Raw genomic sequence first — 142,880 nt, 5'->3', positions numbered from 1 at the left:
ACACTGCTTTTCCTGACTTCAGAGAATGAAGATTTTGTCTCAACATTCTTTCTGTTTCCTAGTGATAAGGCCAGCGACAAAAGCCTTCCTCAGCATTTGGGGCACAACAGTCCTCCGTCATCTGAAGTGGTTTCAGACATACTTTTCCCATTTATCCCAGCCTACACAGTGAGATGGCTGTTCAGCACTGGGAGAAGATTGAGCATGTGCCATCTCACAGCACCCAGTTAACTGAGCCTGGGAGAAAAAAAAAAAAAAAAGAAAAAAAAAAAGAGCCTAAGAAGGTTACTGTAAGGTAGTCATGAGTTTGGAGTTGTTTTTTTTCATCCAGATGGGAGTAGTTGTGTTCTGTGTTTAAAATCTCTTGCACAAAATAAACAAGGAGCAAAAACATCACCTCAGCTGTATTTTAGGAGCAAAAGAGTAAACCTTGCATGGTTTCTGGAAGGAGGAGACATACAAACCTACTTTCTGGGGAGGATTTATTGACCTGCTTTAAGATAGGCAGAGGCAGATCTCTGAACCCCTGAGGATAAGGAATAAACATCTACATCCTCAGTATTTCTTGCTGGCTTGTTCTGGAGGGCTTTCCACTCATTATCCTGACTTTAAGACTTCATCTGAGGCTTGGGAGCCACACACATTAAAAAACTCTCACAGCTTTTATGTGCATCAGTCTTCTGTTGATCTGCCTAAAATCATGAGCCCTGGCATGTGGCTTTGATAGCCATGTGTGAAAGCTGTAGCAAGTTTAGTTGAAAGAAGGAGCATTCTGCAGCATTAGCAGTCCTGTGCATGCAAAACATGTGCTTGAGCAATGCAGGATCTCAAGACTTCAATATATTATGCATTCTTACCTGCCTCCCAGTTTCAGGACCTTGAAGATATGCTCACATCTCACTTCCAAGCCCTCAGCAGCAGTCACATGGGCTACAACCTGCTTGTGATGCTGTGGTCGAAGCAGAAGGTAAGGTATTGTGAGACCCAGTCCGTCACCAGCCCAGGAGAAATCCCTAATGTTGCTGAGACTGACAGAGAGCAAAAGATGGTATTGCCCTTTTCAGATTATAAACTTGGCATTAAAAAATAAAACAAAGCAAGCAAACAAACAAACAAACCCAGAAACCTTCCATAATGTGCTTGTGAAAGAAAGCAATTTCATGTCTGAAATCTTATCAAGTTAGCATAGCTAAAACACCTACTTCTTTAAAATGTAATGCTTATATGCAGGCAAGACATCAAGAGTTGGAATTAGACTCACAAGCAAGCATGAAAATCCACTTTGTCATCAGTAAAGTCTCCTTCCTAGCCCACTAGTATGCAAAACCACAAACACATCTAATACCTATTCAAACAATTTCTCCTACTGGTTGGGAAGGAAGACAGAAAATGCTACCACTTTTTCTATTTTGCAATAACTGGGAGCTGTTTGAGGTGCACAGCTCTGCGACTTTATAAAACACACAAGATTCTCATTACCATTGAATTTTATATCGGAGAGTTCAAATTTGAATACACAGCTCAGGAAATTTGTAAGTTAAAGGCCGTAATAAAAATAAGCCTTTGTCACACATTCAACTATATTAAGAGTACACACTTGTAGATGCATCTCTCTGAACCTATAATTACAATAAACTCTAAATATACGCACTGTGTAGGCAAGCCAATGTTATCTGAATGGCATTTTAAATGGCTCCATATGCTTTTGACTGAACTACTTTGTAAATGTACACAATAAAGTCCTCAATGTCTTGCTACTGCATAATGTTTTCTATGGTTTTATAGTGCTGCAGACTATTACACAGCTCAAGAACAAACTCCAGTTCCATTTACAAAACACAAAACCATGGGTTTATTTAGACTTCTACTTGGATAATTTTTTTCCAGCTTGGCTGCAGACTGCATAAGCTATAAACTCTTCCAAAGTGTCTTTTTTTTTCCCCCCAACTCTGACAGCACTTGGCTCAAGGAAACTGTGGTCCAAATTTGGTGCTTCTTCAATAATAAATAATCGGACCTCAATGAGCGTTGCTAGCCTTTTTGTATCTACAAGCAATGATCTCACTTACTTTAAAAGGAGGCAAGGTATTGCCTTTGTAAATACATCACATTTTGCATTTTGCATCTGCTTTAGATTGGGAATGCTCAGCCCAGGACAAGCAGTAAAGAAAGCTTGAGTGACTTACAAGAAGCCACATTTGTTAGCGTTGGGAGTGCATAGGTCTCACTATAGCTAGCAAAATGCAAGCTCTCCCAGGACTGCATTAGATAGAGCTGTTCAAGCAACTGGAAAAGGAAGGAGGGGAACCATGAAATATAAAAGCTGTTGTGCAGGAAATGAGTGCTGAGATGCGTTGGAAACTTCACGCTGCTGCTGTTTTTGATGAAGAGAAAGCTGGTGTGACATCTGGCTCAGCCTACCTTAGCAATTAATGCAGTGTAATAAGTGTGGATCTGCTGATCAAAGCCTTTGGTCCTGAGGCGTCTCATGTCCTTATTACAAACCAAGTTCAAGGTGTTTATTTCAGAGTGTCTGTAATCCAGCCTCCAGGGCTAAACAACTCGATTGCACTTATGGTCTGACTACGGTCTGACACTTTCAGAAACTGAGTGACCCTACCAAACCCTGGCTCCCCATCTCGAAGCCCCTTCTTCAGTATGACACTGTCCTTTGGTCTGTCTACTGTTAGTGTGTCACTGACCACATCAGTCTGTATACACACCATCTCTCTTTTAAGGCTTAATGCCAGAAAAACTCTATTTCTGTCCTTCCCGGTGCTGCTCCTGAGTGGCATCATGAAGACAGGTTTACTGTCTGCCTCTGTCATATTTGTGACCTGCAAGTGTCTGTGGGCTGAGGGTGGGAGCTGGTGCTGTGGTGGTGCTGGGAGGACAGCGATGGCTGTCATCCTGGGCTGTGTTTTTACTAAGGATGAGGACAGGCAGGATTTCCTCCTGGGTCAGCACTGTGCTAGGACTTCGCTACCAAGTCTGACCAGGGGCTTGTGGACATGTGGGGACCTGTTACCCAGCCAACATCCATCTTCTAGGTGCAAGAGGCTACAGTCAAGGCCATTGATTGCGAGCAAGCACCACACTCCAGGTCACCTTTCGGGATCTCTTCCCTGGGATCGGAAGAGGAGGTACTGCCCTGGGGCATCTCACCATGCAAGTCTTGTCAGTCAGCCATTACCCAGTTTGGGGTTGGCAAGACTGCTGGGGTAAGGAGGTCCTCAGGGTCTGTAACACCAGGACTAGAGAAGACTTCTGATGCATCTCTCTATTGCTTTTCTCCACTCCCTCTCCTCAGAGAAGGTTTCTTATTGCCTTCCTACAAACTTCTCTGAGGTTTGCCTACTCCACTGTCTCACCATTAGCAACACTCAGTCTACAGGCATGAGGCAAGCGTGCTTACCCAGATTACACCTTCCCTGGCCCTCTATGACTGGGACCTTTACATCCCCATCAGACACTGGTGCACATTTGAAACAGCTCTTCCAGGTTCATGTTCTCTGAAAGGGATCTAACCTGCATACACCAAAACCCCTCTGAGAAACAAACACACCAACAGGTGAAATGGAGGCTCTTGGGGGTTGTTTCAAGCCCCCACACTATGGATCTTAACCAAATCACCAGAGTGAACAGTTTCTATTTTTACATTGTAAGACATAGTCTTTCCTGTCTTCTCCTCCTCTCCCTTTCCACTCCTTCTTCCCACTCCATAAGATATGTCAGCACTACCCTTGTAATGCCAAGTGATATTTCAGCTATACCTGTCTTGAATCTGGAACAAGTTAAAAGTAGCTGAAACTAAAGTCAGCTTAGTAGAAAGATAGATTTGCTTTTGCCTGACAAACTTTTTTTTTTTTTTTAACCCTTTGGACTGCTATTAGTTTGCTCGTGATAACTACATTCCCCATCTAATAAGCATACAGAGCCAACCTTTGAATTCCCCAGATCACCACTAAAGAGAGTAAGTGGGGGTAGGTCTTCTTACTTCTGTCCCAACCATATCAGTACAGGCCATGCAGTCTGCCAGTGCTTTAATGCGTTACAGTGTGTATTATAGTCAATGAAGAGACAGTCTGTGGAGTCAAACAAGAGTCATCTCAACCCAAAATTTATATATTTGGCCACAGGAATTGCATGCTAAACTGGATCGCTGTTGACTAAATGAGAAAGGAGGCAATTAGCATGGTAGGATGGGGGGCTGTAGCTGTTATAAGCATTTTTCGTGGCAGTACAAATGATAAAAATCCTAGCTGGAGAATTATAACTTTGGCCTGAATTTGAGAAAATCTTCACTGTTCAGACTCTGGGTTCCCCTTCCTTTTACTTGTCTTCAGTCTAGGCATCTGCTTCTGAGCTGCCTCTCCACTGACCATCTGGGTCTTAGGGACCCAGCCTGTCTAAGAGTAACCCCTAGCTACATCTGAAATGAGGTGAGATGAAATGCAGTAATCAAGGCTGTTAACTGTAGGGGTCACTAGCTCTACAACAAGGACTCCAGTTCAGAATTGGGAGCAAGAGTGAAAAATCAGAGCAAATTAGCTAGCACAAACAGAGACTTCGTAAAACAATGATAAATGTATTATGCATTCATCAGTTATCCAGAAAGAACCCCAACTGGTAAATTTACTGACAGAGGAGTCTATTTCTAGGGCAGAAAAAAGCAGGAATTCCTACAGGCACCTTAAATTTAAGCCTTTTTCTCAAAATATCTGGAGAGTGAGGACATTTTTTAAAGCTTCTGATAACTGTCTTGGAAAGCTTCACTTGACAATAAACATTTATTGGTGCAAAACTGCAACATTTTCCTCGTTTTCATTCTGCCTGTAAAACACCACCTTCACCTCTGTGCCTACAGACTGCTAATTAGACAGCTGGTGTGTGGATGCTGCTTATCACACTGGAGGAGAAACCGTAGCACATGAGGCTCAGGGTGTGTTACGAGGTCAGTCGTCCTACGCACGCTCCCTGGGCAATGAGACAGATCTTGCAGGGGTGAGTCAGCAAAGCCAGACTTGGCAAACCCCCTCCGCAATGGAGATGAGATCCCAAACTTTGCCAGGCAGGCACAGTCTCAGCGCTAGCTGTCTGCAGGCACAGAGCAGAGCAAGTACAGAAGGGGAAGTACACAATAGGTGCAAGGGGGTGTAAAGCTGTAAGATGCTAGGGCAGGAGGAAGGGGGAAGAGAAACAAAAATCGAGGTTTCAAGCTAACTATCAGTCTGCTGCTGGAAGTGCCAGTGAAGGTCTTCCTCCTTCCCAGGGAACCCTGATTATAGCTATGTGAAGACAAACAGAAGTGGAGAAGAAACCACTGAGACTGACTTGCAGATCCCAACACATTCCAGCTGGCTGATTATCCACAACAATTTTGCCTAGTACTTACTGCAAGTGATTTTACCCTTCAGTACCACCCCACAGCCACCAGTGTGCCGCATAGGTGGGTAGAGAGAGGCCAGTGGGGAGAAGCAGACCAAAGCACAGCTGGAAAAGAAAGTCTATCTCAAACACCCACGTTCTGCTGCCTTGTTCATTAGAGGAAAAGCCTCAGACTAATGCACCACCACTCAATATTAATAGGGAAACTAAACCAGAGATAGTCACATAACCTCAGTGAAGAGACAGACAAAAAATAAACGTGGTAATATGCACAACTGAGATATCAGCTTTTCAAGATACTATTTTAACCTCTTAAAAATGCATTTACACATCCCAGACATTAGCTGTATAATCTCTTCCTAACGCTAACAAGCCTACAACCTTCCCCATCATACAGAATGCAGAGAGTTCATCTACTGCTTGGAAAAAGCAAAGGAAGCAGGTTTAGGAGAGGCCTTGGGGTGTGACCCAGGGTTTTGAAACTCATTACAAACTGTTATCCACCACCTTGTGCACAGCTAAAGCTTGAGGGCACCTGCTGAACCTCATGGGCCATTAGTCCCAGACAGACAAAAGCAAGTGCATCTTTACACCACGGGCAGTCAGCTTGCGCTCACTGCCTCAGGAGCTTGGAGCAGACACCTCCACACCCGGCCCAAAAAGGGACCACAAAAATCCATCAATAACAGGTCCATAAATAAATGCCAAAGGGACTAGGGGAGGATGTAGCATCTAACAGCCTAAATACAGTGCCTGGGAATGCAGAGAGAGTGCAGTGGCTACTGCCACTGATAGCTGTGCTCACGTGCTCACATTAAATGGTATCTCCTGCTGGCACTATCAGAGTTAAGATGCTGGGTGGCCAAGAAGGCCCATTAATCTGATTCAGTAGGGCATTTATTACGTTACAAATAACCTTCAGAAAAAGTAAAAATAAATAAATAAATAATAATAAAAAACCTTCCATGTGACTGCAGAAAGTATGAGAGGCAAAAGAGCATTTGCACTCCTGGGAGTTGCAGCAATGCTGGCTACCTCAGGAGCTGCTTAATTATACCGCTAACCTCATTCACCTCCGGGGGCTCTCTGCAGCCAGCTAGCACTGGAGAAGCACTGGGGGGTAAATATTTCAGATGGACTGACAGCAGAGGTCACTGGCAGGGTCATTTTGCTGCTCTTTCATCCTGCTCTAGGTGCATTAGAAAATTAATACGAAAATTCCAGTGATGGCAATTCTGGAGCAGGAATGGGTACTGAAACAGAAGAGTAATGCTGCAGTGCTAACAAGGAAGAAACTGACGGAGGAGAGGTCAGATGTGTGCATTGTCAGTGCTCTGGTCAGTGATCCAATCTAACTCAAGCAGTGTGCAGAGCGAGGGAAGCACAGGAGCACACCTAACGCCACCAGAGAGGTGCAGTGCTTCGGACATTGCCGAACTGATGGTTTGCTGTTCTTCTCTGTGCAGAGCTGGTCCATGTGGCACTGTCTCAGTCCATTGGTGCCACAGCCAAGGTTTGTTTTGATGGACATGCTGGGGAGAAGGGCAGGTGAGCTGCCGTGACATGGATCACCTGGACCTTACACAGCAGCAAGGAGGGCTGGTCTGCTCCCTCTTTACCTACATGTGACTTTTCATTCTGAAGGGTCTTCTGGGCCTAGGAATACCTTTTTTACACCATTGCTAAGGTACTGTGGCATTCAAATCCCAGCTAGGACACCTATGTTCTAACAGGATTTGTAGCCATCAGGAATAAGTCAGCTTTACAAAAAGAGCAAGAAGAAAATAACTTGCTCTTCTGGTAAGCTACAGGTCATTTTGCTGGTGCTACCTAAAGGCAGTGGGATGATACACCTGCAGTTACCAAGCAACAGCCAGGAGTTATCTTCTCCTTTGGGCTTCACCCAGTGGACTTACCAGCTGAGGCTCTCTGGTCCTGAAAGACGTGGAGGCTGCAAGCCTCAGGGAAGGTATTGCAGGTAGTTGCTCAAGAAGCCTGCAGAAGATGAATTCCTTGCTAGTCTTTCAGATTTCTCTCCCTTTTCTGTCATCACAAGATATTAGTTGGTCCATCATTAAGGATTTGGAGCTGCAGGCTCAGATACCACCATGCAGATCAGAAGTGGGCACGGAAACATGCTTGTTGGACTATCTGGGCACTTTTCTCTCTCTGACAAAAAAAAAAAAAGAAAGAAAAAAAGAAAAATAAATTAATATGTGATCATCATGGAGAAACTCAATTTGAAATCTTATAACCAAATCCTATGACTTAACACAGTAATTTTCCTCTGAGCTTTCCTGGGAGAAGCAAGGCAGAGGCTAAGCTGGGCTGTTCTCCCCTCTCCTTTGCTCTGTAGTTTCTCCTCACCTCCCTCTGTGCTGGGCACTGCAGCCATGCAGCCAGCTCCTGCTTCTCCCCCCCTTACAGGGAGAGCCTGACCTTTCCTGGGTTTTAATATATTTGCCTTTTGTGGCTTTTATGATGCTGATATTATAAAACCCTGAAAAAAAAAAAAAAAAAACTTTCATTAGTGTAATGCTGGAATGAAGCAACTGTGTGCAAAAAAAGGGGGGCAAAGAAATAAAAAAGCCAGCCTAGCCTTACAGTCTGTCTCCATAGAGAGCATCCATGTGCCTGCTTGCCTTGCCTGCAGTAGCTTGTGCTGTGAGCATGCACGGCAGGGAATTTACCAAGGTGCCAGTGCTGTACAGCCTCTCTACAGCCATTTTTTTTGCCAATTCGTTGGAACTATGAGCCTCTCCCGAGGGCAGAGCCCCTGCTGCATGCTGCTGGTGTGATTGTGTAGAGCAGGCAGGCAAAATTTCTGCATGCCTTGTCTCTCAGCACCTTTTGTTAACACTCACTATGAACTGCCACGGGTAGTCAATGTTAAAAACCCCTCCACGTCTGGAGCAAGGAGGGAGGAGGCAGATGACAGGGAAATGAGGCAGAAGTACAGGAGCAGAACTGAAGGATGCCACTGGCGTGGGAGTTTCTGACCCCTCTGCTATAAGGGGCCAGAGGCCACTGTGCCCCGCTGGGGTAAGGAGAGCCATTTGCTGGACTGAAGAGAGAATCAAGTCCTGTGTGGAGAGGTGCAGCTCTTCCACTACCGCCTGGGCAAGGGCCATGGTTTGCTATGGCAAATTAAAAACATCATGGTAGCTCCTATGCTTTTGAAAGAAGATCCTCCAGAGCAGGCTGGCTCACAACTGCCTTCACACTAGCCTCCGTGGGCATGGCTTACACAAACTCACGCCCTCAGGCAGCAGAGATCTGCAGGTCCTTGTGGGCTCTGGCGGTCACAGCCTTGCTGCACTTAAGACAGTAACTGCAGTCTTAGAATAGGGAAGGCTGCTTGGTTTGGAGGGATGCCCTTAACACAAGGCTCAGGCACAGTCGATATGTCTTCACACATCATGTGGTAAATGTCAAAGGAAAATTCCTGCCCACAAGGCAAGGGTGTTTCCGCCCTCTTGCGCCTTCTCTGAAGGACAACCTGTGGTAGGCAGGGTGGCTGGCATTGTGCTGTCATCCTCATGCTCTCATATGTAGGCACAGGACCCTCGAGCAAACAGACCCCCTTAACATGGTTTGTTTATATGTATATATAAAATGAATTGAATAACAGTAAGCTCAGGTTGTTGCCCCAGGAGCAGTAAGTAATTCTCTCGCTAAAGAAAGGCAGCAAGTCAAGGAAAATGTGTGGGCTGAAATGCACGGTAACTTTCACTGACCCCAGCATCAGGATGAATCACCACGAGATGGTGTGAGGATGGGCCTGCGGAGGGCTAATAAATCTGTTAGGTAAGCAGGAGCGCCTGAAAGTGGAGTCTTCATTAAAATACTTTGAAGAGACAACATACTTCCAGGGCTGGCTTGCAAAAAAATAGAGACACAGAGGAGCAACTGCTGCTGACAGCTCTTAAAGCAAGAGCAGCCACAGCACGGGGAGCCCAGGCAGGGAGTAGGAACGTACAGGCTGGGTGAAAAGGAGCAGTGAGCTTCCTGTCTCTCAAAGGCCTCTGTGTGCTCCATCTTGGCAAGGGGTTGCCAGCACCGTGGGGTCCTTACCACAGGGTCCATGTCAGGTGTGGACTGCTCCAGCATGGGTGTCCCATGGGCGGCAGCACTGCCAGACCACCTGTTCTACTGTGGGCTGCAGCGTGGAGATCTGCTCCATGTGGGACCCATGGGCTGCAGGGGGACAGCCTGCTCCACCAGGGGCCTCTCCACAGGCCGCAGGGGAACTGCTGCTGCCTGCCTGGAGCACCTCCTGCCCTCCTGCTGCGCTGACCTGGGGGGCTGCAGGGCTGCTTCTCTCACATTTTCTCACTCCTCTCTCCAAAATGCTGTTGTGCAGCAGTTTTTTTTTTCCCCTTTTATCTTAAATATGCTCTCACGAAGATACAACCAGTGTCACTCACTGCCTCAGCTCCAGCCTGAAGCTGGTTCCTTTTGGATTCAACTGGAGCTGGCTCTTAACATGGGGCAGCTTCTGGACCCTTCTCACAGAGGCCACCCCTTCAGCCCCACCACTTGCCACATAAACCCAATGCACGTTCCCGACTGTTCCACCTCCTCTCCGAGCAGTGCAGGAGATGGGGAATGGGGGCTGTGGTCAGTCCATAACAACTCCTCTCTGCTGCTCCTTCCCCCTCCCGTTATTTCCCTGTTCCAGCATGGGTTCTCCACAGGCTGCAGCATTGGTGCTTAGGGACATGGTTTAGTGGGTGACATTTGTAGTAGGGTGATGGCTGGAATAGATGATCTTGGAGGTCTTTTCCAACCCTAATGATTCTGTGATCCTTTAGAGCATGTCCACTTACTCTGGTGTGGTCTGTTCCACATGCATGGGCCGCAGGGGAATCTGTTCCAGCACATGGTGTACCTCCTCTGCCTCCTTCTTTCCTCACCTGGATTTTCACAGAGTTGTTTCTCTCACTTTTTTCTCTGCTGGGCCTGGCTGTGCCCTGCGGTGGGGCCATGGGTGCTGGCTGGAACCAGCTGTGTCCAACAGGCAGCAGCCCCCAGCGCCCTGCCACCACCTGGGCACCTGCACCCAGCACATAGAAGGAAAATAAAATAAAAAGGTGTTTTTGTAGAGACTCTTGGCCACAGCAAAACCGGTGACTGTTCCTTCCTAGGAAGAAGCATCTTAGAGTGCGTTGCTTCGTTCATCAACAGCCAGGCCATCTGGTCAGGATCCAAAGCATCCAGGGTGATTAACGCCATGCAGGATCAAAGAGAAAGGGCTTAATGCCAGTGAGGGAACCATTTCCTCACTGGTCCCAGCTCCTCAGACACAGCAGACGCACACACACAAATTTTTGTTGGTCTCGCTGGGTCCCCACAGGCCGCGATCACAGGCAACGGCACAGGCAGTAGCTTTCCCTGCAGGATGTTGTACTTCCCAATTTCTAAAAACTACGTTATATGACTAAGATGTGTAGTAGTCAGGCATCAGACTTGAACATGTGCTTCATCGCTGCTGACCTCTTAGATTTTTGCCCCCACAGACCGCTCCTGCTCCCCCGGCACCCTGCCACACTTGATGTGGCAAGCGGGACAGACTGGTGGATGGGAGAGCGGGCAGAGCCCGGCGCATCGCTGTCTGTACCTCAGGAGGAAAAACAGCCTGTATATTTATGCCCTGCAGAGCTGTGTCACTCCCCCAAGAACCACTGTCATGAAATGGTTGCCCCCTGTGGTCCCTGTCCCAGGAGGGACTGCAGCATTCAGGACTGAGCTTTCAGTAGCTTCTGACAACCACTCCTGATACTGACTGATGCATACTATTTAGCTGCATCTTAGAGCACCCCAGAGAGGTGACAAAAGCAATAACAGAGATGGAAATAAGGCTCAGTAGACCAAGCAAAGGCCTGAGGGAGGCAGGGAAGCTGGTTTCTAGGCCTATCTGATTACTGTTTCTGATCTTTTTTCCATGATCTTATGACTTTTAAAACAACAAGGGAAAAAAAATAATTTCTTTTCTTGCCGGGGCAGACTGTGGTGACTTAAAATTCAGGGATGCTGGTTGTGGCTTTGCAGTCAAAAATGAATGCATTTATAGAGACTGAAAATAAAATAAAGCCCTTCAAAGAATAAATTTCAGAAAATACCTCACTGGTAACCTGTCCGTCTGTTCTAATGATGCAATATCTACTATTGTCATCCTCAAAAAAAAAAAAAAGACTCTCTTCCAACCAAGTGTAACATCAGTGCAGAAAGTGAACTTTCTGAGCTTCGCTGAAGAAGGATGTCCTGGTCCCCTGGGTTTCCTTCTGGCTGTGTTACCCAGATGTTTCTAATAAACCCAAACCCACTCAGACACCCCCTATGTCCTGCTGGGCTCTCATCCCAGGATCATGTTTCCCATCGCTGTACAATCTGCTCTTTCTCCTTATACCATATATGCTTAGAAAAATCCCCAAAGCAAGCCCAGCAGGCAAGGCTGTGTGGGCAGCAGGGCCATAGGATGGGCACCAGGTCACTGGCTTCCCCAGAGGGCTCCTAGGCAAAGCTGAGGAGCCCCAAGCCCCACAGATGCACCCTCTCAAGGGATTTTCTAAGTAGCCAGGAGGCAGTGCTGAGTGGCTGTAGCCCAAAACTAGCTGAATGGTGCTCCTGCAAGGACCACAGTTTTCCTCTAGGCAGCAAAATTCATTTTTTCCCTGTGCTGTGAGAGAGCTGAACTGGCTCTATATTTTGCATCAGCAATGTTCTTTACACCCTGGCTGCTGCCGAGTGGGCTGAGAGGAGAGAGGTGGGTAAAGATAGCTTCCCTGCTCTGGCAATGACTCACCCAAGTGGGAGACCTCCTTTTTCTCCATTGAGAAGTCTGATTAAGGGTTTTTCAGGCAAAACATTTTAATTTTCTGCATAAAATTAAATTAAATTAAATTAAAAAATAAAATAAAATAAAATAAAATAAAATAAAATAAAATAAAATAAAAATAAAAAATAAAAAAATAAAATAAAATAAAATAAAATAAAATAAAATAAAATAAAATAAAATAAAATAAAATAAAATAATAAAATAAAATAATGAAATAAATGTTTGGCCACAGAGGTACCAGAGGGATACACAGAGAAACCCTAAACCATGTATTTTCTTCAGAGAAAAAAATTTCTCTTAGTGAAAATCCAAATCTGAGAGAGTGCTCAGCCAGCGTTGATGCTGACATGGAAAAGTTTCTTCTTTCTTTCTGGTCATGTCCTTTTATCCTCTAACCCGGAAAAATGTGGTATAATTTGTATCTTGCTCTCCAAAGACCTGAATAAATTCAACCAGACAGATATATAATGAGGTTTATTTAACAGACCCTTTTACACTTCAGATGTTTCCACAGACAAGCATGAATGTGGAATCCATCAGTTTCACAGGAAGCCCTTAACACCCACTTGAATTTAAAATACACACTTAAGAAAAAATTGCATTGTATTTTAATAACTGTGGGTGACTTTGGAGGTCATGAACACAGGGAGACAAGCGGCTGTATTAGCATCAAACATTAATTCCCATTTTAAGTTCTAGCAATGCGTGGCAGTCCCTGACCTGTCACTGTGCAGCTGTGGTGTTTCTGATCTTGAGAAGGCCTCTTCTGACCAGAAACCAGCAATCGTAGCACACTGTATTGCAGCTTTATTAGTCAAACACCCACCAGAGACCACTATTTTCAGAAACAGCTTGCCAACACGTTTGGGCAAATCCTATGCATAATGCCAGCAGAGGTTTAAATGATAATTCAAAGTTCAAGCCAAGGCTCATTTGTGCCCTATCAGGGTCACCTATGTAGCTGTCAAATTTCACAGCAGAGAGAGACTGTGAAAGAGGGAAAAGAAATAGCCAGCACGAACTAATTCATCCATGAATTGCTTTGGATGAGAGATTCCTGATGGCATCCCTTTATTTACAAAACCACTGATTTTCTTTCCCCAATGCTGGTTATGAAAGACAGATATGAAGAAGCACTGCTGACATCTTCCATATGTCCACGTACCTTCCCGTGCAGCGGGAGATGCGTGCGAACAATTCCTCGTGGCAGGACACAGCTCTCACAGAGCTCCCAGTCACGGAAGCAGCCCGGAGGCATCCACGTAGCCCAGAGGCATGGTACCTCCTTGGGCTGAGGGTCACTTTTGTGATCATCCTTTTGTCTCATTACTGGCTGAAAACTCACTCTGTTTGCATCTTGAAGAAATGATGCCTAGCCACACATTTCCAGGCCGCTGCCTGAGAGCATTGCAGTGCTCTCTTATTTCAGTCAGAGGAAATGCTTTTAGGAGAAATCTCTCTGGCAACCCGTATTTATCATCTTTCTGTCGCATGATCTACATTCTTTTCAACGTTATTCAGTCAATGCTCAATTAATCTCTGTTGCAAATCTTTATATCTAAATCATTTACGTCTTTCTTTTCAACAATACAAACAAAATTCAAACCTGGTATTGAAGCATAAGAAGTATTATTACATGGACAGCTTGTGTGTAGGACAATATTTCATTACCTCTTTAGCTTCTTTGTACTCTCAGGACAAAAGATGAAGTGGTCAGGTTAGCCCAATGTCCTTTAAGAGATGTCAGAAGCAAAGATTCTGAGAAGCCCCTACTCAGGCATATGGCAGCAGGTTGCTAAGAGAAAACGTTTAGCTTTGCCTCTTTAGCCTTGCAGGCAACAATCTGGGAAGGCTCAAAAAGGCTTCAGGGGGCTTTGTGGCTTCTTTTTCTATGCATCAAACTTGTCAGAAATAATAGTCTTTTAGGAAAACAAGATAACCTTGATTGGATATTGACTCCTATTTTCGGGTTGTGTAGGGCAGTGATTTCTACCTGCATGGCATCACATGCAAAAATCACCTGAAACCAAAAGTTATCACAAGGCTCTATTAACTCCCCGTGACTAAGAGACCAGTTTTTCACGCTGCTTTGCTGCCATAGTGGCTGCCTCTACACAGTCAGAGAGTTGAAGTGGAATGAGTTTCACCTTGAGAAAGGCAGCTCAAATCTACAGATGCTGTGAGAACTTGTCTGAGTATCAATTTTTCTGCATCATGCTGCCTTCATGCATGGCCTCAGTCTATCAGTGTTGCTTGACATCAGAGCCTGGAGCAGACTGCTGACACGAGCCATACAGAAAGCAATAGTGTAAGTAATGCACACAGTCATCTGTTCGTTTTCGGTGGCCATGCTTTTCTCGAGAGAGAGGATTCTTGCAAATACAGAATATGCTGTCTTGGGGTTCAGCGTGATTGCAGGCACCCGTAGGAAGCTTCTGAAATAGAAAAATGTCGTAGTTTTAACAGAATAAAAGACTAATACGTTGGTTGAAGGAAGGGGGAGACCTTCTTTCTACTTAAACAGTAATGGTTACAAAATGTGAGACTCCTGTGTCTCTAAATTACTGCTTACTAAGGCACTTCAGTGAATCAATCTCTGCAAATAGCTATCCCATTTTAACTTCTCTCTAGGCGTCCACTAACCCAGCCTCCTGCTTTGACTCTGAAAGCAGAAGTGGCTGCCACTGGCTACTGAATTATAGGCTCTGGCATCACTGGAATGACATTTCATACAAACAAAAATTAGCTATGGTTTAAAATATATAAAATAAATAAATAAACAGAATAGAAGAGAGAAAGCGTCTGAGGGGAGAAGGATGTATTTTCCTTCCAATTGCTGTATATGTGGCATCCTCTAAGACAACATGAGCAGGAGCCAGTGCCAACACACAGAGACGAGCCGCCTACCACTTCTCATGAAACTAGATGCAAGCAGGATGCCTCTCAAATTGTCTAGCAACATTGCCAGGCTAGGTATTTGAGCCTACGTTTAATTTTAGCAGCTGCTGGCAATCGGGAGATGTGGGCAGTCATATATTGTGCATGCTAATGACACATAATGGTGTTGGCTGATCCTTTGTTTCTCTTTACAAATTGCAGTTCCAGTAAGCTAATAAAGGAGAGCTTTAGGTACCAGAGCTAAGAGCCTCACAGCTTCAGTCCTGAGCCATGTCTCAGGCTCTGGTCCCAGGGCCTGGTGGCAAACCAAGCTGAGCAGGGCCTGCCACTTGTCCAGTTTCTATCCCCATGCAATCTTCTCGACTAAGTCCATACTGCATGTTACAGGGTCACATAATTAAAAGGATCACAGAACTAAACCAGCTGAAAAATATCCCTAACAAAATATACTTTGAGGGTTATTTTAGATAAGCTATCCATTCAATGTAAATATCAGTCATACATAATTGCACGTTGTCATATATAATTGTTATGTATTTTTGTGCATGTAAACTTACACTTTTTTACTATATCTGCTGCTAAACATCAAAACTTGTCATTTTTAACCCAGATGAGTTTATTGCTGTGGTTCCGTCTGGGACTCCAGATCTGATTTTTCACCTTATGACTACAATCTACAAGCTGTAGTCAGGACAGCAATATTTATTTAATGCAGCAAGCATAACATCTAGGTAACAACAGTGATGGTGACCCAAAGGATTACCCTTTTGAACCTCCGTCATCTGGCTGGTCCATGAGCTGGTGATGGGGAGAAACAGCGCAGGGGTGCAGGAAGGGCAGCTGCTTGCACACAGCTGGAGCAGGGAGTCAGCAACGGCTCCTTCCTGGCCTCCCACGTGAAAGCTGCTGGAGGCTGAGGGGCTGCAGAGGTGAAACCAGTGGTGAAACCAGCCGACCTGCTGGCTGGCCGGCCAGGGCATCTCTTCTGCTTAGCAAGCTGCAGCCCCAGAGCAGTTTCCCTCCTCTGCTTAGGGCTTCCCATTACATGGCACTAAAACACCAAGTTGTATGATAGTGTAATGGAAAAGATTTTTTTAAACAAACAAACAAAAAAAACCACCTTAAAGCCAGAGTTAAAAAGAACATAGATCTCCAGAAACAGCTCATTAGGAAGCTGGAATTAAGCACAAGTGAGTAGGAATTTTAAAGATGACATGCTAATTTTTTTAATTCAAATTATTGATATTGCAATCTTCTATTAATTTTCCTCTAATTTGCGTATGCACTTAAGAGAAAATATACTGCCCATCCATCTTGTCAGGCACATACACCCAGGATTTTAACAGCAAGAGACGGAGAGAACAAATCCAAGGTTAGCGGAGAGAAAGCTGCAGAAGTACCCCTCTGTCGCTGGGAAGTCTGAGTGGCTCTCCAGTAAATAGAAGGGAATGCAGTTTTGCAACACACGGGGTGCGTAAACCCTATAGCTTCACAGTTTCTTTTTTCTGCATTACTTCAGTTGGAGTGCTTCAAGCACACTACTGAAAATGTCAGAGGACAAATCAATATCATCAAGAGGAGAGTGTTGTTGATGTACCGCTGCATCACATGTGAGGAGAGGGACAGCACTCCCTTCTGTAGTGTTTTTGCTGGTATGAATGCTACTGTCTGACACTTAGCCCCTAAGGGAGAGAAAAGTGTTGGGATTTTAATCTTGCTTCAAATAACCACCCTCACTCTAATTCAGCTCAAAGCTCAGAAACCATTAGAAACCATCTCCAGGGTGTGTCACAGCAGAAAACCAAAATGCTTGTTTAGAAAGGAAGGGAGTAATTTTCACATAGTTGGAGGAGGCCTGGGTTGAAAATAATCATTATCAGCTGATTCACTGCGTCTGGTGCCTGGTGCCCCAGAAGACGGGTCTTGCCTGAAGCGAGGAGGGCCGGAGCTCAGTACCCACAGGTCATGGTGAGGAGGAGGAGGGGCGGGCATCTGCTCGGGGATGTGCGGACAGACAGCTTCAGAAGAGCTAAGGTGCAGCACAGCGAATGGGCAGCTCTCCGCTGGAACAGTGGAACAGCATTAAAAAAAAATCTAATAAAAATGAGTGGTTCATACTTTTCAGAGCAATTTTGTCAGACTCCCTGAGAATTCAGACTAGAGGCCATAAAAGTGTGTTTGTCACTGTGGTCCCCACCTCTGTGGAGCTATGTAGGCAGTCAGGTAAGGAATTAACAAAAGCAAACATCTTTCACACAGGAAAAAATAAAGAAATAAATAAAATAAAAAGAGGCTGGAGGCTCTCTTTAATGGAGAGCTTTGCCATTTAACATTGTTCTATTTTGGTAATATAAAAGAGAGTTTTGATAATGGTTTGAGAAGATGATTTTTTTTTCACCTTTTTTAACAGCCTCCTGCTTGCCAATACTTGGCAACCTGCTGTTACGTTATGCTTACCTCATGTGCTAAGCTTAACCATTTTTAATGACTTCCTTACTTTCAATTTGATAAATCTTTTTTTTTTTCTTGCTTTCCTGTCTTTTTATGCATTTGCACGTCATCTTATTAGTTTTTTTTTTTTTTCTGTGCTTTGTTCTCATGTGAAATATGACCGAGTTACGTGCAAAGCCTTGGAGCACATCCATCATTACTTCTTTTCTGGATTTAATTTTCCCCACGCCCTTGACAGCATTATTCATGTATTTCTTGGCTGGCAGCACCCTTACTAGCACATTTACGCTACAAATGCCCACTGGCTCTACCGAGACTTGGACCACAAGAAACTTGCCCTGTGGGCTGCCAACCCCCCACAGCAGTCACACACTGCCCTGCTGCCTGCCTCGGCCTGCAAACAAACAGCCCTTGGTCCTCAGTGTCGTTTTCGGCTGAGGCCAGCCTGGTGCCGTGCCCAGTGGCTTTGAGGCCTGGACCTGCAGCAGCCCAAGCACAGAGCAGCCCAGGCCCTTGGGGCACGGAGCCAGAGCAGGGCAGAGCAAAGTCCCCAGCAGCCCAGCTGTGGTGGAGGCCCATGTCTGCACACACCTTAGCTATGGCGAGAGAGCCTTGCTGCACCACAGGGCTGAGGCAGCCTCGGCTTCTCCCTCATGCAGGGCTCCCCTTTCTCACAGGGAAGACACAGGCCACCAGGCTGGTGGGCGACGTCCCCCACCCAGCCCCAGCGCGGCAGTGCCTGGCTGCTGTGGGGGCAGTGCCACCTGCCAGCGTGAGCCCCAGAGGTGGTTTGTGGCCCCATCGGCTTGGGGATGCCCTGCGCCATCTCTGCAGGGCTGGGCTGATGGCTGGTGCCCATGCAGACCCTTCAGCTCTGCCATACAGGTTAATACATTTCCTCCTTACAACCTCAGGATGCGTGTCCTCTCCATTCAGGAGCATCATCAGATTTTATAAAGAGTGCTGCTTTTCTGTCTGGCGTGTTTGAATTCATTGTCAGAGTGACATCAGCTGGGAAAAGCTGGTACTGGAGCAGAACTTCATCTCAAAGAAATTTCTTCCTAAACAAAAGCAAGTTGCTCCATGGCTCCACAGAAAGACACCTCAGTTCTTCTGACGTCCAAAAATCCTGGGAAAACTATAACTTCTCATAAGCTGAAAGCAACAACTGACCTCCTGCTTCAGAAGAGTTACCCAGATTAATATCCAATGAAGTTGTATTTTATGAATTTAAACTATAAATTCTTTATACTTGACATTAGCAAGAGAAAACTAGAGGGAAACAGCGAAGCTCAACCTCTTTGAAGGACAGAGCTGGGCACAGTGGGGTTTTCTGTTTCAATCATACAGGAATGAAGCTTCAGCACCAGCTCTCATGGGGCTTGGATGTGGCAATTATCATACTGAAGGGCTAGCTGCTTGATACATTTTTTTCTTTCCATGCTAGCTGTAGTAATTGTATTTTAATGTTATATTAAGGCTACAGGCTTCTCATTAAAAGGCAAAGCAGTTGCAACACAATACTAAGTGATTCAATATATGTTTATAATAATTTCTGCTTCTGGCTGGCAACTCATGTAACACGCAAGAATATAATGGATTTCATATGATTTTGGCATAGATCAGGATTATATTTCTTTCTGAAAGATATCAACAATTGCTGTAAAATAAATTATCTCGGACAATTCTGGCATACATAGATGAGCGGGAAATATATCAAGATTTTCTTTGGAAACGAAGCACGCATACTTTTTTGAATATGTGATAGGTAACGCTGGAGAAATCCTCCTCAAAGAGGAAGACAGGTAAAGCAAGCCTAGGAGACTCAGATCAACATTGAAAGATTTTTTTTGTTTTCTTACAGCAGGAGACTGTAATCTTTATGGAATTTTTTTCAGCCAAAGATCTCCATAGGTACAGCTGAGCTGATCTTTTGGGAAAAGAAACTGTATGAACTCTTATATAATAATATATGTGATATTTGCTACTCTAAAATCTGTTACAGATTTCAACATTGACAGAAGGACTTTGGGCTAGGATTTTGTTCAGTGACCAAAGTTGTGCATTCCCAGCAAGTGACAGGCATTTTCAGTGTCTAAGGCAAGCCTTGCAAAGGGAAGTCACTTTTTTCATGCAGAAAGCTGAATACTATAAAGGTCAGAGGAACCAAAACTTTCTAGACACAAGCTAATTTATGATACTATGGAAATATCCCACGGAAATTCAGTCTGCACACAGCAAGTCTTCTGGGAGAAGGGAAAAAGCTGAGATTCCCAGAAGAATATCACTCTTGAATTTTTCTTGGCACCAATACCCTTTGGTAAAAAGACAGGTGCTGAGCTAGCACGTTCCATGGGATTACTCTCAGGAAAAAGGAGTCATTTTACCTTTAGTTCTTCCATTTCATGAAAGGGTTTTCAAGGTCATATCAGGAAAGGGAAAGAGCAAAGTGCTTATGGGAGTAAACAGCTCCAGTAATTTTCATAGTATTTATGAAAGTTAGATTGAGTTGAAGTTTTGTAGTTTCGCAGCAGCGAACAGCATCTGGCTAAACTTTAATTTTGCTGCTGGTTAAAAGAAAATTATGAGCAGTAGCTGAAGCAATGGAAAACTGCAGGAAAAGTGCAGAGCATTACAGCACGCTTCTCTTTAGCAAGAGTTGTTCTACACGCGCAAGGCCAACTACAGTTTAAAAAATGAAACACAGGAGTCACTGGGATTTAGAGGCTGCAGAAGCAAAGACTTTAAATGCATCATTTCAAATGCTTCATTGTTCTAATGCAACACTCTGTTAGGAACCTGTCAGCTCCCCAGGTTTACAACTCAGTGGTCATATCTGTTAGCTGGTGTTGAAAAGAATTCCCCTCAGAACACCTGAAGTTTAATCAGACTTTTTTTTTTTTTTTCAAAACCCTTCACTGAAGCTCAGATAATTAGAAAAGAAATGTTTCTAGGTGTAAGCTCTTAAAAATGAAAGAGAGAAACTGCATTTATATGTTTACTCTTTCTTGCCCAAGGGTATAATCAATTTCAGTTGCTTCAGTTTGCAGATAGTAATGATATATAGGCAAGAGCTACACTAATGCTGTCTGGTTTATTTTACAGGAACTTTCTGAGATACAGCGCCAACAGGCAGTCTTTTGGCTTACAGTACCAGGCTGACAGTACCAGGCTGCTCTCAGCCAGCAATCAGCATCAGCAGCTCTCACTGCTTTTTCTCAGAACTTTTTTTAGCTAAACAAAGTTTCTGGGCTTCCTTGCATTTTAGTTTTTTGGTGATGCTTCTGTTTCTCTCTCCTCTTGCTTGCATGCATCTTCAGTCAACATCAGTGCTCTGCCTGTATGTATATTCAGCCTATTAAATAATGTGTCCATCCTCAGAGTTAAAATTTCTGAGTAACTTTGCACCTGTAAGGAAAAGGCTTAAACTTCATTTTTTTTTCCTCTTTTCCTTTTATCTCTTCAGCCATGTTCCATTCAAAAATAAACGCAGTGGCTGATGGCCTTCCTTGTACCTCTCGGCCTGGTCTAGCACACCTTCTGGTCCAGGGAGAAACTCGCATCTGTTGCTGCCTGCCTGGTGTTACCTTTTTACAATTGTTTTCAGAAATTCAGTGCTGCTGTTTTCAGCTCAGTGCCAGTTTAGTATCATAAATCAGCTGCCAGTCTCGCACCATACTCCATTTAGCTACCACCTCTCCTGGAAGAACTATCCTCCTTTTGACAAAACATTTCATGAGCAAGAAGGAAACCAATGAAAAAACCTGTTGAAGCCTCTTTTCCAAAGCATGTGAATCCTTTCCATCCCAACAGACGCACACCCATGAACCAGCTCTCTTTGAGTTCTTCCTGCTGCTCTAGTTGAGCACCACTCAGCAATGGCTGGTGCACAGCTGCATGCTGCCGGTTGCATAAAGGCTCACTTATGCTTTATTTTCCTACCTGGGCACACTGATTTGAGAGTACAATCTCACTTACTCAGCTATTCAGCCTCACAGAACTTGGGAACTTTTCTTTTTTTAATATATATTCTAAAGACTTCCAGCATATTCAGATTATTAGTAGCAACTACAATTAAGCAATTAAGTAAACAAGCAAACAAATTTTCCACAAGTTTTCACCCTCATCAGAGCTATGCTGAGCTAACCAAGCAGTTTTCCTGCAGTGTTTCTAATCAGCAGTTTCAACACTGGCAACCTGAAAGCAACTACAAAGAATAAACTGATTTTTTATTAACGTCTACTGCCCAACAGTTGTTTTACAATTCAGGAACTGTTGGGCATTTAAAAAAATGCATTTCAGATAACTTCAGCTGTTTCTGGTTACATTAGACAACTATTTATGTAAGGAGTTCAGCTGTTTCCGTTATCTGCTCCTTTGACTGCTTTTCTTTTTATTCAGTAACAGCATAAATAAGTTGCTTGCAATTATTATCAATAATTAATTACCTTTGGATTCTTTCTTTCCTGTCATAACTAGTTATGGTGATACCACCTCCAAAAAGAAAATGCTTGGATGTTGTGTGCCATGAACCACAAACACAACAATCAAACCCTCTGTCCGTTGAGGCAAATGATATATTTGTAACCCATTAAGTGGTTTTCTTCTAATACCACTCCTGTTAGCAACATTTAATTTAGGTTTCCAGAAAATCAGTTCCACAAGTTATTTTAATTAAAATCAGACATTAAACATTTGTTTTTCCCCCTTCTCAGCATTTTAAAATCTTAGTTTCAAATTACTAATGGCCAAGACATCAACATGCTAAAATTACAAGCTGGTAAGGTTTCAGTTTGGTGCCTAGTTAGGTGCTTTGGGCTCTAATCGCAAAATAAAGATGCAAAATGTAACTGAGTCATAACACATCTAACGTATTAAGTCCCACATTACAACTCTAGAAACTAGTCAATCATTCTTCTGCTTAATTACTAAAGTTTCTTTAGCATCATCTATATGAAGAATTACGTCCCCAAAAGAAAAGTTGCACACTGTCACAACACAATCATTAATACAATTCTGGAGGAAAAGTCTAGTTGGTATATTTCCCATACGCTGGTGCAAATGGATCTTCTGCAATGCTTCCTTCAAAAAATGTTCCCATAAACTCATGTCAATGGACACTGTATCATGTTTCTTTCATTATCAGGCAATGGTGTCTTGTGTTGGCTTATTTTGCTTAGGATTGATAATTGCAAGATATCAGTTTGCAATTCTCTATACTGTTCCAATCAAGATTTTTTTCAGAGAAAGCAAATCCCAAAACAAACTCAGACTGACATAAAGATACTAATTACTGTGAACGCCAATAAAAGGTCCTCATTTAATAGGATGCTGAACACTTGTGAGTGCACTTTAAAAGGCCAACAAATTACTGAAGCATTCTTAGAATTACCTTCTGCCATTACTTGTTTGCATGCTATTGCTGCTGAGAGAAACAGAAACATGAAATCAAGCAATCTGTTAGGTTTAAAGATGACTGAATATTTCCATACTGAACTTGGCAGTCCAGACAGAGGACTTAAAAGGTATGAGAAGATTTCTATCAAGACACAATTTAAAAACAATGTAGTAAGAGTGTAAACAGAATTTGGTCTTTTTTAAGAACACTACTCACTACTGAATTAGCAGGCCATATGAAGTTAAGTGAGACTATCTGCAAGAATGAAACAAATTCCTTGCTGGGAGGTATTCAATTTACAGTTCAACATTAATCTTTCCAATTTAAATACCCTTAAAAACATAACATTGTTGTTTTACCTGGCTCCATTTTGTCCTACTGTTAAGTTTCCATCATTATTTTTATAAAAGCACCATTTTGAGGTTTACAATTAAGATGTTAAAGAAAGCTGTTACAGTAATGATGCATACTGAGTGCCAGTTTTAAAGTGGAAACAGAAGCACATATCAAGTCAAAGACGATGCATCTTCAGACAATATGGTAATTTTCCTTCTTCCTGTAACTAGCTTGTGATCTTAAGAGTAATGAGAATGACATGCATGTATTAATCCTTAAACTGTTTGCGCACAAACATTACAGATGGCTTTCTGAAAAATTAAGAAGTAAACAAGCATTAGCCATATAACATTTTTATTTTACTATATTGACATTTTCTGCACAAATATTTTAGAGTAAAAATAGAAAATAATTGTTTTGTGTAAAATTACCAAAAAAATGCAAAACAAAAGAAATACATAATTTTAGCAGAGTATAAGTGTCTTTATTTAAAGAGTAAAAAGTATGCAAAAAACCTTCTGTTTTACAAAAAAATGGGAATATTCTTTCTGTGTTTTCCTTCTGGCAGCAACAGAACAACTCTTGACAATATATCCTACATCTGTTATTTCATTGAAGACATCAAGTTAGTCACAGGTTTCTCCCTCAACTGCAGAAAATGTGACTGATTTTATAATTGTTTAAAAGATTTCTTCTTTACCAATTTGAACAAGGTGGAAAAGCAGATGATCCCACAATAAAGAACCCAAAGGACTGTATCATACCCACTGAAAAGCTTCAAAATAATAATCAGATGTATTTACAAAGTGTGATATAAGAACTCCCTAGAGGGCTTATCATGTAATAAGAACATTCAGGGGAATAAAGTATTAATATTACATTTCAACTTTGCTATTAGTTTATCCTACTGCAGTCCAGTTCTATTTAGTAAAAATATTTTAAGCTCTTCTTTTTGTACTGTATTTTAAACTTTAAAAGGCCTTTCATGAACTCTGCTAAATACAACTGTGACTTGTTTTGGACTTTTGTTTAGTAATGGAGCAGTGTTACATACATCGTTGCTGCCACTGAACTATCAGCTTCATCTTATTATTAGTAAGCAAATCTACATCTATTTGCGCAAGTCACCTCAAACACTTGCCAACGGGTGAAATTAGACTATTTTAACAGTAAGAAGTGGATTGACGATTGACCTCTTGTGACAGACACATACTTTGCTCAGGGTTTAAAAAAAACTATTTAAAAAAAAAAGCCAACATGCTTAGCAGATGGAGTGCTTTAAGCACCCAAGAAAGAAAACAATATTAAGAGTAATTGAAAGAATCTGTCAAGAAAATGTTATAACTGTGGAGGTAATGAAAAAAGTAGACTAGAAATGCATGCAAGATTTCTTATGTATCAAAAGCTATCTGCAGATGAACATCCACCTATAAAACAAAACAGATTTGACCTCAATACATTTTTAAAATAAACATAAAGAAGAGTATTCTGTATTTCCTGCCCTCTGACTGCAAGTATGACCATTCACTTTCAGATCAAGAGCAACAGCCCAGTGCTCTCACTACTCAGTATAAAGAAATTTTATGTTTAGAAACTCTCTGTACAAGCACTTTTGATTTAAGGTTTAAGGGTAGCTCACTCTCACAGAATTAAAGGTTTTCCCTTAACCATTTTCATTTTAATTAACTGTGAAGTGTTGGGAAGGGCGGGGGGGGTGTCAATTATAAAAAGTTGCAAAATATGCCTTGTGACGTAAATATTTATACTGTTTAATAACATGAAGGGGCAAAACCAAAACAAAACCATGCTATTTTCAGACATCAAAAGAAAGTCCAATAGGCATCAGTATAGAAGCTCAAACATTGCAGCCTACTTTTTACTGCACATTTGCATGAACTACTCTCTATACTAGTGTCTCAGAATTCAGAATACATTCCAACTATTTCTATTCATCATCCAGACTTCGAATTGCACCCAGCTCTGGAGCATGCATTTGGCTTATGAAGCTTCAAAAACATCATTTGAAGTTCAGAAAGAAAATTAATTTTAAATAAAAGTTACACATCTTTGTACTTCTATATATGTCAGACTGTACAATAATTTGGAAATCAAACTTGAGTTCTCTTTAAAACTATTTCCAATTTGCATTTTCTTTCTAAACAGGAAGGGACTACTGACTGTGATTAACTTAGGTCTTCAGTTACTAAGGTTGACTACCATGCAGGTATAAGCACCTTGCAGAACAGAGCATTAAAAAAAACCCACCAAAGCAAACTACTCTTTGGGCAAGGGATATTTTTTCAAGTTTTCAAATCACCTGATGGGGGAGGGGGGGGAGTTGTTTTTTTTGTTAAATGTCTAGCATCAATAATGTCTTTCAAAACAGGTAAGTACTTGCCCTCATATACGCATATTATCTACACATTACAATGAATACTCATAATTGGCTTTTCACCTAAGCCAGATCTAAACCTGGATCTCCTTCTTCAGCACAGATCTTCAGTTCGGTCTAGTCTTAGTTTGCTTTGCTTATAAACACGGAAGTCATTTTAAGAACCTAATGCTTTGTAATGTTTAATATGTCTTTCAACTCTGCTTGATTAAATGAGAATAATGAACACGTTTAACTTTGAAAGCCTCAAATTCCATTTGGTAGTTCAGCAGAGAACAAAAGACTGGAAAGAACTGAATCCAGACGAACTGATCAGCCTGCTTACTGTATGTACTTCATTTCTGTTAAAAGCACTGCAAAAAATATTTCGTAGAGCTGTGGGCACAGAACACTAACCAGTTCAACTTCTCTCCCCAATTTCAGACTGTATACCACGGAGGCCCTGACTCAGTTGCGGAAGCTGCAGTGATCCCTTAACTTACACTGAAACATATGCTGTTAAAAGATCCAAATTTATGGCAGTCCCAGTTCTTTGTAGAAAATCATGCACTGTATTGTACTGTGAAGAAACAGAAGAAGCTTCAAATTCTGATAAAACTAAGAGCAACTGCTCTGGTTATATAGGAAAGGCCTCAGGCTCCCACTTTTAGGTCCTAGTGCTTAATTATCTTTCTCTGTTTGCAGGGATGCTGTAGCTAGTGCTACTGCTGTAACTGGCTGAGCAATGCCGTGAAGCTGCATCTTGGCCAGTTTCTTTTGCTCACATTCTGTTACCAACCGATTCAACTCTGCTGCGCTGTATCCAATGAGAGTTTTCAAGTCGCAGACAAATTTGTAGACAAACCTCTTGCCTTGCACTTTGCAGATCATGTCTCCATCATAGTAATATCTGTAAAAAGAAAAAAAAACAACAAGTTTTCAGCATCTCTAACTTCCATACACAGTCACTTACTTAGCGACACTTGGACACTAAAACATGAATCCTTTGCACATCAATATTCTCATGTGATTTCATATACTGAGATAACATTTAGGCTTTTTTTTTTCTCCCATAAGAAAAGGGAAGAAGGTTGAAAGTTTTCCCTGCACCTTGATATGTTAGGTGGAAACAAACCACAATAATTATATTATAAACTGTAGAAAGCACCAAGACCATTTTTAAACTGGAGAAATTCAAAACAGCTTACAGGGATAAGGGGGTAAAGTTTATATAGCGCTTTGCCTTAATAAGAAAATGTTATCTCCTCCCTCGTTATTGTCCTTTGCCTTCTTTATTCACCTCTGCTTTTCCGAGACAAACTGTTTATGTTGGAAACAGCTTGAAAATTAGCACTGTGGTTTTTACACTACTAAAAACAAGTGAGAGAGTGACTTTTAAAGACAGAACTATAAAAGCACACTTTTTTTTATAGTTAATACTTGCTAAACAACATCCTCTGCTTTTACTTACAACTAAAAATCATTTCTCTAACTATGAACACTTTTTACCTTATGTCACAGAAGAATTATCGCACTGAACAGAGATGCGGAAAAGATAACATAAACCCTATATGACTCATTGTACTCAAGAGACATTACAGTATAAGTATTTGATTAATACCAATAAAATAAAGAAGCCAGCATTTACAGTTTTGTTGCTGTTCTTGTCTGACTGCAGGGATTAATTGAATGCACATTTTATTTCTCATTAGGAAAACCTAAGTGGTTAGGACATAACTTGGACTTGATGAGCTTAACAAACCTGTGATAAATTTGAAAAAAACCAACCAAACAAACACAAAAAAAACCACAATTTAGTTTCCTCAAAACCATCACCCAGATGTTGTATAAGATAGCTCAGATTTCTTGACTGCCTAAAACTCAACCCTCTGAGTGACATGCTGGAACAGTAAAGATATTTCTCATTTACCATCAAAATCGAGTCAAGTAAAAGACTAACTTTAGTTTCCGAGGTCTAGGGGAAAGTAGGTAAGTTACTAAGAAAGCAACTATATTTTTTTGGACACTTCAAGTTCAGTATTTATGCAAAGGGCCAAAACCACTCAAGATTCCCACATCTCGTGATAGAAACAATCCGATTAGAATTGAAGCTATACGATATATATATCTCCTATATATATTAGTATTATGTTGAATTAGTATTACATAATATATTAGTATTATGTTGAATACACTTCTGGTTACAGCATTTGCCTATTCAAAACCACAAACAAAGAGCTAAAATACCCATGCAAGTTTAGAAATTCTTAGTTGTTGGATCTTTTGGAGTTGCACGAGCACTTTGTTTCAGAATAATAGAGGAGATGAATTCTTTCTCTTCAAGTCTCACTTCCCTACTGGGTAATTAAGCAGATGCTGATTTTAGAACATTCACCAACTTGTATGTAACAAAAAAAGCTGCTATTCCTTTTTTTCAGGAAGATACTGCCTGATTTTCCTGCAGCTGGGCAGAAAATTTAGCACATTTAATAATATCAACATCATTTCTGGTACTAATCAAAATTGACATAATGATTTCAGTACATTAGTAAACAAAACATATTACCATTTTTGTTTTAATAAAAGTTTGGCTTGACAACAGTGTTTATCTCAGTAGTAGTAAGAGGCATTAAATATCCCTTCAGACATTCAAGTGTTAGAAAACATGTCAATATTGATGCAGCTGCCAAAATGGCAAAACTTTGTGGAATGTGATTTTTGTAATTCTGACTGAAATATAAATACAAAACTTCTCTAATAGTGATTTATGCAAATTACTATGCAGACATCTGTTTAATATCCCAGCGATAAGAGCATTATCCCAGAGTTCTTCAGCTGCCTTTGAGATCTTCTGCATAGTTTGTTGACAAAACCCCAAAACCATTATCATCGTTTATACGATCTGATGTTCCAGAAAGTTTTCACGTATACCTTCAGTGCATAAATGAATAGATTCAGAAAAGCAAGCAGGAAATATGGGAATGGTATTGGAATGATAGAGGCTGGGGACTGTCTGTCTGGGGAGCAGCTCTACCTACCAGGGGAAAGGCCCTGGGCACCTGCACTGACTGCAAGCTGAGCACGGACCAGCAGCATGTCCTGGCGGTGGAAACTGCCCAAAGTGGCCTGGGCTGCACAAATAAAAGTGCGGCTAAGAGGTGAAGGGAAGTCACTACCCTTCAGCTGGCACTCATGAGAGCATATCTAGAATACCACGTTCAGTTCTCAGTTACCCAGTACAAGAAAAACAGACAAACTGAAGCAAGTTCTGTCAAGGGCTCTTGTGATAGTTGGGGCTGGAGCACTTCCACTGCAAAAAGGTTGGAGGAACGGGGCTATTTAGCTCAGAGATGGCTTCAAAGGGACCTACCAGTTAGACAGGTCCCAATACCTACAGAGAGGTCACTGAGAAGAAAAAGCCACACTCCTCATAATGGCACACAGCAGAAGGACAAGAAAAAACAGAAAAAGAACAGCATAAACTGAAACAGGAGAGGTTGAGACTGGATATGAGGACTTTTTCCCCCAGAGGACAGGCAAGTAGTGGGAGAGGTTGCCGAGTGAGGTTGTGGAGGCTTGTGGAGGATTCCAGATCTGCCCAGAAATAGGCCCTGAGCAGCCTTGTGCCAGGTTGGACCGCAAGCCTCCTGAGGCCCTTCCCAGTCACAGGATTCTGTGATCCTATGAAAAAAGTAATGCTCTAATTTAAAATATAAATATTAAGATTGCAAGGACGGCCATACAAGTGCAGACTTAAGATCTACCTAGAACAGAATAATTACTCCAATGAACCAAAAGCAAATGCCTAAGGAAAAGCATGAAAGTAGAGAAGATATATAATAATGCTCTTCCTTGCTTTCAAAGACCTGGGGCTCAAGAACTTCTAGGAGTTCCACTTTTCTGTATTTAATACACCTCAAGGTTTTTTTTGTTGTTTTTTTTTTTTTTTTATTAATTTGTCCTCCTGCCTCAAACTCATACAATCATTTAGACATCCACAATAACGCGCCTAAAGGAGTTAAAAGACAATAAAAGGTATAGGCTATATATTTGCTGCTTGTCTATTTCTTTTCATGCCTCCTGTTCACGTAAATGAGATAGGGAGCAGTCATTCTTTATAAAACCATGAATGGCATAGTCAGTAGCTTCCAACCTCCCCCAGTATTAACATCATTTCTTACAGAGGTATATTTAAAGAGAATTTGATATTTTTTAAACAACGATAGATGAGTTTACTTCCTTCTAGAAGGATAACATAGCCAAAAGTGTAAATAATTAAAAGTAAATCTTGGATCTGACTTCAAACGATATACACCCTTACTCATATAAAGAGACTTCTTAAAACTGCTTCAATATTTATTGCTTAATGCCGCAAATACCTTTCTTGAAAACTGATCAAGAGAAATAGATTTAGCCATATCTGAATACAAAACTCAATCTTAACAATTTAAGAGAATTTGGATGAATTTTCCAATGCTTCCAGAGACCAAATTAACTGGGAAAAAGGTATAAAATTCATCTATTTGCATTCTTCCCCACTCCCCAGCTACATTGTCTACAGTGATTCAGAAATACAAATTATTTTTGCCAATGTCAAACTACAGAAATCACAATGGAATGAAGACAGCCCGAAACAAATCATTACAGAAGAATATCTGCTTTATACCATAACACAAGCAAGAGGAACATGAACAAGTAAACTGCAAAATATAAATCAATAATTCAGAGTATTCACATATTATGCATCTTTCCGCATTAATGAGCATAGTTTGGCATGCTAGTGAAAGCATAAATGCTGAAGATGCATCAAAAAAATAAATATATTTGTAAGCTGCACAAATTGACTGTCATGTCAGAGTTCAATAATCTTGAAAAAAAGTTTTCAAATGTTCAAGAAATTATTGCACTAGCTGCTACAAAGAAAAGTATGATCTAATAGGAAGGAGTATCTTCAAAGGATCTGTTTATCCCCTTACTTAAAAAAAAAAAATGTATCCAAGACTTGCATTATGATACTTGGAGAAACAGTAGTCAAGAGGAAACAAAACATTTTAGACCTGATCAGTTTCTAAAGTTTCTTACCTCAAAGCCCGACTAAGCTTCTCATAGTTCATTGTGGGTTTGTTTTTGCGCTGACCCCATTTTTGTGCAACCAGTTCAGGTTGGTTCAATTTAAACTCTCCTTCATCACCAACCCAAGAAATACAGTCCCGAGCATCCTTGTCAGTGAGAAGTTCTAATAAAAACTGCCACAACTGGATCTGGCCATTGTTTCCTGTTGAAAGAGGAATAACAAGATCCATTTCAAGTAGTACTTTTTATGTTCCCATCAAGGCTAAAAGTTTTCAACCAACATATTAAAGCAAATAAGCACAAAACGTATGATGGAAGGAAAATTTCTTCTCCTCTACAATAAAAACACCACAATACTTCCTTGCAAAGTCACCAATATTAGTCTATGCAAAAAGAAACTGAGTATTATGCAAAACAAGACTTCTCATATACTTGTTTCTATAACTTAGGGAAAAAAATATTATGAAAACAAAAGTGACAAATAGTCATTTAGGCACACATCCGTCCCTGAAATAGAACAGATTTAGCACAGTCTGTTTATTCCTCTTCAGGCATACAAATACATATATTTTTTTCCAATGATCGTTTATTCTCTAACTTTCTACGTGACATATTAGCGATAGGAAAACAAAAAATACCCACGAACCACAGCTTAAGTCAATATAACATCCTTCGCGTACAATCACTACTTTTCTTTTTAACTCAAGTATATGCAATTAAATTTCTGAATTCTCAATGAGATATAGATAGCGGACCTAATGCCTAAAAGAAGAAACCCAGAGTGTTTCCCACTGATGTAAGATGATAAATTCTGGGCCTAAAAATTGTGAACAACAAAATAGACTTCCAAATAGACTTTCTCAAAAAAAAATTTAAAAAAGGCTAAAAAAAGAAAAGGATTTAACAGAACAAAGGATTTAACAGATCTGCAGCAGTGGAGAGAATCAAAGCAAAAATGATAGCAAGAAACAAGAATTACATGATTTATTAATGATCAAAGGGTATATACGAATACCAGTAATTCTGAAAATAAACTATAGATTTAGCTTGCCATTTTCTAAAAGGTGCATTCACTTAACAGAACAGACATCTGAAGCTTGCTAGATTCTGAGGCCATCAAAAAGGAGGAAGGTCAGAGCTGGACAGGGGGAGGCAAACAGATCAAGCAGTAGCTAGGCTAGGTTTCTGCAACATACAGTTTATTTTCTCCCCTTTCTGCAAATGGAAGGTGGAAAAGTTAAATGCTGGAGTAAGTGCCATGCAATGGTTTGAGAGGACAGACCGTTAAGCTACAGGAAGAGAAACAATTGTGGGCATTTTATTTACTATGGCTAGCTCTATCTGCTCCATGTCAGGAAGATTCAAAAGCTGTGGGACCACATTAACAGCGCCTGTTAGAGCTAACGAACCTGCCAGGTTTGCATGTGCTTGAGATGTTTTGTAGGTAACAGTCTCTTTTTTGTATCTATATGGATTTTTCTACAAACATTATAACCAAAGTGACAAGGATGCATCCTACAAAACTATAATTCAAATTAATGAGCGTTTAGCTCATTTGCATTTAAAAATAACGTAGACAATACCTGTTCTGTTCCCAGGGGAACTTCTATCTTCCCCAGAGATCCTTGGAGCTCTCTGTACTTTAGCTGCCTTTGCACTGCTGTTTATTACTTTAATGGTGGTCGGGGTTGCAGGCTGTACAGATGCTGGAATAATCTGCACAGCTGCAAAGCAGAAAACATTGCAGAACATCAATTATAAATTGCTGACAAAGAAACGTCAGATACATAGACATGTATTATTTATTATCTACATTATAATATTAGGAGCTAGGTTTTTTTTTTCCATTGTTAAAAAGATACATGCTGTATAAATCACAATGCGAAGAATTAAAAAAAAATCCACTTACAGTGGAAACTCTGGGTTTAGAGTTGTAGTAAAGATGCTACATTGTAAATATAACATTATAGATGTGTCCATTAAAAAAACTCATGTCTTTAATTTAAATTTTATGCTGTTCCCATATGAATTACCTTAATGCAATCTTCTCTACAGTCACTGTGCAATCCTTCATATTTGCTATTCAAACAGCAATGAAATAACCTGCTATGGCAATGGTGTAAGAAGACTCAAATGCCCCACCTTAGGTGGACAAACCCAGGACACAAACCCAGGAGAGAATACATAGTCCATCTATTTAATATGTAAGCTGCTTACAAGTCTTCTGAAAACTGATCAATTTTAATAATTGATGACACTGTATTACAACTAGAAGAAAATTTCAAATATTTTTTTCCTTGTATTGCTCTCCAAACAAGTCCTCTCTTTCATACACTTTCAATTCTTTTTGGAAACGCTTTATTTTGAAATCAAAATTGATAAATTTTAATTTATCAATTCAGTAATGCAATATATAATCTAATATACCAAAACTTCTCAAGTCCTCAAATATGTATCCCTAGACCAGAAATCCTACTGTCCAAAATAGGTTAGAAACTTCCATAGTTCACGTCATACAACATCTTTCAGCCAGTAACAAAACATTGAGAAACCAAAAATTTTGCTTTTTAGTTTGATGAGAGGAGAAGGGGGGTGTATTTTAAAGAAAACTACTCTCTTTAGTGATTTTCTGACTGTTGTACCATTATGGTGTGGAACCAAAGCATAGTGCCAAACTTGCAAATGGTTAATTGTATAAACTAACTGCTGGCAGAAATACTTACGCTGATCAATAGTAACAGTTGCTATTTCTCCAGAGTGTTCTTGGCTAGCCAACACATCTGCAGATCAGAAAGAATAGTTAAATTCTTATTCAACCCGCAAACTTCAAGTCTACCTTCATCTTCACTTGAATATCAAAAACTTTCATATTTCACAGAGGGAAAAAAAGCCAACACTTTGTATTAGTTTGCAGGAGACATGCACAGCTCATGGTCTTATATGTATGTGCAAACATTTAATGTTTGTTATTCAACTTTCAGAAATAAGTACGTCCATGATGAATTTCAAAATATCTTTTTCATTCTTCATCCCCTAAAGCCATTAGCTATTTAATGTAAATTGAGATTGAAATAGTTTATTCTGCCAAGTTATATTCAAGCATGGTAAATCTAAAAGCGTATTAATGCACGTACAAATGCACTGCTTATCAGTCAGGCTGTGCACAGTCTAAGGATTTCATTGCCTATGCTTAATACTCTTCAATTCCATGTGAGACAGAGATGTACATTAAATAACTCACAATCAATATTTAATTATAAAACTGTCCAATTCAGGAGAAGCATGAATTAAGAATCTTACAAAAAAAAAAAAAAGACTCATCAGTCACTATTTCCTCCCTCCTAGTTATGAAGTTTAATGAAAAATGGGGAAACTGTTTAGTATGCAGACATGCTTTGTAACAGCAGACATTCTCAGTAATACCTCCTGTTATCTTTTGTTGATGCCCTCATTTATACTGCTAATATGAAGTGGAGAAAAAAGAGCTGCTCACAGCTCATTTCATTTTAAGCAAAAATAAAAGAGAAGGGGGAAAATGAATTAAGTAAAGTCAGTTACAGAAAAATATCCCATACACTTTCGAAGAAGTTCCAAATGACTCCAGAGAATTTCTCCACGTGGGACTCGCTGGAAGAAGTCTTCTTGAGTGAGGCTGCAGAGTTCACGCCCAGGAATGCTGAGTGCATTAAGGTCGATGTCTGACATGCTGAACTCCTTCATCACCCACACCACCCAGTGGAGCACCTGGTCTGTTGACCACTGCACAGGGTCTGGAAAAAAAGAGGGAAATGAAACTGAAATACATCCCATTGCATAGCACACAGTTCCTCAGCACTGAGGGTACAGAGGCAGTCCTTACTGTAATTCACAAGAATGAAATACACATGGCTATCGACCCACTGGGTTCAAACAAGAGTAACCTAGCGCTTGTTTTTTCCATGGGACCATCTCTGAAGACCTTTTTCAACCTTTATGTAGGTGTTTCTTGTTATCTTCCTTTTTTTTTTTTTTTTTTTAAATTAAAGGGCCTGCTTCTACACCAGTCAGTGCTTATATTCAGTCAAAGTCCTGTGATGGTATGTTTTCAATTACAAAATAACTTCCATAAAAGTAAATATGTAACATCAAGGAGAGACATGGTTATCATGACTCAATCTGACTGGGTAGAAAGTTGACTACCCTTAAAGTGCTGATGGAGTGGTGTGGCTTGGTGGACAGATGGAAGGGATGAAAAAAGGGATTTTCTTTAGCAAAAGCTTCTACATCAGAACTACACATGACATTCCTCAAAACACAAAATGACATGTTTTCTTTTTTCCACAGGTCTTCAGTTTCAAAAGAAGATTAGGTGTCTCTCATATCAGGATGGTCCTCCTCCAATACATTGATCTGCTTAGGATTACAATTAAATATTAAGTTCTAAACTCATTCAACATTATTCCAGTTCCTTTACTATGTAAAATCACAGTACTTTTGTTCAAGACACTGGAGGTCTACATGTCCTGCAAAGTCCCGTGACTTCACTGGAATTTTTAAACACTTTCAAGCACCCTCCTTTTCAAACACACTCTAGTTCTGCAAGGCTGCTTACAGAGTACAATTCAGCTTCAGACATGTGTGAAGAGCTTTATCACTAACATACACATTTTTAAGGAGAAGGAAGAAAGACTGCTTTCTGAAAACTGCAACAACAAGAAGGTTCTGGAGCAAAAAGCATCATTTTAGTCAAAGTATTTGAAGCTTTGATGATGATTCTCTTTAGCTTTCTCCTGTGCAGAGGTATTTGTATTGCACTTACCCACACCATAACAAGCCTCCTCGGAGGTACCAGAACACTTTAATTACATAAGTAAAGTTAATTATCATTTATGAAAAATACATGCAACCCCCCCCCCTCCCCAAATATAACCTCCCCCCCAGATATAAAACCAACAAACCCCAGTAGAACCACCCCCTACCCAAACATATGCCCACCTCACAATCAAACATTATTACCATAGGGTATCCCAAGGCGCTCCTGCTCCTTTCTGTAGCCTTCCAGTGCTGCGGCCCATCGTGTCACCTGTTCGGACGTCTCATCTGAAATTGTTGTGATGTGTTTTGTTCCATCTAAGGTTATCACTTGAGCTTCCTCAACAAGGTGAGCTTCAGCCTCCGCATGATGAGCATCTGGATCAATCACTACCTCCACAGTTTCCACAGGCTTCACAATTTCAAGGATATTTAACTTGGGCTCTATCCCTAGGTGTAGATAGAACAAACAATACGATAATAATGCAAATATAACAAAAATTGTTTTAAAGCTTTGCAATTAGTAAGTGTTAGAACCCTTATGAAAGAAGCGTGATTGAAAATAATGATCACCGTATTTCTGCAAGTCTCCTAAATGAGAATTATGTAGTCCATTATACAGAATATAAAGCAAATATAAAGCTGTCCCTCTTTTCTCCTCTGGTATTACAGTTTCATCTTTTTTCATAATTCTGTATGGATGAGCATGTGGGCATATACATAAAAATTTGTGTTTTTTAAGAAACATATGGGGCCAAAACCAACCAACCCAACCCCCTAAACGAACAAAAAAAACACGAGCATCTGCTTCCTTCCCCCCACCAACAGGTATTACTTTCAACCTTCACAGTACTTCCCCACCATCTACATAAGTGTTAACATTTTCTCTCAAAGTGTCCTGCAGGAAGCAGCGCATTCGACAGCAAGTTAAAAGAAAATGTAAAAAAATCTTCCAATTTTTAGTTTTATCATTTTATTCATTTTTGTTTTAGTTCTGTCACTTAAGAAGTTTGACTGCAGAGTTGGAAGATATGCCTGCACTCTGCAACAAAGATCTCACTCAGTAATGCCACTAATGCTTTGTATCACCATCCCCTCTGTGGTCTCCCAAGAATGCATTTTGTCCAACCTCTACACAACATCAGAAATTTGGTGAGGTACAAAATTTTACCCATCATAATATGCTAAACTAGTTTCTTTTCATTTTTCTGATGTATCATTTCCATGATAACAACAAAAACAAATGCACTTCTTTAGCAGATTTACATCAAACATGTCTGCACATTCCTTCACCACTTCCAGGGGTGTGTGGATCTGTAAAACTCTATTTTATTGTTTTATTTTGACTTTAAAGACATTGACTAGAGTTAGGCAGTTGACGAGGAGGATTCACAGAACACCACACTGTTAGGATAACCTCAGCATTTTGTGCCATGAGGTACTACTTTGTGTCCCTCCCAATTGATACTAAAGCTTAATGTGACATGTTGATTCTGTATGTGACACTGCCTTAAAATCTAAAACCACAATTTACTGTTTGTAAAGAAGAATAAATGGAACACTTACCCATAGTGTAGGTGAGAACAAACTAAATCTTTTTGATAAGTATAGACTTTAACAGCAATTTAACTTGAGACAAATGTTAGAAGGGGAAAACTACAAAGACCGTAAGTACATCTTATTCAGCTGCAAGGTTTAATGAAAACTTGTGAAGACATACAAAGTCAGTTATATTGCCCCCCCCCCCCCTTTAACCCTACGCCACTTGGGGTAAAACCATAGTTTTGCTGTTAAAATGACTGTCTGGAGCGTTTCATTGTGCTCATGAACATTAAATGTACTTTCTTCTCCCACTGCGTGATTTTAGATTCAAAATCAACTGAGAAAATGACAATTAGAAAACATGGTACTTTTTGGTACTCTGATTCAAGAAAAGGTTTATTTTTCTCCTTTATCAGAAAGTTACTGTGGATGCAAGACAAATACTATCCTCTGTAGTAAAGGAATGAGGTACTCCTCCTCTTGGTGATTTGATCGTCACATTCTGAAAAAACTGACAACTGTGCTGCTGACAACCTTGCTGTCTTTTACCTGTTATTTGCCAAGATAGATTTTGTTCATAGTGCTGCCAATTCAGCATCTTTTCCAAGCACTAAAATAGCTTAAGAAAAGTCTCTAAGTATGATAAACTTCTGGTACTATTCCTCTATAAACCTAATTAAAACAGTACAATAATCTCTGCTGAAAAATACTGTTTCTCCTTTAAAGAAATTCATTTTAAGTGTATTTAAAACATGGACCCACACGCTGAGCAGTCTACCCTGAAGTGACACTCAAACTTAAAGCTCCTTATTATATTTACTACTTATGAATGTACTTTTAGCTATATAGAAATAACTTATTATTTCAAATCATTTTTTGCAGGCCTACTTCTGCTTTTGATTACCAGACTGCAAATATCAGAGCTACTCTGTTTTAATGTTTATGCAACAGATTAATACCAAAAAGTTCTAAGGCCCAGCGAAGCAAAGAAAATAAATTAACAGGTACAACATACAGCAATATGAAATTAAGGAAGTGAAAATAGACGTACACAACCGGTAAGCGATGGATTAGATGAAGAAACAAACATGAACATAAAGCAAACAAGGACCTCACTTAGGACAGTAAGTGTTTAAAGTAGGCCATCTAAGCTTAAGGTTCAGCACAGGCTTGTTTGAAAGTCAGATAGAAGCGGGTACGGGAAACACTAAGGGTTACGGTTCTATTTTTGATCTTCAAAAGAGAAGAAAAAGCTTCAAGAGAGGAACAGTTCACTATTGCTCCACAAAATGTCCCTGTCTGTCAAGTAACTACATGTCGAAAGAACTGTGAATCTACTGCTTTATCCACAATACAAACATGGAGATCAGTGATAAATCTCTGTAGAGGAATCGGCTTAGAAGTGTTGTGAAGTAACAGTATGCCATGTAATCTAATGCAACATGAGATCAGAATGAATTCACTGGTTTTGTCTGCATGTTTTCAGATCTCTCCCTTTATCAGCGTTATAAGAAAATACGTCCAGTCTTTATGTCTTGTCTTCTGTGGACAGCATGTAAATTGTGGGACACAATGGTATAGAATGTCACATCTCAGAAGTATAAATTGGTTGAAAAACACAAGAATTCAAGGAGTTCAGCTATCAAGACGTCTAAATGTTGCCTCCAGTACAAGCCCCTTCACTGCAAACTAGGGTAGAACTGATCTGCAGGCAACCTGGTTTAGTTCTCTAAATGCCTGGTATTAACCACAGCCAGGGAGAGGGCATTAGCCAAACTGCACCTTTAAACTAAATCAGCACGGTTCACACCACACTTATGAATCCTTCTTTTTCATACTAAAAATAATAGAAGTCCAGTTATTGCTAAAACAGTTTAGAAAACATGGTCACATGAGGAGTTACACACTTAAAACAGGACTCAGTCTTCAGGTACCTAAATGCACAGGACCTCCCATCCTCATCACTGCTTAGTCCCAAATCTCTGTAAATACAGCACAGCTACGTGCATACACTTGCTCAGAAATTCCGAGAGCAGCTGGACACTAACTTCTTACGTCAAGCATTCAGAAAGTCTGTGGAGCAGCATCTGTTCAGAAAGATGTTAATCTTGCAGGTGTGCTTTGGGCATACATAGAAGAATTGGGCTCAACACAAAGAGCAGCTAGAGATACTTTCATTCACAAATACTCCCTTGGCCTGTTCAAGTTTGTACTTGGTATGTGAACAATTCGAATGCCAGGTTAACTGAACTACCTGTTTGTATACCTCGCAAACAAGAAACAAAGCAAAACAATATTGCCCAGATACATAATACAGGTCTCTCTTCTCCTGTTGCTTAAACCAATCTGACAGATTGCCATTCCCTGCTGCCACAGTAACTCCTTCAATCTTAGGACGTGTCCCCCACAGATAATCTCTGAGCAACAAGTGTGATGAGTACTCCTATTCTACCTTGCCTCTACTCTGGTGATTAAGGAGGTAGTAAACGCAAGAAAGATTTCACCCTACACCATACCAAGCACTGGAATTCACCACCTTTTTCCCCCCCTTTTCTCCTCCTTTCCTTTCCAAAAAAAAAGGGGGGGGGGGAAGAAGGGGAGTAATAAGCAAAATAAAAGGTCAGAATCGATTTTAGCATATCTCAAGAAAAAACACCAATCAACCTTTACAGTTTAAGGTTGGCAAAATGTTAATCTGATATTATCCACAGTCAGACAAGCAGGAGAAATCCTTGATCTGGTATTACTTGTGTCTACATAAAAAAAAGGCAAAAATATTCTATACAGAGGCCTTCAAAATTAAAGATTCTTTCATATTCTTTGATATATGATGCAACGCGGTTACTTATCTCTCCATAGACTTGCAAGAGGTTTACTTGACAGAAGAACAGAACAGGGCTACACTCAAAAATAGCTGTTCCCACAATTGTAGGAAAACCACATACATCTCCATTCTTCAAACTAGGAGAAAGTAGTTAAAACAAGGTGGAATGAAAGAATGGCCTTTTTAGTAAAAAGATTAAACAGGTGAAGTAAAAAAAAGCACAACCTTAAACATTATGCAGTAGCGGCAATGCCAATCTATTAAGTGCACTGCAAACTTTTTGCATTTATGCTAATATTTCATCTGCCATAACTTATTATAAGATATCTTTGTATGAAATACTACAGAAGAGCTACAACAGACTAGATTCCAGTTGGTGTTTATTTCTTTGAATTTACAGATGTGTAACCGAAATCTGATAAAACATGTGAACTGACGTAACAGCTTGTCTCTTAAGAAATATGAGTCCACTCCAGAGCAAGGATTAACATCAGTGAATATCACTAGCTTAATTCTATAAATGACACAAGCTGGGGGAAAATAAATAAATAGCCAAAAAAATCTTTCAGTGAGACCTCATTTGTAGAGCAGAAGACAAATACAGGAATGGCACAAGAATTGTTTTTTTCCCCTCTAGCTCAAAGGGACACTGCAGTCAGAGTAACAAGTTCATCTCCTCTACATTACTTATATCCATGCCGTTTATTTTGTCATTTTCTGCTATACTTAACCATGTTCAACAGGCAGATTTCTTAAAAGTTGCTCACATATCAAGTATCATGACCTGAAAAACAACATTGAGGACTGTTCTGATGTTATACAAAAGCACTTAATACTAAGATGTTGCTTTTAACAAGGGAAAAAAAAAAGCTCCTTTAGCTATATGGTCATGCACCTCAAGTTTATGTTAAAATAAAAAAAGAAAGCACAAGAAGAAAATAGAAGCTAGTAGTGAAGATACGTATCACCTGCATCCTTCTGAAATTGGAAGGCTGAGCACTGCATACTACAAGCTACTGGACTTGAATTAAGAGCAGTTATTCTAATACAATAACTGAAGAATATTTCTATTTATTTTTAAAGCAAAGAAACAAGAAAGATACTGCAATCCCTTTTACATATGGGGAACTGAAGATTCAATCTAGCACTTGACACCTGACACTTAGCATTAAATGCAAATCCTCAGTCCTACCGAACACTGTTTAAGTACAGTTTAAACAGACAGACTTTCTTCTGTCTCATCTGTGCTGAAGTAACAACAAAACAAAATGTGATCCCCAAATTTTGCTAATGTACTCTGATGTCATTAATTCGAGAACAGATAATCAAAGATACCCTACTGCAATAGGAACTTGTTTCCACTGATGACTTGAAAATACAGGAACATCCACAGCTGTTTCCCAGAGCCCCATATGGACACTGTTCTCAGCAAGTGGTGGCAGTCCTTCGACCCAGGCACATTGAGGGGGCAAAGGAGAAGAACAGGACACAAAGAACACAGGACACAAAGAACAGTAAAGCTACTAATTGCTGGGGATTCAACAACGGGAAATCCTGGTGCAATTGGTGCTACAAACAGCTAGAGACATGCATCAACAGATACCTACCAACCTGGTAAATGCCCCTCCGTCTTAGTGGTTTACCCCAAGCTCCCATCCAAAGAAAACAGCTGATAGTGATCCTAGCCTTTCATACTCATTTTCAGTTAACTACATATACTCTCAATCTAATAATTCACAAGACACACGAGCTCGTACTCTTCACAGAGATGACACCATTGCCTACCTAGATGAATATCCTTTGCTTGCTTAGATACTTTGTCTGATATGACTAACTACTAACCTTTAATGAAAGTCTTATACCTTAGGTAATGATAGCTATTTGATCCATATATTTTGCTTTGAAATTGATACAAAGTTTCCTAAGACATTTTGCATGGAATCAGTTCATGACATTTATTTTAATTATTTCTACATATGGCCACAGTACACAATGAAAAAGACATTCTGAAAATATATTACCATCAATTTGCAACTAGAAAGAGTAGAGGATTGGGTTTGCTCACAAGCACTCCTACAGTATTAACCAGTCTGTAACACAGACAAATGTAACTGCTTACCTTGCCTAGATATTACTTGCACACTGAGCTGTACTGTTCCATCTGTTTTTACTCCTTGATCAAAAAGGCTTCGATCTGGGTCCAGCTTAATAAAAGCAAACAAACAAACAAAAGTATTAGTCTTAATGTTATAACAAACTCTTATTCAGTTAAACCTTGGGCAGTTATACTGTCTAATATATGGTGATGCTTGTAGAAATAGGTGGGCAGGGAATTTTTTCAACTATTGTGCTATCTATGCACCTGACTACCATAAAAATCTTCCTGCTTTATTCAGATTCAAAACAAGATTAGACTCTCAGATGTTCAGACAGCAACAAATGATGTGGGATACATCAAGTCTTTGCTTATACAGGTATTGTCATTGCCCTCACTCAACTTTCATTTAGTGCCTTTTTTTCTTTTTAGGTTATATTATAAAATATAAGCCCCCAAAGTTTTTTTGATGTTATTCGTACTGAATTAGCATGTACATATTAAATGATTTGGTGATAAGGAAGCTGACATAAAATTAAACGCTATATTGCAATGTACAAAATTAAGTGTGAATTCTGTGAACAACGGAAGAAGAGGACGAAGTAAAATGTTTCTCTGGTAAGAGTTGAAATCTGCCATGACCTTTCAATTTACCTGGATATCTTGCAGGCAAATTTCATGTGCATCCAAGGAACATTGCAACCTGGGTTCCAACAACTTCTTAAGATTTCCAATTGGTTCATTGATATCAATAGCTTGACTCACGAATTCTGCTGTGGTATAGGTTTGCTCAACGATGCTTAAGTACCAAAAGAAAACAATAAATCGTTACCTATATGTTAACAAAGCTTGCACAATACAGACAGTATAGGATAGCTTAAAAAAAATAAAGGTAGAAATAAGCTACATAAAACAATGTAATATTTTGAAATCTTAATACCACACAAGGAAACTCCTAGTTTGGGTAGAGTGTAAATTGCCAAATTTGGCCCCATTGATTTTACAACTGTGTAAATCTTCCTTTGTTTTTTTTTTTTTTTTTAAAAAAAAAATCATGTCATGGTTCCAAAGCTAGGCTAAATTCTTTTCAAAACAGAGTTTTCAAGAACAAAGCTATGATTAATTGTACATTGTACATTGTTAACCTGCATGTAGAGTAAAATAATTCTAGTACCTTGCATAGTCTGTATTTAAAAGATCCACGTTAAAAAACAAATACAAAAACTTAACATGTAGGGAACAAAGAAAATATCCCCTCTCATACAGAATAACCATCCACATCTTTTAACCAATCAGCATAAGGATAAGCTTAAGACCTACAAGAGATGCCAGAAAGAACTACAGCAACATGTAACCTTGAAGGAAACATTATTTAGATATCATGGTTGTCTTGCATTAAATTGATGACACTATTGGCATATGCATTCCAAAATAACAATTTACAGAGAGGAAATCTGAAAGTATATGGACACAGTCAGGTCATATGTAATAAAAATACACAAGGAGCTCAGAATAAGGAAAAAATAATGAATGGTTTTGAAACAGTTCTCCAAAAAAGGTTCTTACAGAGCAGGTCATCTACCAGCCTCAGTTATTTCTTCCAAATGCATTAACTGCATCTCTGTATTTTCAAGAACAGTTGTGGAAATTAGGAGGGAAGCTCTCAGAAGAAAAAACTAGGCTGAGGTAACTACAGCAAAGTCGACTTTCATATCTACAGTTTACAGGGCCCTGTTAACAATACAGTCACAATATACAGCATATCATTTCTGCTCCTTTAAAAAAGGGATGCTGAATAACAGTAAAGAAATGGACTGGAGAAACTGAAAATTTTTCAGTACATGTAAACACACTCCTACAGACACTAAAGTCGCAGAAAGAAAGAGAACTATTAAGAACATAGGAAGAGATAAATAAAATGGTTTGGGATTTAGGCAATTAAGATTATAATAGAATGGGGGATGAGAGGCTGGAGTGCAGCCCTGCAGAAAGGGATTTAGAGGTTCTGGTTGATGGCACGTTAAATAGCAGTCATCAGCTTGTCCTGGCAGCCAGGAAGGCCAACCGTACTCTGGGGTGCATCAGGCATGGCATGGCTAGCCGGTTGAGGGAAGGGATTGTCCTGCTCTGCTCTGTGCAGTTTTGCGACCCACAGTACAAAAAGGACATAAAACTATCAGAGAGTGTCCAAAGGAGGGCTACAAAGATGGTGAAGGGCCTGGAGGACAAGATGTGTGAGGAGTGGCTGAGGTCCCTTGGTTTGTTCAGCCCAGAGCAGAGCAGGCCGAGGGGAGGCCTCATGGCGGCCTGCAGCTCCCTCACGAGGGGAGCGGAGGGGCAGGCGCTGCGCTCTGCTCTCTGGGGACAGCGACAGGACCCGAGGGAACGGCATGGAGCTGGCACAGGGGAGGGTCAGGCTGGGTGTTAGGGAAAGGTTCTGCACTCAGAGGGTGGTCGGGCACTTGAACAGGCTGCTCAGGGCAGTGGTCACAGCACCACTTGAGCCTGCTGGAGCTCAAGGAGTGTTTGGATAACGCTCTCAGACACATGGTCTGATTTTTGGGTGGTCCTGTATGGAGCCAGGAGTTGGACTCAATGATCCTTTGTGGGTCTTTTCCAACTCAGAACATTCTACGATTCTATGAAAGCACTATACCGGTTTCCAATAGTGGCTACACTTCCACTTCAAGAAACCACCACTTAATTGCATTAGAAAAATTGAAGAGAGCACAAGCAAAATGACAAGCTTTGTATCCAGCAAGAAAGCTGAAAAACTATGGAAGTCATCAAGTGCAGAAATGTGGAGATGACAGCAACCCTGTTACTTCGGCCAGTTTCAAGTTACTTCTTTTTCCTAGCTAGAAACACTTGCACTTATTTCATAATCATGGCCATCTCTGAAGCATTACACAATACCTAATAATAAATCTGAATAACTGAACTTAGTGTGTGCAACCACAAATCTGAAATCAATAAAATAAACCAAATAAATAAATCATAGCCTAATGATCCCCCAAAAGTGAAGACAGTACCTACCTTTCTTCAGTGCATTCCTGTTTCTCAGTTCCATCAATTTCTATTTCTATCAGCTCTTCTGCATCTCTCTTAGTCATGGCTAAAACGTCTTGAAAACAGAGCTATGAACAGAAAAGATTTTTTTCGTAAGTCATAGACAAACAAAACTAGACAATGTTTTGTGTACTATCCAAAATTTTTAAACCAAATACCTAGGCAGCTTTTTAAATATAAGAATTGACCTAAAAAAAAAAAAAAGAAAAACAAAACCTAATACAGATTTCACAAAGTATATGACAATACCCGTTTCTCATACGAATGTTCCATGGGACAAATTCAGGACTCTAAACGGACATAAACACTAAGTGCAAAGCTTTGTTTCCTTGGAAGCATCCCTACTTACTGAATGCTTTTGGAATAAGCCAAAGAACTTTTTAAAGTTCTTTGAAAGTTAATGCATATTTTTATGCTATGTACTATCTTTGTCTTCACAACAGCTAGAAGAGGCTAGCAAGGTTTCAATCCTGGAATCATTCTTTCTGATGGGCTCATTTATCCCAAATCCAACTGTTAATTCGAGACTTTTAAATTCTTCTCAAAATGAATAGTGAACAAGTCATGCAGTTTTACAGAGGTTTAAAAAAAAATTCAAACTGCACATCTTATCGTGCCCTTTGAAAACTATTACATAAAATTAATTTTGTTACCAGAAGAAATCAAGTGCTGTATCTGGTGTCAATCTGTAAGAAGCTATGAGGGCTAGACAGGAAGTAAACAGCACCTCATTAACATCTCACCACCAAAACCAGAATCTGTTCCACTCTCACATCTAGCTCTGTGAAAACCCCCTGAGCTGTAAGGGATGGGTTCACTGAACTTTCCATATCACCTAACTTTGTATATCATCCTCATGCTAAATGGGAAAGAATGAAACACCGTTTCTGAAGAATGTAGACAAGCTTAACCAAATCTCTGAAGGAACCGATGCTACAGGTGAGCTGGTCAACTGTTAAGATTTTTGGAAATTAACGTTTGAGCAAAGTACTTTACTGAAATCTCCCAGGGAAGCTAACTGGTACTACATACAAAACAAAACAAACAAACCTCTCGTGTGTTAACAATCAAATTCGAAAAAAAAGAAGTAGAAATCCAAAACAACAGGAGTAAGTTTTTTTTTTTGTGAGGAAGGCAGTTAACCAGCAAGGCCGCAAAAAGGGCTGGGCTATAATTTCTGCTCTTTGACATGTTCATGAGTTATTTATTAGGAATCTGAAGAACTCTTGAAAGAACTCAAGATCTTGAATGACTGATGAAAGAAAATATTCAATATTGGTAAATGCAAAGTCATATGCATTGAGTAAATGTTACAGGAACCCTGTAACTGGAACTGTATAGAATTAGGTAATACATATTGGAGTCCCTGCGGACTGGACTCTGAATTGGCAGCTGGACTAGCAGCAGTTCACTCACTCTCCAAAGGCAGTTTGCCTTTTTATGTTACGCAGTTGCATCTTGCAGGCTATGCAACAGCCTAACTTCTACCCTGAGGAGGTAGAAAAGGTGAGCGCAGGCACAGACAGCAGGTAGAGGAAGAGGAAAAAAGATGGCTCCACTGAGCACAAATGCAAGAAAGGGAGATGGCAGGGTGGAAAGAGGAAGAATAACATTAACAAAATACATGAAGTCATAGAACAATTTGGAGAAGACTAGCGGGGAGAATTATTCACTCTCTTAAAAGAGTGAATAATAGACTCCTGATAACATTACCAAGCAGCACGTTTAGAACAAAACAAACGTCTCACAAGAAGTCCAGTGAAACGTGTTGCTACAGGACTGTGCAGAGGCTGAAAGCATGCACATGTTCAGATGGGACTACACAAATACACGCAGACCAGCTTGCCAGAAATAGCTACAAAGAAGAGAAGGCTATCATGCCAGGAGTCAGCTCAGAGACTCTCCACAAGAAAGATGCCCAGCTAGACATCTCTAGTACGGCAACTGCCTAAATCACTAAAAAAATAGAAGCAAAACATGCAAGAACCACTGCTCGCGTTACTTTATTTGTCCTTGGTAAGCCTCCTGAGCCTTCTCTGAGGAATAATACTGAGTTCTCAAGTTCAATACAAGGGAACTCAAACAGCCTGGCTGGCTAGGAGGGTCAGAGTGGAAGCAATACTGCAGTAGTAGCACTTATTTGGAGGAATACACAAGGTGGTACTGGCAGCCTTCTGACTGCTGCAGTTCCGTTTGCGCTCCCCAGCCTGTAAGGCCGTGAGACCTACCCGTTACCAGGCCGGAACGCGTCCGCAGCGCCAGCCGCCGACCTGCGCCGAGACAAGGGCGGGCACCTGTTAGCAGCGGCTCTCCCGCTCCGACACGGCCCGGCGCCTTCCCCGGCTCGGCTTCCGCGGTCAGGGGCGAAGCTCCATTGTCCCGCCCGGGGCGGCCTCTCCTCTCCCGGCCCTGCAACGCCCGGTACGCCCGGTGAGCACACCGCCACGGCGGGGCGCGCACCCCACAGCCGCCGGAGCCCCCATGCACGGCCGGAGCCCCCCGGCGGAGGGCATCTGCGCTCGGCTCCGAGGGCACCGGGCGCCCCCAAACCCCCATCGCGCCCCCAACGCCCCGCTTCTCCTCCATGTACCCCCCACCACCACCCCGGCGCCGTTTGAACCCGAAACGGAAATGAGGCCGGCGGCACCGCGGAGAAACGGAAACAAAACACGGGGCGGCCCCGCGGCACGGCGCGGCACGGCTCGGGGCAGGCCGCCCTTACCCACCGCCGCTCCCCCGTGCCCGGCCCGGCCCGGCCCGGCCGCACGTTGCTGCCGCCGCCTCCTCGCCTCGGCTCCCCCCCGCCGGGTCCCGCCGCCCTGCGGAGGCCGCGGCGCACGCTCGCGATTGGGCAGCGCGGGGAGGGCGCGCGCGCGCGCCGAGGCACCGCCGCCACCAGCACCACCGCTGCCGCCGCCGCCACCCCCTAGGCCCGGCGGGAACTACAACTCCCGGCGGCCCCCGCGCGCAGCCCGGCCGGGCCTCGCTCCCAGCAGCCCCCGCGCGGCGGCGGTGCAGCGGCCGAGGCAAGGTGACCGCGGCGGGTGCCGGCATCGTGGGGGCGCGAGGCGGGGGGGGCGTTAATTAACGGCTAATTACCGCGCTAATTACCCCGCGTACGCACCAAGTACCGTATTTACGTGTTTATATCAGCGGCGGGTGTAGGTAACTGCGCGTTTTTCCCCGTTTTTCAGCCCAAACGGCAGCGCCGCCATGGTTCTGCGCCAGCTGCTGCGCGTCCCGGCCCTCCTGCGCGCGGCCGTGCGGGTGCAGCTGCGGAGGAACGTGGGGCTCTCGGCCGTGGCCTTCAACAGGGCGAAGGAGCTCGACCCGGTGCAGAAGCTGTTCCTGGACAAGATCCGGGAGTACAACACGAAGAGCAAGTGAGTGGGGGGGGGGGGGGGGGCTAAGGCAGGGGGCAAAAGTGGGGGAAAAGGTGATTTTAACAAATTATGACATAGGTTAACGTTGTAGTTGGGCCTTGCATACTGCAGGTGTGCTCTGTCAGCAGGCAATGCCTCGGTAGGTGCTGAGATCACTGGGAGCAGACTGAGTTCATTCAAATGGCATCCACTTTAATTCATACTCAAAACTTGTCTCCCTCTGGTAATGGAATCAGAATACCCCAAGCTGGAAGGGATCCACAAGGATCAGCCAGCCCAACTCCAGCTATGCTTCTCTTGTCTTACCTACTCTTACCTCTTGCACACTTCCTTATGCAACCAATCACTGATTAACAACCCTTTGACGGCATGAAAGACTATAATAAGCATAATGCAGGGAAACTGTGAATAGCAGTCTCTCGTCGAGTTTCTCTTTAAACAACCCATGAGACCCCACATAAAGCTGAATAAAAGCATTTCACGTAATATACTTAGCTTTAAAATTGGAAGGCTGGCATAATGATTTGTTTTGTTTGTAGAATATAATACGCCAGTGCAGTTTTTGCCGACAGACTTCTTTGGTACAGAATGGTAGTTTTTAGCAGGACGTATTCCCAGGTTTAAAGCGAAGTTTAGAGCAAGGGTTTAAGTTTAGCTTTTGCATTTCAAAAGAACACCTGAAACCACTGACATATTGGCTGATACTTGGTGATATTTCTTCTCTGTTCGTGGTATATCTTTCTATAAGAATACATTTGGAAGGTGGTGTTGACCGTGTTGAAAACAAGATTCAAGTCCTTTCCTCTAGTTCAGGAGAAAGTTGCCGTATTAGCACACTGACCATACTGAAAGAAGTTTTTGGCTTGCTTACAAAAAACAAATAAAATTGAGTGGCTTTAACTCTGCTCTGAGACTGTTCTGAATGACCATTCTTGCTTTCCTGCAACACATATTGATACTGTCATGAGCAAGAGAAGGCTTGCAGTTGGAAAGCTAACAGAAAAGGTACACCTTTTTCTCCCCCTTAAAGAACAGCTAATGTCTTCCTTCTTAGGGAGTTAAGGCACTCAATAGTTTTTTGCACGCTGTGGAGCATGAGTAATCTGTGGATGTACTATTTTAACTACTTTATACATGCATCCCAAGAAATTCCTTTCTGAATCTGTATGAATTCATGGTGCCGTCTCTTGTTCTTTTTGCTTGTTTAATATTTAAATGATGTTCTCTTTGCAAAACTGAAGTTCAGCTTTTCTAAGATCACTAATTCAGAAATAGTAGAGGTACAAATCACATTTTTGTCAAGAAGTCACACCTGGCACAAGTGAAATGCCAGAGCCCTGCAAGTCTGGATATTCATTGTAGTTTTGTGTCTCGAAAGGCTGCCTCTGTAGCTTGGATTTTCACTATTTGTAGCAGAAAGCCTGCACTTACCCCTGAGAATGTTCTTTATCTGTAAGATAAGTAGGCCCTAAGGTGTGTCTTATATCGATTTTTGGAAATGCTCTAAATTATTTGCTTGATTGTCAAAATGGTAATTCATAAATTGCCATGAAAATGTGGAACTTCCACATAAAATTTCAGAACTGAACTGTGTATCAGAACTTTTTTTTTTTTCTTTTTTAGGCAAGCTGGAGGGCCTGTTGATGTAGGCCCTGAGTTCCAGAAAGACATGAACGAATCGCTTGCTAGACTTCAACGGATGTACGGTGAGGGAGATCTAACCAAGTTCCCAGAATTTAAATTTGAGGGTGAGTTAACAATCTTACTGAACTTCTGATTGCAAATAAAGTAACGCTCACTAACTGGTCTTCACATAGTTAATTCCCTTTTGGTTTTTATCTGGACCATTAATCTCACTGAGATACCCGCAGTGAATATCCTTATTTTTCCAGTTCGGATGTGAACTTATACTGAGGCTTGACCAGACTTGCAGGCAGAGTGAAGTATCTTAATTACCTTTCACAGGCCCTAAAGAAATAGCCCCAAATGGCCCGTTGTTGGCATCTTTATTTCTCCCCAAAGAGGTCAGCAGACTGTAATTTGGAAACCAGTCTGTATCATCCGAACTGTGGTTCATAAACTTTGTAATCTTAGGATGTAAAGGCAAACTTTTTTTTTTGTTTTTGTTTTATGACAGACTCATTTGTGTTGTTTCTCTTAAGAACACCTCAAAATCTCCATTGCTCTCAAGCAGCCTTACCTACAGTCAGGTTGGGAAGGGGGGTAAGACATCTTTCCCATAATCAGTAAACAGCCGGCAGCTGGGATTCCACAATATTTTGTAGGGGGCAGTGCGTTGGGTTTACATGGCGAGGTTTGGGTAGCAGGGGGCTGCTGGTGTGGCCTCTGTGCGAGGAGACCAGGGGCTGTCCCCACATCAGGCACAGCAAGTTGCAGCAGGCTCACTGCAGGGCAAGGCTCAGCCCATCAGTGGCACTGGTGGCACCTCTGTGGTTTAAGGAAGGGTTAAAAAAAAGCTGCACAGCAGCTGTGAAAGGAGTGAGGAAAATATGTGAGATAAAAAATTCCTGCAGACACCAAGGTCAGTGAAGGAGGGGGATGCAGACAAGTCAGAAACAAAGGAGTGAAGTTGAGCCTAGAAGACAGTGGATCTGTAGGAAAGGTGTTTTTACTTTTTGTTACTCCCTGTCCTATTCCATTTTTCATTGGCAATAAATTAATCTTGCACAAGTTGAGTCTGTTTTGCATAAGAGGGCAACTGATAAACGATCTTCTCTTTATCTTGAGTTCACTTTCTGATGAACTCTTTCATCTTATTTTCTTCTCCTGTTAAGGAGGAAGAGAGTGAGCAGCTTGGGGGGCACCTGGCAGCCAGCCATGGCTGACCCCACCACAGTCAGTGACCTGTAATTCTGATCAGACTAACCAGAAATTGTGGTTTAGACCAGGAACTCACCTTAATTTTTTTTGGTGGTATTTCAGTTGGATTGAGGAAGAATTTGGTGTCGAATTCTTACCGGTGCAAATAAAACAGAGCATCTGTCAAGTAGATCTATGGTGTTTCTTTTTTTCCCCCACAGAAAAAAAGGTGTTTCTTTTTTTCCGTTCCCAGTTTTAGGGATGTGGTTTATTTATATTCGGCTTTATTTCTATGTAATATGTGAAACAATACATATTAAAGTTCAGGATTTTTTTCTTTTGTAATGAAACAATTTACGTGGCAGTAGGAACAGATCAAATAAATGGGGGCGACACCACGTTACCCATTCTTTTATCACTGTTCTCTGTCCTTTAATCAACTTCCAACAAGTTCTCAAGACTGTGGCTAGATGCTTTGTTTTTTCCTTTAGTGAAGATTCCTATAAACTGAGTCTTACCTTTCTGACGCCTCGTAGCAAAGAGAACAGGCATTAATAGCCACTGTGTCAAAAGTCTTACTACTTTGAGTTTGTGCCTTTGGCATCAAGAATTTGTTCCTCGTATTTTTTGTATAACGTGGAAATTATCTTTTGCTGAGTGGAGTTGACATTGTGCGCTCCATTCACTTAATTAGCTATGAGACAAGAACCAAGAGGACAGAAGAGCTTGGTTGCTTCTTCTTGTATCAGAGCTAAGCTGGAAGTAGTAGTCACGTTGTCTAGTAACATTCTGGTTGATTTCTTCAGTTCCCCGTCTGCCTTTTTCCCCCACCTCACCTGTTGCTAAAAGGTGTTGCAGTAGAGTGTTACGAGGGGGCACGTCTGTCTTAAAACACACTATATGCAACTGTAAGGTGGTAAGCCCTGCCTCAAGTGTAGTTTGTTCTTTAATGCTACTGTGGTGGTTTAACAGCTGATGGGCAGCTAAGCACCACTGCACGGCTCTCTAACTGCCCTCTCCTCAGAAGGACAGGAGAGAAAGAGCTTGTGGGTTGAGATGAGGACAGGGAGATCCCTCTCCAAGTAAGTGGAGGTGTAGACTCCAATGTACAAGTCTTGGCCTGCCAGCTGAAAGTTTAGTTGTCTTTAAGTAGCAGATGAATGGTGGTATTTTAGGCTGGAATAAAAAGAAACTAACGTGGCTTTTCCCTTTCTCTGCCCTGCTTCTTCCTCCTTTAGAGCCCAACTTTGAGGAGACTCCGAAGTGATCTCTGCCGGTTGTACTCCAGACAGCAGTGTACATCCAAGGAGTTGCTGAACATGGCCTCAGTTGTAATTTAATAAATGTGATGTTTAAGTTTGATTTCAGAAGTGTGAAGTTCTTATGTGTATGGGGATCCTAGTTAGCTTTGCTTATCAACTCCTACAGTTACGGAGGCAGCAAGTAGCGCTTCTCACTGTTAACTACTGAACTCCTTTGGCAAATACTGGTTTAGTGCTGATAAGATTATAATCCCAATGGTGATGCACCTGGAATAAACTACTTTTTTTCTCCGGAGTTTATAGTATGTCAAGCTTCTGCAAGGAAAAAAAATAATCACAAGAGAACCCTAAATCTGTAGCGAAGTCCAAGGGAGGTGAAGGACCTGCAGAGCCAAAACGATAGGTACAAATGTGCTCATTTTACACTGCATCAATGAACATGAGTGATGAAGGATTACCCTTATAGAAGTGACTGAAACCTGTAAATGAGGTTGTGGTGTTTAAGCTTCAGTCACTGAACTACTGACACGCACATTTCAGGTTCTGAAGAACTATTTATTTGTAACGCTTCAGTAATTAGGGTCCAGATACTACAGCTTCAGTTGTGCTGGTATGATTCTTTTCATAATGGAAGTTACATATGCAGTCCACAGAAACAGACGCTTCCTCGAAGAAGAGATGCTGTAGGCATTTTATATTAGACAATAAAACAATGTTTGGGCTTCCATTACAAAGCAGCTTTGTTCTCCTAGAATAATGAGTTAAAGTTTGAGCAACTACTTACATGCTTCTAGATGGCTCTGGCAAACCCGGTACGTTGTCAAAGTACTTGTAAGAACAGAATCAGAACTGGGGGACAGTTTGAGACCTTGACAGGGCTGGAGATTTGAGTAGTAAAAGTACTGGTAACAAGGTCATCTGTCAAAATTATTTGGATAGACTATGCCAAGCTCCAAGCGTGAGTCCTTTATTGCTGCATGTGTGCCTCAACAAAATGAGAAGTCATCACACAAATTGACTTGTATGTTCAACTTAGCTATATCTTTAAGTTAAGGGTTTGTTTTTTGTTTTTATTTTTTATTAAAAAAAACAATTAGGTTGACTAGATCTAAACAATAGCAATTCCTACTTTCCGTGTGTAGTACATGGAAGCAATATTTACAGAATAGAGGTCAAAAATCCCTTTGATATTTTTGTATAACAAGTAGTCATTTGATGTCCCTCACAGAGGCTGAAATCTTCTAGATAACAAAGGACTTGGTATGCTTGAAATCCTAAATGAAGGAAGGTAATAGATAAGTAATAGTTCAAATATTTTAACCACATTAACATTTAATGTGCATTTCAGAAGAAACTCAGGCATGCAGGCTGACAAGAAGCACACCTGAAACACTGTCAGTTATCAGTATATGCTCTTTCTATAAAGGAAAGCCTACAGAATGTACTGTTACACAGAACAGAAGTAATACCCTATTAAAAGGTAAAAGTATCATCATTCTTCAGCATGCTCTGTTTTGATTAAAGGATTGGGGTAGCTTTCAGAGACCTTTTAAGCCTACTAGTGTAGCCTTAAACTGTAGATAGTGAAATTTTCTAGTTGAAGCTTTAGTTGGAGCTTCATTCTTTTTGCACCAGTTTGGAAAGCTGGAACAATGTATATGCAATTAAATCCTTTGAGCTCTCTCATTGAGCAAACAGGAAAAAAAAAAAAACCAACCCACAATTTTAGCTTCCATATTTAATCAAGCCTTTTTAACCAATATTAGTCTTAAGCGGAACTAAGGCCCCAAATTTCTGTCACTGCTGCCTTGGTGCTTGTTTGACTTTCAGTTTCTTTGGTTAACTAATATGCACAAGCACATCAGAGTGGAACTCTTCCTCACACCAAATGGCATGGTTAATGGACAATAACTATTGTTATTTCCCTTTCCCCAGGTGTTAGTGGCATGTAGGGTTTTGAGTGCATGCAAAAACATCACAGATCTAAGGAATTTTGACGGAACCTGAAAATGTAAACACACTACTAAATGCAAAATACTTGCCTTTTCACTCATAGCTTGAGAGTTGGACTTCTTTCTGTTAATAGAACAGAAAAGGAAATTAGGTTAAACAGTGACTTTTTTGGTGTTTGTTTTAGCCCTTCGACAACTTTATTTATGAATGCATTTGTCCTGATTTCCAGTAATGCTTAATTTTTTTTCTTTTAGGAAAAAAAATAAATTACAAAATCTCTAACAAATCCACTGAATGCTTTTAGACAGCTGTCATTATTTCATGAACCACTGCCAAGCTACCTTCCCTAGACTGACCCTTCAAGGCTTCCAGTTATGCTTTGTCTAATTCATGACCAGTATAAATATCACAGTATTTTAAAATAGTATTTTTCCTTACTGTATTGCTTTTTACCTGCCGTTACCTAAAAGCAGTAAGATAAACTTTAAAATCAATAAATAAAAAATGTGGAGGCCACCCAACCTCCAAGAAAACATGATTTTAGTCTCATGTGGGAGCACTAAAATAGATTGAGGAATTCTGACCTGCTAATAAGAATTACCTAGTGGCAATTTAAGTGCATTAAATAAATTCATATCAAAGGAGTAGACCTTACAATGTCTACCAGTCATATTTTTACAAAACTGAAGTAACCTGTAGTTGTGGTTCAATTTGGCCCTGAGCACCTTTTATCAGGTTTTGATGAGAAAAAACCTATGCCTCTAGCTGAGTTAAGGGTGTACACCATAACTACAAAAAAATACTTGTCTCTGCACATTTATCACAATAATAATAATTCATTTTCTGACCAGCACATTGGTTCTAATGAGGAAACGAGTTGGTGTGCCAAATCAGGTTTATTTCAGTGTTCAAAAAAGCCACTGTATGAGAATCAGAACAGAAAGACCCTAAGCATCACAGTTACTAAGTCATCAGAAATGTAGATTAAATTTATGGTGACTTGCATATAATTTGTATAAAAAAATAAGATACTTACTGGGAAGAACTTTCCTCTGCAGGGGGGGGGAAAACAAGAAAAATTAGCACAACAGTAGTTTTCTTAAACTTGTTTGAAATATTAACTCATAGCTTCAGTTGCTAAATGAAATTTCTCATTTTGATGTACTGAGTTTGAACAGAAAAAGATTAGGTTGCTTTCAAAGGTAAACGTTCTAAGTGAGCGTGGATTCTAACATCAGCTCTGTTACCCTGTTACTTTCAGGCAGTGGCCTTTCCCACTCTGGCATTTGGGATCCCTTTTTGCTGTGCTGAACTCTACAGGCACTAACACAAATGCTATGGAGAAGTTGCTTGATGTCAAGCTTCTGTGAGTAATCCTCAAAAGCAAGTTTTCTCCATGTGCACTTTCACCGCAAACCAGAAGAGGGAGCCAGTAAATTACTTCATCAGAACTCAACTGCTCAAAAAAATGCTTTTGAACTCCAAGTAAGCTTGTACAGCTTGTTTTCATGGTGCCTTTCTTTTCCATGCCCTCTCGAGACTAGAGCAAAGAGGCTCTGGAAACCAGGGTTCTGTTCGTTGCTTTTCCTAGACTGCTGTCTGGTGGCCTTGTGCAACTGTACAAACATCATTCTTACAGAATCTTTTATGGTAGAAGTAGGCAGAACAAAACTGCACAGTAAAGTTGCTGTTGTGCTAAAGAGTACTTTAGCTTAGGACCATGGAGCTACAGTCTTCATGAAAAGGAGGATGTTACAATCAGCAGAATTACAGCCCTATATTTTGAAACAAAGAGTGATTTTACTGTACTTACTTGTAAAATAACCCTTTTTTTGGGCATAAAATACTCCAAGGCCACATAATGCCATTACCAGTGCCACGAATACTACAGCAGCGATGATACCACTTACATTAAGGTCATCTGTAATTATAAAAGAGAAATCCAATGCTATAAATTTTAAAAAGTTCCATTAGCTGTTGTTTTTTGTTTGTTTGTTTGTTTTCCTAATGAATGCAGGTTCCTTTTATATTTATGGGTGGATTTGGCCCAAGGTTTATAAATTAATTACCAACATGCAGATGTGGATAAACTGTCAAAAAGCATTGCTGTATCACAGCCACAGTAAGAGGAGCGCTTCATACACTTCAAATCATTACTCTGACACAGAAGTAAGGGAACAATAACAGAGGTCAAGGGATACCAATTTCTTTTTATATCTACCCACAGTAAGTATTCAAGTTGTATGTCTCAAAGACTTCAAGATATTTTGTCTTAGTCTATTTAAACAAGTATTTTCATACACAGTTTGCCTAAAATAACTGAAACAGCTGGTGAGTGTTGCATCAGTCCTGAAGAACTCTTCAGGTGAATTATTTAAAATTTAATGTTTTTTAAAACTGTTTTTAAACAGCAAGGCTTTTAAATTAAACACACTGAAGGCCAAAAAAAAAATATTAGCACATATACCTGAAGTTAAATTTTACACTGGGCTACTGAAAAGTGCAGCCATTTCTATTTTGAAGATGACAGCCTATGCTCATTTCCCAATATAATCCCTAAATGCTTCAGACAATCATCCATTTTAGCAAAAAGAAAAACACCAACAAGCAGAAAAAAATTGTTTGTTGTTATTTGATCTGTTTTTGTTATATGCTGAATTACTTATTTGGATCCTGACTTTAAGCATACGTTAATACATAGTTGGGAATTTTTCCACCAAACCTATCAATTTTTGTACGCTGGTTGACAGCAGTTCGGGACTTGGGTGAATATTTCCACAATAGAGCAATTCTCTCTTGGTAGCTTGTAGAATACTTGCTTATAATCAACCAGGAATTCATTAAAAACTTTAATACAGTGATTTTCAACTAAGTTATAAGAAAGCACCAGACAACTTCTTTATGGAGTACTAACAGGAAATAGTAAAGCTTTTGTGCAGTATTTGTTAGGACCTTTTAGAAACTTTAAACATCTCTTTATCTTTCTTTTTTCATAGCAAATTTGTAACAGCTAATTTTATATTTTGCAAAAACATTCACACATTTTGGATTATTATAGATTCTGGCCTTCCAACCTTTGCTAAGTAACTGTATTAGTTAACCAGTATTACAATTCACCTACACTGCTCAAGTAGAAAAGAAAAAGGCAGCAGGACTGTTTTTTTTTTAAGTCAGTGTACATTCCATGTTCCTCTGGCAGGTATGAATGAGTTTTTTTTCAGCTAAAGCTCTGATCTGTTACACGACTATCTCACATAAATGCATCTCAAAAGGGAGGCTATTCATTTAAAACAAACACCATGTAACAACAAAAGCCCCACAAAACGCACACAAAAAAACATCCCAGAAACAAACAAACAAAAAGACAGTGAGTGGACTGGTACATTAATTATGCTGTACAACATCCACAAAACCATTCTGAAGCATTAAGGACCTCGTATGAATACTGCTGCTCTGTGACATTCAGTGTTTCGCAACCTTAATGCTGGATACTGCAGTAATTGTAAAGTACTCAGCTAGGTGTTTTTTTTTGTGAAACTCAGTGAGACATATTGCTGCTAAAAAGGAATGCTTTAGGTAGCCACCATAACTATGTATAAGGTGCTCTTAATATATGAATATTATTCCTCCCCTAAAATGCCATTATCAAACAGTAGTCTGTAATTCAGTCTTGTCTTAGCTTCTCAGCTGCATCATGTAATGAAATCATTCCAATTGCAAGACTGCTTTCTGCCCCTCTTTGCTCTGACACATACCGACTTGCATTCGCCTCACTGAGCATTTCTGAGGTAATCCAATCCCATTGGAGGCTTCGCAGAAATACTCTCCAGTGTCATTCTTTGTAACGGTGTTAAATAGCTGTTAAGACAGAGTCCAAAACCATTATGAGAATGGGGAAAAACACAAAAAACTGAATTTCCTACAGCACAGAAAATTTGACATATCAACAGTTAATATTTTTCCAAAAATACGAAAGAAAGTGAGAATTTCAGTCTCACGTTCCTTTTGATTCTGCTCTCTAGTCACATCCCCTAATACTTAACTTCAGATACTGGTCCACGTGTGCATTTTAAATGGATATTTTAACTAGATAGAGCATATCTAAAAGGAGTTTCTTTTTCAGTGATCAGCACTTTCCAGTAAAGTGTATTTTCTTAGACATGTTCCCATTTCAGAATCCCTGAAATCAAAACACTGTGTTCGTTTTACAAAATAAATAAATACCTAATAAATACTTAACATGGTAAGTATTAATAAATATTAATAAATACTTAACATAGTACAAAATATATTTTCCAAGTTTTTTTCCCCCAGAAATGCCAGTTTCTATGTGATTCCAATGGAGAAATGCTGAACTGCTTTACTTATGAAATACTATTGATGTAAAAATTCAAGTGAGAAAGTAAAAAATGGATGCTGACCTCATGTCAGTTCCTGTGCTTCTCTGTATTTATTTTTATAATTAGGCCTGTTACATCTTCTCCCTTTAATATATCCCATACATTAAAACTAAGATTTTTCAGAAGCGATTAGTAATTTTGAGTAGCCCACTGAATTTCCACAGTGCACTGAAAGATCCACAGCACCTCTGAATGATTAGGCACACTGTAGTTTCTGAATTTGATCATGCACAAGAGCAGGATGTCCATAAAATGACCCTTCCAAAAAAAACCATCAGCTTACATTGCACAGTAAGTGGTATATAATTTTTATTTTTAGAAGGATCAGCTATAATGCAGCGCAGGGGCAGAATGGAATGAGAAAAAGATGGCTAGTTCTCGGGGGGAACATAACAGAAAACACAGCTTACTTAAAGCCACTACTCATTCCCCTTGACAACAGAAGTACAAGACTGGAACCTTTAAATGCCACTGGATTGCTGAGATTCTAGACTGCCCTTGGTGCTGCTGCACTTCCCACTGAAGTGCATGAAGTTGCTATTTTAGATTTTAAGGTGCTATCAAATACCACTCTGTTGACATACTAAGAGATCATTCTCACCTCACACTGGCTGACTAACTGACAAGGTGAAATTTGTCATTTATTTGCTAGATTCTGCTCATTTATCATTACTACAACCTTATAATTCACCTAGCTTGCCTATTACACTCAATCTCTATGGCTTGTCATTGGTCTAAGGCAGAAACTGTACCTTATACACATTAGCACATTTCAGCATGAGATTGATCTCTGACAGAGACCTCGTGCCTTGGATTAAGCCAAGGAGCATCACTGTACAAAACAGTAAATTTGGTCTTCATAGCCGGTTATTACAGAGTTGTTATGACACTTACCAGAGTGCCGGACTTTTTATTCATGGTGTAAGTTATGTTTGCTGCTCTAGCACTGCCTGTTCCTGTTTTACCCAGTAAGGCAACCCCGTTCTTGTACCACTGGTACTCAGACGGAGGGGACCCCTCAGTTTCCTTACAGCTCAGTTCCACCACTGTTCCCGTCATTGCAGAGCTGGGTACCTCACATACTGGAGTAGTTGGAGCAACTGGAAAATTAAATTGCACTTGTTACGCAGTCTTATCACTACTGCCTATCTCACAACAGTTTGAGAGTCACAGAGGAGGTGAACTTGTGCACGTGCTTAACAACTACCACAGCAATGAATAGAGAGGCTCTGGAGACAGGGTGGAAGGCAGAGTCCTGCTACTGAAGAGCACTGTAAAATTCGTGAGTTGCTAAAAGCAGTGGAAGGCAGAGGTTTGCTCCCAGCCTCCCCCACCACATGCTGTGTCATCCTGTCTCCAATCTATGCATATTCATCCAAACCCTCGGTAGCTTGTTCCACTCCTCTGCGGAGGCCTCTGTGGGACCTCTTGCTCCCAGACAGAGGAGGGATGTCTCAGCGAATCTGGAGTCCAGCAATTTTTTTTTTTCCTCACTAATATTTAAAAACAGAAGTGGAGAGGAGTAAAAAGATTTTTGTATTAAAAAAAGTCTACTGTGTTTTGAAAAGCACTTGTCAGAAAGAATTAACAAGACTGGCCATCATCACAGCCACAGTGTGAATCTTAAATAGAAGATGAAAAGCAATTGTCTACCAATTTCATTTTAAATTAAAAAAAAAAAAGCATACTCCTCCCCCTGCTCCCGATCAAGTACCTGTTTAGCATTTTTCTTTCATAGTTCTCTGAGCAGTGAAAATCAGTGTGGAAAGTGTTCAAATGCTTTCCTTAGGTTTTGCTGGAGTATTCAGAGAAATTCCTGTCAGGTTCTGCATCACAGATGCAGGACAGCTCTGTCATTAATATGAAGGTCTTTTTTTCCAATTTTTATTACGTCAACAGAAAAGGAACTTGATTTTATTTTGGTACCTTGACTACCCAGAAGAAAACTAATGGTGACGAGGAATGCATGTTACATGCACGTTAAATGCATGTTAAAAGCAAAAATTCTAAAAACAAAACAAGACACACCTAACTCCCATAAACTTTCAAAAGGTTTTGTGCACAAGACACACTAACACCCACCACTCTCTTCAGGCTCCAAGATCTCAATTTTAAGTTAAGAAGCTATGTTTTAAAAAGGCAATCTGTTGAGAGAGTGGAAGAAGGAAGGAAAAAGTGTGGTTACCTCATTATCGGAGTTAAGCAAAACTTCATGAATTTATTATATTTTATGAAGAAATTTGAGACAGTTTTTAAAGATCAATTATTTTTCTAATAAGAAATACAGAAACTTCCAAAACAAATACTTTCTTTCCTCCCTATGAGGAAAAAAAAAGAAAACTACCCACCAATCATTAACTGACTGGGAAAAAATCGGAGGGACAATGGAAGAACAATGTGCTCAGTATTCAGTTTTCCCTCTTTTCCTCAAATGGGGAAAAAACTAGAAAAAAAAACCACAAATAATAATAATAAAAAATAATAATTTCCGTCCTGTAAATAAAGTCCACAGATTGCTAGCTGGCATCGTGCAGACACTGCAGTAGTTTCTCCTTCCAAAACCAGGAGGAGATTGTAGCATTGGAACGAACTGCTGCTTTGGAATATTTGATAAGTGTTGACAGATGCTGACTTTCCGGTGCCAAACATCATGATCAGCTTATCTAGATTCTCAGCCACAGAGCGACTTCAGTTTTTGTAGAAACAGACATTTCACCATCACATGAATCAGCATACTTGCTAACTTCTGACAACAAAAATACACATTTATATCAATAAAGAAACTAGTTACATTCTTTGAACTACGTTACAGAATATGAATCCATGCATGAACGTATGTTTATAACCCAACCCAAGGAAGACTCAAAAATCCTACAGGCACACACTATATGGACAACCCTGCACGCAGCACCTCTTGCCATCATTCGATTTCTTTACGGAAGCCCAAATAAAAAAAGTTTCTTTCTACCCAATACTGTGAGAGTAATGGTAGCCTCTCCTAGGTGTTGCCCCTCTTCACTCTTTGCGCTGATTTCACAGCGGTAGGTCCCAGAATCCTTTCTAGTCACATTTCTAATACGGATTCCTGTATTCAGCATCTCTGCTCGGTCTTTAAGATCACCTTTAAGAGAGAACAAACAGTGGTTTCTGGTCATCGCTTATAGAAATCATCTATGTCTCACTGGCTTGCTCTGAAATCACATACAGTTTATGCACTATTGCTCATTTATTCAGTGTTGGTCATCTATCACCAAGGAGCAGCACGTAATCCCCCTCCCATGACATTAAGAACCTTCCATAAACTTGTCCACTTAGTCCAAAAAAAAAAAACCAACAACCTCAGTTCAAAAACCTATGTAATTTTTTTGTTGGAAGATGGAATACTTTTTTTGGTAAACTGTGAACATTTCAAGAAATCATGTATGGATGTAGTCATGTGACAAAAAAAAAAGATAATTTTCCACTTGGAGGGATGGCAATCACTAACTTATTTCTCTTACAGAAATGATTCTTACCACAGCAAAGTATGTGACATTTTAACTTGTCAAGAAAAAAAAATTGAAGGAATTAGCAAAAGATATTGCCATCAGACTTCCTACAATGAGATTTTCTTCATTTTACATCTTGTTATGAAATTAAACTTACTTGCACAAACAGAATCACGAGTTCCAGCATCTTTTAAAATGACATATATGCAGAAAAAAACAAGTTCATCAACAAGATCAACACATCTTGCGAGCTCTACAAACTAACAAAATTGCTGTGGCTTTGTTTTACTTCTCAAGTAATATAAATATGTCTTTATTTACTTCTCTTTATTTGTCGTGTACCAGAGACCCGTATTTTCTTCAACACATGAAGCTGTGGTATGTCTTTTAAAGAACATATAAGCAGAAATTCTACTTCCAAAAAGTAGATACAAATAATTTAAAAGGTATTGCTGAGTTTATATTTTAATGTATATAAAAAATGTTGCATTATTCATATCTAAGCCCCCAGATCTACAGGAGGTTTCAGAAACCTCTTTGTAAGACAGGAGTGCAGAGCTTTCAACAGTTTTGAAGGAGTTTATGTTTGAATGTAATTTCATTTTTGAAAAAAATTCAATAAACATGCAGAATCATTTTTCTTAGTCTCCAGTTTTATTTAACTTCATTCAAAATGTAACTAACCACTGAAGATTTTATTAAGAAAAGCTTTGTTTTCCCCTGAGGAAATATTCTTTTCCTCAGAAGGACTGATGTTCAGTTCAGTACAAGAGTCATGAGCATCCTCTTTCAGTCATATTCCTATTATTATTTCCCAAGAAACAGTTGATATATATGCTAGAGAAGGGCATGTTAAATGATCAGTCTAAGCTTGTATTGTCCTACCTGTAAATTCACCATTGTAGTACACAAATGAAACTCCTTGAGACTGGATTTTCTTCCATTCTATTCTTAGACTCATCCCTTTTGAAAATTTGTGCTTGCAACTCAGAATAGCCTCTAAGGAGGAAACAAACAAACGAACAAACAACAACAAAGGAACAAAAAGCAAAAGAGAAAGTTAGAGCTTTCAGCATCATATTGGTACACAATCAGGTTCCATGAAATTAACATTCCCTCTTCATATATCTTGAGCAGTCAGCAAGGCCCAGATCTACTCCTCACAGCGATGTCATCAGACCTTCTCCAGGGAAACAGAAACTACTAATTTCCCCATTAATTAGGTGGCCTTTGGATCAAAATTCACATGTTGGATGAGCAGAGATTCTGTACTACTACCCTCATTTTATGTTTCAATATTTTTGTCAGTGAGCAAACCATTAAAAAAAGGACACTGACCCAGTTATCATCTATATTGCGAATTACCATTCCGAGTTCATTATCAGTATATGTAAATATACTAATAAATGTATATGTAAATATACTAGTAAATATGTAACAACACATATGAAAAACATACCAGTAAGATGGTTAAATGTTCTAAGTAACTTGTGTATTTAGTTACAATTTCATGTTGGTTATTTTAAGGGTACGTGGAAGGTGAGAGTCTGTTTCATTAAGGTTATCCAGTCAAGGACTTTTTCAATGCAAAGGTGATAATAATAAGGGGGCAGCAACAAACAAAAACACAGACACAGATATGACAGACAGAACACAATGACAAAGACCATCTGTCTCCAAGTAAACTGATGGGCCTGTGGTGCCAGCGAGTGCAGTCTCTGTGTCAGCAGTAGGAAACCCATGGATCTGAGGGGTGTGTGTTGGCGAGTCCTGAAGCACATGTGCTTGGAGTGCTAGGCTGGAAGGGATGGAGGGGAGGGGACTGAGTGAACTTGGGGCCAGCAACTGGGGTCACACTGGGGGTGTAGGCACCCCCGAGCCTATGGCACTGGCTGCTGGAAGTGGAGGTGTGTGGTGTATGTGCCATGTCTGTATCTTTCCCCAAACCTGGTGTGCCTGGGGGTACGTAGCTCACTAGCAAACCTCAGGCTGGGTGAACTGGCAAGTAGGAAGCACAGGGTCCAGGCAGGGGTAGCAGGGCTATCCACGCCAGGACTCAGGAGATCCAAGAACGTGCATGTGCTTCTGAACCCAGAGAGTGTTGTATGAGCACTTCCACCAGTGAAATCCAAACTCCAAAGTGGAGGAATGATGCTTGGTCTTTTACACTTAATGTTTTACGTGAGCCCGGGTAGTACTACATGTGGGTGCTGCTGAAAGCAGTGCTTTGTATGTGGCAGTCTGCACATGCATCTCTGGTATACACACTGAGCCTTGCTACTGACTGAACCTGCGAAAGGAAAAGCAGCAAATGCATTTGTCAGTTTGGGACAAAGACCCCCAGGACTCCAGGCACACTGGGCTGGGCTCCAGCAGCCAGGCAGTAAGACACCATTGTACACAGAGGCTGAGATTTCAAGAGTTACTGATTTTTACTATAGTTGCCATAGCTGGGTAGAAACCAGGCCAAACAGGTCAATTGTTCTTTCTCCCTCGCAGCAGGGCATAAGCACATGCCATCTCTAATATGGAGCTTACATCATAATAACTGTGGCCTACGGTCAATGCTAGAGTTACGGTGGAACTGAAGAGAGAGAGAGAAGACGTGAGCTGTGTAGGCGAATTATCAGGACAAACTCAGCATTTCAGTAGTTCCACTGTCAGTGGAACAGCATGCTGGAAAATATATATATATATATTCTTTCCTCCAGCAAATACTTTAAGTCAAAGTATTATTAAGAATTGTCTGGAATCTTTCCTCTGATACTGTTTCCAGCCACACATCTGACTGGCTCTGAATCTATTAATAAAGTGAAATTTAGCATCTCCCAGGAGTTCTTGAAAAAAGAAACAAATACACCATTGATCTCAACTGCTCATCGTCCAATACAGGTCAGAGCATCACGGATCAAAGGCCTTCAAAGTTTTGGCAGTGCCTCTCTAGTTTTCAGGAAGCAAACATCCACTGATCAAACACACAGTCCATCTGCATTAACTGTCACCCTCGTTTCCAACCTCAGCAAAAAGGGCTGCAGTGTGATTAAGAGGTACCAGCAGATCTAGCCCTTCACCCCTTTGTCTCATTTCCTAGGTCTGTTCTGTGGAGAAACAAAATGTTTCAAAGGGGCCAGGCTGGTGGCCTTGAGAATCTCTCATGGGGAAAAATTGTCCAGACTTGAAAGAAAAATTGGGGCAGGAGTGCATTCTTTGCCAGAAACATGTTACACACGCGCTGGCTGCTACGAAAAACATGCTGTGCACTCAGGAAGCCTGAGGTTCCTGACTTCAGGTTGTGTGGATGGGTGGAGGCTTCCTGAATCTTAAGATTTGCTAAAGTTTCCTTTCCATTTTGTTTTTGTATCCTTCTAACAAAGAAAAGCCATCACTCAAGCTCAGCTTGCTTTTGCTACTGACCTTGTGACAGCTGGCTGGTCCCATGAGCTAGTCTGTATTAGCTGACACAGAGACAACTCAGCTGAAGTGTTCTCAGCTTAGCAAGTCACCTCTGTCCTGAAGGAGCTGCCCCTGCCTTGCATGCCACATTATCTTCCTTTCAGAAGATGCTAGTATTAATGCCCTTCCACTGATCTTATCCAGATAAAAGGTATAGAATGGAAGATGAAGAATAAACATGGAACAGAGACATCATAATAAAATCCCTCTTTGGTTATAGTTCCCTTCTCCTGCCTTTTTTTTTTTTTTCATACTAATGTTATCAGTGAGAAGTATTTTCCAGAACAGGTCTACTTGATTTTGATTATGGTGGACCCACAGGAAGCTGTGCATCAGCACACGATCTACCACTCTGGGAAGAACCATCTGGGATCTTGGAGAGGTCTGGACAATGTTTACTTTGGATATATGTCTGGTCCAGGCCGATCATTTGATTAGCCCTCCTCAACTGTACCAGGAGTTGGAAAGAAAAACGCATTTCAGATAAGCTGCATTTAGATGAATAGCTAAGTCTATCAGCTGCTACCGTTCCCTTGGTGCTGCTACATATAAAGAAGAGAGCATAGCTTTTAGTTATGTTAAACTAATCTCACTCTATTATAGAAATAAGAAAAGAACAAAGTACAAGCCACACATTTTTTAGAAAAAGAGAAGACAAAGAAGAGAGATGGTGAAGCCAATCAAGCTCCTCTCTCCTCTGTCCTGTACTAAGCTCTAAATGTATTCTCCTTCCTCAAAAGTGACAAAAATACTTAACACAGCTGACAGTTTCGGAGATCACTATTTCATTATTATCTCAGATGGATGAATAAAGCCTAAACCTCAGCAAACAGTTCTTTTGATTCCCAAATTCCCTTCTCTCTGCATTCCAAACAAATGCAATAAAAACAAAGAAACCCATAGCCTACAAACCTCACATACCTACACACTACTAGTATCTCTTTCTCACCTATCCAAACATCAGGTTTTCTTCCCTGCCTACTTAACTTCTGTATCTGATTATTGAAAGTGATTGTCTTTATAGATAATAAAATATATGCGTATATTTTAAAACAGACATTCTAGTCATTGGCAATTAAAAATAGTCATTAAATCACATATACCAAGAATAGCTGATTTACAATTGTTCTCCCTCTATCTCCTTTTTTTTTTTTAAAGACATCAGTCTTTAAAAAGATAATTAATGCCTCTCTTTTCTATCATTTCTCAGCACTTTACATGGAAGGAAACCAGACAGATGTTATAGAGTGGAATATCAGGACTGAGAAACAAATCACAGAATCATAGAATACGTGGAGAAGGACCTCTGGAGAGCATCTAGTCCAACTCCACAAGTAACCTAAAGTGGGGACAAAACTAAGGTTACAATAAGAGCCAACAGAGAGAGTAGGAGCAATACCCCCCAGGAAAAAGGAAGACAATCTTAACTGCCCAGCTGTCTACATAGCTTGCACGTATTTATCCCATATATTTTTAATCAGAGCAATACGCATACTGTACCCTTAAATTCCTCTGCTTTTACATTTTTGTTATCCGTTTCAATAGAAATTCCAGTCGCCTTACGATCTGCAAGGGGACAGAAAAAAAAGACAATTCAGTAGTAAACTTGTACTTTCATAGGTGCTTCACTAGTTACAAGCAATGTTTTTGAGACTTCCTTACACAGGATGGATTAGATATTCTCTGCTAGGGAGAGCATGGGGACTAAGAGTTAGAACAGGACTGGCCACGTGGGTGGCCTTGAACAATTCATATCTTTCTCTCTCTGTCCTGGCACCTGTAAAAAAAATAGTAATATTTCTCTTTTACAATGCCATGATAATATTTACATGTGAGAAATACTACATAAACAATAGATGTTGTTTTATACTGTGGCAACATTTCAGTCTGTTTTTAATTCTGGAGACTTTATTAACCTATGAGCGTATTTTCCATGGTATTTCTATTACAAGGCAGGCTTGTTTACTGAAGAATACCATGTACTACTTCTCCAGGATAACAAATGCAAGCAGTAACTGGAGGTTACCTCAAATTCTCATTAAATTTAGAAGAAAACATGAGTCAACATTTCTATAGTTTTATATGAAACAGATATATATAAAAAAAAGAAAAGAAAAGAAAAGAAAAGCATACATTATTGGAATTTCAGTATACTCAATAGAAGAGAGACCCAGACAAAATGCGTGAAATCACCATTAGCCCTGCATTGATCCCCACCAAGCTACCCTCTCCCTCACTGCATCTCATTATACATCTTCTCTTGAGAGCTGCTCTCCTCAAGAAAGGACACCAGTGTGCATTCCCTCATGATTCAGAAGTATTCCTACAGGGCAGAACAGTCCATCAGTTTTTCTGGTTACTCCATGGCAGACAACAAGTCTACCAAATGGTTAAAACTGCTTATTAATAGATAAATACAGTTCCTTACACAAGTTTACATTAACATTCTTTTCAAAAGCATCTCAAGTTCCACTGGTTTAGACTGGTTTTGAAGACAGCATGGACACTCATTTCACATCCCATTTCCTATGTCTGCATCAGCCAACTGAACAATTGCTACAGAGGGTATGAACAACAACTGAGTCCCTCTCGCCATCAACAACATTTAGAAATATGGCTTGTTCAAAATAAGAGTGTAATGTTCTCTGACTGACAGAAACTAGTTTAGCCTTACTCCATTTAATCTAATCTCATCTCACTATTTGCTTCTCTTGTGTGTACAGACCTCCTTTATTTAAGAATCAGTTTCTCGCCCCCCCCATTATGCATACCCAGGACATCCAATGTTGACCTGAAGACATGAACAGATGAAGAATCCTCTGCTTCTTACTATTTTATTTTGATTGTTCATTACTTCTGTTAAAGTATGTTCCTCATTTCTCACTTGTGTGAGTTTATTTGGGTTTCAGCTAGGGGTTCTCAAACCTCTGAGTATGTCATTTTCTCTACATACAAAGATACTGTCCACGAGTCATTTCATGGTTTTCTTCTCAATTAGAGATCATCCCCTGTTTCAAGTGTGTCACTGCAGATGGAATTCTCCATCCAAGCTGTTCCTGTGGCCGTCTGAGTCATGGAGCAGCGATTAGAATAGCTATCTGAGTCCCCACCACTACAGCAGTTGCTCATTCATGGCATCCTGTAGCGGTGGGTTGACCTTTGCTTGCTGCCAGACACCCACCCAGCCGCTCTCGCTCCACCTCCTTAACTGGACAGAGGGATGAAAAAAATACGAAAAAGCTCACGGGTTGCGATAAAGACGGAGACATCACTTGCCAATTACACCGCTCCCCTCACGGCCCCCTGCCATGCGGTGTTTGCCGTCCCTTCCCCAGGCTGCCCCCGAGGCGAGGCGCCGCCATCTTGGCTGCAGGGCCCGGCCGTGCCCTGCTGTGAGGCTGCAGGGGCCAGCACGGGGCAGCTCTGGCATCACCTCATGCAGCGGCCCCACAGCACCCCACTGCCGGCACCGCGGCACCCATACCCAGCACACCTGTATTTCTACTCAGAGATACTGCTTCCTACACATCTCACCACCTCCCTCCAAATGAACCCCCAACATTTCTCATTTCTACAAGAATATAGCTTCATATTTGGCAACAAAAAGTGAATTTTCACATGTGCAGATTACCAACGGATCCAAATCTGTGTGTTAACTATGCTGTCCTCAATACTCTTTAATTGTATTGTCATCTTTGTGTCACCCCAAAATAGTTACAACAGAGTCTGTACTATGAAAGTAAATATAAAGCGTAGATGACAATTTAAGCAATGCCATTTATGTTCACTTATAATACTAAAATAGAAAAAAAATATTTCCATTACAAATAGTGCGTGCAAATTTTTTCCACTCGATCCAGAAAGGAAACTTTCTTGTTAGACTTTTAAAAAAAGAACACAAACCACAGAAGGAACCCTGCTGACACCAGAGGAGGGAAGCCCTCCTCTCCTCCAGCACCTCCCAGAGTAACAGCTGCTCCTGCACATACACACAGAGCACATCTCTTTGATTTTGTCGAAGCTTGGTCTAGAATAAGGGCTGAAATAATTTTCCTTTTTGCCTACTAAGCCTTATTTAGGTTTATGGGAAGAAAATTCTCTTTTTATTTTTACCCAAACTATACTGTTTCCAGAACAATTGAAAAAACATGTCCTATACACCAACAGATAACAAATCATGTTATCTACTGACAGAACATCTTCCTTCATGTTCTCATGATGGGGGGGGACGATTTTGTTCTGAGGCCCTGACAGCAGGTAATGCTTAGGATGCATTTCTAGGACTTGCTGGGGGGAGGATTAAAGCCATTTATAAATTACTGGCACATCAGCCATCTCTTTCTGTACACAAAACAGCTTGAACACATGCAGTCCAACACTTTATTACATCCACTGTTTCATAAACCTGAAAATTCTCTCTCTTCCTCCGTAATACAGAGGTCATGAAGCTCATCAATGTGCTTTAAGTATTCATGAGTTAGAATACACAATAAGAAATAATGTTTTATGACTTCTGGGGCAGGATCATGGCACTTATTTGTATGGAAGTTATCATTAAATTACTTTGCGTAGTTTGTATCATGAGCTTGCAGTTGTACCAAGTCTGTATAATTCCTCTTGCATCAAGGGAATTACAAATGTACAAGGACTCTAGCATGCAATGTAATACATACAAAATATGCCAGAAAAACAAACAAACAAACAAAATTCATACTCAGCATGCACACAGCCCTCCTCATCACACACAAACCACACATATACATGCCCCTCTTCAAGCAGTGCTCGAGTCTGAACTGTAAATTAAGCTGGTGCAGAGACGGGTGACAATTAAAGCTTGATCAATCAGAAAAACAGAAGAGGTCTTCAAAGCTAGAGTACCTCTTCCTTAAAATGTCCTTTCAGAAGTGTCTGCCAATTATTCAGAATCCAAGACTTAAGCATTGCATTTTAATTCACCATACAAAGAGCAATAGAGAAAAGATAACAGATTACTGTACCACCAAACTTTTTGTTCATCAGATGCTTTTATACACAGATTGACCCCGCCCCCCCCCCCCCCCACTCTTACATGGGAGCAGCTTCATTTGTTTATAAGTAGGCCCACAAAATGCATGCTTTCCATTTGATAATCCCTCACAGAGCTGCAAACTGACGCTTGAGGAATCAAAGAAAAGCACATTAGTCAAACCAAATCAAAGGAAACAGTGGTGCCTGGAGGAAATTACATGAGAACAGAATCAAAACAAAGTTATAAGTACAAGAGAAAACACAGCCTCTTGGTATTTGTTTTGCCAAGTTCAAAGTAGCAGGTGGCCTAGGCCAAAGCTGAACAAAGGATTTCAGAGGATACTGAAGGTTTAGGAAGTCCGATGTCCCGAGAATAAAGCGATAATGCAGACAGTTCTCTTACCGTACTCAACCACAGAACAGGAAGCCAACCGTTATTTAATCAAATGACACCTTGAGTCTTGCCATGATCTTGTCATTTAAACACTCCCATGGGGCTTGGCTCTTCTGTTGCCGAATTTTTCCCTAGGAGAAGTACCCACAGATGGCATAGTCCATAAATGGGGAACAGGAGAAGGGAAGCTACCTAACTGTGGACAGAATTTGTTTATCAACTCAGAAGAGACTAACTCCCATTCTCCTTAGGAGTCCAAAATATGGTCACTACAAGCAAAAGGCTGCCATCCAGCTCAGGATATTGGCAGGCTAGAACAGTGTTACCCGGAGGTGGGCGAAAAACAGGCATCCAGGGCTCACACCACAAGTCTGACCCAGACATGTTGCTGTCACCATTTGAGCGTTTAAGCTGCTTTTGTCTTCCATCCATTTTGCTTGGTGAATGCTAGCCTCCATCAAAAATGCTGGAGGGAGTTCTGGAGTAGTAAGAGTCTCCATGACTGCAAGAGTCTCCAGAATGCGTGTCCTTAACTAATCTCTGAAATCAGTGATTTATGCACCAAAATGTAGCCGGAACTGAGTGAAGTAGCCTCATTAGGAAATATAAATAGGGCATTAAGTGCTCAAACTTCAGACAAGGGCTAGAAGAAATTACCAAACATGATGGGAGAAAAGAAAAAGAAAAATAAAAAAGCTCCACTTCTGTCCTTCATTTATCTTGAGTTACAAATATTCTTGAATCTTAATAATGATAGAACAGGATTTACTTTGGGCAGAGTTTATATGTTTCACAAAAAAAAAACACCCTGCACACCTGTAGCCACAGAAAACAAATAAGGTAGCAGTCTCAATTCAGGCAGAGGCTGTAAAGTGGTAATAAAGAGTCCACTAAAATCCAGATGTGGATTGCAAGTTTGTATTTTACTAGGTGTGTTGTGACTGCATAAAGCATAGTAATCCAGGGAAGAAGGCACATTTTTGGGTTGACAAACTGGGTCTAAAACATAAAAGGAACTTAAGGGGTTTCTCAGCCACCCCTGTGCTTATGCGGTAGCTGTCAGCAGCACTGTTGTAGTGTTTTGGAAACTGCTGGACTTAACCACGGCAAGTTTTAGTCATTCAGGCACTGGAGCTGGTGGTAATACACACAGTTCCTGAGAGTATCTTAACACACTATGAAATACGTGGCAAGATTTTAAACACTCTTATTGGCTAATTAGGACATAGCCATTGATGATGTTTTTAACCATGAAAAAATACAAACTAGAGATCCTACTTCATGTACATGTGTTATCCACGCGTCAGTGGCAAATGAGAAGTTTTTCTACTAGCTTGAAGAAACTGCTTTTAATTTAGTAAAGTTTCTAAGACTCTACAATTATAAGGAAAACTGCTCCTCAGTATGATGCAGTGCTGGTTTCCTGGCACTACAAAGAAGTTGTTCTAGTTGCATCTGTGCTCTGCTAGTGTTTTGAGCTGAACGAAAAACATATGACTAGTTATTTTCACTCCTTAAACAGTACTAGAAATGCAGTATTTTGGCCTTGACTCTTGGGATGACAGAGGTACAGAAGCAGCAAGCTTTTAGTTATTCAGAAGGGACAGAGAATAAGGGGATAGGGAAAGAAATTCAGAGTAACAGCCTAACTTTTATGCCATAGAAAGTGCCTTTTCCATAACTAGATCAATAATCTTATGAAAAGCCTTGTAAGATACTTTGATTTGTGCACATAAATACCTGATAGCCTTCCCTCCTTCCCACACCTCCCCCTTTTCTACAAGCCCTCTTCTAATTCCTGATGAATTTCTTATTCATGGAGAAATGGACTAGTTTCTCAGAGCATGGGAAGAGAGTTGGGAACTAAAACCAAAAAAACTGCTAAATCCAGTTATTTGGTTTGGCTTCTCTTTTGGAAGAGCAACTATTAGAAAATTAAAATTCCAACTCTATAGCTGAGTAGTATATGACACACAAAAACTGACCTTTCCCCCAATCCCTGCAAAACAACAACAAAAAATTTCCCCAAACCCTAAGGCATTTTTTCCCCCTTCCAGACCAGGCTCAGAGCCATGCACTGAGTAACGGAGTAATCCTCCCCTCTGTCTGCTCCCATGAGCAAAGCCATACATTTGAAGCTGATAACAAGGCCAGCATCCAGATGGTAGGGTAGTTAGCAATCTAACACGCAGACACATTACGTGTCTTACTGGGTAAATCATCAGACACTCTCTTCACTCTTTTTCATTAAAAGCTCTCAAATTAACAGCAGTCAGATTCAGAAGAAAAAAATGTCTACAGATACCCAAGTGAGACAAAGCAGTCAAGTTTTAAGGTGCCTTGCCTGCAAAACCTGTATCATAACAAAGCAAAGCGTACTTTAGGCTGGTTTCTCAAAACATTTCAGAGTAGTAGGTTGTTTCAGAAGACAACTTAGGTTAAAGTGACAAAGAGTTTAAATGGCCAAGCTGCTCAACTTCTAGTTTTTCTTGGATTTACTACTTATTGTACATCCAGAGGTATAGAACTTAATACAGAAATTTGCTGTTTTATTTAATATAGCATAAAAATAAAAACGAAAACAATTCTTCGCACTCATCTGTTAGAGAAAGTCATTTGTTTCATCAGTGTCAGTAAAACTCTGCCTTTATGATGGAAATCACATGAGAAGCAGAACAGAGAACCTTGCGTTCATCCGGCTGCGAGTTATCACACAGGGCAGTAACAGCGTTGTCAGAAAGTGCCTTGGAGTGGGATTTCTACCTGCATTGAAAGCTGGTATTGGATGATCTCAGGAGCTCTCAGTCCCACAGGAGGGGGAAGAGCTCTTTTGTTATAATGCCTCAATTATAGAGCAGACTAGCAAAGAAGTTTTCATTCATGATGCCAGCCGAGGGATGATTTAATGCTCAGCTTCGTGTGAACTGCTCAGTACAATATGAAAGGCTAGCACACCAGCTGATGATGCCTTTACTTTTACTTATCTAGAAGGTCAAGAATAAAAAGAGACTGTAGTTTTCAGAGTGACTTATCTGAATTTACCGGCAGTAGTCCCAAGATTTTAAGATCACGTTAATGATCATTTTGGAGCACAGCCCCAAGGACAGTCGGCCCTGGCAAGACTGAACTGGAAGTGCTTGTAGAGGAAAAAGCAAGGAATAACAAACAAGTGGCATGGGACAAAAAAGGAGATTATTTAGGCCAGCCTTTCCAAAGAAACTGAACACCAAAGTAAATGAATTCCAGAGAAACTAAACAGCCTCGTAAGTGCTTTCAGCAGACCCAACACAAATTACTGTGTGACATGGTGTGGGAAATTAAAAAAAAAAAAAAAAAGAGCGTGTTTTTTATTTATAATCAGAATGTAAAAATTCCATTCTACTCAAAGTTTTTTCTTTTTTTTTTTTTTTTGCCTCCTCTTCTCCTTGTGTTCGAATTCGCAGCTTGCGCAGGTTCAACGCAGCGCAGACTGTATCCCAGCAGACAGACCATCCAGAAAGCCTGTGTTATTAACCAAGCATTCATAGCTCCCACTTTCACAAGACTCAAACCCGCTGCTCCCCCTGTCTCCATGGAGCCTGTGACACCGGGGTATGGGGTTTTGTCCCAGCCAGGCCCCACAACAGGGCTGGTTTCTCGCTCGCTGGTGCAGCTCCACAGCGGTTTCCACAGCAACCGGGCAGGGCCCACAGGCAGGCCGCAGGCAGGGCCCCGGCTGGCTCCCAATGCTTGCTTTGAGGTGGATCCGGATGCTGAAGACTTGTGTCTGGTGCCATTGGGTTAAAAAAGACCATTAGAAGGGGCTACGCGAGGAGATGTCTCTTTGCCACTCCTGTCGCACACACCTCAGGTAACACAGAGCAGCGGAGTTGAAGAAACAGGTCTCCAGCTGCACTGCTGGGTGCAACGCTTCAGCTGAACACCGGCCTGTGCAAACACCTCAAGAAGTTGTCACAGCATGATGACCGAGTATACGAAACAAAGCTGGGTCCCCGGTGCAAACTGATCCTCTGAAGTCAATAGTACCAGGCTGATTTACATCAACCGTAAAATCAGCCCTGAAACACACGAGAGACGAGTAAGTGGAGAAAACAAACAACCCCCACCAAAAACAAACCACAACAATTACAACAAAAAAAACACAACAGAAAACCAACACAAACAACCCACAACCATTCAGGCAACATTTCGAGTCAAATTTCATGATAGATTTCAAGGGTCTGCACCAGGCTCAAGTGACTTTTGCTGGAACTGCTGGGCAATTTCAAAAGGATAAACACTTTCAAGAAGTTGAGCATTTATATACCTGCAAATACACACAAACCTAAAAAAGCCTGAAAACAAATTTAATTTGCTTTCCAACTGTGACAGCCAGCATTAGTTATGGTTCCAGTATACACCATGTAAAACTGGAGTTCCTGCTTGCTCAGAGCCAGAGGAGTCATTTAACTCCCTGAGGGTAGGATCCTATTTCCAGATTCAAGGAAAACCATCAGGCCTCTGGGATTTCCAAGCATGGAAGTAGACTCCACATTGTTCCAGTGCAGGAATGTCTCTTTCCATAGGTGGTCTCATCCATATACGCTGGAACCAAATTTCCTGTGCAACTTCAGTCCTTTCTCAAGTTTATAACAGTTTTTCCCAGTAGGTCTTCTCAACCCCTTTTTGATTAACCTAAGCATTTCTACAAACTGCACTGCAGGGGATGCGTACATATTAAGTTCTGGCTTTTAATGGTAAAGGAGCACATAATGAACCAGAACTGTGCACTGCGGAGGTCCCAAGTAGCAGGTGGGATAGCTCATTAGACCAACTACACCCAAATGTCTCATTTTCAGAAAAGTGTAATAATCAAAACCAAGTCAGCATTGTCACGTGTCCCCCACTGAAAGAGATGATCCATCTGAAATCTGGTAGCTTAAAAAAAAGTTTGTCTCTGAAGGAAGCATTCACCCAGAATATACTTCTATGCTAATACGGAATGGATGCAAGAACAGCTCCTTGGGGTGCGTTTTTAAAGAGGGCTTTGCACAGGCTTCCTTCCATTCAATTTTTGCTGACTGGGATGTACCATGACTTCATTCTAGCTAGTGTGCCCATTAAAAAAAAAAACAACAAAAAACCAATTCGAAGTCTCACCAAAAACAGTAGAATACTCTTTAAATGGATATACTCTGTGAGAAGCTGTGTAATGCTTTGTGAATTTGGGATTCAGACATTTCCAATAGGTGGATGTGGGATGCCACTTGACTGAATTTCATTTGAACCATGAGTTTTAGGACTGCATCGTGCCTTGATCAGCAGCACAGAGCTATGTATTCTTTTTTTTTTTTCCCCTCCAGACTACAAACCAGACTCTGCTAATATGAGCTGCAAGCACAACGGCCTCTTCTCTCTTGGCCAGAAGAATCTGGTGAACCCTTCCTAATTATCTGCACAGTTTGCCAAATTAGCTCATCCCGTTTTCATTCACACATGATCCCTTACGCTGCCAAGTTTGCTCAATTGTCTCTTCCTGCCAGAAGCAGCTAACGGTAATGTTTGATGGCTATTACTTTCAACCAACATTGTAGTTTACAGTACAAATACACATCTTTAGCCTTAATTCTGCAGGCCTTTAATAGACAGATCAGTTCTTCAATATCTGATTTTATAGGAGCACCTTCTGGCATATTTATCTGAACAGGACTGAAGCCACTCCTTTGACTCAATTAAGGCTGTTATGTATCAAGAAGAGCTAGAACAAACAGAAGATGTTTTGCACACTGAAAGGAGAAGGGTGATTAGAAGAAATCCTCCGGAAGCCAGAGCTAGGAACAATAGGTCACAGTATAATAGGTGCCAAATTTTCCTTAAAGGGGATGAAGAGGGTAAAAAACAAACAAAAAACCACCTTAGAGTCTTCATCACATTAAAAGCTATACAAGCAAAACAACACATGGATATTCAGATTAGAAAACACTAGAAGAACACTGGAAAGTTACACAGGAAACAGGAATAAACACAGTCACTCTGTGCTTTATTTATTTTTAAACCAAGCATAAATGTTAACTCAGTAATCATCCCAGCTTTTCAACAGAAGAGATGTGTCAGGAGGCACATCCTTGAGAATATTTGGGTAAGGTTAGTTAACAAACAATTCTGCTGCTTTCGTCAGAAGAAGGGCAAGCTTAGGAAACAAGCTATCATTCACAATTCAGTAGTTCGAAGCTTCACGTAATATGTTTTGATTATCTTTTCAGCCAATACTTAAACTAAGAAAGTACCAGCTGTTTCACTTTCACAAAAGTGGAATGAAAAAAGATGTCAGGAATTCTGTAACATAAAATAAATAAATAAATCCAGGGCACAGAATAATTGTATAGAAGACAAATAATCTTGTCAGAATCAAATAGACAATCTTGTCGTAATTCAAAGACAAAGATAATACCAGGAATCCATAGAAATACGAATTCCGTATTATTTATGCCATTAGATATTTTTAGAATAGAAAGTATCTGATTAATGATTCAGCCCCCTGGCCCATCTTCTCAAGTGCAACAAGTGCTTAAAAATCTGGTGGTTACAACAGCTGTATCTGGAATGCTCTATAGTTCACATAAGGTATATACTATCAAAACCCTGTATTACATTTCTAAAATGCCTGCTAGAGTCAATAGATCGACACGTTTCATGAAATCATGACTTCCAGATAGGCACATAAGCTGCCCTAAATTGTTTTGCCATTTGCTTTGCCTACTTCTGCCCTGTATTATCTTTATAACCAACTCCTCCTGAGATATTGATACTTTATAAACTCATGTGACACTATTTTTTCCTAAACTTAACTTTCCAGTAGAAATAAGACTAAATAATACCACTCTGGAGTACTCAAGTCCGGCTAACTGATTTCAGTTCAAGGACCTCTCTTTTTGAGAAAGGTATCTGAGGAACAGTCCAAGGACTATGCTGGCATAAAGATTATACAGGCAGGCGCACATCAGCACGAGCACTGCAATCACATGGAATCCAAACACAAAATGAAGTCTTCAGATTTCAGATCTAAAGTCACAGAACAATATTTTAGTAAGATGAGGATCTAGCACATTTACCTATTTATTTCCACTGTTGTTGCAAGGCTGCACATCTTGCATCAAGCCTGCACGGTACAGAACTAGCATCAGCAGACAGAGCCCTGAATGGTCAGGAAGCCAAGAAAGGGAACAAGATGGTTTGTTGAATAATAGATAGCTACCTGCATTTCTCTCCTAGAAAGGGAACTCATCACCACCTAAGTTCCGCTCAAAGCACCTCTGTTAAAATAAGCCTATAAGCTTTTATGCTTTGTGTTGCTATGCTGTGAGTGCCAAGTTATGTTTTAAGGCAGCTAAGGACCAGGTTCCTTACAAGACAAAATGGATTACTCTTTCACAGAAAAAAGAGCATCCATTTCAGAGCTTACAGCTATGTGAATCCTTATAGCCAAGTCTACATATACCTTCCACTTAAACAGTCTGATTACATAGCCAAGCCCCTTGACATATTCGGCTGTATGAGATTTTTGGAAACTCTCTGTCCACCCTGCATGCTTCCCATCCCAAAGCAGAGGCAGCTAAAGGTCATGGACTATCTACTTTTCAGTCACTGCAATTAGCAATTTAAAATAATCAGATTTCATATTACATTTCTGCTTATAAGTCTTCAGCCATATGGACAGCACTCCATACATTTATAGGGATTCAAATGCAGCATCTAGCCACAGGATTGGAACCTTAACAGCAAAATCATGCTGTATTTTCTTCTGATTTTCAGACTTTTTACCCCATCCCAAAACTGAAAGGGTTTTATATATGTACAACTTCTATATACGTACATATTGGTCGCAAGCTACACTGTTTGTTCTACTGATATTATTGATATTATATTGGTATTATCTCACTGTCTTTGTATTCCATGAAACATGAAGATAATTCAGCTTCAAAAGAAGGGCAGATTCCTCCCTACCCCCTCCCAGTATTTCCATAAACGCTCACAACAACTGATCTCTGCTGGAAGCCAAAGATAGAGCATTGCTTCAGAATCCCACTCTGCCTCCAAGTTGATCTTTTGTTTTGTGAGCAAAATAAAATAAAATAAATCATACATTAACATAGAATCAATTGTTAAAGGTGCCAATAGGATCCAAAATTCAACTTTGCCCGACCCCCCCCAATAACTAGATGAAATTAAAAACTGTTTTGTTCTGAGTTTGTCAAATACTAGGCTAATCATAAATACTACCTCATTCCCAGTTTTACAAAGTAGTGTAAAACAATCTTTTGGTTTTAGTATATTGTTACATAGTTACTAGATTCAACTGTTTTTCCACTAAAAAAAATTATCTGCCTTAAACTTTTATGGTATTTTCCTAAGAGAATACAAGCTTTCTGGGACTTTTTTTGTGGGACTGAAGACTAGCTTAAAAAGATAAGAAAAATCCTTCTGCACTGCTTTGTTGTTCCCTAGAAGACATTAAGTTTGCTTTAACCCGACAAAAATATTCTGCACCTGCAAGTCTCTCAGCTGTATATGTAAGAACTGGCCATACTAACTCCTCTTTCTCTATTTACATAGCTTTAAAAACTTTGCAGAAACTTTGTTTAAAAGCTTATAAACAGACATCACTTCATTATTCTCTCACAAAAGTCAGTGTGTTCTCCCAACAGCTATTTATGTTAGAAAACTAATGCATATTGCAAAACCTGGACAAAACCTTTGTAGCAGTGTATTTCCTTCCCTTCCTCCTCCTCCTCCAAAAAGGAGACTAAAAATTTGAACACAGCTGGAAAGCAAACAGCAACTGTGTGGGCTGTTGAGAGTTGAGGACTTGGCTAAAGATGCAACTGGAACACAACTGAAACATATAAAGTATTCGGCAACAGGGGAAATGCAGAGCTGAAAACAATTTTTAGTTGTGTCTCAATATATGCTGCTGATTCCCTGTCGACAATCAGCTTCCCCTGATGCCTCTTATGTCCTGGAACAGTATTTACTGAAAGGCTCCAAAGACAAGTGCTGTAAGTACCTTATCTTCTGGAAGTACCCGTCATTTCAACAACGCTTGAACCCAACACAGAGAGAACTACATTTACTTTTCATACTTGATACAGAAGTCTCCTGAAATGTTTTAATTAGTACTGTTTGAATTGAGGAATCAAGTGATGTCCAGGATGTAGGTCTTATATAGAAAAGGGAAAGAAAAAGAAATTGACTTAAAATGGAATTATGTGAAGGTCTCAGACTGTATTGCAAGAAGCAAAACCTTACACACATTGCTTTGTGATGTCTAAGCATACTTCCGCTATGCATCTGCATACTGCTCTCTACCTCCTCTCCTGGGCACCAACTTTGATGTTACCTATAAATCTGGAGTCCCTGAATTTGTTTGCTTTACTAGTCACTCCAATACTACAAATGCAGTATCTTAAAAACCTTATGGGCTCTTACTATTACCTGGCTGTCCCAATCTCCCCCTCCTCCTGCCCTTTTAACATTTTCAACTGCTGTATTCAATATTGAAATATTGGTTTCCTTCAATATCGATTTCCTTTCAGGACCATCTCAAATGATTACAACATTTTTGTGCATCAGTAAATCACATTACACCTGGGAGGACCATTATGTTGGTCAGCAGAAAGCAGCAGGGGCATTCACTGCAAGACACAAAGAAAACTCAAATACTGACTGAAAATAAAATACATTTCATTCATTCACATACAAATATTTACTGGCATTTAAATGGAAAGTTTTTAAGTCTACTCATAGAATACAGACCTTTTCTGCACAAACTCTTCCAATGTCTAAGCATTGCTATTAATAAACTTTTAATTGGACTTTATGTGGACACTGGGGGAGGGAGATTCCCCCCCTTTCCCCCCTTGTCTTGCTTTAGTATTCTACAACTTGTGTTTTTGAGATAATCCTCCTCTATCTAACAACTCCTACAGAGTTAGGTGTTTCAAACATCCGAAATGAGCCAGAGTTGTTTATGTGTACTGTAAGTCCCTGACCAGTTATAATCTTCTACATCTCAAGCAATTAAATATGCATGTTTATCTGCTCGTGGTTGCAAAAATTTGTAACTCAAGATTTAGAAGAGGGTATAACATCTTAATTGGCAAGACATCCTCATAAAATTTGTTTAACTGAACAGTATTTGAAGTCTTTAGTCATTGTTACATGTATCAGAGAAAGCACGCATTACTGTCTGGAATTAACTTTCAGGACTTTAATTTAATTAAGAATTAACTTGCACACCTTTCACATACCATGGGTCAGCTGGGTGCTTTACTCTCGGCAGGGCCTGACTTACTCCCCGATCGACCTTTCGAAGTCAGTATCTCAGGTTTGCAGGCAGGCTCAACCTGGTGAGACCAGCGAGCGGGGCTTGGCAAAGCCCTGTAGTGCCATGCTCAAGGCCCCCGGTGCCCCGGACACACGCAGGCCTTGGCATGGCGGGGCCTGTGCGCCTCGTCCTCAGGCACTGAGTGCTGTCAGAAAGGCTCCTCCATCACTACCTGGGCAAGCAGCCTTCCCAAATACAGACATACAGCCCATGGTTATTAAATACACAGGACAGCCCGCTTGAATCACATTTTCAGAAGTGTTTACCACCAACAGTTTGAACAATACCAAAGTTGTGTTAGTGCCTTGTCACGCTACCCAAAACCCCAGTCAGTCTGGAGTAAGGGAACATGAAACAAGAGCCACAAACAAGAAGCCACATATTTGAGAAAAAAAAATCTCATCTTTGTGGTTTACCAGCTTCAAGACTGGGAGAAGGGTCAGAAAAATCAGTCTAGATGCCCCAATACTCAAATGGCAAAACCCAACTGTTTGCTTCTTTACGACATTTTATAGAAACAGGGTACTTGAGCACAAAAGATAGCCATAACATGAGCCTGAACACACCTATACACACTAAAGATATCATTCCAGATGATGCGTTTTGGCTTATTTTTGCCACTACAGCTACTAGAAAGCTTCAGTTATGAACCAGTGACAGGTACTGTCCATACACTCAAGTGGTAAGTTGCTGTCTAACTCACATAGTATTATTCAAGCTCTGGTCTTCTGTGCATCATTCCCTCATATGTTTACAAGTATTCCAAGCATGAACATCTCTCCAACTCCAACCCAACTCCAGTCAGCATACACTAGCCCTTACCATACTGCCCCCAAGAATTTCTCCCAATTCATACTGGTCACTCAGGTATGCCTTATATAAACATTTTGGGTTTTGAATTATATATTAATTTGAGCAAGACTCGCATCTCAAGAATGCATGTTCCATCACTACCTCCAGTACTATGTTAGCAGTTTGCAAACAGCAAATATAGCTGCTATTGTTAACATTATCTGGTGCCAAAACAACCCTATAATCCATCGCTTGCCATCCGGACCACATTTTGTTTCACCTTAAGCCTGACCCTGTGGTTTGGACTGACTTAAGTGTATGTTAAACCCTTACAAAGTTAATCCTAACAAAAGCTAGTAAATATCTATCTTTTGAAACTTCATACCTGTAGGAACTGTTCTTTCTAACTCAAGTCTGACCACTTCTTACTTTTTTAAACAGTCAGGATCAAGTTATTGCTATTACAATGCAAGTTGGAGATTCTTACTGAAAACTGCTGAGTTTAGAACTCACAGAAAGTAATCATTCAAAAACAGCTTATTACCATATTTTCCCAGCGTGTTTTCCCCTGCGAATAACCTTTGAGAGAAACTGGATGCCTCCTTAAATTCCTGTTAAGCAAGGGGGGCTACACTCATCAGTGGTTCAACAACTACTGCTGTTGTGTTGCTTGCTGTTGTTCAGAAGTGGCTATTTTTCCCTTCTTGCCTCTCCAAAAGCTCCTTCACCTTCCAGTGTATGTTAGGAAGTGACAAGTGAATGGGACCAGATGTTCAGCTGCCAAGCTTACCTTCTGCCTGTTTTAAAAAATCATATCTAAGCACTCAAGTGCTCCACAGTATGCTGTGAGCGTAAAGGTGACATAAGTCATTATAGCTTTCCAGAAAAAGTGACTTTGGAAATACAGGAGAGCACAAGTGCTGCCGATCATCCAAATGCTGCTCCACTTTCATTTTCTATCCCATTCTTTGGGATACTCATTTCCCAAAGACTACTATTTAGATGAAGGAAACGTATCATTTGTCTTGATTACAAGACACCATAATATTTGCTTTAAGCTTCCTGTGGTAGTATTACAACACAGTAATGTCCGACACTTCAAGAAAGATGTGGCGGGCTTTTCTGATGAAGTGTTTTGTTAAAACTGATAGTTCTTAGAGAATTAATCAGGATGGAAAAGGACATGTCAGAAAGTAAAACTGTAAGAAAAATAGTCTTACAAAATTAGTTTTCCTTGAGAGGAAGAGGTGAGCTAACAGTAAGAGAATTACCAGTAAAATAACTGCCTTTCAGTTTCCACATAACATTTCCCTCAGTTTCCATTAAAGCATTCACACCACTGGATATTAGCCACTAAATGGGAAAAGTAAGAACTTAACCCATCTATCTTCCCAAATATCCAATGGTGGTGTAATGTTATCATGGTGGAGGAAGAAATCTCAACCAACCAAACAAAAAAGCAGCAATAATTTAGGGTCCCTGTGGATATATGTGATAGACTATCTATTTTAAGCAAGTGTCCTTGTTTTATATTGTTCCGTAACTTCAAGGGAACCTTAATTTAGCCATTCCATATAGCCCTCGCAAATAGCCTGCAATGACAAATATGAATATCTATCTCAAGCTTTAATTGTTTTGATGAATAAAATATTTATATTGCTATGTGGATACATGTTACTAATCTTCCTTTACCTAAGTTTTCACGCTGGACTGACCTCTAGCATAGTTATGAGAAAGCATGACACCACATTTTACTTACTCTGAGAGAAGTAAATGGGATTGCCTCTTGTGAGGAACTGATTACAAATAGACTGTCTTCAGAAATGCTCTGAGGGAAAGATGACATTTTAGAGTTATGGTGGAATCTAAGTAGACTGTAACAAACTTTTAGATCCTGATTTCAGAACTAAACTAATAATTGTTTCTGCCCCTCCAAATGCACTGACAGCCTAAACCTACACCTCCCCATCTAACAAGGGAAGCTTGCTTACTGCTACTGCAGAAGATTTACATGGATGTCACTATGTCAATGTCTGTCTTCGGTGAATAAGCATCACTATTATACACTCATGTGAAATGGTATGAGAGCTGAATTTTCTTTAGCATTAGTTGTACAAGAAGATTCTCCCGTATGTAAGAGTTGTCTCTTTTGCGACCACCAGCACTTGGAAAGAAACAAGAGAACTTGGGGTACCCTTTGAGGAAGCCATATGTAAAAAAGCTCTAACAATTTCAGTGTATTTCTTTAAAAACAGGTCTGTACACGTGTCTCCCCAATAACATTTAGGGTTAGGCAGTGGCCTCAGACAAGCTTGGTAGCTCTAAGTCATGAAAGATGAGCCCACAAGTTTTAAGTCAGTTAACTAAAGAGAAAAGATGAAGTCAAAGTTCAAGTACTTGTGAGTTCTTACTCATTTGCTATGTCATCTGCCAATTCCTGCAGCAGAACCTGGCAGCCAGCACGCTGCTGCCAAAATACTCTATAGTAGGGAATTCAGATATCATAGAGGAAATATATTAAAAAAAATAGTAATAATACTTGGTGTAATTCAGTTAAATAGTCAACAAGAAGACCTCATCCAGGCTCAATTAGATTTGCTAATAACAGTGGTAATTTTAACTCTCATCATGGATGCCAGATGCCCTGTGGTAATCACAATTACCAGAAATACATGTCCTATGACACGAACAAAGAATTGTTGCAGCATTAAAGCCGAGAGAACAGGACCACGAAGGCCAAGCAACAGCAAAAGCAAGTCCACCACCTGCATACAGTCACCTTAAACAGAAAAAAATAAGGGGAATTGTGACTGTCTTGACTTGACAGGTGCATTTCCTGCTTCCCATATGCAATGAAGGAAAGCATTCATCCTCATTTTTTCTTTTGCACATCCAGTAGCAGGCTGTGGGGCCAGTAACCTGAACTAAGGATACTGCAGGGTGAGCCAGGACCCAGCTCTCTCTGTTGGCCGAGAAGAGGGAGACAAAAACCCTTACCGCAGAACATCACTGCTTCTGGGTGAGTCCTGTCTGAAACAGAGATCCCTTCCCAAGCAGAGTGCCTAGATTTTAAGGGAGACAGTCTGGCTTGTTCAAATGCAATGAAAGCCATGATTTCTGAAAGACTTTCTAATAAGGTCACAGACAAACTTTCCTCTGAGCCCTGAAGATCTAACCAAGAGGCTGGAATTGTGAAGACAGTAACAGAGGGAGGAACCCGTCTCCTTTCCAAAGGCAGTGAAGGTCTTCCAACCAAGTCCTCAATTTTTATCTTTTTTGGAAGCATTCTAGTATCTTGTGCAGTGTCACCACAGTTGTAAGTGGAGAAAAAAAAAAAGGCTGAACATTTGAAACAAATGCAGTTAATTTTCTTTTGCTTCTTGGTATTTAAAGCCATCTGACCCCCTATATTATGGTGCCTAAGAGTCTGTGCAGGTTTGTAGAGCAGTAGCCATCTATAGCAAAGAAATGTCACTTCTTAACTAAAAGAGCAAGAGAAGGAACTATCCTTGAATATCTCTTCTGGGGTTACCCCTGCTCCCTCTCCAAATAATAAAAAAAAAGGCAACATGGTTCATAGCCTTATTTTGTAGAGATCTTAGAGAAGTATGCAGCTTTGCAAATTTAAGAAATCCCATCTCACCCAAATATGGACTCTAATTTAGAAATCATAACTCCCTACAGAAGTTAATCCAGCAAACACAGAGGGTTCAATAGAAGACTGGGGGCTGATAATATTCTCAACATTGAGAGAATATTATCATGTGTAATATGGAAAGCATACTTCAAAGACTTCTAGCCCCACTGTCATTTCCTACAACTGATACAGTCATGCTTTGTAAGTTCTTGGAGGAGACTGAGGGTGGAGACGTGACTTTTTTGACCTAGAACCTCTGTATTTGGCTGAAAGATTCCTGAGTGCTAAGGAATGTTTGTTTTAAAGCCAAAATAAGGTGAGGTTTTATTTTTTATTTTTTTTTTATTTATTGCTGAATCAAACTATCCCCGTGAGCTCCATCAAATGTTTATGTAAGACTATTTACCGCCTCTGCATTGTCCTCGCACAGACACATTGTACTGAATTTGTTTTCAGCATCACCAGCTTAAATTTAATTTCTCACTTGAAGTAATGCAGGAAAAAGTCAGGCCTCGAAGCTTCACAAAAGGGCTAGTTTATCAGTATATACCACCTCCTCAACAGTAGCCATGACTATTAATAGCAATCATTTCTGTAGATTTTCTAACTCTCTCATCAACAGAACTCACAAGTCTTACCCTGTTGCACCTTTTAAAACTTTCACAGTTAACACGAGTTTATTGATCTCAGGCAGACTGAGACTATGACTGATGATCTCAAACTCACTAACTTTCCCCTAAATTAAAGGTCAAAGATAAGCTTTAACTCAAGACAAACCACTACTTCTACAGGTCAATGGTATTTCTTAGTAGGTTCTCTCTATAAGGACCTGATCTACCTCAGCACTGTTCTTGGCTACGCTGATTTCCTATGATCAACTTACACGGCTCTTAATTTCTACAGCTAAACTACCAAGCAAGCTCTCTACACTTGCTCCACAATACAATGCTCACATGCTTCAGGTATCAACCCACTTCTTTCTTTTCCTCCTTAGTGGGGAATGGGCAGAACCCCAGTCCTGCATGAGAAATTACTCAATGCATACGTCTGACTGGGATGCCGGTATTACTCAGTCTTATTGTTCATGTGAACATACTGCAGCCACAGGAGGAGCAGCAGACTCCCGACTGCCTTTTCTGCCTGGATTTCCTCCAACTCACACAAACGATCAGCATTTGCACACCCACCTACAGTTGCTTTCTTCACGTAGCAACTTCTTATCAGCACCTTGCTGGTAAACTCAGTTCTCCCCATCTGGCATTTTCTTGGGAATAGCGAGAAGAGTTAAAAAAAAACACGTGAGCCTGCCAACAATTTACGTGCCAGATCCACTGTACTGCTTCCAAATCACCCTGTAACATTTCCACACTGGTCAAAGCCAACACCATCAAGGGACACAATCAATCCAACAGCCGAGCAGCCTGAACACGCTGAAACCAGTCACAAAAAAAAAAAACCATAGCAGCCTTATTCAGTCACATATATCCATGAAATGAGGAAAAGATCAAAAAAAAAAACCACAAATTCATTATATGAAAGAGAAAGTCTACACCAGCTGCCCATCTAAATAAACCAAGTTTTCCATAAGGTCTTGTACAAGTGAAGAGAAAGGAAAAGAAAAATTGCCACCAAACCGAAACTCTAGCAGTGTATATGTCATTTAGAAGTCTGTCCTCTTAGGACTCGTTCCTCCTCTGCAAAGGATTTTCCACACACACAGATTTCTGCTAGGTGCGGAGTTAAATACGAAAACGCCCAGCATCAGCACGGTCCCACATCCACAACAGACCGAGCACCATTCGGGGCTCAGGTCTTACCAAGACCGTGCCACACAGTTCTTTTCAAAACACTATTTCCACGTACAGCCTCTTTCGCTATTGCAACAGCGGGACACAAGAATACAAGAGGAGTACGGTGAAATGTGACTTGGAAGCGACAGTCTCATCACAGGCAGGACTGCCACTGGTAACGCCGTGTATCGATTCACCACCTCAGTGCAGCTATTTTTCACTCACTTCCACGTGCTTTCTGAGCGGGGCAGCTTTTGCCAAGTTATTTTAACGCTTCCTCTCGCTGTTTTTAACGAGTTAGACAACAGCACCACAGAAACACTGCAAACCCAAGCCTGCTCTGGAGCTGCACCAGCCCGTGCCGGCAACAGACACCGCGCCCCCCGTCCCTCAGGGGCCGGGAGGGGAGCGCAGCCCCAGTCCTAGCAGCCCAGAAGAGATGCGGGGGGCTCCTGGCGGCGGCTTTGGCGTCCCCCTCGCCCTGCCCGGGACGCCCCCTGCTGCCCGCCAGCACCGGGCCGGGGCCGGGGCCGGGGCCGGGGCCGCTACCCCCCTCCCTCCCGCTGCCACCTCGCACGCCCGGGGGTGACCGTGCCGCCGGGGCGACGAGCCCCAAGGGACAACAGCGCGGGCAGGCGGGCGGGCCGACGGACGGACAGACGGACAGAGCGCGTACGTGCTCCCAGGGGAAGGGGCGCGGCGACTTACAGCAGAGGACCCCCAAGTAGCCGAGGAGCAGCAGGCGGAGGCTGCGGCTCGCCATCTTCCCGGCAGCGGCCGCTCCCCCCCACACCCCCGGGCGGCAGCGGACGATCGCCGCGGGGCGACGCCGGCTGCGGCGGGGCGTGGGGCGGAGGGGGCGGCACGGCACGGCACGGCACGGACCGGCCTCGCCTCGCCTCGCCTCCCCTCAGCCGGCGCCCGGCGGGGGAGAGCGGAGAGGGGGCTCTGCCCTCGCCCCGGCGAGGCGGTGCTAGGCTCTGGGCGCAGCCCGCGGGAGGGGCGGCTCCGAGCCGGTCCCCCTCGGCCACAAAACGGAGGCGGCTTGGGGGTCCGCTGGGACGGAGGGGGCAGCAGGTGGGAGCGGGTGGGGCGGTGCTCGGTGGCAGGGCACCGAGCCTTGAACCCACAGGGCACCGAGCTGGGAGACCCACAGGGACAGGGACGGTGCCAGGACGCCTGGCTCCCACCCCCGGTTCCAGCACACAGGCATACAAACACACACAAAGGTGTGAGCTCTTCACGAGCTCAAGGACGTTTCTTGCCACAGAACAAACGATAAGCTTTTCGTAATCGAAGCCAAACTTCCTAAAAGCTTACACTTGTCGCAGGAGAGGTTCCCGGTCCCTGCCTGCATTCGCTTCCCCCAGTGAAACCCACCTTGCATGGAGAGGAGCTGGATGGAAGCAGCCCTAGCAGGGTGAAATTGTGAAACAAAACTGCAACGGGGATGCTGCTGACAATGTGGTGGTGAGGTAGTGCTTGTCAGAGTCACTGTGAGCCCTGCTACATGTGCAGCTGGGCTGGCCGAAATACCGTGTACTGTAGGGTGCATCCCTAAACCAACAGAAGATGAACCACGCGGTCACCTTCAAAGCCTTCTTTATTGGGAGTTTGTATTAGTTTAGGAAATTATTCATTAAACATACACGAGCTGCAATGGCCCTTTAAATTTATGAATCAGGGAAAATTCCTCATCGTGACAGTTAGTGGTGTATCCGAGTCGTTTCTAATGACATCTCCAAATATATTACTGTGGATGTAATATGGTTCTCTAACAGGAAAAGTATTATAAGTATTTGATAATCAGAGTAGCAACACTGGCTATATTTTTAGACTATAGCAAAATGAGGAAAGATTATTTATAAAGCATCTAGCAGCTATTTTAATGGAGACCAAACAAGTAGGATGCCATGATACTCTTTAAATCTTCTTAGCTTATTTATCACCTGCAAAAATGTATATAGAATACAAGTAATATTTCTGAAAAATAAAAGACCATATATATGTATATATCAACTATGTATCACCACTGTATGGGAGGAGCATGGGGGAAAAGTTATAGAGGTGGGGAATATTAAGAAAGAGCAGTGTGGAATTAAGGGGTAGCTTATAGGATAGCTACTGAAGTGAATATAATGGCAACAAATTGATAACGAGAATGAAGAGGGAAGGTATCCTGTTAGACATCAGGATGAAGTTTAGCTACAGTAGTGTTTCCACCCCAGTAAATATTCAGTTATAATTGCCCAAATACATGGAGTCACATATAGCATTTAATTTGGATTTCATTAGCATGACTCATACCACAGTAAATCCACTTAAATGCTTTGGGTTTATATAAGCATGAGGTCAGAGTAAAATTCCTTTTTTTTTTTTTCTTCACTATTTTGTTTCTCTTGGAAGAAAAAGAAATATCTAGTGTACAAGATTGTCTCCTCAACATTTCTCTGTCTTTCTAGTACAGTTTCACAGTGTTTTCACAGTTTCTTTGCATTCCCCTCTTTTATTTCAGCAATAACTGGATCATGGCTTCTCTGCTTGCTTTATACAATTGCTGGAAATACAAACAATTAAATATGAGTATTTTGAATGCATTTACAGAATGTTTTGGAAAAAAAAACCACACTTGCAATGCATATAGTTCACTTAATGTATATACTTTTTCTGTATTTGCTGAAAATGGTATTCTTAAAAAATCTGTAAATACTTTGTTAGAAGAGTACAAGACTGCTATCAATATGCTTAATCTTTTAAAGTTAAAAGCAGTAAAACAGTAAAAATAGTTTCATTAAAACAACACAGAGAGCCCAATATGAAACAGTTTGTTCAAAATATTCCATTTAACAGTTATTCTCGGAGAGCTTTCCATGCAGACTCCTTTTTAGAATAATAAAAATAGTCTATAATTAGCATCTGCACAGAGAATGCAGGTCAAAGATAGCTATCTTATTTTGTAATAACTATTCTAGTCAAGTTCTTTGCATACAAAAGCCTTTAAGAATTGTGTGGAAGTGTAATATGATTTCAAACTTAGCTGCTTCTTAATGATTTTAGTAATTCATAAACCAAAAGTTTACACCTATTTCATTAGATGACGTGTTAGAGTAATCCACATTCTTACATTACAATGGAATTCCTTCTTCATTTAATGAAACTATAGTACAACTGACTGCTGACAATAACCTGCTCTAACATTACAAGTTTACCTCTTCTGTTAGGATATCACCACTGTGTTAAAGAGCTCTGTGGAAAAAAAAAATAGGGTTTCAAAAGTTAATTTGCAAAAACTCTCTGAAATAGCATAAGCCAAAACTCATTATCTTCATCTTAAGAGTGTTTAACATTTTATAGTTGCATGATGATAAAATCAAATACAGAGAAATTAATCTATATTAAAAATGACTCCTTTTGGTGATTTCTCCATTCAGAATGTCTTGTTGTTTTTGTTGTTGTTGTTTCTTTTCTTTTTTTTTCCAGTAGGAACAAAACCACCCTATATTTATTTTGCTGTGCTGATTTCTAGAATAACTTTGAGTTATAATGAAAAAATGAATACAACAACTTAGAAATGCTGCATTTGGCTTAAAGGCATTGCAATGCAAATAATCACATTACAAATAGTAAGAGAGGAAGATGATTATGATTCCTCATCTTAAAAAAAAACACAAACTTGTAATGGGGGAAAAGTACTGTGCTACAAGAAGAGAACTGGCTGTTTAATTAACAGAAAAGTAAGATTTAATTCCTGTGTAATCACTCATTTATCATGGCTTACAAATGCCAAACTAGAAGATAGTCATGGAAGAACTAATGAATATTCATCCTTGTACTGCCATCAAAAATAAAAGTTTAATGGAATGCCATTCTTCCCCACTATATCCTATTCAGGCATAAACCTGACATATTTCAAGTTTACTTCTTGACTTTAAGTCAGAAGTAGACTTTAAGTAGACCAGCTGCTGTAACCATAGTTTCATGCAAGCAACTACTTATTTTTAATCTGGTGATGGTAGTATTGCTGTATCTGTGAGTAGATCATCTCTTGTTTGCGGAGTGAAACATCAGGGAAAGCACAGAGGATTATAGGTCTGCACTGCCTTTCCCTTTTCTTCCTGTGCTTTCCTAAGCCCATTTTCTTTAAACTTCTTTGCGTCTCTAAGATGAGCTATGGTAGGCCACTGAGACTGCTGTTAACTGGAAGGACTAAGGGGAAAGATTTAGGATATGGAGCCACTGAGGACAAGAGGGAAAGACATGCAAAAAAAAGTGCTCCTATGCAAAAGCATATCCATATCTTTATATGGACAGTAGCAGGGATGATTGTTATTGCAATTTACATTACTTAAGTTTTGATCAAGAAGACCTGTTTGAATATAATTCCATACTTAGAGATAGAAATGTTATGTTTGAGGTGGTCAGAGATGTCATAGCATATGTATGGGTTGAATCTATGTGTACACCAAATTGTTGTCGTGTATGTTCTCGTAAGTGCTGAAGATTGGAGCAGAGAGCTGTAGAGTGATTGTTCTGGTGTGATCGGGGCACAGCAATGAGACAAGTTGATGGAAATCTATTTTGTAAAACTGCTAAAGCAGATTCCACTTAATTAATGAGCTTAATCACCAAAACACATATTTCACACTCCATGTAACAAATTTTAGTTCTGAAAAACATTGATCAATATGCTATGTATTTTAGTTTGTGCCCAGACTAACAGCCTGGACTACATTGAATCAATCAGTTTGAAAGCTTTGCTCTAAGTATGAAGAATTATTAGCAAACGTGTAAGTATGTGACAGCTACACTTTAAGGAGTAAGCTTTTTCTTGTGCAATTTTAAATGTTACCACACCTAGTTTTTTATAATGTTCTGAGTATTGCTCTAACAGCTGTCCATCCTCCAGATACAGTAGGCCTTGTCTCCTTTCTACTTCTGTGGCATTTTGTTAATTTGTTTTGCTGCTTCATGTTAATTGCTTTAACTGCTGTCTGGAAAAAAAAAAACTGATTTAGCTGGCAGATTATCTTCTTGTTTTGCACTTTGAAACTGAAAACTGCAAGTAGAGTTTTGAGAAAAGAAGAAAAACAAAACAAAACAAACAAAAAACACACTTTTTTTTTCAATGAAGCTGTCGCTTATGGCTGTTTAGAGACAGAGTATGCTGTAAATTGCTTGCCTTGCTATAATGAAAGAGATTAAAGCGAGCGTTGTGATACAACATAATATCTCTATGAGACTGTCAAAATGTTGCATATCTAATGTGGCAGCCAAGCTAGAATCAGGAAAGAGAGAAAATGTGAGGCTAAAAGAAGAAAACAGTAATACATTTTACTTGTTCTCAATATATTTTTTTTCCTGAATATCCCCCCAATCTGTTGTATAGTTTTATCTTTGACTTGCAGAGTACAGTATTAATGCTGTTTTTTCAACTGAACTTGAAAGATTACTGTCACTGAGCAAGCAGGTCAGTAGCAATCAAAGGTACATTTCTAAAAAAAATCCACCAAAGTAGGTGGCATTGTTGGATGTTTCGTGATTCAGATTAAGCAACAGTGGAGAACATGACAGCAAGGATGCTGGTGACGGTAGATTCAGAATTGTATTTAAAATATTTGCAAGAACATGTAGTTAGTTATACACGACACTGTCTTATAAAGAAATTGCTGCCTCCAGCCATGAATTACTGCTACCACCTCAGTTGTGCACAGGCATGTGTATATGAAGCTGTACTTTAAGACAGGTCACTGAAGTAACACAAATAAAACCCAAATCCCTCAGAAATACTCATTGTGTAACATGTATCTGTTGAGTGATCTTGTGTTCAGCAAATTGTAGGGCTCTGCTGCAGTGGTCTGCCCAGAGGGTGAGTGGTAAGAAATGAGGGAGATGGGCACACGAAGGGGCAGGCTTTGTTAGGGCCATGCTGCTCCTGCAGTGATCTGTCAGCAAGCCCAGGACTGGGCTGGGAGCCGCGGGGCCAGCAGCAGCCATGGTTTGTCATGTACAAATTGCCTCTGGGTCACACATGGTGGTGTAAGAGCACCAACAGGATTCCCATTGCTTCACAGGGCAATCTCCCATTTTCTGCATGCTATAAAATGCTATTCATGGTTTTCCTGAAAGTCAAACAGTTTTATGAAGACTTATGCCTTACAATTATTTTGGCCAGTTTTTCTCTGCTTCTATTACCTGTCCCTCCTCCATACCACAGACATGCTTAGTGTTGTGACATGCCAAAAGCCTCTGGCCTTCGGCCAAACCCTTCCCAGCGTACTTTTCAGTCAGAAGGCCTTGGTTTTGGGGCACTGACAGATCAATAGCTCGGGGATTAAAGCAGGCCTGTAAGCCCCCCGCCGGCTGCCGGCAGGGCCATGCTGGGCAGCTGAGCATAATCCCCAGCCAGGCCTCAGCTCAGGCCTCAGCATTGTGGTGGGTTTGTGTTTTTTTTTTTTTTCTATCACAGAAGCCTCAAGTAAATACACAAAAGTAAATGATGTTACAGTTGTGAGCCAGCTGTGGCATCATGTATCAAAAATGAGCTTGAAGACTGAACTTTGTAATTAACCCCAGATTGATGCCAATGTTGTTCCTCTTTTCTGCTTTTGTCCAGGGGCTGTAGATTTGGCAGGTGAGCCCTGAGTGAAATTTCCAGCAGCTTCAGATGTCTTTTGATTTCCACTGAGGGGTAAAGCTTTGCACTGTCACTCTGCGGCCAGGGATTACCAGAACACAGAGGGCTATGGCCATGCTCCTCCCAAAGCCTGCAGCGTGCTACAAGGCCCAGGAGGCTTTTCATCCTCATTGTACTTCCATAGCGGCACCAAGCAAGTGGAAGTAGGGAACAGATATGCTACCACCATTTTCCTGAACCTTAATAAAGAGTTGCATATATTCATACAAAAGTTTTAGAGATTAGAATTTAAATTAGAGAGACTGTCAAAGTAAAGAAATGTGCAGTATCAAATGGAATTTTACTCTAGTCATTCAAGTTAAGTGAACAGCACATTCAAGAGTGACAGAATAGAGCTTATTTCTTTTTCATTCTCCAGACATTTCGAATTGACATCCTCAGAAACTAAAATATTCTTCTTTCTATATTCTTATTATACTGTACATTGAAAACTTTTTATTTTTTTCAATTAAAAAAAGATTATGTGATGTAATCAGTGACTGCATATGAATCCTCAAGCCATAGAATAAAAAGTTAATAGAACTGGCAGAGTTGAGCTATAGTGGTGTAAGTACTAATAGCATCTTTGTGTTTTCTGAGGACCTTTCACCTCAAGACTGTAAACTGTTATATACACACAACTGTGTAGCCTACAATATGCCCACTGCGCTAAAAAATAACTTCTGTTTAACTTGTTTGAAAAAGTGAGGAAGCACGATGTTTGACTTGCCAAAAATCTGTCTCTATCAAATAACATGATGAAGGGCAGCACAACCGCTGTACACTCACACCTGGTTTTCTGGATGACAGCCCTGGCGAGTAGGGCTGCCAGCACCAGGTGCCGCAGCAGCAGGAGCCGGCAGCCCTGGGGCTCACCTGGCTGCAGCCGATTGCGGCCGCAGTGGAAAATTCCCTGCCCATTACTGTCTGTGGCCAGTATTAGCACATTTAATTTTTTGGATGCTGAGTTTAATTACAGCTTTTTATTTATTTATTTTTTAATGGCACTATGTCAGTGTAGCTGTTTTGACACTTGCATTCTTGGTGGCTGTTTTGTCTTTGCCACTGGGGGATCTGGCTGACAACCATCAGAATTTTAAGACATGGGAACAAATCCTGAGTTATTTCACAAATTGTAACTTTGCCTGGGCCTCGCTCCCGGCCCCGCGGTGCCGCCTGGCGGTCGAGGGCGGAGCGGCGCCCGGAACCGAGCCGCCGCCGCCGCTGTTTCCAGCGGAGCCGGGCGGAAGCGGCACCGGGGCGGCGGGGCTCGGCCGCGAAATGGCGGCGCGCTGGGCCGCGCGCTGCCTGCGGGTCGGGCGGGAGGGACGCCGTGAGTGGAGTCGTGTCGTGTCGTGTCGTGTCGTGTCGTGTCGGCTGCGGGCTTGTCCCGAGCCCGTCGCTTTCAGGGGCCGTGCCCGGGGCGGCCGTGCAAGGCCGGGTGACCCCTTTACACTTATAACGCCAAATTAAGCCTTCGCTGCTTAAGAGGGTTGCTTCCCTTTGCTTGTTTGTTTTGTGACTTTAGGCATGCTCGTTAGCAAGAGCTGCTGAATGTTCGCCTTTCTGCAGAAACTGACTTATAAAGAGGTTTCAAAAACTGTTTATTGCTCACTTTAGATCATTTCTTCTACCAGGGTTGATCTCCACACCAGCAGCTTCTCGACTGACATCGGAGGAAATTATTCAGATGCGCAATGAGCTCTTTACCAAAGAGAAGGAGAGACAGCTATCTCTTTATCCACGAATTGAGAAAATAGAAGTAAAGTACACTGGAAAACCTCACCCTGGCAGTTTGCTTATAATGAACAAAGCCTTATCTACTCCATACAACTGTGCCATGCGTAAGTGAACGGGTTCTTAAGCTAATGTGCCACTGAGGGTGAAAATTATGCTGCCTGTTGAAGTATTTGCCTTCCAGATTTGAAATGTTAATATTATAGGCATTGTAATGGCCAAGGTAGGGGACATGCATTCAGAACATTTGTATTTAAGTTTACAGTACATTTGTACTGTGAACTTTGTGACCTAAAATACATTCTATTGGTGTAAAATACATCAGCATAAAATGATTAATTTTTCTAGACTGTATTTGCAGCTTATCCTTCTAAGTCATTTACAGTAGTAAAACACTTGCAAATTGTTGTTACAAATGCAGGGGAATAATTTGCTGACTCTGAAGAGTAATATTAATAACAGTGCGATATGTTTTTCACTTTCTTCAGACTTAAGTGAATGGCATTGCAAGAAATCTGTGCTAGCTCTTGTGGATGGTGAAGTCTGGGATATGTATAGACCCTTGACCAAATCATGTGAAATTCAGTTCCTTACGTTCAAAGGTGAAGATCCAGAGGAAGTAAATAAGGTAAACTTTCATCTTAACCTCATTGCAGGTGACCCCAAATGCAGCTCCTTGATTTTGTATACCCCTTTTAGTTCCATGTCCATCTGCCTCCTTGAACTTCGTTGTTGGTTGTTGTGAAAGTTTCAATATTTTTAATGGTTGGTTGGCACCTCACAGTTACTGTTAGTTGGACCACAGTGCGGGCTAGCTGATGTGTGGACATTCTTTTCAACCTATATTCTTGCATGATTCTATGATTTGAGGTTTAAATATCCCAAGGGAAACATCTGGCTTGCCTTTCAAGTGCAATTTTGATTATCTTGATCATCTTTAATCATCTCCAAATAGAAGACTACATTCTAAAGAAAGTAATGGTAGGGTAGACATCTAGGTTTGTGCCTAATTCAATGAAATGTTGGTGGGTTTTTTTGGATAGCTGATGTTCATCTGGTATAGGTTGCTAGGTTCTAAGTAATAACTCCGTGTTTTGTAATTCTCTTTATAGGCCTACTGGCGTTCCTGTGCCATGATCATGGCATGTGTGTTAAAGCGGGCATTCAAGGATGAGTACTCTGTGAATCTGGTTAAAGCTCCAGAAGTGCCAGGTGGTATAAATGTTTTACTGTTGATCATCTTGTCTTTCACTGCTTCTTAAATGAGTGTGTAATTATGTTACAAAAGAAAATCAGAGGCTCTTTTTCCAGTGTTTGAAGGTACTTAGCATTTTTATGTATATTAGATGCTGTTGTTGCAGCCTTTATTTGTATTTGATGTGATGGGTGCATTGAAGTAATACAGAATTTGTATTTGATTATGTTAAGTAGCTGGGCTTTAAACTGTGACAACTGAGTGGTCTCTACATAACTGCTAAGCCGTGTGTCTGTTTTGAAGGCCATTGAATGGATTGGAGAAAAGGCAGGAGCCTATCTTCCGAAACTGTTTTTCTATACCATTTGATACACTGAGGATTAAATCTTAGATCTTTGCACTCTTTCCAGATTTCTTTTCTAAAGTTTTAGCTTTGAACTTTTAAAATGTCCAGAGTCTTACTTGGCCTGAAATTATCAGTGGGGAGAAGGAAGAAGTTCCAAGGGAGTCTATGCTCCTGGGTGCTCCATTATTAGAACAAGAATCTGATGTACCAGGATTTCTTTAACTTACATTCATCAGGCTGAAAACAATTTATTCATTAATGTACGGAAGATTGGTCTGTATGGTAACTGGATTTCAAACCACTTTGGACCACATAGATTAAGTTAGTAACTTAATGGCATAGTCTTTTGATTATGAAGTTACATGAGTAATATATTTAGAAGATTTGATATGTTTCTGTGAAATTTGCCTTAATAACTATGTAACCTTATGATCACTTGAGTTATTAAAAGTCACCGTTTATACATCAAGTTGTAAGATCATTGAAGTTGGTTGCTAACAACTTCTGTTCACCTGTGACCTAAAGTTCACTAAAATTAGAAAACGCACTAGAAAGGAGGTTACGTGGACTTGATGATTCTTGTGGGACCCTTCTAACTTGAGATATTTTTTGTTTTAAATAAAAGAGCCTACCACACAATTATATATTTGATATATAAGAATGTGGTTTGTTGTTTGGAGTCTTCCATGATTCATTCCCTTTTTAGTCTTTTCATCACTTGTCTTGATTGGTAGGTTTAGAGTGGATATTTCAATTCTGCCAGGATTTGAAATAATCTTGCATATACTAATTTGTGTCATTACAGTGTATGTGTAGAAATAGCATTGACTTACTAGGTTCGTAAGCTTGATTTTTAATATGTCAATAGCTTGATAAATATACACAAAAAGCACTCTAACGACTACCACAGAAATTTGTGTTAAGTACGTGTCATGGATAAACATCTTAGTTTAGCTCTAATATTGTCTGATTTATCTATGCAATAAATTCCTCTTTACAGTTGAATGGTGCAAATTTAGTATATGATGTGAAAATACTGTGAAATATTTTCAAAGTCTATTGTCTTTTTCAGTGTTTGTGAGAAGCAGTTTTGGGAAGCAGTATAGCTTTTTTTTTGTTTGTTTGTTTCCTTTAATGGGTGTATATTATATCAACATTAAATTAAAGCACATTTAAAATGAATATTTCTCATTCAGTGAAACTAAAATGATACAGATTTAGTCTGCTGGTTGACTGTATTATCACAGCTGAAAATTTAAACTTTATCGATTTCTTAAGATTGTGTCTTTCTTACTAATTTTCGTACATCTGTAAGACTATAATATGGCAATGAAATATGTACTTCATTACAAATACGAGTGTTTTTCTATTTGGAATTGGAATTGCAGTGATCTCTGGAGCTTTCTGCTATGATGTAATTTTGGACAACAGACTGAATGACTGGCAACCAACAAAAGTAAGCACAATAACTTCATGCTCAAAAAGTTCTGTAGCTTACATTTTTGTCCAGTGTTTTCTTGGCGGGGGAGAGGTTAGTGGGGGGTTTGTTCTTTTTTTTTCTTTTTTTTTCTCCATTCTTTTCATAGGGTATGTCTACACCAGTATTTTATTTTACATGAGGAATACACTTCAGAAACTAAATCTCTTCATTTATCATATACTGGCTCTTGCTGAAGAGTGCTCTCAGCTCACTTACTGTACAGATCCACTCCTGCTTAACCACTCTTGCCTGGTAATGGAGATGTGACATAGGCTTACAGACTTTATATGAGTAGAACCCTCTGACAGTAAGGATGTATTTTCACCTATTAGTTTACAGCATAATCAATTCATTGTTGTAAAAGAACCGTGAGCACATTCAGCTGAAACTCTTCTTAATAGTTTGCTTATATTTCATGCTCTCTGCTAAATCTAATCATCTACAAACTTCTATAAAATCTAATCATGTACAAACTTATAACAGTTTTGTAGCTGGTGTGATCACAAATGTTTTACTTGTCTGGTGCCTATTGTTCTCATGATGAAGTATCAGCAGAGGTGTATGTGGCTAACGAAGCAATGTTAGTCCAATACAGATTTTCTTCAATATAATCTTGTAGTTAAAATATTTCAGACTAAGTTACTTTATAAGTGACGTAGTAAATGCAATTTCTTCTAATAACAGTTTCTTATTTATCAACAAATCTGAGTGTACAAAGCTTTGGTTTTTGGACCAAAGCAGTGAATTTCATAGTTACTCCGCAGTTTTTTCTTTTGATTCCACCAGAGTGGAGGTTGTTTATAACTGGGGCCATGACTATGGGAAACAGGATACACAACTGAATATTGACGATTGGCAAGACTGCACTTGCATATATCACATTAGGAAAACACAGGATATTTAACTCCACTTAATGTATATTGTTTCTGATGGAAGAATGCCTATTGATTTGTTCCTTAGCAATATGTTGCTGATAAATAATAAGCATTACAATCCTACAGCTGTATTCTTACATTTAGGATTAATACTAGATGGTCCTTATCATTTTGACTAATATTTAGTGTTTCCTATGCTTTGTCTATTCAGTACAGCTGTGAAACAGTGGTGACAATTTTATGTTTCAATTACTTTTTAGGACAACTTCAATTCTCTTACAAAGGATGCTAGTAAGCTAATTTATAAAGACCTGCCATTCGAAACACTGCAAGTTGAAGCAAAAGTAGCACGTGAAATGTTTCAGCATAACAAGTAAGTGTATAAATTTGCCTTTCTTTTAGAAAGGCAATTATAAATTCATTTAAATCTCTGCATAAGATGTGGTAGGTGAAGTAAGAAGGTACATGTCCCACTGCTCTGATTGCACTCAAACACGTCTCCATTGTCTTTGTTCCACTGGCTGATTACATTTTTAATGTTCTCTCCAGAGGCCAACACCTTTACTGGAGGTAGTTTTGTGAGAAATGGAAAGGTTGTAGACTTCTAAGTTTAATATTGAGCTTCAAGATTTCATTACTTTTAAACTGGAGCTCTGGTGATTAGACTTTTTGCATGCTAGCTACCTTAAGCTTTTGCTGAAAGGCTTTCATATTCAAGTTTTTTCATATTTTGGTATCTTGAAATGCAGATTTAATCAAATGCAGTTTCTGAGCTCTACAGAAGGAAAATGGGTAAAATACACTGCCCTGTGTTATAGAAAGGCATGTTCAAAACACTTTTTTTAGCTGACCACTTAAGCAGTGTTTTGGAAAAATTAACTGGTCCACAGCTGTTCAGTGGTTGGAGAGAAGTAGGGGAAAATGACAAATAATTTGACACTTTGTGAACCAAAATAAAATTTTGCTTGAAGCTAAAGTTATTACCAAAATAAATACTACTTTTAGCTTAATAATATTTATGTGACATACCAACTAACATCTCTTAACAATGTTGGTTGACAAGCATTTACAGCAGGTAGGAGCTGAGCAGACTTCAGATAACAACTTTAGACATTGTATGTATGTGTATTTATGTTTGTAGAAAGAGCAGAGACTGCTTTTTGCCATCTTGCAGATGACCAGTTGTTGAGGACCACACATTGCATAAGACCAGTTTAGGTGATGAGATAGTTTCTTCTGGACTTATATATGATTTAGAAAAAAATTTATTTTTCTATGTAGTAGTAGGTTCATTTTATCTTTCTGAAAAAAACTCTGTTGAGAGAGCATGAACCTCTGAAAATATATATGCTTTATGAAACATGTCAATACACACTGGTGTATAAAATTAAGAGTTTAAATTTCTTTCAAAGCTCTCATTAATAAGAACATAACTTTAAGAAATGCTCCCTAAATCAATCTGTTAAGTATTCTTACAAGAACTTGGTGTTAAAGGTTAGAAATTTTAATCTTTTTTTTTTGTCTTGATCAGATACAAAATCGAGACGATAGAACAGAAAGCTTCTCGGAACATGGAAGGAATTGTAACATTACATAGGTGAGCAAAACTGAACTCATTCTGTAATATTTCACTGAAAAGTTTAGTCGTATTGCAAGTAGTATTTGCAAGTAAAAAGAATAAGTTATTTATGATGGCTTTTAATTTAAAAATAAAATCACGTTCAAGTGTTGGAGATGGGAATGGAGCTGACTTTTGGAATGCAGTGTAAGATGTAAAGTTCTTAGGCTGGAGGAAGGAAGCTTTTATTATAGCTCAGTCTTACAATTTGTGACTCACTTAAGCTGGTGATACTCAGTTTTCCAGATGCCTAAACCATATTTGCTCTAGTTTGTTCAGGAAGAGGGTAGATGGGCTTGCCTGTTGATTGCTGGGAGAGGTTTGTTCTGAGTATGCTTTTGCTGTACATCTTCCTCTTGGCTCTCAGTTTTCTTAATTGATTGGCAACTTTCCAGGGCATGAAAGGGAAATACCTGTGCAGGTAGTAAACAAACTGTTCTTCAGAATGTGTGATCTTGGGGACAAATCTTTTTCTGGTGAACGACAGAGTTAACCCACTATTAAAGTCAACGTGACTTCAGAAATTTGAGAAACTAAGGATTATCTTTCTGGATTTGGGATTTAAATTTGGTAAATTCATTTTAGAACATTACGTGACCTGTATGTTTACTTCAGGAAATCTAGAAATGCTGTACTGGGGACATTGTTGAAAGGTGTTTTGGGATTTGTGTGGATTTTCTTTCATCTTGTTTGAAGTGTTCTGTAGATAGGATTTTGCTAACCAAAAATAAATAGGATCGTAATTCTCTTTGATTATATTTTTCATAACATTTTTTTTCTTTTTTCTTTTCTTGACTCCGGTCAGGTTTGGTGACTTTGTGGATGTTAGTGAAGGCCCTCACATTCCAAGGACAAGTTTCTGTTTCCAGTATGAGATAACGGCAGCCCACAATCTTCAGACTAACCAACCTGAATTGATAAGGAGGTTCCAGGGTGTGTCTCTGCCAGTCCATTTGAGGGTAACTATTTCATTTTCTGGAAATTTTCTTTTCTTTTGAAGTTAGGGCATTTGGCATATTTTCTGGTCTTTATTCTATGCTGTGACTGTAATAATACAGAGATGAGAGGAGGATGAGTAGCAGATGACCTCAGAAAGTGATGGCCCATGATGATGACCTCATTGCGTATTTGGGGTTCAATTGACTTGGAACTATAGCAGCTATGGAATCAGAGCTTGAAAGCTTGCATCAGAGCACCCCAACATTTTTTTCAATACTTAAAGCATGATTTTGGTTGCACAATTGCCGCATGGCTATTTCATTGCCCTTGCCTTAGTGAATTGTTTATCGTAGTGCATGCTGATCATCTGAAATTGAGGCTGCTGACAATGTTCATTCATTCAGGAAAGAACAGAACTTTGAATTGACAATCATGATGGAATCTTTTATGATACCAAAATAAAACTTAGTAACAACAGCAAATCTTATCACTAATCTATCTTAAGGAAAGGCTCTGCAAAAATACAGCTGGAGGCAAGAGTCTTCCCATTCCTGTTGACTTGCATTGTCTTGGCCTATGGTCTAGAACGTGTTACTGTCTCCACTGGGGAAGTTTACAAGAGATAGGTGGGCACCGCCTTCCTTGCCTCCTTTCTATGTACCTTTCCTTATCATTCCGGGTCATAAGATTTTAGTGCCTATTTTTACCCGTTACCCCCTCAATGATTTCACACAGTGGATGGATGTGATCAATAAATGTCTATTCAAGCCCTCTTTAATCCTCCCAAATATGGGCAAACTGGACACTGAGGTAATCTCTATTCAGACGTTATGGCTTATTGTTACATATTTGTTACATCATTTCTATAAACCTTTCAGAATCTAATCTATAGTAAGGTATTTTATTTAATTTTTTTCCTCCAGTAATATCATTTAATGACATTTATTACAGGCTCACCACACTGTGTGGCACAAACTGCTGGAAAGGTCGAAGTGGCTGGTAAGTCTTAGCGGTGAAATACGACTTAAATATATATAAAAAAAAAAAAAACACGATACAACAACCTCTGATAGAGTAGCATTTGAATGATTAGAGATGGATAATATCCTCAGTAACATATCTTTAAGAATGGAAATGTTAACAGATGAAGAAAAATTGGATGCACATGAAATTTAACTGCTTTGTAGTAGAAGATTTTCTGGTATTGTTTTTGATGTCTGACTGCTGAAGTGCATTGTACCATTCAGAAAAAACATGCAGTGTTCAACTGATATTTTGTACTATTTCAAATAACGGGAGCAAATTATGTCAGGCTTATCATCTATGACTGAAGCTATCTGCTTTTTAATAGTCCCTAAGATCTTTTTAATTATCACTTTAAACTACATCAGTATTTTTCAAATTCATCTCTAGAATTTATGTTGATACCACACGTGTAGAACTTAAAATATTTTTTTCCTGTTTTAATCACGAACACGAAATAAGAAAACTAAAAATTGGAGTAATGTATTTATACTTACCTAGATTTGAGGTAATAGTAAGTTTTCTGCCACAGGCTTGAGAGAACACAAGCAAACAATACTTTTAATAACTAAATGCAGAGATAAAATCTACCATTGGGTAAACCTAGGTGGAAGCTACTGGAGATGAAAGGAAATACTATCTCAGTAAACTGCATGAATGCACTAGTTTATTTTTCTCCATTTAAAATCTGCATGGAAAATAAAAGTTTCTTGCAAACATTCTTCTGTCAAACAGTGTTACAAAGTTGAAATGGGCTTATCCAAGAGAATCTTTATGCTGACTGAATAAAAGCAAAAAGGCCATTTTTTTTCAATAAATGGAACAATAAAATATCAAAAGCTGCGTATAACCAGAGACTGACTTTCAAAGCATGATTAAACGTAGGGAATTGTTACGAGAACTAAATAGCAGATGGTTTGAAGTCTTCAGAACAAATATTTTATTTACTTCTGTGGCAAAAGAGAGAAAAAATACGGTATGCCTACTGAAATTTGTTAGCCAAGGATGTTCTCAGAGTCTAACCCATAATTTTTTTTTTTAATTAAATTAGTTTGAAGATGCTTCTTGTCCAGATTGTTTACTTCTGGAGACAACAGTTGTCTTTCTTGCTACACTGACAGTGTGAGGGGAGGATTTCCAGGATCTAGAATTAAGTCATGTTTAATAAAAATAACTATTTCGTTATTTTTCTGCAGGTCACTGAAGAGAAAATTGTGGAAGCAGCAGCAGAAAGTCTTGAGGAAAAAGGTGGAACTGAAGAAGAAAAATCTTTATCAATCTAAATTAACCTCTAAATGTACATAATAAAATGTTTGTTTTTTTACATGGCTTATCTGTGCTACATGTTAAACTCTTCATTAATTCAGTTGAATTCCATGGACCTGAATCATGGATAGGTACAAAAGCCAGCATCATATATTTCAGCCTACTTTAATTTCAATTTTCTATCCCTGTTAGAAAGGCATGGATTTTTTTTTAAAAGTCTCATTTGTGTTAACTCATTTTGCAAATCATTATCTCAAGAACAATGATACGTGTCCAGATATTGTCCTTTCTGATTAGTGTGCTTTAGGCATCCTTTTTTAAGTTGATACAATTTCAAGACCACGTTTTTAGGCTAATTCTTTACATGCCGTGTTTCTTGCTGGAGTTTCCCGATGAAATTCCACTGCTTTCTTTGCCTACTGCATTAGAGACAAATAATGTCTTAAACAAAAACTTCCAGAAGGCCATAAAGGGTTACAAAAGGGTTACTTCCCAATTTTGATTTTGTCAGAACTGAAATTAGATTCTTTTGTATTTGCTGTTCAAAAGACACCATTCAGTAGCTTAGTGCAGAATTACCATTGCTTTATGAGTACAAAAATAGCTGAATATAGAAACTGAAAAGTTCTTTGAGGTTATTAATTGTCTGCTGTACAAGAGCAGTTAATATCACTTTTAATGATCATTTTCCAGAACAGTACCAGGAATGCAGTCTTATGCACATCCCCACCATAGTAAGATTTATTATGCATTTTCATTCTTTGATATTTAAATACTGCGGCTTCAGTTAAAGTTTACAAGGGGTTTTTTGCTGGATAATGTTTTCTGACACTTTGTGTTTTCGTTACTAGCTCATTAGAGCTTCTCTCATACCAGAAACTATTACTATGTGAAGTGCAAATATTTTCTCTGAATTTTATCCCGCTTACTACTTTTACCATTAACTGCATCACTTGCTTTCTAATTGATTGATACTACAGTTTTGCAAGAGCAGTAAAACATTTACGTAAGGAAGTCTTACCTAGCTTAATGAATCTACAGTAACTAATAAGGAAATAAATGCTAAATGTGTCAGAGCACAGAAGAAGAAATACAAATGATAAAAGCTGATGAAATTGCACAAAGCCTACTTAAGTTATGTGTTAAAATATGTTTGCTCTTAGGCATTTCTGTGCTTGGCACAATCTACCTATTCAAATTTACTGTCTTACGATGAAGTCTGTCAGTATAGTAACAGACTATGCCCTCTAGTATAGTTTCATGTTAAGTGCAACACATCCTTGAAATATAACCAACACCCTCCCAGATCATTTGAAGAACTTTTTTTCCTCTCAATTAGTATTGCAGATGATTTTTTAATAGTGTTGACTTAAATAAAAAAAAAAAAACACAGATTCCGGATATAAGGTTTACTTTACGAATACACCCTCACATTCTATTTATTTTCTTAAGACTAGAGATGATCTCTCTACTGAATACTTGCGTTTCTTTTGAACCTAACCTGGAGTATACTTTGGCTTTGGATCTGTTGCTCTGGTACTACTGAAAAAGCAGACACTGGTGAGAAAATGTGTGTTTTTTTTTTTTTTTGAGGTACGTGCTGTCTCCGATTAACCCACAGTGAAGTGGGAACTGATCTAGGCCTCCTATTCTGAATTTTAAGCCGGTTATATACCCAGCTTAAAATGGGGGCGGGGGGGGGGGGATGACAACCCAACTTTCATAGTGTAAAAAAAACCAAAAAACAGAAGGCAAATCGCTAGGCTAAAAGGTGTAGGGAGTAAATTTCTCTGTCCCAGCCTTTTCTGTTTGACTGCTGCTCAGTCGGCAGCACCGCTGTGGGCTGCCGGCCCTGGGCAGGCCTCAGAGCTCTGGGAGGCGAGGTGCTGCCTCCCCGTGGGTGAAGCTTTGGGAAGGGGACTTTGCAAGCGTGGAGCTATGCTACTGAGAACTGTTGAGGCTGTTGAGGGCTGCCAGCTGAAGTTTACTTGAGGTTAAACCTTTATTTTTCCCCCCTTCTTAGGAGTTTTGTTTGTAAGAAGGTGGGAAGGTGAGCTTCTCCAGAACTTGGTGCTAACTCACATCTTGGCTTAGGTGGTGGAATCCAGAAGGCAGGTGCTCGTCCGGGAGAGGTTGAGCTGGAAGGTGTGTTTGGAAAGCAGTAGAAGACAATAGCAGTTAAAAGAGAATCAGGTAACAGAAGGTAGTGTCTGCTTCTCTCCTACCACCAGCATAGTGGTGACAGCACTTTTCAAAGAAGTAGATATAGATTCAGTTCCATATCCAGCCAGAGAGGGAATCAGAGCCATGGTTACAAGAGGAAACATCTGTGGGGTTGTTTTGGGATAGGTCATAAGTTACTCTGAAGTCTCTGTATGAAGTCTTCATACAGACTCTGTCTGTATGAAGCGATGCCATTATTACGAAAAAGTCCTGAATTGGACTAAGCATGAGAACAAATGTAAACGCTGCTCAGCGATGATGGCATCCATAGAGCAACAGGGACATATATATGGTCCTTGAGCTCAGAGCCTCCTGTATTTTATCGTTACTTTTAGGCATATAAAATGCCAAAATTGTCTACCCAAGAGGAATGTTAAATGGCTAGGCTATGATAATACCTCACTTGCCTTTTTGCTCTAAAGATTTCTGATCTTTTGTTGTACTGCAGGGTGTCACCCACCTGGTTGGCTCTTTGGGATCTTTGCTCAGACACACATCTGGAAGTATTAAGTGATCTATGTACCAAACTTAAAGCTGTGGAGTAGTATAAAGGTACCACAATGAGCTTGGGTATGGCAGAGCTCTGTCTGGGTTTAGAGATTTGTGTGCCATGGAGCCTGGGCCCATCTTTTACATTGGAAATAACCCAAAGAAGCCATAGTAGGTCTGTTCAAAAAGAGACAAGAAAGTAGATACTGTTGTTTTTCTATGTTGAGTGCTATAATCTAGAGACTACAGGGATTAGGGGAGAGTAGATAGACAAAAGAGACTACAAGAGTGAACAAAATCATCTCCTTAGCTATTTCTCCCTCTTATTAGATTAGTTTTCAGGTTTAAAGAGGAAGTTTTTACTGTGTTCTTCAGCAAAAGAAATGCAGATCCAGCTAGAGGTAAGGAAAATTCTAGGAAGACACCATACTACAAAATACAAATGATGGAGAAAGGGGAAGACAGGGAGATTTTAGGCCAACATACATGAGCAAAAGACGATACTAGCCACATTCTGATTACAGGGGAAGGGGGGGGGGGGGGGAGGATCTCTAGCCTTCTTCATTGTTGTACATCTCCATAGTAGCTCCATTGCTTTCCACATTCAACTTGTGCCACCTCTACATCGTGTTTGAAAGAAAGAAGATGACCCTAAACTTTTACAAATTGCAGAAAATTTGCTCTGAGCCTAGGACTCGTGAGCCTTCCCTTTCATTTAATGGTTTTAACCAAAACCGAAGCTTTGGACCATGGTTAAAGCTAAATAGTGTATTGATTGTATGAGGTGATGGTTGGAAGGTTGAGCTGAGTAAGTTTCAGTCTTGTGTACACATTGTCCAAACAAATGAAATGATTTTTTTTTTTCAAATAAATAATCCATGTTTTCATGGATTTTGGAAACAGAAAAGACAATTATGATCTACTTTGGCTTCTTTCATAACAGAAGGAATTAAATGTCAAGAGAGATTTTTTTTTTCATACTAAGGAAGCAGAATTCTTCCCTGGGAAATTGTACACTTTTGAGTGATGAAAATGCTCGATAATCAGTAGACATTGAGTCCTTTATGAACAAGTAGAATGAGCTTTCTTTTCTATTATAACCTCTGGGAAGCAGTAATCTCTTAACTGCTGTTTGGTAATTTAGCTAATTTACTCAGTTTATCACAATATTTTTTTATACTTGAAGTTAGTAAACTTGCTAGTGCAGCAATATTATTTTATTATTTTTTTCCTAAAGGAGTCCAAACACAGGAACTCAACATCACAGAGGCATTTGATGGGAAGAATTGGTAGCGTATATTTCTTGAAGAACACCAACCATCTGAAAATGGTAATGCTGTCATGCTGTGGTCTTTCATAAGATTTAACTTCAGTAATGTACAGCATTAACATTTTTTTCAGAGTAAAAATAAAGCCTTTTTTTTTTTTTTTATACCTGCTAATATAATATCTACAACTTAATGTGTCTGTTTATCTGGGGAATCAGCTATGCAGGAAAAAAAATATATAAATGGTATAATGACCATGTTTATAATTGCTATTTATTTCTTAAGTTCACAGATCACTCTTCATTTACTTTTTAAAGAGAGAAAACATAGGAGAACGTGCATATGATTTTTCTAGTATGAGTTTTCCTCCTTAAAAATATCCTTTCTATGGGCTTGGGTCTATATAGGACAGAAATGGGGGTTCCAGGCTGGGTAGTGGAGAGGTAGGGTGAAATGAGTAAGTCAGATCTGGTCATTGTGTGAGTACCATGCACTCACGAGCACTGAGGTTGGCACTGTACTCCAGGTACACAGCTCTGATGTTGACTAAAGGCTCTGAAGAAGAGAAAAAAATCCCTTACTGGCTGCAGGTTTGGGTCTTTGGGTTGCAGTAAATGAGTCTTCTTTTAATACAACAAAGATCCAAGTAGTAGTATTTTCCTTTTGCAAGCACATAAAAAATGTAATTGCTTTAATTAATAGTCCATTTTAATCTGTACATTCGATGGGAATTTAACTTCTGGAGATAAACTCAATACCATCTTCAGATTTCTGCATTTCACAGAAGTCTTTGCATTAGGTTTCCTCTTTGCCACAGCACAGTTCTCCACAGGCTCTGTAGCCATGCCAGGGCAGCTTCGGCTTTGCCACCAGTTCACTGGTAACTGTGCCACCGAGAAGGAAAGCAGTGGTGACCTGCGACCCATGAACTTCCTGCACCTAGGAGCTCGGGGACCACCTTGGCTTTATGAGAAGAACCAATACTTGCCTCAAATGGATGGTGAAATCAAGATGTGCTGCACTGTTTCACCCTAGACTCAAAAAATGAAAATTTCTATCGACTCGTCTCTTCCTCCACAATTTCCTCCCCACTTTCAGAACTAATATTCCAGCAAAAGGAATTGGAATGTGCCTTTTTTTTTTTTTTTTTTTTTTTTTTAACAAATCAAGGAACTAAAAACGAAAAACCAAAACCGAACTGTGCTTCACAGCGTTGAGAATCCTCCCCTCAGAGCTATGGCTCTGACTTTGGAAGGGATGAGCTGGCTTCTGCATTGGGTGGGCACAGCCCCTAGTTACATACATCCCCAGGGGAGCCAATGACCTTACAGCCTGATTTGGAAAAGAGTTACACCCTGCAGCAGCCCTGTCTGAGTGGAAAAACTGTGTTCAGTGAGACTGTTCATATGTGAGACCGTTTTATATGTGAGGCCATTGATTCATAAGCGTTTGCGGTCTCAAGTTGCTCTGTAATTACACTGCATGCCGGGGGTTCACAGTTAAAACAGTGGGAACAAAAAAGTGTATGCATATTGATACAGCACAAACATTAACCTTACTTCTTTTCTTACTTAACAGTGAGTGCTTTGGGACTTTTTTTTCCCGTCTTATGCTCCCCCACGACTACTCATTAAGCAGATTTAATTAGAGCATAAGATAGAAAATTTTAAAGACTGGCTCTGGCAGTTTTTGCGTGCCTGTGAGTAGTCAGTATCTATCTATTTTGACCTTCCACAAAACAGATACAATGATAGTTTCGTATCACTTAGGAATTTCTGGAGATTTTTCTAAAACCTTAGAATGCGCTGGCAATTGCAAAGTAAATAAACATATTTTCATTTTCTCCTAATGACTCATTAATAACTGACAATCAAATCTCAGAAAAGCATTTTTGGTTAGTCTTTCTCTAGCATAGAATAAAATTCTATAGAAATTAATAAAATACACACTTATGCATGCCAAAAGTTTAATTCATCGAATTTCTTTCCTAAATAAAATGAAATAATGAAATATTTGTGTTGGAAATAAAAACAGAAAACCTGAAAAGCAGTAAAACAAAATAAAATCTGGTTGCTGAGCTCAGAATACTACACATTCTACATCCTACTAAGGATTTATTGATACACAAAGATGCTTTTTTTCCCTACTTTTTCCAGTGCCTTTAAACCTAGCAAACAGTCTAGCAAGCATGTCTGTATGCAGAACAACTTGTCTTTTTACAAGTAGAGTGGAGGTTTTCTCGGCGTGTTAGTGACTGATTCATGATTTCTGTTCTCCTCCCACAGCAGCAGTTTGTTCCATGTGAATTCTGGTAAGAGGCATGATACAGTGTTAATGCTAACATGTAGGAGTCAGTCAGAGGTAAAAACCCCTATCACAATTAGCATTAACAACATACAGCCTACAGAAGAACTCCAGAGACTGGAGTATGAGACATAAAGAACTGAAACCACCGTTTTTTCCTTTTGATATACCTATAAAAAAAAAAGAGAGAGAGAAATGCATCTAGAAATTACGTCAGAAAGAGGACAGACATCGGAGTAAAAAGATAAAAAGACAAAATAAATTCAAAAACTTTTAAATACAAAAGAATCATCTGCTATATATTTAGAAAAAGTCAACTATGCAATTGTTTTGAAGTTATTTTTAAGAGAGAAGTAGAATACATTCACTATTCTTTTCTGAGGGACTTTTATTTCCATCCTTCTGTTAATTACATTTTTGTGCTGCTTTATTTGCACTGAACAGAAGGAATATAGACTATAGTCTTTCCCAATTTTGTGCCCCTTTAGGCACCAGTTAATAAAGACTTCTAAGCCAAGCTTCTCAAAATATTAAGAACCCAAAATAAATATGTGATCAAACAGAAATTGCCTGGTTTTATTTTTACGTAAATAGACAAAGTGACCATCAGGAGAGCTGACTGCTTAACTTGATAAGAGAGCTAAGAATTAATCATAGTTTCATCAGTATGCCGTGTCTGTGATTAAGCAACCAAAGTTCCTTTGGATTCTGGAAAAAGTGAGTAGTCTGTGGAGAGAAAACCTGCTGGATAGATTTAGTTACTGATCTAGGATCCATGGACAAGCCTCCTACATCCTTGTTACAGTAGACTAGAATGAGATTAATAATTGTTTCTGTTGAGTAAGTATATTGTTTGCTAATCTCTTCTTAATATTAAACAATCTATGATGCTTTAACCATAAAATTAATGCGCAATGATTTATTTGACCAGAATTTAACTTTTTTTTTTTTTTTTTACTTCTTTCAGCCTACTGTGAGTTCTCTCCTAAAAACAACAAAGGAAAACATAGTTTTGTGAATCAATAATACTATAAATTATTTCAAAAATCTGCAAAGAAATCAAATAATGAAGTAGAAATGCACTCAACAGAAGAAAGATTAGAGAATCCTGATTATCTTTTTTTTTTCCCTTTACAATTTTCAGTTACTTACATCAGTGTTAAGGATGGAATAGTTGAGACAGTCATTCCAAACACGTGTAAAAAGGCCTAAGTAATGACCAGTTACTTCTCTGCTAAATATGTCTTGATTGAAATATATTTTCCTTTTTTTCCATCCTTCTAAAATAAAGTATCAGCTCCTGGGCAGAGTTCAGGCTTAGTTGAATCTTGTTTGCTTTCTGCTTGTTCTCCCAGTAACAACTTTTTCAAAATAAACATTTACAGTTATTTAAGAAACAACTAACATGAAAAACTGTATGGGAAATGAGACAATATATATGACACAATTTTGGAGATCTTTTTTTTCGTATGTAAATTTAAAGAGACTTATGTACATTTATAACTTCCCTACTCTAACTAACACATGTTTTAAGAGGAAGTTAAAATGTCATAGTAAGACTGTGATCTAATTTAGAGATTTTAGGGAAATTACCTTTCACTTTGTGCCACTCTAAATGAAACCAACCAAGTATATGGTTGTGATAAGTAAGAGGCAAGCAGAAATTCCAAGATGAATATAAAATTTTGGTAGGCATAAAAAAGTGGTTTAGAAATTTCCAAACCTCAAATTTAAAATGATGATTCAGAGCTCTGTTGAGTGTTCAGGCTAAACTCCTACTGAAGTCAGACACTGAGACCTGTGGGATTACATTTGCATTTGTGGGCAACGAAGTGAACAGTTTCTAAACCTGCACATCAATACTCCTAAATGGTGTGTGTGGGGGGTCAGGGGTACAGTTCAGGGAGGAGGATGGGAGATGCAAGATAGGGTATCCATTGTGGGTCTTTCTCATTTTCTCTTTCTCACTTTCTCTCTCTCTCTCTCTCTCCCCTTTCAAAGAAAGCAACCAAATTAATTCTGTCAATAAAAGCTATTGAGTGGATATTATGGATTGAACCTGCTATAAGCAGGGATTGGGATGTGATGACCTTCGGAGATCCTTTCCAACCTAAATTATTCTGTGATTCAATTATTGCACTTTTAATGTCTCTAAGTCCCTGACTCCTTATTCACTTACTGTCACTCAGTGGGTATACATCTTTAGGAAAGGCTTGACGCAAAATGCCTGTTCCTCTAGTGGGAGCCCTACACTGGCTTCACTGAGTTGGACAAGAGCTTCAGTACAAGAAGTTTCCATGACTTCAGAGTCTGTTGCCCCAAGACTAACACATTTGTAAATTTGCAGATCTTAAATGTATTACACATTACTAATTTTTACACCATGCTTCCTAAAAACTAATTCTTACGTATCTTTTTAAGGTTTGCTAGAAACTCTGTAAGTTTTGCTAAAAAAAAGGATATTTTATCTGTGGTTTGCAGCAGCTATTTGTGGTTGATAGCACTTTCCTCTTCGTTCTGCTTTTTACTGCATTCGGTGTTGGAGAAAGAATATTTTTGAAATGGATGGCTTCAATGGATCTGATAATTGTTTCTCTAAAGAAGCTGAAGGATTGATTTATTTGCACTTGTCTACTTCCAACATTACTGTTGAGCAGTAAGGGAAGTGAAAGGCTTCGGGGAGCAATAGCTTTCTGCAGCTTTACTTCTGAGCGTCAGCTCTTCTAGGCAGAAGTGGGTAAGCAGTTTGTTACAGCCACTGACAAGCCTTTGTCTTTGGTGCTTTTCTAATCCCATGGTCTTGGATTTAAATAATGGGATAGTTTTGCCTAGACTGGCACCCTAGCATTTTAATCTTGGGTTTAAGAGCTGCATTGCGTCTCTAAAGTTGCAAACTGTTCTGCTTCTATGTGCTAAAGGAAAAAAAAGAATCGTGCTTTATCCGGAAGTGGTGAGAAACGGCATGTGTTTCCTCTTGCTGAACCTTTGTAACAGCCTTTTGTACAGCTGTCAGATTTCCATTACATGAACAAATACATGCATTGCTGCCTGTCTTCTCACTCAGCTCTAAAAATGTCGCCTTGCTATCAATGGAAACGATGATCATCTACTCATGCTTCAACACAACGAAATAAAATCCCCCATTGCTATCCTCACAACATTAATAAAGATAAAGCTCATAAAATCTGGTGTGATTTCTCTCTTCCTCTTTCCAGCACTCACTCTTCCTTCAGTTACTGGCATCGACATAACATGTTTATTCTCCCTATCATATCAGCTGATCTCTTTGGTCATCAGCTCCTATCTACTCATCTACTCTTCTGTTCCTTCATCTGCTCTAGTGACCTCAGAAAGATAAGTGTGTTTTAATTTCGTTTTCAAACTTCACATCTGCTTTCATTGCTATTGACTCCACAGAAGCTGCCCATATTAAAACTGATCTCTTAGGCTAGACATTCTACCCCTTGTCTGACCTACATGTGAAAATGTTCCACCTTGCCTTTTTGTGCTTGTCCTTTCTTGGTTCTCCTTCCGCCTCTGTGGGTGGCCACAGAGTTGTCTCTGTATTTCAGAGCCTTCACTTAAGCATTGACTTTGCCTGTTTCTCTGAGATGTCCCTCTGGATTTCTTAGTAGCAACATTTGACTAAAGACATATAAACTGCAACACTTAATTTTTCCTCCAGAGTCATCTCTGCTTCAGTTGTTCTCCACTGGCATTCAATTCTTACCACCACCTCTTCTGCTGATAACATACAGAATTGATCTATTCCGCCAGAGATGTTCCTTACTATATTTCATCTACTTCTCCTCACACTTTTTTTTCCAGGCCACCCTCCTTCAGACAACACTATTTCTCCACAGTTCCTTTTTCCTGTTTCAAACACCTCCTAAAGGTCAGCTTCTCCTAGGACAGCTTCAAGAAATCTGCTAGTGCTTTCTGAAAAGCCTGTGGGGCAGTTGGGATAAACTGAATGGTTAGATGACTTATTTTGAACTATAAACAGTGAAAAACAAGCGTTAAATTAGTAAAAATTTACAATATTTCTCTACTCTTGTATACACATACATGTATTTAATTTCCTGTCTGTCTTTGCAGTATCCTTAGTATGTGACAATGTTTATCTCTATTTCTGTTGCAATATTAATGCGTCTGATTAGGACTTTACAGAGATTTGTGGCATTACTGGGAAAACAAACAATTTTTACAGACAATAATGCATAAAATAGCCTTTTTCAACATCTTCCAGAATATGTGAGAATGGACATCACATGTATAGCTCTCTTTTTATTTCATGTATTTTTCAAAAAAATCTTTGAGGCACTTAGTCCACTCAAGTGTAGGTAGCTCATTGTTCTGTAATGTAGGCATTTCTTTGGTCAGTAAAGTAGACATGATTAACCAGTTTGTCCACATATTCAGCCTATATTCAGATTCCTTTCAGAAGGAGTACCACCAGTACAGTTCAAACTACTTAATTTAAGTTCTGCATGTGCTCATTTCCACACCTGTCCATTTGAACATCACTCTTGCCCTCAAGGGTCTGAGTGGACTCTTACACTGGGACACTGGTGGACTACAAGCATCCAGCTTGTTAGTCTAGTTATGTGATTATCCATCGGTCAGCTAGAGGGGATCCTTTGGCATGAAGTAAAACTCAACCTTTTGTCTCTGGATTGGTAGGAAGAGGACATGCCAGCTTTGATAGTACCTTCCAATGTGAACTATCTATAAAAAACACATGCAGGTTAGGAAACTAATTCAAACTCTTCAGTATTTGGTAGCCAGTTTAGAAAGGATAAAAGCTATCTCTGAACAGCAAAAGGCATTTAGGTCTTCCTTTTGGGGAGCCTCATCATTGCAGTTGTGCAATCACCTCCATTATGAAGCCCCTTTTCAGTGTTAGGGAGAAAAGACAATTCACCAAAGCCAGTGATCTGCAATGATATCTGTTCACAGTCATGTTGGCGGAACCAGACAGTGATAGACTCTAGATCTTAATGCTTTGAAGTTAAAGAATAGAGACCCACACTGACCACAATAGGCTTTGAAACAGACCTGGTGTGCCCTGGTCTGTTAGCTGCATTCACTTGTGTCAAAACCAGACATAGCACACAAGCACAATGCCAGATTACCTGCTCAAAATTAACTAAAGGCCTGGTACTGGGAGAAGAAACTTGAATGAGCTTCGAGGTCTTGAAAGAGATGTGCCAGTAAGCAGACTATGTGAATACCTTTGTAGGACACACGGGGTGAGACTCACACCACCCAACTGGAACTATATAAAAATAAGGTCTTTGGCTTGTGCTATCTACCTATGTATTGTCCTTAACATTCAGCAAAGAGAGAGAGAGATGGAGAGAGAAGTGAGCACTGGCCAGAGGTTAGCGTGCTTCACCAGTTTTATCTGTTTCTTAGAGTGTGACAAATTGCCCTCTGGAGATGCGCATTTCCTTTAATTTTTCAAAACTAAAATTTAGTGTAATATAGAAGAGTGGCTCTTGAATGTCTTCCTTTGCAGTCATGAAAAAGAAAAAGTTTTGTATAGAATGAAACCAAAAAAAAATTTCCAGTTTCAGAGATGTTTTTACCCTTGAATAGCAGAAATCTAATTTGACTAAAAAAGAATCAGGGTTGACAATTAATACAATTAGCACATTCTGTAATTCTTTTGATTACCTACAAATGTCCATTACACATAAACAATACACCACAGGTATTCTGTATGCATTTTCAGAAGTACTTTAAGTCATCTATTTGCATCCAATTTATCAGAAAGTAAAACATTAAAAAAAAAAACAAAACAGAAAAATACAGAATTCAAGTCTCTTACTTAAGATACTGGAAAAGCTACAAGGATGTCTATGGAGGTAGAAGAGGCTTTTCTCTGCTGAAAATTTACTTCTAAATTAAAATGTCCTCATTAGCTCTATTTCACATTGTGGACCAAGTAGCTGGAAAATTCTGGAATATGTTTCAGCTATTTTGTCAGTTCTATAAATTAATGACTGCCATATTGAAAAGTAATAAAATAAATGATTAATGTTAGATACTTGCTGCCAATTTTGAGTTCAGAGCACATTTTTATGACAAAATTAAACCTCAGAGTTTTTACTAGACAGGTATTAATGCCGAGCAGGGAGCCACTGTTTTGTCAGTATGGATGTGCATTTCAAGAAAGTTGTAGTAAGTTCCTATATGGGCTTTTAAAAACATTTTCATTTTAAAAAGAATGAAAACAAACCATATCTTAATGATGCAAGTCTAATGGGTGTATTTTAAAGAAGGCATTTCTCTGTTGCTTATTTATGAAATAAGGACAAGAACTGGTCCCATGTCCAAAATTAGTTGTATGGCCAAGTTTAAGCAAGTCAAAGTAGTCTGTACAGTTACTTTTCCCCACCCCAGAATCTCTATGGCAAGCTGTAGGCAAGAGGAAAACTGCAGTTTAGTCATAAACCTCTTTCAAACAGATAACCAAAACATTGCAGAAATTATATTCCATATAGCGTGATCTTCTAAACTACCCATCTCACAGCAAATAAAGGAGGAGTGCAGGAGTTAAAAAGCAGCACGCATCCACCCCCCGTGTTCTCCTAGCTGTCTGCAGACACCTTTCTCATGCTCACTGTGCTCTGAGCTGCATGAGGTGTAACCGCTCGCAGAAGTGCACGCAAGGACACCAAGGGGACTGGGTTTGTATTCGCTTTAGACTGGTGGTCCGTGTGTGATTCAGGATGGCAGAAGGCATATTTCTGTCAGGATGCCTGTCTGAGTATTTCTGTATTTCTGTGTTTAAATGTTTGAAGTTTAGCCTGTCTGACTCTTCAGGCTTCTCAGCCCTGTCCTTGGGCCCCTTCCCTTGGCCTGCTCCCATCTCCTCTAACATATGATCTTCTCACTTAAAAAAAGAGCACACACAAAAACAAAGAAGCCAAAGAACCAAACTGAAAAACCTACCTGCTATGAGGCAATTTCTTTACACAGAGATGCAAGCAAAACCAATGCAGCAAGAAGGCCACAGACTTCCTTTGTTCCATCTCACATGTTAACCATGATCACTGAGCTTGGGCTGGTTTTTTTTTCTTTTCTTTTTTTTTTTCTTTTTTTTCTTCTAGAGAGAGCGAGAGGGAAAGAAGGGGGGGGGGGGGGGTGGAGAGAGAGAGAGCGAGAGAGAGAAATAAGGCAAACAGAAATGAAAAAAAAAAAAAAGCAATTGAGGCAGCAACAGTTGCCCCAGAGGTCTGCTGGTCTGGCTTGTCGCCTGATATCCCTGCAGCATGTTAGGTGAAGAAAGCCCGCTCCAAACAACTTGAGACCCTTTATAAGTCATGAAGGTGACTCATAACTAACCGACTTGCCTTGCCTTTAGTAAATCCCCTGCCTTCCTCTTCTTAGAACAGAGTTTAAAAAAAAAAAAAGAGAGAGAGAGAGACAGAGACAGAGAGAAAACCCAAGGAAAACAGAAAAGTCCAATCAAGCTGAGGATTTTTTAAAAAAATACCATGTACTTTCCTTCCCTCAGACAGCTTGGCATCAAGCTTTGAATTGAGTAATAATAATAAATGCAAACGATTGTTTAGTAGTGACGGACGGTACACTTAAACAAGTTAAGGGTATGTTGTGCGAGAGAGAGTTCCTGCCAGTATCATCACAGACCTAAGCTGGAGAGGGAGCTCACCGTGGAGAGCTGTTTCTTACTCTTCTTTGTGCTTCTTTTTCATCCACAGCTATTCTGCATGGACTCTTCATATCATAATTAACCCTGGCAGATCCGGACAGGAATAAAAAAATCATAGGTGGTTTAAATTCTCCTTGTCCTCAACAAATGTGCCAAGACACCTGACAGCTGTAGCTGAACAGTTGCAAACCTATAAAAATAGGGACAAGTTCTGACCAAATTAGGGTTCATAAGGAAGACTGTAAAACAGTGGATTGTGAAACAGTGCTATTAAAATTATATGTGATTTTTAACATTCTTTACAGTCTCCTGCAGATGATTTGAAAGGTTTGTTGGTCTAAATGTACAGAAGATACAAATATATACAGTTTTTAGGTTCTGAATGTACTCAGAAAAATCCAGCTTATATAAATTTCCTGCAAGAAAAGGTGTGGCTGTTACCTCCTGATTTTCCTCAGTAATGGAGGGTTGTGTGCTCTCAAAATGCTACATTTTTGCTATAAATAACAGAATTCCTTTTGCCTTTCCTTTTGAAAGTTCAGTGATTTTTTCCAGAAATATTTTCTTTTCAGAACTCATTAACACAGCTGAAAGACAATAATTCTGTGTGCCAACCATTGAAACATAAGGAAAAAAAAAAAAAAGACAAATCCCATCTTACACACACTGGTCTTCTCTTTGTTTTAGGTGTATAATTTGAAATGTCTTCATTTTCCCCGTTGAGCCCATAGAAGTTTTGGGTGCTTGTCTGCAAATCCTATACTCACATGGTTACATCAGGCCCTCATGCCTCATTAACAACGTGATGGATTTTGGCTCCTGTGGTTGTAGAGAGAAGATAGATGCTGTATGTAGTTGCAACAGGGATGTTTCTCTGACATACTCCGATGGAAGCAGCTCTGAGAAACACAAACCTCTCTGGGACCCTCAGTTATTTTTGTCTCCAAGGTCCCCTGCCCTGGGGACATTGCCATCACCCCAGATAAGCCATGCATGCTGCTGGAGAAGAGGGCTGTGGGTGGGGAGAGTACGGCAGTCACCTTTGCTGTTTCGTTTCTATGCCTGTTGGTTAGAAGGAGACGGAAATTCTCTTGGGCCCTTACCCAGGAAAGAGAAAAAATACTGAGCTGCTCATGGTCCTCTCCCCTCTGTGTCTCCTCTTGGTACTTGTTGCTGTAAGGCCAGATTTTGGGGCCAGCTTCCATGAGGAAGAGGAGAGTGACTCCGTGTTAGTGAGATTAGACCCTGGGGTTATTTCCAGTTTGAATATACTACAACACAAAAACCTTAATTTTTACCTCATTCTCTTTAACATGCATTTTTACTTGATTTCCGTATAAACTGGAAACTTACATTCCCAAGGAGAAGAGGCATATGCAATCACACTGGGCGTGTGAATGTCTGTGTGTGTCGTTCTCCTCTCTGATGACTTGAAATCATGGAGCAATTTGAATCCACACTGACGGAGGGATATCTCAAGGATATGGAGTTCCTACAACTTTTGTGAAAACAATTGAGCAGATTAGGAAAGGCCTTATTCAAATTCCCATTTGTGGAAAGGATGGTAATTGGATTTCAACTGTTATTAAATATTACAGAAGCCAAATGGCAACTCAATTACAAATCCATAGGCAACCAGATTTTGTTCATTTTACCAATAACAAGATGACCTGATTTGTAAACAATTGCTTTAAGTGCCTGAAAATACCAGTCATTAGATGATTGTGGGTTGAAGAACAAATACAATTCTACAGTCACTAAGAACAATATGCATGGGTAATTTAGCAGGAAAGCTGTCAATTAGGCATTGATTCCTAATCATGGGTAGTGTAATTAGGGCTGTGTGTGCACATCTGTGTTTGAAGGCAGGCAAATAATCAGCTTCAGTTGCCCAGACGGACAAGTGATGTGAGGCAGTCTGGTGCCATTGCCATGGTCCAGGACCCACCAAGGCTCTCCCCCACTCTCTTCCTGCTCCTCTAAGTTTCACTCCCTAAACTCTTTTTTGCTTCTTACAGCAATTGTTGCCGTGGTTCTGCGCTCAAGTACAGCGCAGAACCATAGCATGGTTTCCTGGGAGAGTCAATCGCCTCTTGGTGGGCACAGCAAGAGACACCTTGCAAGAACATCAAAAAGGACCTTCAAAGTCATTAGAAACATTCAGTCTTTAAAGTATACCACATATTTTTAAGTACCTGGAGTACTTCTTGTTGTCCAGAGTACTCAGAAACATAAGTGACGTTGCTAAAGATGGTCAGGTTTCCTGACTACTGTGGTGCTCTACGAGATATACCTGACCAACAGAGGGCATTATGTCCATACAAGCAATAGACTGGTCCAAAACCTATGGAAATCAAGGAGAGTTTAAACTTAGTATAACACCAGTCAGAGCCGTAACTCTCCTAATTTCACCTGAGAAAGTCGCTAAAACTCTTAATGACATCTGTCAGAGACAGCGGCGGATGACAATTTGGTCTCTATTAGAAAATAAACAGACAACGAGAAAGGTAGATACACCAAATTTAGTTATGACTGTTTAATGACAGAAACGTTATCTTCAAAGAGAGCCTGTTCATGAATAACTACAGATATTTAACATTTGGGTTACTGGAAAAGGGAATAACAGTCTAGAGGCAGCAAAATTTTAATTAATTGCAGTTTTCTTCAGATTTTCCAGGCTCATCTTCTTTTACTCTTTGAAATAAACTTTTTATTTATTTTATCTAATGACTTTTCTGAGCTGAAAATTCCAAAATTGCTTAAATTAGGATTTGCAATAAAAGCCAACTGTAAACTTTTATTCTGAATACACTTTTAATACTTTTATGGAAATTGTGACATTGATTAGTCAAGACAGTTTTGAACAAAAGTTCTTTAAAATGTAACATTTCTATTACCAAAATTTTTTCTATGGCTTATCAGTTCGTGTCACACTAACATAGAAATGTCTAAAACATCATCTGAGATGGATGTTTGAAGCTTTTTCAAACTCTCTGTTCCTGTTCTCCTCCAACCCTTCACAACGGCAACATGTGCAGTCCTGGGTCTTAATAGCAATTGATTTGCATTTACATGAGAACAGTTTTTTGTTGTGGGCACCATAATCTTGCTCAAATTGCTCTTTAAGTGTCTATCATTGTGCCTGTCACTTGTGATACTGAAATCGTATTGGTGAGCCACAGAGGAGCCAGAACGCGATTGCTCAGGTCTCTGCCGTTTCTGACTCAAAGGTCATAAAGTCCTAGAAAGAGCTTCAAACACCAATAAACAGTGCCCTCCCTTTCTTTACAATGTCTCCTGTCCGTGCTATGGTGATGCTGTTTCTAAAGCTGCCACACAAGCAAGGTGTTCTGGGTGACCTACTTTCCAGAGGGACTTGTGGCCATATCTGAGGAGCTAGAGATAGAGCCAGTACCTCCAGAGCTGGAGGGGCTCAGGAAAAACAGCTGAGCTGCTCATGGTCCTCTCCCACTTGTGTCAAAACTGACAGTGAGAAATTCAGGAGGACATGGCAGAGCAGTAGGCTGCATAGACCTTGGAGTGCAGCTCGGAGGAAGCACCAGTGAAAAAGCTGGAGGTCTGGCTTCAAACGTGAACTCCAGAGCTCCTTTGTTCGAGGCTCCAGAAGAAGACAACAGTGATGGAGAAGGCTGCTTAAAAAGCTACATCCTAGGTAAAACAGGTTCCTTCTGTCTTTCAGGAAATTAAAAGATTCGTTCCTGGAAAGCAATGAGAACTGGAAACAGTAAGGAGGACTCCAGATCAAAAAGAGAATGAATGTTATTGTGAACTGCCTTTAACGTTAAGTGTTGGAATGGACTATGTTTTTAAAATACACATTTTAATGCATCCTGGATAAGTCCAGGTGTGACTGAATTTTTAAACTCATGTATAATTAAAAATATATAAAAAATGCCAAATTACTGACTGTAATTTCTAAGGGCTCTGAGTTATATCCAGACATCAAAGAATAGTTTGGATTTGTATCCTAATGGCATTTCTCCTAACATTGTTCTCAGCTTACAGTTACAGCTCCCATAGTTTTTGGATATTTTCCTTATTATAGCCTTTTGTTCTTAGGGGAGAATTGACACCTTTATATTCCCAGACTTTAAGTAACTTTAATTTCTAGCAGTTCTTTATTTTTTACTATCCTTAGCATCCATGCTTTGTCCATTTTGATGCTACAAAGAAAGTTGATAAAATATGTATAAACTGGAAGTCATTTTTATATACTGGAAGTCCTTTTCCATTATTTCGTTGGTCATAAAAAAAAATGTTTTCCTTTCAAATATGCAAGAAGAGAGGGAATATGGATATTGCTACAAACCATAGAGTCAGAGGACAAGGTAGTTGGATACTCATATTCCTCTATCCAGCACACTTCTGTAATCCTCAAATCTCACTAACATTGTGGGGGAATGCAACATTTTACACCAATATAATTTACATTGTGATTTCTGTGTGTGCTGGATTTCTGGAGCTGGCTGGATTTCTGTCATTCATTTGTTCAAGTGGGTTCTGTCCACTCTTCTATGGGAATCATTTCTTTCCTCCAGCAGACTAGCTCCTTACACCACAGGCAGTGCCAGGCCATATACCAGGCACTCAGAGCCATGACTTGATGGAGAACAGCCCTGAACGTGGCACAGGGATCCACGGCCTGAAACTTACAAGGAAAAGAAGGAGTAAGGATGTAATGTTGCCAGGAAAAAAATGCTGCAAAAGAGGAGAGCAGCCGGGTTCATAGCTCCTCAGCTGACTATCAGAGGAAATGCTGAGAGGCTTGGGGCTGTTCAGCCTGGAGAAGAGAAGGCTCTTAGAGGGTATTTCAGTCACCAAAGTCCAATTTTGCCACCCTTCCCACCTGAGCGGGGTGGCCGAGGTGACAAGACAGAGGGCATCCTGCCGTGTCATCCAGCTGCCTTGTTGGGTGGCCCCCATGGTCCCCTCAGCGCTGTGCCAGGGGCGTGGGCATGGGCCAGGGGCAGCCCCCTGGGTCTCTGCACTGGGGGACAGCTGCTGAGAAATGTGGTGGCACGGGCTGGTGGTTGGTAGTGCTGCCTTCCAGCATGGTACCAATAAAGCACTTCACCCTCTCTTTCTCAGGAGGCACCAGCTGAGGGGAAACACATGACAGGGAGAAGAGGAATCTCTGATGGGTTTGGTAGGGGAGAAGTGTAATTGAGGGAGTGGAGCATGTGCTGAATAATGAACTACTAAAGGATGCTTTCATATCAGAGTTCAGAGAAATTGAATTGGCATGTATTTCCTTATGGCTTCTAAAGAACTTAAAAATATGTTTTAGGAAAAAAAAAATGTTTTTTAGGCTCACAAAAATTGAATTTGGCCTTATCAAATGATTTTGGCTGATTTTTGATATGGATTCATATACTGCAAATTCTTATTTTTAATTTGCAGCACCAAAATAAGATGTTTGTAAATAAATATTTACAAAAATTTTGTTTAGATAAAATGGGTGAAACATTAATAAAATCTTTAAAGTTAATTGTTTTAGATTTTAATTAAAAGAGTTGTTTTAAATTAAAGTAACTAAAATGAAATTGAAATAGGTTAAATGAATATTTGTAAATATTTAGTAGCTAAAGTGTTATTTTTAGTAAGCCATTGGATCCTGTTACTGAATCATACCACCTCGAACTCTCCTGATGTTGTATGTGGTCAGCTACTGACTGTGTGTAATTTCCTTTATCTTCTTGCACCCTCGTTTTTTACCACTTGTAGAAAATAGTAAAGCTCCCAAACGATTTCATTTAAATAAAAGCTGGCCCTTTACCCCTTTCTCTATCCTTTTTGTTTATGACAGAAGTTTGGTAAATCCATATTTTGTTTATTCCTTATCATATGAGTGCTGTTTAACTACAGAAGTTCTTTGCTTTCTAAGATCTTTCCTCTTCAGCTACGTCCCTAATTACGTTAGCAAAGGATAGCCATTAAAAATATGACTGAGGAGGTTAATCACGACAAAAGTGTGCTTAGCCTGTGTTGAAGCTAGGACTAAAGATGTGTGTAACCTAAAGCAGGGAAAGTTTTATATTTATACTTTATTATTATTATTATTATTATTATTATTATTATTATTATTATTATTTTAATTCTTTTCCCCTCAGTCTTGGTAGGCATGGGCTGAAGGGACTCATGTGACTCCAGCTTGGAGAAGCGATCTTCACAAATTGCCTAGGTCCCCTAGAAGCAAAACCTTCTGCATATGTCTTAGTTGGGAGCCAGAGATAAGCTGGTCAAAGAGTCTAGACCTAAAACTAGAAGAGAAAATTTTCTCCCATCCTAACCTGACTGTTGTACTTGCACTTTCGCAGAGAAAGGGAAAAGAAATCAGAGCAGTGAAGAAAACTGTGACTACTTTCAGTGCTGTGGAACCTCCTTCTATCTGCAGGTTATATGCTCTGTCTGTATACGTAGAAAGGTAGGCTTGCCTTACATGGCATTTGAGAACTTTATATTCCTTATAATAAGCACCCTGAATTACTGGGGCAAGTATGATTTTTATGAGTTACACAGAAAAATGCACACATAAGTGCTCACAAGCAAAGATCAGATATCAAATCCTTCAATCCTTATTCCCTCCTAAAAAATCAGAATTGTGTTTTTAGGAATCAGAAGAATATTTGCATTGCTTATTGATCAATAAGAAAACTGACAGTTTGTGGAATTTATTTTTTTCAGAAGTATTATTGTATTTTTGAAAGTGTTATTATTATTACTATTATTATTATTATTTATTCTTGCTTTTACCAGGATAAGTGGTTTTAGCTGTGAAACTGGGCTAAGGGACGGTTGACTTTGACAACAACCGTTATCTATGCGAACTTCTTGAAAAATTACAATATACCAGAGATGGATGGGGGCACATCCTCAGCAAGAACGGGGGAATTAGCAGAGTAGCTGCAATTCAGAATTTAGGAAAACAGAAGACTGAGTACCAAGCAAAAGAAAGGCTAACCTAACCTGATGTTTCCTCACAGCAGAAGAGTTGGCAATGTTTTATCTAAATTAGATGCTATCTGCAGCTATTTGTGAGTGCCACTTGGAAGTAAAAATCCTTTCTCCAACATATGACCTATTTTACTTTTGAAGGTGGTTCTCATGCTGTTTCTGATTTGCTTTTGTGTACCTGTTAAATGATTTTGTTCAGTCATTTTGCAGTGTAGCCAGACACAGTGAGATAAGGCACGGAGCATGGAGTTCCTTCCTACGTGTTATCATTCAGTGGTTCTGACAGTGGACTTCTGCTCATTGTACAATATTGCACAGTTACAAGATTTATTGGTGAAGAACATGAAAGTCATAGATAGTAGACAAAAGTTTCTGATAAATGGAGTTAATTGTATGCAATGGGATCTTGAGTCTCAGATTCCTGCTTACCTCCATGCTGTTTTCTCAGTTTTGGACTGCAGAGTACATTTTATTCATGTAAAATATCAGGATCTTTTTGAACTGAGTAGGTGTTTTGATAAACCATCATCTGCAGGACAGAAAGAATTATTAAGAATTCCACAGTGCAAGACATCTTTATTACAGTTCCAGGCTTTCTCTTTGTCTGGATGTCTAGGGAAATTTAGATAAGAATTATGAATTTATCTAGCCTTATTCAAAGCTCCTAACTTGCTGCAGTCTGTATATCACTCTAACAATCTAGCAAGAGGTTTCAGCAAGAACTAAATCAGAAATATCTCCCAACTGTTGAAAATTTAGAGCTGAATCTGAGCTCATGGCACAGCTCTGTTTCAGGAACACACTGGGCTGTCAAATCAAGAAGAAAAACAGATGTTTATTCCCTAGGCTAAGAAAGTATGTTAATGTTTAGTATGACAATTATTATTTTGCAGATGTTAGAAACAGCAATATGGTAAAGAAGGACGAGTCATGAAAACATCCACAAGTATCTTCTGTGGATAAATAAGAAACAAAAACAAAAATAAAACCACCCAATGAGTATAAATAAGATTCTTAAATTAAAAACCCTTCCCCCAGCCATTGCTGTTTCCCATTGAGACTGTTGTTCTTTGTTCTAAGGCTATGATATGTCATGTATTGAAAGGGTTAATGGATTTTATCTGCTTCACTTGTACTCACAGGAAAACTAGTTAGGTCAATTTCCTGTAACATAGAGAGCTGTATCACAACATGAAACACTCAGCTGACAGTTTTATGGCAAGAAATGGAAGGAGCAGATCTGTGAGACTGTGCTTCAAAGAGAGTAATGTGGGTGGGGAATTTTTACAAGCTGCACACAAGTTCAGAAATTTCTGAAGAAGTTAGTGTCCAATCAATGATCTTTGTTTCTGTAAAGTACATGGGATTTTGTGCTTTTTTCAGTGATGAATATTTCCTTCCCAGAATCCACTTAATGACAGCATTGGTTGTTACTACAGCGGCATGGGATTAAAAAAAAAAAAAGAAAAAAAAAGAAAAAGATTGCTGGGCAGTATGATAACAAGTATCTTTATGTCACAGAGAGAGAGAGATTGCATGAAAAAGTATATGTTTGGATGTCTTCTATACTCTTTTATGTGGGTCATTTCCTAGGAAAAATGAATAATTTTATAAATAGAAGCCTGCTAAACATGTTGTAAACATGGCTACACAATTTTTCTCTTTAAATGTCAATAAGGTTTATTAATAACAACAGCAGGAATAACAACAGTAACAGTAACTAATAATTTAATGCATAATGCATATACTGAACAAGAGTAATTAAAAATTCTTATTAATTAAAAGTACTCTCCACTCAATAAATGTATGAATAGTTAAGTAAAACAAAAGCAACAGATAAATAAGACAACTGAAGTGGGGAGGGCTGGTTTCAGTGAGGTTACAGATCCCTGAGAAAGGACTTGAGGCAGAAGAGTGTCACCCTTACAGGTGTTACTGGGAGCAGAAACTCATCAGGTTGAGATCTCACTAACCAATACCATTGTAACTACAACTATACTCCCATTTCACCTGTTAGAGAAAAAAAAAATCTACCATTTTTCAGGTTTCCAATCTCGTGGCTGCAAGGAAGGCTACATAGGAAGGATGTTTCAGTGCCACGAGGAGATGCAGGGCTCCTACCCTCAACTATCTGTAAGTGGCAACAGGAGAGGGCAACAGAAGAGTTAGAGTAAGCAAGCCTGGAGGGTGTGACAGCATGTGTTACCAGCATCAGGTTGCCTTGAGAAACTAACTAGTAATTATGTGCCTAAAAATCACATTATCAAGTCACATCCAACATAGCCTTCAAAGGAGAGGCTGTGGTCTTAAATGGGGCCAACAGTTTTACTCTGAGTCACAGCCCCAACTGATTTCTTCTCAATTGGAGGAGGAATGAAGAAGGAATATCTGTCTTTTTCAAAAGAAAGCAACATGATCCTGCACCAAGAAAAAAAGTTATAGCTGCATTTGAAACAAATTGCTCTGTTTTTAAAGAAGGACACAGTAGCACTGAAGACTGGATACCCTGTGGTTTTGCTCAGGTAAGGAGTACACCATCACATAACCAGTCCTGTTAGGATAAATAAGATCATGCTTGTGTCCATCAGCTGTAGGATCTGGACCGCTTCTTCCCAGCACATTTCTGGAACTGGAGGAAGACAAAGAAAAATACCCCAAACCAGAACCTGTCTCAACAGCAAACACATGAACAGGGAAGTAGCATTACATCTAATAAACTGGCTAGCAGTGTGACAGTGTGGCAGAGTACATCTTTATCCATGCAGATCTCCATTCTGTGAATGATCCGTTAGGCTTTCAAGCTAACTCATGAGCCTGCGTGTGCCTAACACATAATCATCCCTCTGCAGTGCAAAGCTGAAGGTGAGATTCACAGAGCAGCCTGTGCAATGCAGTTGGCAGTCTGGGCTAATCCTCCAGTTGGTAGCTGGGGATGGTCCCTTCTCCCAGCAGCCGGCAGGCTCTGGGCAGAGATTTGGGTTCCCAGGGTGTCTCTGGTAAACAGGGGTGGCTGGAAAGTCCCTCAGGGCACTTCCCTGTGATCAAGTTCAAAGCCCAGGAGCCAGAAAAGCTCTGGCTTCAGCAAAAGCTCTGTATGTCCCTGAGAAGCAGGGAATGTGAAAACTCAGTGACTAAGGTTCTTCTGCTTTCCAGAGCTGCCAGAGTTTATGCTCAGGCATCTTAAAAGTCTTACTTTAATTTGGGGCAGTTTGGTTCTCAGATGGTCCTAGTGGGAGAGATGTGGTGCTCTGGGGCCACAAGCCTCAGTGCATGCAGATCCCAGCAGAGAAATGAGGTGGCAGGAAACCAGGGAGAATGATGCTTGCTATTTGCTGAAAGTCTTCTGAAACAGAAATGTTTCCATGAGGTTTATGGTCATCATAAAATTTCACTATGGTGCAGAATTCTTTACCAGCTCGAGGTAATGTCTCCATGTGCAAAGAGCTGGAGTCAGAAGCAAAATATCAGAATACTGATTTAGAAGTGGCAAAGCAGGTTTTCCTGTTCCTTCATGTGTTCTGCATTTTAGGATCGTGTTTTTGGTGTGCTTGTGTGCAGCGCTGAGGGCTTGCAAGCTACCCTAAGAGAAAGCTGAAAGTCTGATGCTATTGCAGGATTGCTGAGTCTGAGTTTGTTAAGAAAAACACCTAACTTCCCAACACACCAGTGCTACGATCTGCCCAGCGAAATGTGGCTACTGCACAACTTAATTGAGCTTGTTTTTGTCCTTCCTTTCCCTGTATTCTCCAGTCCTGTGGAGAGAAGAGATGACAATGTAGAGCAAGAAAGATTTAGTATGAGCCAAAATATTTCCCTGTCACTTTAGTGCCATGTAGTAGTTGACTGCTCAGCACAAAGTGAGACTTAAGAGGGAAATAGTCCATTCTACTTCTTTAAAACACCAAATGACTATGTTGCTGTGTATTAGATGCTCACAAAGAGACAAATGGTTATGAATAACCAGTCAATGTTCCACAACTGAAAATAATAATAAAAAAAGTTCCTCAATGGAAGCAGCCATTTTGGAATGACATTTTAATGTCTTAGGCATTCTTGAGCTAGTAAATTTATCTGGGAGGCTGAAAGACCAATTCATATTTTTCCAGTTTTTGTCAGCATGCACCAGAACACCCATCTGTCTAAAAAATTTGCTTCCAAAGCAGCGCTGATGAGATGAAAAGGGATACAGTTGCAGGAGATGAGACAAACCAGTACTGGTAAAACACATCAACCTGAAGGAAGCTTGGGAGGAGGAAGCTGGTTGAAAATAGGAGCCCATTTCCTCTAGGACTTTTCGCTATCAAGATGTAGCTTACTTTGCCGTTGGAGGTTTTGAAGGAGATCGTTACAAGCGTGTACATGTGTAGAGATACATCCCTCCTTTCCCCCCCTGCCCAGTGCAGTGTTTGTGGTAGGCCATCAGACAACTGTGTGCCATATAGGAAATTCTCACAATACTAAACATATATACTAATGATTTTCAGGAAAGACAAGACAATGTCAGATGGAGGACCAGTAGATTTGTAAATTACTTTCTGATTCAAGAAGATATGCATGGTTACGTACACACACACAAACATATACACTTACTTCCAGAGTCCCTACAACTCCAATGAGGACTTCCTTTCTATAGGAAATATCTACACTGTGACAGAAAATGAAAACCTTCATGTGTAAATATTACCTGCTTCTCTGAAATTTCATCCTGTGAAAGATGAGCATTTATATAGCAGAGCCTACAACTAAAAAGAAGAAACGTACTGAGTATTTTCATGCCCACCAGACATGTTTGTCTCTTTTCCAAGTGACATGGCTTCATATGCAAAACTTTGAATTTCTAAAGTGACTCACGAAATGAATGGGGGCTCTGTTTATGCTTTCTTCACCTTGTTAGCAAAGAATGCCAAACCACTGAACGTTAGGAAGCATTCCTACTTCATTTCTTAGAAGTTTTTGCTGTTCCCCTTTCTAATGAAGGCTGCCGTTATAGTTGTATGTCAAGAATGATTCATATAACACAAGATAAGTTTACATATGCCTTGCTTTGTGTACTTTCACTTATTCATAAACTTACACACTCATTCTTGTTTTAGATTTGAATTCCTGGATCAGGATGCGTGCTCGTTTTCTCAGAGGAAGACCATTTATCACATTGCATCACATTTTATGCATAACATTTGTCAGCTGGGCACTTCGATGCTTTACCTTAGATAAAAACAGACATTCAAAAAAGAGTTCTAAAACACAGTGTCAAGATTCACGTACCTTTATCTTCTGTATTTCATACTACAGGTAGATGGTTTTATCTTATGTGTACTGCTGAATTAATTTTACTGCTTTATGTGATTGATAGTCATTTTTATAGTAACTTTTTGCCTGGCAGCTGTGGGTAGTTATCTACCAGATTTCCAGAAAACTACTTCTAATAATAAATATGCCAACATAAGCTACTGTTTTTTTGAAAATCCTGGTAATAGGTGCTAGGTATGGACGTGACATATGAAAACTAAAACTGAGGAAGTTTGGATAAATGCGAAAGGTCAGTCCTTGCTTGAGACTTGCTGCACATCCAAGTGAATACATTTGCTAGTGCCCATTTGTTGCCAGGGGCATTTGCTTTAATGGGCTTGGGTCATTCTATGGGGAAGAGGATAATGAAGTGAAGTCCCTTTGGGCTTGAATGCAAGCAGATTTGGACCTTTGGCAGAGGATTCGTCTTGTGTAAGATGAACTTTCACATCTGTGTCTGTGTTTGTTACCTTGGATTCTCTGTAAGGTCAGTGGGAAGTAACAGACATTTTTGGAGACAACTCATCTGGCCTATTTTAGATTTCTACTTTAGATGGAGATGATGTGTACCCTAGAAGACCTATCTATCTCCATGACTGTACAGAAAATCTATACTTTTATCTCAGATGCTGAAGTCTACTTACTTATCTATATTTTTATCTGAAGCCTGCTTAGTCTAGACAATTTTTATTTATTTATTTATTTATTTATGGTGAATCCTACTCATAGGGCACAGGACAAGGCAAAGATTAAACGGAAAAGCACAACCAAGTGCACTAAACCTGGTATCTGCCTCAAGCAGGAGGTGCTACAGCTATAGTGATTGAGACCCAGTACTGATTAGCAATATTAATAACATAAACACATTTACAAAGTTTTGTGGAGTTATCCTAAAAAGATTTAGGTTGTGTATTTATTGTGTATTTGGCTTTATTTTTAACATATGATGTTGCAGACAGGTACTCAAATTTACTGTGACATGATCTGAATATAGCTGTAAGATTTCACAATTAAAAAAAAGTCTCAGGAGAAAATATCTGAAATCCATTCATTAAAGCTATTAAATAGGATTTATCAATTTGCACTTTTATTTAAGACAGGTTCAAACTAAATGTACCTGTAATGATCTGTATTTGCCAAAGACTGTAAATATGGGGCGTGGCTGGACATCTTCTGATGCCAAGAGAGAACTCTTGGCAGGCAGTGACTATAGCTAAGTGGTGAGTTTCTTATTTATGGAGTGCAATGTAAGGAAATTTATCTTGATCTAAACATCAAAACTTTCTGTGGATATTTATATGGAGAAGTCCAAACTTTGATGACTGTATTTGACTTCTTAAAGGCATGTCATATTCATATGATCAGCGCTGTTTAAAGTTAGACTGGATTTACTCCCTGCTAGTCCACTCTCCCCAGTCTAGCAAAGCCACAGAATAAAGGGGATGATAGGGCAGGAATCAAGTCACACCCTTGCAGAAATGTGATTTATATATCTTTTTATTTATTTATTTATTTATTTTTAAGATGTGCATCTAAGAACCTACTCTAATGTTGCATTCCTACCTCCTGGTAAAGAGGTAAGACAAAACTTTTCAGTTTAGGATTCGAACAAAGGAAGGTGGCACCTGAAGAATGCTCCAGAGCCATCAGCTTCAGCAACACTCCAAGTTTCTTGACCAAAAAAAGAAAAATTTGGTTGTCCAGATGTTTCTGTTATGGCAACAATGAGCATCTTGTAGGAGAACTGAATTAATTCATGAATCAAATGATATTTGATTTGAATGTCCACATGAACACATTTGTATTACTTTAAGTAAGGGGAATATTTTTTTAACATTCTGAAGTGTAGACTAGAGTTACCCAATATGCAGGCACTATGTGCTGTGCCATGAAAGGATTCGCCTCACTTGAATGTCACAAGCATTGCATGCTCCTGAAAAATTCTGTTGCTCCCCTCTTTCAAACAGGAAATGCCACTTAGCTTTGTCAGATTTTTCGAAACAGGACTGTGTTGTTACCATGACATTTGCAATATGAAGCAAGACTACTATATCCTGACTATCTTCTGAGACATGCACAGGGAAAAGAAGAATACTAATTAAAAAGAAAAAGAAAATTGCCTTACTTGGATTTCACCCCTGGGGAGTGGGGTGACCAATCAGGGCTAGGTGCAGTGAGAGGATTTGGTATCTGAGCTCATTGAAAATGAAAGATGTTTCATTCCAGTCAATTATATCATGACTTTACTGGAAATTTGTGAAGCTCAGTTCTTCCTGGGAGTACTAGGTAAATTAATTTCTCAGCTGAATGTCAAACACAAGTGTAATATTTAATTAAAAAATACGGAGATAAAGCTTTCTGAGTGGTGAGCATGCTTCCACTGATTATTTTTAAAAACAGGATATGTGTTCCAGAATTTTCAGGTGGAACAGAGTTGCTGAGAAAAAAACAATATATATATATATATAAAAATAAAGAAAAGCAAATTCTGTAATATCATCTGTCATATGTAACTACATGTTACACTGCTGGAGTATGAAGACAGGTTCTTGCAGGATGTAATATGGTATTAACAACAAATAATTGTTAACTTGTTAGTTAAATGGATTCTTAAATGCAGTTTATTCAAACACATCTTGTGGTATCTTGTGGTACTTAGGGACGTGGTTTACTATTTATTATCGGTGGTAGGGGGATGATTGGACCAGGTGATCTGAGAGGTCTTTTCCAACCTTAATGATTCTATGATTCTATGATTTTAACTAATGTCTTTTTTTTTTTTTTTAAATACTGAAGTCCATACCGCATATACCATAGAAATAAGAACTATTTATTTTATTTGAATATTATGTCATATTAATAAGGTTTCACTGGAGAGAATAATTGAATTTGTTAATGCTGGTCTAACATATGTTGTAGATAATGTTGTATCTATGGGAGACACCCACTTGTTTTAGTGTGAGTTTACTTCACTGGAAGCTGGATCCAATGTATGAAGACAGAAAATCCCAACTACTTCTAATAAAAAAGCTATATATATATCATATATGCACCTTTGCAATCTGTATTCACTTAGATGCATTGTGAAAATATACTGTTAAATTTAATTGAAAGTCTTGCGTAACCTATTTTTTTCTTGCTGGCAACTTATTCACTATTATCCAATGACTCAACAAGTAAATGAGTGATTTGGAAACAGATTTCTCTGTTTGAGGTAGACAATTTCATCTGTCTTTAAAAAAAAAATGACACTCAGGTAATATTTTTTATTCAAAATTTAAAAACAGGTCTCAGAATGACGAGCGATTTTTAATTGCAAGCATATGGAGTTTTACACAAATGTCCCTTCTCCATGTTTCTTCTCAAGAAATGAATCTGATTTTTGCAGTGGCCTGCAGTCATTTTAAGCCAAAAGTCTTATTAAAGTAATTGGTGTGGAGTCTGATATATCTCTTGGGAACGTTACAAGGAAAATCTAAAACTTCTCTTACTTTTACACCTTTCATCCTGAAACTTCATTTAATCAAATGAAATTACTCAGGGTTCTTACCAACCACAGGGGAGAAGCAAGCTCCTAAACATGTCTTCCACTCTCCCAAAGTGATGCCTTCCCTTTGTTTTAGCTGGGGCCATAGGCCCACCATATTTCATTATGTTGACTTACGGCCTCCAAATCAATACTGATCTAAATACTTACTGCAGTGTTGTGGCGTAAGCAATGTCTAATTTAAGAAATTGTCTTTTGGATAATGAAATGGTCAGGTCACACTCATATTTTACTTAAAGCAGTGTTCAGGTTTCTTGCATAACTCCCTATCTGCCCCTGTTGCATTCACATGGGCGTTAACAGTGACTAAAGCATTAACTAAAGCATTTTTTAAAGTATACGTCTTACTACCCACTGGGCAGTTTTGTATGCAGTCAGATTGTAAGACACGATGAGAGACCTAAACCTTCAGTATTTCTTGGCAGAACACGTGTGAATGGTTCCGTGCACAGAGGAAGTGGGAACCAGTCTGTTCAATGTGTCAGAGGAGAGTATATCTAATCACTTTTAATGGAGCATTGTGCATGGTGAGAATAATGATATTTGCTTGTGTTCTCACAATTTTATTTATTTATTTTTGATTAGTTCATTTTTAACTCCTTAAATATACTTCAAATTATCTTATTCCAGGAGCATGTCCAGGTAGAATATCAGGTATGTCACCAACATTCTGTGTTTGCGGAGCACTCCTCAACGTGACATTAGGTTGTCTAAGCCCTACATCTCACTTTCATTCCCTGGCAGAATCCTGTTAAATGACCTCTTTCTTTGACAAATACTTCTATGAATTTTGGAGACTGTTTTTGCTAATCATAGAAATGCTGATAACAGTGCTTGACTTCAAATGAAAGAGTAATTCCAACAAAATTAACAGAATTACTCAGGAAATTAATCTGATGTATAGTGAGCTATCCCCACTTACAGAATCAGAGCCTGAATTTCTGTAGGATTCAGAAGATCACTGTGGTGCACTTATGAAGGCAGTGAAACAATTTTTTAGATCCTTTGAAACGCATACACAACAAACGCCATTGCCTAAAGGACATTTGCGACTCGGTTTGGTAATGTTTCCTTCTTTGGATCTACATTTATAATGAACTGCTTTTTGGTATTTCAAGGCCACTAAATCACAGGTGGATAGAAAAGATAATACTTATAAGAGAATTGTTATTTTCTCTGGATACCTACATGCCATTAAGTTTCCTGATAATTCCAGCTGTTTCTTGTGTCCCAGGGTGGAGGTGTCTTACTGTTTGATGCATGAGAATGCAGTTCAGTGGTCATACTAGTTTCTTGTAATTTTTTTGCCTTTTCATCTCTTGACATTTGCTTACGTTAATTTTTGTGACCTTTGTGCTTTTGTCACTAAAGAGAAAAAAAAAATCAAGTTTGCCACGAGACTGGAGGAAACAATTACAAACACATTATTTATTTGATATATATTTGCTTTTACTGCGATCTTAGAGTTAGAATGAAGGAAAATGGCTTACACAGAGGGGACTTTCAGCTCGAACACATACAGAAATAACTGCAAATGAGGGCTGTGACTTAAAGAGCAACATAATTTTTAGTGATCTTACAACACAGATGTCTGGAACCTAACATGTCTGGTATTGGCTAGGGCAGGTTGGACCATTGCTGTGATTCATCCTGGCAATTCTCAGATGATTTTGTACATTGAATGGGGATTCCCAGTGAACAAGGGTAATTCTAAAAGAGTGCTTGTAAGTGAATTTCTGCATTTCAGAATATTTCTGACCTCAGCCCATTTGTAAAGTCCATAAGGACTTTATCATCCTAAATGTGTGTCTGCCGATGTACTCACTCTGCTCCCCATTCATGTTCCCTCTGCCCCCAATCTGTGGGGATTCTGCACTGTGCACAGTGTGAGGGAGTGATGTCTTCCTATTAGTGCAGTAGGAAGACAAAGACTAAATTCTAGAAGCAATTACTTCTGACTCTCTCATTACACAAATCGCTGCTCTTTTCCTAGCATCCTCATATCCTAACATCATTTTGTTTCTTCTGAACTTCCTTTTCTCCATTCCTTTACTGCAGGAATTACTCCTTCATATTATGCTCGCTCTCACTTTTACTTCTACCTCACAGATCGGAGCATATCACTCTCAGCTCATTCCCCCCTTTTAGTTATCTCCATCATCAGCATTCACTTTCATAGACATTCATCTAGCTCCCCAGCTTCTATATATTTCTCCAACCTTTTTTGTAATCATTGCTTTACATCTATCCACAACTTGTTTCCTTCTCTTTCTTGAGTGACAATGCCCATCTTCTACGGCATTTATCTTTCAACTGTCACATACACTCACACATAAAGTAAGAAAAAAAAAATCCACTTTCAAGTGTTCTGCAGTTCTCTTAATATGGACTCTTATTTCACAGACCATGCCTTATTTTTGGTGATGGGGGGAGTTGATCTTATCATGTCACTAACATCCTTATTTCAAAATATACATGTTTTATTTAATGTTGAGAAACATTTTGAAAACTTTAATCTCTCCTCCAGCTCCTACTCTTATTCTAGATAATCCCTACGTCTGCACATCTGTCCAACATGTCAAAGCTTTGTGTTCTTTTATGTTATATATTGTTTTTCTTTCAAACTTTTCAGAATCTTCACCTTGGGATGTGGAGAACTACTCTGTCGTCCTTGGTATCCTCATGTTAACTTTTACATCCTCTCTTTTTGTAGAGCAATTTTTCAATCCTTTCACCTTCTCCTTTCTCTCTTATTTCCATGCTTTCCTCTCAGTGTAGGATACCATCCCATTAATCCTGAGCCTTGGCTCAGTTCTTAGTGCCCACTCCTTTGTCTTTGTTCTTTTGCTGCTGTGCAGTTTTGAAAGAAATCCAGTTCTTCCTTCAGTACAATTTGTTCCATCCTCCATCAGCTTTTTCATCTTTCAGGCCAAGGAATAATTCTTCCCTACTGGGTTTCATGTCCAGAGATACCACTTCAATGCAATCTTTTATTTCTTACTTTACTATTGTTCTCCTTATCTCCACCCTTGATTTTTTTTTCTTCCTTTTATTGCCAACCTCTCTCTTTTTATCAGAAACAAAATTGATGAAATCCTGTATGATCTTACCCCTTTAGAGTCCTTGAATTATTTCCTACTCTTTCCCATCAACATTTCAGTGACTGTGAAAGACTGTCAAGCTGGCTCTGGAGATTGGGCATCTGAAGAATTGGCTTCTAAAGAATTTTTGAGATTCAACAGTCATGTGTGGATGCTACAGAAGATACATGGAGAAGAGAAACAGAAAGAAATCAAAATAGCGTTGTTTAAAACAGCCTCTGTAAATACCATTCTGGCACTTCTAAGGAGATGGAGCTTGGTTTTGGTTCAAGAAGGCTAAGTGAGCTAGGACATCAGTTCTAAAAGCTAGGATAGATAAAGAAAATGTCTTAGAAGCAAACTAAAGTAAATTGCATTGCAAGACTGAATCTGAGAAGCAGGTGAACACCCAGTTGTGTGCTACAATCCTAGTCTATTGATAAACCATACTGAAGAATTTGATGATCAGGAGTGCACTGAAGCATGCCAGAATACACTGTGTTTCCTGCTTTTTCTGGGTGTCTCCTTTTCCTTCAAAAACCCCTCTGTCTCATCCTGATGTGAAGCTGAAACACCTGTAGAGCAACTCTGTATGTGGAAGCTCTCAGGATAGACATAGCTAATAAACTGGTGAACAGGATGTTTGTCCTGTGAAGGTACTCCAGGCACTCGTTGCAACTCAGCCTTTGTTTCAAGTCAACTATTCAGATTGGAGATGAAAATTTATTAATGATGTTTCAGTTTACAGCAGTTCTGAAGAAAAGCATCAGGTTCCTCAGTTCATTTTGAGAAGTCTTTAACTTTCATTCCTCTAGAGTATGGGTAGGTATGGTTTGCCTCTGCTGGGAATGGAAGAACAATTATATTTGTTGTGTCCTTGACTTTCAAGGGATTTTTATTTAGGATAAAATATTTTGCCTAAGTTACTGATGTTAAAGACACTATTCTTTTCTTTCTTTCTTTCTTTCTTTCTTTCTTTCCTTTCTCCCCTCCCCCAAACAAACACTTGGGTATCTAAAAGCACGACAGACAGGTTTAACCTATTTAGCTAAAGGAAAAAGAAGTAGATTATGGGACCAAGCTTATGGGACCAGTGGTTGCAGGGTTTGTGCCTCCACCTGGGTCAGTGCCAGCAAGGTTTGGTGGAGGCTATGGTCAGGGAGTTTCAGATGCACAACTAAACTGTCCTTTGAGGCTGGGCAAAGATGGAGATTAGATCAAGAACTTATCTTTGCGATGGGTGACCTTAGTGACTAATGAGGGATGTTTTACAATAGGCCAGCAGAATTAATACCAGAAACAAATAAGATACATTTGAGGGAACGGGGGATGAGAGTTACTAAAAAACATTAACCTGTCTTTCAAATCATCTTGGCTCAGTGGAGTTCCTCACTAAACACTTACAGAACAAGCTTGACATGACCTCAAACCCACTCACAGTTACCTTTGTAAACTTTTAGAAAGCAGTTGGTACTTGAAAATCTGCAGGACAGTGAGTACTTCATGAAGAGAGGAAAAAAGACTCTGGGACTCTTCTTATCACAAAATACTGAAACAAGTACTGAAATAATTTATAAACACCTGGAAGAAAACAGGAGATAATCTATGGCCTGTATAGATTCATTAAGAACAAATTGTGTCAAGTAGCTTCACTCACAAAGACGAACATGGCTTTGTGCTCAGAAAGGTGTTTGATATTACATCCTGGCATAAGTAATGCTTTTGACACTTTCTCACATGATATTGTCACAAGCAAATTGGAGAAAAATGGTCTAGATTAAACTGTTATAGAGTGGGTACAAAGGTGGATGGAAAACTGTTCTCACAGATTATTAATTAGTCATTCATCACCAGAAGAGAAGGCTATATTGAGCAGGGTTTTAGTAGCCTATTTGCTATTTTTATTAGTGTCTATGAGGAAAGAATAGAGAATATGACTCTTAAACTTGCAGATGACACCAAGTACACTAGAAGCATACTTCATTCAAAGTGCTCCTGACAAACTTGAGAAACAACCTGGAAAAGAAGGGTGAAATGCAGAAAAGACAAATGCAAGGTTACGTCCTGAAACTAAACTTTCTGGTGTTTTCATTATATACTTAGCATTTAGTGTGTATGTATTTATCAACCAGAGTAATACTTTCAATGTTGGGCATCACATGCCATGAAGAACACAGAACAATTGGAGAAAATCCAGAAATGAGCAGCAAGTGGTCCACATCTTAAAGCATGTCACGTATGATGAATACTTGAATGACCTGGGGTTATTTAATCAACAGAAGAGAAGACAGAGGTATCAGTTGGTAACAGTCTTGAAAAATGTAAGAAACTAACAGAAAGAAGAAAGAAATAATCTCTTCTCTATATCGTTGACACACAAGACGAGAAGTAACAGACTTTGAAGTCAAAGAGACTGGGGTAAACTATTAAAAGTTAAAAAGAACAACAACAAAACAACCACAAACACACAAAACAGATGTCTTCCAGGAAGGCATGAACCTTATAGCTTTGAGGCAAAAGCCTTATGGAAAGACGTCACCAAAGATTTTTAAAAACAGCTGTTAGAAATGGTATAAGTATAATGCTACAGCCTTTAAGGCAGGTGAATGGACTCTCTTTAAGTCCATTTCTCTCCTAGTTTCTGTAATACAGCTTTTTACAGAGAAATCAGAAGGTACTGCTTAGAGAAGTATAAGGTTTGAATTTAAGAACTGTCTTTTGTGCTTCCTGAGAATGCCTCTTCAGGTAGGAACAATCATGTTTCTATTTTGCTCTAGGTAGGGACAGTTATGCCAGTACTTAGTTTTGTACCTATACAAAACCATAGTTTACATGTACCTGTAAAACCACAGTCTGGCACAGCTCTATCCATTCTGATTCACAATTCGCATTTTCAGGGAGGGTGCTGACTGCACTAATAAACCATAAAGGCCCTTGCCAGTCTCACCTGCAGGCTCCATCTACACCCACGCATCAAGGACCTCTAAGGTCAGCCCGAGCCCTTCACGCCTTCCTGAGCCATGGTGGAGAACTGCCTTGGCCCTGCCTGTCTATACAGCCCTTTGATCGAGCCTTCAGTCTGTGGACTGGCTCCCCGGCTTGGCTCAGGCACAGCCTCACCACCAGGGACTTGCCCAGCAATTGCAGGACCTGATCCTGGCCACAACCTGCGATTGACTCACTGGGTTGAATCCAGACCTGCCTTGTTGCCACAGTGCTGCCATATGGTCTGGCTTCTTGGGAGGACATGGGCACTGCTTGTGAGTCTGTCCTGCTCCCTTGCTCAGGTGCCTGGACATTGACTGGGGATCTCCCTGCAACTCCTGACTCCTGTCCCTTAGGTGGGCACCCTGCTTCTGCTGCTCCCAGGGAGCATGGTGTCTGGCTGTGCAGGGCCTCACCTCCACAGACCCTCCTGAGGCACTGCCCAAGTGTGGGCACTGATCTCCCCACAGTCCCCTCTACTCAACCGCAGTGACACAGGTCCACTTTCCCCATCATACCCACCCTGTGCTCACTGCCCATTTGTGGCTGCACCTGCCCATCCCACATCTCTCATGTCATGTGCCTTTCTCAGTTACTATCCCTGGGCTTGGTATATGTCTCCTGAAATTCCTCCATCTTCCCACAGCACTTAAATCGCTCTACAGCAGATCCCTGCTGAACCCAGACCTCTGCAAGATGTAAAGACTTTGCTGGGAGGGGAGGCTCCTGCTTAGCCCTGCCTACAACTTGGGCTCCTCCAGTTGCTCCAGGGCCCAGAAGCTCACACCAGCCCTGGGGTCATGAGCCCCAGCAAGGTCGCAGCAGGGCCAGGATCCAGTTCTCCACTTCCCCGGGGAAATGCCTGGTGTCCAGGGCAGAAGATACCTGAGTGTCCCTGGCTGCAGTGGAGATCTGAGACCTGGCTGTTACAGAGAGCCCTTGGCCTTAGGTCAGCATCTCCATGCTGCCTGTTTGCTAACACCTATCTAGAAACAAACACGAATGATGGAAAGGTTGTTCTGTGATCTTTAACAAGCTGTGAAGGCTGTGATTATTTCATAGCTCAAATAAGTATTGTGGATGGCTGTCAGAAAAATAATTTCTGTTCAGATAAGCAGTGCACAGATATAATTCGGATTTACCTATTAAAGTACAGACCTCTTTAAGTACTATTTTTATATGTCTTTCATAATGCAGTCTTGACCTCTTATGTATGTCATACCTATTTTCAGGGTCCTGAAGTATTTTGCAGAATGAAAGGGGCAAAAAGGGTCAGGTAGGATAATCTGCATAAAAACATTATCAGGGAAGATGTATTTTGATTATAAATTTCCCTATCATGTTAGGCATTTTAAAAATGCTTTTTTTTTTCTACAAATGACATCAGCTTGGAAATAACCTACAACTTCTCTGGATATAAGAGATCAGCACACACTCCCGATAGTAGTATTAATCAGACTTTTCACTTCTGTTATGCATACCTCTGGTAGTACATACAAAGTGAAAAACTATTTGAGCTATGATAAAAAAAATAGGTTATATATGATGAAGTGTATTAAATTATAATTTAAAGTAGCATGCATTAAATTCCTGAGGGAAAACAAAAGCTGCAAACCACACATTCAGCAATGGAGTTATATTGTAATTTCAGTGTAGTCATTTCTTTCTTTAACTTGGAAGTATATGCATAGTGTTTTTAATCCTTAAATCTTCTTTGTGCTGAAAGTAAAGTAATGAACACTAACATCTATTAAAAATGTAATGTTTATACGGTATTTCTTTTTTGAAAAAGTCTTGGAGAAAGTGAGAACAGGAATTCTAAAAAAAAAAAAAAAACCAACACCATAGTTATACCCAGTTGTTCCCTTCCCCCTCCAGTCCTGGAAACTATTACTCGAGTTGTTTTCTTCTTCTTTATAGTTTTTGTTTGCACTTTCAGTCTCCTGACTGGAAAAGAAACTGAATACTCACATGAACTGAAGAAAGAAAATTAAAAAGGAGGGTTAATATTTCTACTTCAGAGAATGAGGAAATAACAGAAAAGGTAGGGAAAAATCATGTCTTTAAGGGA

At 39.8% G+C, this 142,880-nt stretch overlaps 4 protein-coding genes and 1 long non-coding RNA gene across 9 annotated transcripts in view; 2 read left to right on the top strand and 3 right to left on the bottom strand.

Moving 5' to 3' along the window:
- Positions 1–23,646: 23,646 nt before the first annotated feature.
- Positions 23,647–47,483, bottom strand: GABPA (GA binding protein transcription factor subunit alpha). 2 transcript variants are annotated; one of them, XM_083841510.1, is made up of 10 exons: positions 47,369–47,483; positions 45,042–45,142; positions 42,660–42,804; positions 42,030–42,114; positions 35,749–35,994; positions 34,329–34,523; positions 33,477–33,533; positions 32,337–32,477; positions 30,763–30,955; positions 23,647–26,590 (listed from the first exon to the last, which is right to left on the bottom strand). In XM_083841510.1, the coding sequence occupies exons 2-10, from the start codon at positions 45,116–45,118 to the stop codon at positions 26,362–26,364; spliced, it is 1,368 nt and encodes a 455-aa protein (XP_083697636.1). In that variant the 5' UTR covers positions 45,119–45,142; positions 47,369–47,483; the 3' UTR covers positions 23,647–26,361. The 2 variants fall into 2 exon arrangements, with proteins under 2 accessions (XP_083697636.1, XP_083697635.1); XM_083841509.1 differs by having other exon boundaries at positions 47,303–47,441.
- On the top strand, positions 47,303–52,639 carry ATP5PF (ATP synthase peripheral stalk subunit F6). The gene is made up of 4 exons (XM_083841584.1): positions 47,303–47,495; positions 48,269–48,457; positions 50,081–50,205; positions 52,516–52,639. Exons 2-4 carry the CDS (start codon positions 48,288–48,290, stop codon positions 52,542–52,544), a joined length of 324 nt encoding a protein of 107 aa, XP_083697710.1. The 5' UTR covers positions 47,303–47,495; positions 48,269–48,287; the 3' UTR covers positions 52,545–52,639.
- Positions 52,640–53,073: 434 nt separating this feature from the next.
- On the bottom strand, positions 53,074–88,814 carry JAM2 (junctional adhesion molecule 2). 4 transcript variants are annotated; one of them, XM_083841534.1, is made up of 10 exons: positions 88,525–88,812; positions 67,334–67,399; positions 63,266–63,379; positions 61,861–62,013; positions 59,787–59,992; positions 58,248–58,350; positions 56,306–56,413; positions 55,529–55,544; positions 54,582–54,615; positions 53,074–53,813 (listed from the first exon to the last, which is right to left on the bottom strand). In XM_083841534.1, the coding sequence occupies exons 1-10, from the start codon at positions 88,577–88,579 to the stop codon at positions 53,781–53,783; spliced, it is 888 nt and encodes a 295-aa protein (XP_083697660.1). In that variant the 5' UTR covers positions 88,580–88,812; the 3' UTR covers positions 53,074–53,780. The 4 variants fall into 4 exon arrangements, with proteins under 4 accessions (XP_083697660.1, XP_083697661.1, XP_083697662.1 ...); XM_083841535.1 differs by lacking the exon at positions 55,529–55,544 and having other exon boundaries at positions 56,297–56,413; positions 88,525–88,814; XM_083841536.1 differs by lacking the exon at positions 55,529–55,544 and having other exon boundaries at positions 88,525–88,814.
- Positions 88,815–95,674: 6,860 nt separating this feature from the next.
- MRPL39 (mitochondrial ribosomal protein L39) lies at positions 95,675–105,053 on the top strand. Its single transcript, XM_083841532.1, has 10 exons — positions 95,675–95,822; positions 96,127–96,333; positions 96,715–96,854; positions 97,339–97,438; positions 99,156–99,223; positions 100,383–100,495; positions 101,654–101,719; positions 102,546–102,699; positions 103,631–103,678; positions 104,899–105,053. The coding sequence occupies exons 1-10, from the start codon at positions 95,771–95,773 to the stop codon at positions 104,983–104,985; spliced, it is 1,035 nt and encodes a 344-aa protein (XP_083697658.1). The 5' UTR covers positions 95,675–95,770; the 3' UTR covers positions 104,986–105,053.
- Positions 105,054–135,579: 30,526 nt separating this feature from the next.
- LOC310901657 overlaps positions 135,580–142,880 on the bottom strand; it is an 11,035-nt gene continuing 3,734 nt past the window's right edge. Inside the window, exons 2-3 of the long non-coding RNA XR_014585980.1 lie at positions 139,269–139,405; positions 135,580–138,666 (exon numbers count right to left, since the gene is read on the bottom strand). This is a non-coding gene — a long non-coding RNA (uncharacterized lncRNA). The remainder of the gene's footprint in view (positions 138,667–139,268; positions 139,406–142,880) is intronic.

The sequence above is a fragment of the Anser anser genome (assembly GCF_964211835.1).
Source record: "Anser anser genome assembly, chromosome: 1".
In the NCBI taxonomy this organism is placed as follows: Eukaryota; Metazoa; Chordata; class Aves; order Anseriformes; family Anatidae; genus Anser; species Anser anser.
The sequence above is the reverse complement of the archived record's forward strand: the minus strand, read 5'-3'. Positions and strand labels throughout refer to the sequence as shown.

Bases quoted from the DNA above. Each gene is read 5' to 3' on its own strand.
- GABPA (XM_083841510.1), bottom strand. From the start codon at position 45,118: ATGACTAAGAGAGATGCAGAAGAGCTGATAGAAATAGAAATTGATGGA. The intron at 42,805-45,041 runs GTAGGTACTGTC...TTGGTACTTAAG, and splicing joins CAGGAATGCACTGAAGAAAG to CATCGTTGAGCAAACCTATA. The intron at 35,995-42,029 runs GTAAGCAGTTAC...ATCTACACCTAG, and splicing joins GCAAGTAATATCTAGGCAAG to GGATAGAGCCCAAGTTAAAT.
- ATP5PF (XM_083841584.1), top strand. From the start codon at position 48,288: ATGGTTCTGCGCCAGCTGCTGCGCGTCCCGGCCCTCCTGCGCGCGGCC. The intron at 48,458-50,080 runs GTGAGTGGGGGG...TTTCTTTTTTAG, and splicing joins GAGTACAACACGAAGAGCAA to GCAAGCTGGAGGGCCTGTTG. The intron at 50,206-52,515 runs GTGAGTTAACAA...TTCCTCCTTTAG, and splicing joins CCCAGAATTTAAATTTGAGG to AGCCCAACTTTGAGGAGACT.
- JAM2 (XM_083841534.1), bottom strand. From the start codon at position 88,579: ATGGCGAGCCGCAGCCTCCGCCTGCTGCTCCTCGGCTACTTGGGGGTC. The intron at 63,380-67,333 runs GTACAGTATGCG...TTTCCTCCTTAG, and splicing joins AAAAGCAGAGGAATTTAAGG to AGGCTATTCTGAGTTGCAAG. The intron at 53,814-54,581 runs GCAAGTATTTTG...TCCTTCATTTAG, and splicing joins CTCAAGCTATGAGTGAAAAG to GATTTCAAGCATACCAAGTC.
- MRPL39 (XM_083841532.1), top strand. From the start codon at position 95,771: ATGGCGGCGCGCTGGGCCGCGCGCTGCCTGCGGGTCGGGCGGGAGGGA. The intron at 95,823-96,126 runs GTGAGTGGAGTC...TTCTTCTACCAG, and splicing joins GGTCGGGCGGGAGGGACGCC to GGTTGATCTCCACACCAGCA. The intron at 97,439-99,155 runs GTGGTATAAATG...TTGGAATTGCAG, and splicing joins TAAAGCTCCAGAAGTGCCAG to TGATCTCTGGAGCTTTCTGC.